The sequence below is a fragment of the Phocoena sinus genome, chromosome 10, assembly GCF_008692025.1.
Source record: "Phocoena sinus isolate mPhoSin1 chromosome 10, mPhoSin1.pri, whole genome shotgun sequence".
NCBI classification, from domain to species: domain Eukaryota; kingdom Metazoa; phylum Chordata; class Mammalia; order Artiodactyla; family Phocoenidae; genus Phocoena; species Phocoena sinus.
The window spans coordinates 21232037-21376215 of NC_045772.1; the positions used below are offsets into that span (position 1 = coordinate 21232037).

General features: G+C 38.9%; 2 protein-coding genes across 12 annotated transcripts; both read right to left on the reverse strand.

Annotated features, from left to right (window-relative positions):
- Positions 1–718: 718 nt before the first annotated feature.
- Positions 719–33858, reverse strand: GAS2L3 (growth arrest specific 2 like 3). 3 transcript variants are annotated; one of them, XM_032647159.1, is made up of 9 exons: positions 33711–33858; positions 22438–22483; positions 17329–17497; positions 15833–15948; positions 13418–13559; positions 9252–9315; positions 8209–8347; positions 5704–5811; positions 719–4176 (listed from the first exon to the last, which is right to left on the reverse strand). In XM_032647159.1, the coding sequence occupies exons 2-9, from the start codon at positions 22459–22461 to the stop codon at positions 2848–2850; spliced, it is 2091 nt and encodes a 696-aa protein (XP_032503050.1). In that variant the 5' UTR covers positions 22462–22483; positions 33711–33858; the 3' UTR covers positions 719–2847. The 3 variants fall into 3 exon arrangements, with proteins under 3 accessions (XP_032503050.1, XP_032503051.1, XP_032503052.1); XM_032647160.1 differs by having other exon boundaries at positions 22438–22480; positions 33711–33791; XM_032647161.1 differs by lacking the exons at positions 15833–15948; positions 17329–17497; positions 22438–22483 and having other exon boundaries at positions 33711–33815.
- A 5521-nt stretch (positions 33859–39379) lies between these two features.
- NR1H4 (nuclear receptor subfamily 1 group H member 4) lies at positions 39380–87905 on the reverse strand. Of its 9 annotated transcripts, none has more exons than XM_032645727.1 (9): positions 79521–79651; positions 73478–73843; positions 59256–59396; positions 57179–57312; positions 55582–55680; positions 55157–55256; positions 49993–50139; positions 42510–42623; positions 39380–40544 (listed from the first exon to the last, which is right to left on the reverse strand). In XM_032645727.1, the coding sequence occupies exons 1-9, from the start codon at positions 79627–79629 to the stop codon at positions 40306–40308; spliced, it is 1449 nt and encodes a 482-aa protein (XP_032501618.1). In that variant the 5' UTR covers positions 79630–79651; the 3' UTR covers positions 39380–40305. The 9 variants fall into 9 exon arrangements, with proteins under 9 accessions (XP_032501618.1, XP_032501617.1, XP_032501622.1 ...); XM_032645726.1 differs by having other exon boundaries at positions 39944–40544; positions 59244–59396; XM_032645731.1 differs by lacking the exon at positions 79521–79651 and adding an exon at positions 87827–87905 and having other exon boundaries at positions 40157–40544.
- Positions 87906–144179: the final 56274 nt, after the last annotated feature.

The following is a 144179-nucleotide window of genomic DNA, read 5'->3' on the forward strand; positions in this document are numbered from 1 at the left end:
TTCTCAAAAAATTTCCCTTATCCATTAAGAATTGTTAACTCAGTGTGGAAAGTTAGAGATCATCTAATTTATCAAAGCATTTTAAAGATATAAGCCTTAAACACCTAGTGTAAGCTCAAACAATGCAAAAATAATCAGCATTTCATTTTCCTCTGAAGATTTATTTGATATGTTAGTCACGTTAACAAATTGTAGAAATGAAAATTTTAAATATTTCATTCTTTTTTGAAAGTACACATTATTTCTTCTTCCAGGTACGTCAGTAATTTAAGCTTAATATTCATTTTACTAAATATTAAACAAAAAGAAACTTTTAAAATCTTGCACTACTATTAAGAAGAAATGATAATTTCTTTCTAACTTCAACAATGTACTTTTAAAATTGTGAAAACAATTAGAAACACTAGGTCTTTAAGGGCATTTCAAAATATATTTGAAGAAAGTATCTTTCAGCCACGGCTTACTTTAAAAAAAATTTTATTTTGGAAGAGTAAGCTATATATAAATAAAAATTCATCCAATGTGAATATAATTGGAGAAATTCCCTGATCATGAATACTGGATAAAATGTGTATTTCAAGAATATTCTCACTGTATCAAAGTGTGAAATTATAACAGAACTATAGGAGTTGGAAATTCCTACCATCAGTAGCCTGATGAAGACAGGGCTCTTTATGAATTAACTTACAATTTTTCAAAAAAATAAAACCAGTTCTTGGAACTGCCAGATGATACTTTTATTCCTGAAGTTACTGATACAGAATTGTTTGGTCTTACAAAGGAATAAACTCCTTCTTAAAGGTAAAATTCTTCCTCTTTGAAAGATGCATTAAATATTTCTCATCACTAAAAATGTAAAGCTTCTGGTACTTCTTGGTTTTTTTTTTTTTTAATGAATTTTGCTTGGTTTTGCTTTACTTCTTTTTTTTTATTAATTAATTTAATTTTGGCTGTGTTGGGTCTTTGTTTCTGTGCGTGGGCTTTCTCTAGTTGTGGCAAGCGAGGGCCACTCTTCATCGCGGTGCGCGGGCCTCTCACTGTCGCGGCTTCTCCTGTTGCGGAGCAAAAGCTCCAGACACACAGGCTCAGTAGTTGTGGCTCATGGGCCTAGTCACTCCGCGGCATGTGGGATCTTCCCAGACCAGGGCCCGAACCTGTGTCCCCCATTGGCAGGGAGACTCTCAACCACTGCGCCACCAGGGAAGCCCCTTCTGGTACTTCTTGAACACTGACTTCACTTTCCAAAGATGTAAATATTATCTCCCTCGATGCCCAGATCAACAGTGGAACTCAACTAAATATTTGGTGACTGTCTCTTTTAAGAAGAGAAGCATCAATTATTTCAAAAACTAGCCTGCACGCAGCTTTGATTGTAACTGTATTTCTCAGACAAAAGATAGCTTAGTTTTATACAAAAGTTTCTTGCTTTAAAATCTACAAACATCAGTAGTCAGCTTAAGATGCTTATTCTACCATTGCACATTTGTGTGAACTGTTATTTTTCTTTAGAAAGAGACATTTTAGTTTAAAATAGGGAAACACAGACCTCAATACGGAAAATAACCTGTGATAGCTGATAATACTGTAAAGTTATTAAACACACCCCTAAAACTTCTGAAAGTACATTAACAATTTTTTAAATAGTCACAATCTATTAAAAAGCATATTATTTACAAATATCATCCCAGATCGATAGTCTATATAGCCACCACATGATCTGGGTAAGTTCCTTGGAGAATCTGCCTGCAGAATAGAAAACGCTGCATACATACTGTCCATTTGCCATTGGAAAACTGAAGGCAGCATGACTTTATTGAAGAAAATTAACATAATTGGAAACCTCTAATTAAAACTTGTATTATTGTGCTAAAGAAAAATAGTAATCACATGACAGAATTTTTATGTAGCACCACTTTAATATTCTTTAATATTACCTTAATTTTAAGATTGTTAAAACATAATTCTGATGTTAAACATTATTTTAATGTAAAAATTGATATCTCCACTCACAGAAAATTACACTATTAAAAAATATTTCTAATATGCTAAAAGCTACTAAATCATTTCCCCTTTCACATTGCACAATGTCCATCTAAAACATAAGGTGTAAGTTCTTATAAATAATATGTGAAAAAAATTTTTTCCAAGTTTCAATTTATATTTCAATACCTTAATTTTATTTTTTTTACCAAAAATACTGGTAACAAAATATTACCAAGGTTAATAGAAGTCAGTTAAAAAATCAGTTCCTTCTGATTTGGAAAGCTTAAAAAAATTTTAAATAATAGCAATTCTACCAAACCCAGAGTAACAGGAAGCTAATGAGCAGCAGCCACTGGTACTTAGTATTGTTCCATCAGGCAATCCTGAACAGGAAACAAAATAAGATGTCTTTTGCAAGACAAGTGCCAAACCGTTGCTTTTAAACTAAAATGCAGTAACTTATATTAAGAGCACCTCCATTTCTATTAGCAGGTAATAACCTCCACATTTAACACACATTCAAAATACAGCAACTACAGTTATAAACCTAGTAGTGTTATTTGACTTTACATTTCCATTAATGGGCAGACATTAACAAAGATGTCATGGACTGAGAATCATATAAATGTCTATAACTAATAAGAATCTCCCGGTGATTTTACCACTGTTCACCTTAAAAGGGCACCTTCTGGTGAATTCAGGTGTGTGGATTCTGATGAGCCCCTCCTCGCCCCAACCTCTACCCCCATCTTATTGTACTTAATGTCTGAACCTATTTGGATAAACACAAATAGAAGAAATTTTTAAGGTGTGCAGCTAACACACTCACTCTCTTTCCTCTCTTCTCTTAGAATGACATTATGTTTATTTTCTAGGTTTCTTACTTCCAGTCATAACAAAATAATGATCATTGTCTTCCTTCTTCTTTGCAGGTTTTTTATCTCCACTAACTGCCTCCTTGCCAGATGAGGGTGGCTTCCTGGTTGCAGCCGGGGCTTTGCCACTTTTGGGAGGCCCTTTGGCTAAGCACTGGCTCTTGGTGGCAGTCTGTGCTGACTTTGGTTCAGGTTGTGCTTTGGCAGAAGACTGGGGAAGACTCACAATGGACAGCGGGGTACGGCCCGGGGACCTGGAGGAGCTGGGTCCTGTCCTCTGGGACGTGCTTTTACTCTGAGGCTGCTTTTTGGCAACTGAAACCATATTATCTTTCGACTTCTCTGCAGCTTTTGCAGGAGCAACTGAGGATACAGAAAGTGGCTGGTTTAAATTCAAGGCTGACTTAAGTTTCTGTGCTGGCATTGCCCCCGCTTGCGGAGCTCCAACACGTGGCTGAGACTGTGTTCTCAGACCCATGGTTATCGTTTTGGAACTGGATGCTGTCACTTTTGCAGGAGACTGGAAAGAAGGAGAAGGGTTAGGCCTTACGTGCAGATTTGCCTTAGGTGGCTTTGGACACTTTGATGGTGAATTTAAACGTGCAGCTGAATGAGAGACTGCATAATCCCTGGAAGACACATGATGGTGTTTCAAATGCTTTGGTTCAATTTTTCCAGAACACTTATTTGGCAAAAGTGTAGATTCAGGCACATCTCTTGACTTCTGGGCTGGAATAAGCTTGGCCTTAGGAGTACTGGGTGATGAGATACATTTTCTCAACGACTCAGATACACAAGGTGCAGTTGTTAATAAAGCTGGTGAGAAAGTGCTTTTACCTACTGGATTTAAAGAAGCAGATGAAGGTGATGCATTGTTTGAAGGAGCCTCCGGTTTCTTTGTTACGCCCTTTGAAGATCTGAGTTTGAGATGAGAGGACACTGCTGGAGAATTTGGAAATTTAGAACGGACTGACCCACAGGCCAGACTGCCGCCTTTCAGGGAAGATGCTGGTGGCAACACACCTGGCAGACGTACCTGCTTCTCCTTGCTCCTTGGAATACCAATTGGTGTGCCAGGTTTTGAATTTTGTTTCTGAAACATGCTAACTGCTGACAAAGGATTCATTTCAGGAGGCTGAGGTGCTCTGGCGGACGAATCAGGCACACTTTCATTAGAAACTCCTTTTTGAAATGCTAGAATTTTCTGTTCTAGTGTAGCAAACTGTAATATTCGACAGGGGTCATATTTAAGCAAAAATCCTTGAAGAGTATCCCAGCCTCCACCGACACGGACCATGACATGTTTTCCGTGAAGCATCTTTCCCCCAAAAGAAAGTAAAAAGTAAAGCTGTAAAACTGTAAGGTGCAGTTACGGTTCATTAGCAGTCACAGTCTGTGATGTCTGTGACTATGAAATTCAGTGTATTTGCCACCAGCTTCACTATAAATTGCTAGTCTCTTTCTTGTGTTACTAAAGTAACAAATTTAAGTCATATTGAATCATGCAGCTAACAATAGAGAATCCTCCAGTTTGTCAGGAAGATATTTACACATTCCTAAAACTCCAAATTACTAATACGCAAAACTGCAAGGACTGAATATTGAAGGAAGAAAGGAAAAGGGAGAGTAAAGGAGGGGAGGTAGAGAAAAAAAGACTCATACTAAAGAAAAACATAATTACAGAAGAAAGGTAAAAACTACCAAACTTGTATGTTAGAATTTAACAAATTACTTTCGTATGCATCATATCAATTTAATCTTTCAAAAACTTTGATATAATTTATTACTAGTTCTTCTTTGCAGATGAGAAAATTATGGCTCTGAGAGATTAAGGAAACTGTCTCAAACCACACAGCTTGGCCTGGCCTCAAACGCACAGGCTGCCCAACCCAAAAGGTGCTTTTTGTGTTGATAAGATATATCCTGGGTCTGCCAGCGCAGCCCGAGCTGGACGGACTCAGGCCCCTATTCATTCAGCAGGCAAATCTGCAAAGTTTATGAGACTGCTCTGCAAATTTTAACTCTAAATCCCATGCTCTGAGCACTATCACTATATCATACTGCTTAAGAAAAGAAATCTAATCAAAAGACAAAATGCATATACCTGTTTTCTATATGAGTTGAACAGGGTATGGGAACTAACGATAATATATGAAATAAAGAAAATATAGGTGGTAAAATTATAATTTTTTACATACTTTTATATTACATTCCTAAATTGGGAATAAAACAGCTCTTGTATCAATACGTGGACAGAATGATGAAACAGGTAAACTTCAATCTCCTTATCAGCAAAGGGGACAATTAATCAATTGCAGATTTGCAAATGGGACAAAGGAAGAAAATAAGCATGTATATTAGCATATTAGTATAGATTGCTGATGCTGTGTCAGTGAAAAAAAGGCTTCATACTTAAGACCCAAAGTCTATATTATTATCAACTGCAATGTTTCTACTTCTTTTTCTTCTTACTGACATCTAATCTTATTAGATGTTCTGGTTTTGCTTTTTTCTTCTTCTTATGATGGAAAATTATTCCTCTTTAGGAATCTAAAAAATGGAATAAGTTACCTGAGGTATTCAAAAATTTTTTCCCCCAATTATATTCAATGTCCAAACAGTCTTAGCTTAATTAGTTGTTTGCTGTGTTAAGCATGTTTACCTAAACACATTATATACTCTTGAAAATATTCCATATATTTCCTCCTATACAGTGAAATTCTTCCATTGATAACATCCTCTATTCCAATTTTTTAAAAAGTAAAAGGGGAACAAAAGAAGGTTGGTAAAGCAATAAATTCAATTTCAAAACAAGATCTAAACAGGATGTAAACGGTAGACTTACTCTTATAAAAAGTATTTTATCTCCTAGTCGATACCGTCCTTCAGATAAGTACTCAATAGAAAATCGATGAGAACAACTACAAGGAGGGTCTTCAGCAATGTGTTTAACCTAAGATTAAAAATAAACAACAAGATTTAGTGCTTGTGACAAAAAACTATTTTGTTTCATGTTAAATGCAAGGTTATTTGATAGTTGGGAAAATCAAACTCAAAGATAAAAAGTAAAGACAGTTCAACTATTTATTATCTCTTCTCTTTTACTTGTCAAATATTGAGATTAGACATTAGCTAATCTAATAAAACCTAACAGTGAGGAAGTCTGGAGTCTCTCTCTCTCTCTCTCTGCCCAAGTGCAATCAGGCTCGTCGTGTACTCACTGATCACCGGAGAAGGTCTGTGAATGTGTACACAGTGAAGTCAATTCAAAATACATTCATTCAGTCATAGGAAACAGTTCGTTACTAAGTTTGAATTGTTTTAAGACTTCGATTAATATATCTGTCAAATCAAAGATGGACCCGTTAGATAAAGTTTAACCAGGAATTTTCACTTGTCCCTTAACACCATGTGAAAGTAATACTGTATGTATGGGGGAATATCCAGATTTGTTCCAAAGTTACTGTTAAAATAGGCAGAGATGCATTTATAGCTATTGGGCTGGGCAAAAAGTTCATTCGGGTTTTTCCGTAACATCTTACGAAAAACCCAAGCAAACTTTTTGGCCAATCCAATATTCACCCAAGACTAGGTAAATTCTAAAAATTTCAACTCAAGAGGCATTTTTCTAAAAGCACTCACTTTGTTTCAATAGTCTGCTAAGGAGATGAGAACTGAGGAGAAAATCCTACCTCTAATCCTCAAGGGGCTTACAGAATTTTTAACTGCAGTAAGTATCTTAAAAATGGTAAAAACTGGGCCTCCCTGGTGGCGCAGTGGTTGAGAGCCTGCCGATGCAGGGGACACGAGTTCGTGCCCCGGTCCGGGAAGATCCCACATGACACAGAGCGGCTAGGCCCGTGAGCCATGGCGCTGAGCCTGCGCATCCGGAGCCTGTGCTCCGCAATGGGAGAGGCCACACAGTGAGAGGCCCGCGTACCGCAAAAAAAAAAAGAAAAAAAGTAAAAACTGGAATAAAAATTAAAATTCAGAAATTCTTTATTTAAAACATGGAAATTAATATAAATTGATTAAATGAAAATATTTGCTGAGATATGTTTGATTTGAAAAAAAAGTCACATATCAGCCACTGTGGAAACATTTTGTTTTCCTAAAATTGTATTTTTGAAAAAGTATATTTTTCTCAACTACTTGTCACACAGAGTATATCTAAACAAATACACTTAATTGCACTTAGGCATGATGTTAAAGAAAGTCTCTTCAGATATACCCAATTTACCTGAGCACTAACAGAAATTTATGAGTGTCTTAATTATCTACACAAAATGGACATGTGGATTCACCCGGGCCTGATCAGAAGGATCTGGATTTATCTCCCTACATCATTCATTTAACAAAATAACATGATCATAAATAGAACTGATTTTCATAAGCAATTCAATGAAGTTTATCTTGTTCAGTTTGGTTATATAAGCACATATGTACACACATGCATACACACACATACATACCACATGCATAAGATGGCTAAAAAATATTCTGAACTTGGGTAAAGAATTTACAATTATTTGAACCATTTACAAGTTAGATAACTAAGTAATTTGAAAGGAAGTAATTATTTTCTATCCATTAAGGTTTCTTAGGTACACAGAATTGCAGTTGTATATTTCTTAACAGCACTCAAAATAATGAATCAGGTAATTGTTCCTTAATTTTAAACATGACCATAAGATCTCAGCAGGTCACATATGTGTAGGTGGACTCTGAATATATTCATATAGCACATATATATTTAAAGAAATGTGTTCCCTTTAGTTTTCATAACAAGCTTGCAGGCATGAAAGGTCACTTATTTTCTTTGTTTAAAATATCCAAATACCACTTATATTCAGCAGTACAAATCAGCACTAACTCACAATCTAAATAAGTTGGTGAGCCTAAAAGGAGTAAGTGCTGTGAATAAAAAATGTTCTCTTCTGGTTTTAGCTATTGTGTAATTAACATTTTAACATTAAAGGAAATAGCTAAAGAAATTAAAATCATCTGTAAAGGTACTACCCTAATATCAATTATTTTCATTCTCCTTGTTCTGATACATACTTTTCACAAAGTAAACTTTTTTCTTGTTGCTATATAGTCTTCATAATGATTACCAAAAATGATTCTTCTGCTAAAATAGTAAATCCTAATTTACCTAGCCATTGCCCAATTTGAGAGTATTTACATTGTTTCCAATTTTTCAGCCTTATAAGTAATACTGCAATAAATACTTTCATTCATGCTACTTTTTTTTCCCTCTTCAATTATAATAAAAATGAAAGAGGAACACTTTTGGCGAACTATGAGATTCTGACGCATCATAGTTGAAAGAAAGTGTGCAATTACTTACAGCTTCGTGGAGCTCTTCATGCTGACAGCATGATTTTGGAATGCTGATGGAATCTTCAGGCCCAGAAGTATTAAGTAAGGTCTCTTCTAGCTCAATTTCTTTCTCAAATTTTACTAATACTGGTGGCTCAACCCCATAGCTGAAAACCAATCATGAAGAATCTCATCAAACAAGTGAAGTCTGAGCCAAGTACTTCCATGTATATCACAATAGGTTATCTTTTATTTTTAAATAAAGTCTGTATGACTCTCTTCTACCAGTTGTTTCCCTGGGACATCTGGAAATGCTTTATAATGTCCCACAGATTGCCAAAAATTCAGATTATCATCTTTACATCATAACATATATATATTTGGGTTACTGAATGCTCCCAATATTCAATCAGGGATCCTAAACGTACCTTTCAAAAAATAAGTCATCTCGTGAGTGAAGATGGGGTCGAGCTAGGTATGGAGGATACCAGGCCTCAGCCTTCTTATCAGACCCTCTTTGTGTCTAAAGGACTTGCTTCACCTTGAACTGCTTAAAGATTGCATGCTCTTACTCTACTTTTTTTTTTTTTTTTTTTTTCCGGTACGCAGGCCTCTCACTGTTGTGGCCTCTCCCGTTGCGGAGCACAGGCTCCGGACGCGCAGGCTCAGTGGCCATGGCTCACGGGCCCAGCCACTCCGCGGCATGTGGGATCCTCCCAGACCGGGGCACGAACCCATGTCCCCTGCATCGGCAGGCGGACTCTCAACCACTGCGCCACCAGGGAAGCCCTCTTACTCTACTTTTGATCTGAAAAATGTAAGTATCCACTTTTACAGTTTAATACTAAATGAAGGCAAGCTACATGAGCAAGCAGATGTTGACACATGACATGGCTCACGTGAACAGAACAAAGTTAATAAAGAAAACAAAAAGAAAGAAAAAACAGTAAATTAAGTTACCTGTATTCCAATCAAAATTATTTTCATTTATAGAAAAGTGTTCTCGATAAAATAAAGCAGCTTAAAAAATGTTTATGACATTGAAATTCTGAAATATTGTGGAATACATACCTTGACACAATTCGACCAATTTCAAGAAGACAAAGATACACCTGTCTCGGATCTTTGTGCAAAACTGAAAAATAAGACCACATATTTTAGGGGGCAAATTAAATAGGCAAATATATTTATGGCATGAAAGAAGTAAAAGAAAAGACAGTAGCATTACTTATTTGGAAACTCAGAAAAGACTTTTATTTTTTCTACATATTATCATCTTCCTGAAATTAAAAAGAAAATGATCAACCAGAAGATTAAAATTTACCATGGATGCTTACCTGTGTAGTATTTTAAGTCTAAAAAACTAAGACCTTAGTAACATTAAATTATTAATATTTCAGATCTCTTATCAGGAGATATTATTGAAGAAACGTTATCACTTCAATTTTATTCTAAACTATCTTTAGCACAGGACTATGTGTTAACAGCCTTCTTCAACTCTTCCAATAATAGAAGAGGAGAGAGCACTTCTCTACTCATTCTGTGAGGCCTATATTACCCTGATATCAAAGTCAGAAAAAGACATCACAAGAAAACTAAAGACAAATATCCTTTATGAACACAGATGTAAAAAATTCTCAATGAAATACTGGCAAACTGAATCCAGCAGCAAGTGAGATTTATCCCAGAAGTGCAAGGTTGGTTCAACGTATGAAAATCAATCAATATAATTCACCATATTGATAAAATAAAGGAAAAGAAACATACAGCTATCTCAGTAGACACAGAAAACGCTTTTGACAAAATCAAACACCCTTTCATGACAAAAAAAAGACTCAACAAAGTAGAAACAGAAGAGAACTTTATAAATATGAAATCTGGAAAACCCATAGCTAACATCATTATTAATGGTGAAAGACTGAATGTCTTCCTTGAGGCTAAGACCAGGGAAAAGAAGGATGTCCACTCGTACCAATTCTATTCAACATTGTACTTGAGGTTCTAGCCAGGGCATTTGGGCAAGAAAAATAAATAAATGCCATCTAGACTGGAAAGGAAGAAGGAAAAGTATATCTACAGGTGATATGGTCCCTTTGTTTAGAAAACCCTAAAGAATCTACAGAAAAACTAATAGAGCTAATAAGCAAGTTCAGCAAAGTTGCAGGATATGAGATCAATATACAAAAGTCATTGCATTTTATACATTAGCAATAAACAATCTGAAATGTAATTAAGGAAATGATTACATTCACAATAGCTTCAAGGAAGAATAAAGTACTAGGAATAAATTTAACCAAAGAATTGTAAGACTTGTACACTGAAAACTATAAAATATTGTTGAAAGAAATTAAATAAGATATAAATAAATTGAAAGACAACCTATGTTCATGGATTGGAAGACATATATTGTTATTGTAATACTCTCCAAACTGACCTACAGATTCAGTGCAATCCCTATCAAAATTCCAAGAGCCTTTTTTTTTTCCAGAAATGGACAAGCTGATGATAAAATTCATAAAGAACTGTAAGAAATATAGAATAGCCAAAACAACTTTTAAAAAGCACAAAGTTGGAAGACTCATACTACCCAATTTCAAAACTACAGTAATCAGGACAGCGTTTACTGGCTTAAGGATAGACATACAGACCAGTGGAATGAAACAGTGTCCAGAAATAAACTCACATGTTATGTTCAATTGAATTTTCAACAAGGGTGCCAAGACAACTCAAAGGGGGAAAAGCCTTTTCAACAAATGGTGCTAAGACAACTGGATATCTACATGCAAAAGAATGAATTTAGACTCCTTCTTCACACAGTATACAAAAAATAACTCAAAATGCATTACAGACCAAAATGTAAAAGCTAAACCTATAAAAATCCTAGAAGGAAATATAGGTGAAAACCTGTGTGACCTTGGATTAGGCAATGGTTTTTTAGATATGACAACAAAAGCACAAGCAATCAAAGAAAAGATAAACTGAACTTCATCAAAATTAAAAACTTCTATGCATCAAAGGACACTATCACGAAAGTAAAAAGGCAACCCAAAGACCAGAAGAACATATTGGCAAATCATATATCTAATAAGGGCCTAATATCCAGAATAAAGAAAGAACTCTTACAAGTCTACAAAAAAAGACAATTGACTCCCCCAAAAATGAGCAGAAGATTTGAATGGACATTTCTGTAAAGAAGATATACAAATGGCCAATAAGCCCATGTAAAGATGCTCAACACCATTAGTCTTTAGGAAAATGCAAATCAAAACCACAATGAGATACCACTTCACACCCACTAGGATGGTTATACAGTTGACCCTTGAACAACATGGTTTGAACTGTGTGGGTCCACTTACACATGGATTTTTTTCAATAAATACATACTACAGTACTATAAGATCTGTGGTTGGTTGAATCTGTGGATTCAGAACTGTGGATACCAAGGGCTGACTGTAAAGTTATATCCAGATTTTTGACTGCAGGGTTAGGGGACCGCTGCCCCTAACTCCTGGATTGTTCAAGGGTCAGCTGTAATTTTAAAAAATAATAACAAGTGTTGACAACTATGTGAAGAAATTGGAATCTTTGTGCATTGCTAGTGGGAATGTAAAATAGTGTGGCCACTGTGAAAACAGTTTGGTAGTTCCCCAAACAGATAAACACAGAATTACCATATGACCCAATAATTCCACTCCTAGGTATATCCCTGAATTTAAAACATATGTTCACTCAAAAACTTGCATACAAATGTTCATAGCAGGATTATTAATAATAACCCCAAAATAGAAACAATCAAAATGTCCATCAGCTGATAATAGATTAAAAAATGTATATCCATACAACGAAATATCATTCAGCCATAAAAAGGAATGAAGTACTGTTAGATGCTACAACATAAATGACCCATAATGCTAACTGAAAATAGCCAGACACAAAGCTACATATTGCATGATTTTATTTATATGAAAAGTCCAGAGTAGCAAATCTATAGAGAAAGAAAGTAGACTGGTGGTTGCCAGAGGATGGAGATATGGAGTAACTGGGTCCAACTGCTAATAGGTATGGGTTTTCTTTTTGGAGTGATGGAAATGTTCCGGAATTAATAATGGTGATATCTGCACAAATCGTGAGTATACTAAAAACCACTGAAGTCTACATTTTGAAATGATACATTTTATGTTACGTGAACATACCTCAATTTTTTTAAATGCTATGAATAAAAAGAAACCTAATATGCTTAATGATCAGCACACCTGGATTAAAGCAGGGTGCAAACTGGGGGGTAAAATAGCAATCCATTAGTTTTAATTCTACACTGGATAAGAATATCCAGAGGCATACTAAACAGGTAACAGTGGGGAACAGCTACCTGTCTGCAGGCAACAGGGTGTGCATGGTCAATAGAAATATTTACAACATTAATAACCTAAAACAATAATGAAACCAACTAAAAAGTTGGTTTGCTTTTTATTATCACCATGAACCGGCAATTCTAAGCAATGTCAGTGACAAAATACTTCTCTCTACCAGGACCGAATACTATTCCCATGACCCCCGCCCTTGGTATGCTACTGCTGTTATCAAAACATTATAAATTCTGTGAGTGTGTGTGTGTGTGTGTGTGCGTGCGTGTGCGCCCACGCGTGCGCACACACAAATACTTTGAGGAAATATATAGATAGTCTAAAACTTAGATAGCTTTCACTTTGGTCACTGCACAGATGTTTCTGTTGACTTAAATGAAATGAGAAAATACATCAATAATTCTTCAATAGAGCATGACTTTTTAAAAGCATTAGCCCATTTAGATAACCAAATTGGCAGCTGCTATTTACGAGGTAAATCTAAACACCATGAACATACATCATTTGGCCTTCTGTTATTTCTGTAATTATCTAGTTAAAAAGAAATTACTAGTAATTTAGACTTGATAGAGTAATTCTTGATGAAAACATTAATTAGTTAAGCCTTAATCCAGAACCTTCCCATAGCCAACTCATTTAGGAAGTAAAATATGTCCAGGCCATTCTAGATATATAGGATCTAAAACATAAATGAAAAGCTTTTATCATACATTTGATCTGGAATCTGATTCTCCAATTGTTTACATATATTTAGAGTATAAATGTTTCTAGTAAAATGAGATGTGGCGTTTGAGTCCTTACTTGGAAAGAAAAATTAGAAGTGAGGCATACAAAAATATCCTAATAAACATTAAACACAACAACACCACTTACCTAAACCTTCAGATTCAAAGAGGTAAGTCTCATCAACGCCGATGTGCCTGCACCAGTGAAGGAAGTTCGCAGTATTGTCTCTAGCAAAGAACGAACCTGATGCAGCATCTTTCTTACAGGGCACTTTTCTCATTGGAAAATTCTGGAAAAGACAAAAGAATAATTTCAAACATGCATCAAGGATATTTTCATTAAATATCCATTTTAATATTACTAAATAAATGTTCAGTGCATTGAATGTAACTAAAAAGTGCATAGCACTAGAGGAAAAAGGCATCTTCAAAAATCATTTTATTTTGCTTTTCATTAAGCATATTCTAGAAAATGATTCCTAGGAAAACAGTCAGGTCAAAATTAGCAGCAGGATCACGCATCTCTAACCTTTCTTTTTAAAATGACATGAGAGTCTTAGTTAAGATAAAAAATGACAGTCTAATAATTCCAAAGCACATCTTTATAGTTTATCTCTCCAAACACAGTTCAATACAAACACAAAATTATTGCTATGTTAAAGGTTTACACAGTCTCAATTTTGCTAACTTCCTTATTTGCAGATTCATAAATATGGTTCTGAGTTTCTTGAGGAGACTTTCAAACAAGGAAGTAGTAGCCCATTCGTAATTAAAGTTCTTTGAAAACTGACAAGCTAAGTTTTACAGAATCCTAATTCATTTTTATTTCCTGGACCAAGAGTATTCAGATAATCCTGCTGAGGCTGAGGTTTGGGTTTGTTTAGAAATTATTCATCTCTTTTTTTTTGGCTGCATTGGGTCTTAATTTCTGTGCACAGGCTTTCTCTAGTTGTGGCCAGTGGGGGCTACTCTTCGTTGTGGTGCACAGGCTTCTCGTTGCAGTGGCTTCTCTTGTTGCGGAGCACGGGCTCTAGGCGTGCAGGCTTCAGTACTTGTGGCACGTGGGCTCAGTAGTTGTGGCTTGTGGGCTCTAGAGCGCAGGCTCAGTAGTTGTGGCACACAGGCTTAGTTGCTCTGCGGCATGTGGGATCTTCCCGGACCAGGGCTCAAACCTGCGTCCCCTGCACTGGGGCAGGCACATTCTTAACAACTGCACCACCAGGGAAGCCCGGCTGAGGGGTTTTTAGTTTTGTTTCAAATTTTTACTTGAATAAGAAATTCACGCATATGATTTTTTAAAATGCAATGGGCACAGTAGAGTATAAGTCTTTCTCCTACCACTACCCCTCAGTTCCTTTCTCTCCTTGGAGAGAACCACACTATTACCAGTTCCTTATGTTTCCTTCCTGTTGCTATTATTTTCTAGGATTACAATAACCTTGTGAGTTTTTCTAGTTGTATATAGGAAAAAAAAAATCAACACAGCCAAATACAAAGATGGTTAGTATCAATTGAAATCTTCTTATCCACATTTCAGTAAGACATCTCCATTCACAAGTACATCTGTACCTACAGAATGCTACGTAAACAGGCTATTCTGCAATCTGATTTGTGTATGTGTGCATGCACACTTAATGATAGGTTGCAGGCATCTTTTGAGGTAAAAAAAAAAAAAAACAAAAATTAAAAGTCATTTCTAATGAATAGATAATATTCTACTCTATTTAAGTACCATAATTAATTTTAAACAACTTCCCTACTGATGAGCATTTAGGTTGTTCTTAATTTTTTTTGCACAGTCGTTTTTGTGAATTTGTGGTTATTTTCTTAGAATAAATTCCTGGAATTAGAATTACGTTACGTATCAAAGGATGTGCTTTATTTTCAATGTGATATATGTTACCCATTGTCCCCCAAGAAAGATGGTACTACTTTATATTTCCACCAGCACTATGTTAATATCTAGAATGCACACTCACAGACACCAGATCCCATGAGTGAAAATAACCATATTTGATGAAAAGAGAGGAAACCTTATCTACCTCAAATCCCAACTTCAGGGTCAACGGTAGAAAAGTATCTAAAAAATGTATTATTCATTGAGCCAATATTTATGAATTTACCATGAAGACAATATATAAAGAATAAAAAGATGATGATAATAGCTCTTAACTGTGTGCCAGGAACCATCACAACCTCTTTTTTCACTTAACTCTCACAGGAATCCTATAAGGAAGGTACTATTATTGTTCTCAAGAAGAACTAGCTATTTAGATATTTACTATGCACCAGGCATTATCTATATAAGCTAACCATTACCTATATATTATCTCATTTAATGTTGCTGAATCCTCGAAAATATATCCTACAAGGTAAATGTTAATATCTCCATTTTACAAGTGAGAATATTTTTTCAGATGCTCAAAAAGATTAAGTAAATTATCCAAGATTTTACATATAGTTGCGTTGGAAGTTTACAGCCTTGTAGAGATGATAAGAAATGTACATAAGCAAATCAATATGTACCAAGGTATTAAATCACTACTGTCAAACATTTTCTTACCACTGGTTCTTCAGAGTTGCATGTTTTCACCGTGTTTTGAAGAACATCAATCAGTTGGCATAACAGTACTCCATTATCAAGTTCTTCCAATAACCTTTCTGCCTTAACTTCAATACCTAAAAACATATTTCAAAGCTAAGAGCCTTCTAGAAACAGTAAATTCAAACAATATGGTTAAAGTTTAATTAAATGTAATCGGATTATAGCTGAAACACTAGGCAAATATTAGATCAGACTCTGAGCTTTCACTCTTAGAAGGTACAGTTAAAACAGCAGATAATATCAAATTAAGAGAAAGTCAACTGAAACAAAAATATCTGTGGTGTAGAAGCACAGGAAAAATAAATGACATCTACTTTATTTCACTGAAAAACACCAAAGTGTTTTATATTTCGAGATCCACTATTAAGGTTAAGTTTTGATTCACTGCACATTACAACTGCTTGCACAAGAAAGATTCTCTATAAGATGGTCTTTGTTGCAATGTAAAAATTAAAGATAACAGGGCTTCCCTGGTGGCGCAGTGGTTGAGAGTCCGCCTGCCGATGCAGGGGACACGGGTTCGTGCCCCGGTCCGGGAAGATCCCACATGCCGCGGAGCGGCTGGGCCCGTGAGCCATGGCCGCTGAGCCTGCGCGTCCGGAGCCTGTGCTCCGCAGCGGGAGGGGCCACAACAGTGAGAGGCCCGCGTACCGCAAAAAAAAAAAAAAAAAAAAATTAAAGATAACAATGTAACAAGCACTCAGAAAATACCAACTTTTCACCTCTAAAATCCCTTATTTGGAAGCATTATTACATAATAAACTTTTAAGAAATTATCCAAATGTTCAAACTGATATAAGAGTGAGTGTTTAGTGCATTTTTAATTCTCTTCAAAGATCATAGATGAGCTTTATACATATATATTCCTCCTCACGAAAACCTTACAATGCTACATGAAATTCTGTTATTTAAAAGAGAATTTTTTTCTAGGGAGAAAGTTCAGAGCACTCATGTCCCTCTAACTGAGTAAAGAAATATGATGCCATGCCTTCTCCAAGCTGACATTTCCTCCTAGGTTTCATATACCTCTGCCCCTCGAAGCCTCAGAAACAGGAATCATTTTAACTACAGCATATATTCCACCCAGAATCTCATGCCTTACACAAGTTTAAGGAGAAAAAAGAAATCAATAAAATACAGACCCCCAAATTAGACCTATACACTTAAAATTTTTTTTAACATTAACAATTAAAATGTTGATTATTCACAGCTCTTACTACTGACCTCTTCCATGAAGCCTCAAACTTGCTTACTATTCAAGCCCCGAGGGTCAGGGTGAATCAGAATATCTTCCCAACTAGAATGTAAGCTTGGTGAGAAAAAGGACATCAAATATTTCCATCACTAGAGGATCCCCAGCCTCTGGAACTATCATTCCTTGACAAAGAGTAAGATTCTCAATAAACATTTACTGAATAAGAGATTACAATTTTGAGCATCTTTGCAAGCCTTACCTAATAAACCAGATAGCCAGATTGACAGATCTTCTTGCATGGGCAACAGGGTAGCTTCGTGCCTCACAGCTATCCACTCATCATACTGACAAACATCAGCCAAACCTGGCCCATGTCTGGGGGTCAGAGGACTCCGTGGACTTAGAGGCAGGTCTTCTCCAAACCACACCTAGAGAAAACACCAACCAACTGAATGGACGCAACCCTGTTAAAAGTCAGCATGCCTAACATTTATATTTAAATAATGAATTACAGACCATATTTAATATACAGAGCTGCAGCAGCTCACAGAAAGTTAATAAACTAGAAGCAAACTATTAGCCTAGATACTTGAGACACTTTCCTTATTCAATTCTGTGATAAATGTAAGTGAATCCCTAATTAATGAATGGGTTCTACCATCAAACTGAGGGGATGAAAGTCAACAAATAATTTTTTTCTTTCACTTCTTAGCTGCATAAGTTTAACAAGTTACTTGACCAGAGTATCAGCATCTTGGCTGTAAAATGAATTAATAATACCTGCCTTATAAGCTACATCTTTGTAGAATCTAGCATTGGGCCTAACAATATTTGTTGAATAATGGATAAATGAATGAATGCATAGTTGGCATTTTATAAACTTTAAATCATAATAACAGTGTTATCTAAAAAAAAAAATTCTAAATAATGTGGTCTGTCACTTGATTTTGCATGGCCCACAAGCTAAGAATGGTTTTTACATTTTAAAATGGTAGTTATGTAAGTACCTACATAATAGCTTTGATTCTGCCTACTTACTCACTAAGCTAAAAATGTTTACTACCTGGTCAATCCTTGGTTTAGAATAAAAACTGACAGAAACATGCTATCAAACCAACACTTGCAAAATTTTGAAATACAATTAGATATACTTTTAATATAAGATTAGTTAGAGAAAAGACTGTGTCAAATCTCAACTCAGGAAGGGGTATCAGAGCCCAAGTGAAGTGATAAAGGGGTTCTCACAGGAGGGCAGCTTGAAATGGAGGGTCAGAGCTTGCGTGAGGTGACAGGGCATCCACGCATGGCAACGGCCCTGTGCAGCAGCAGACCCTGAGCAGGATAAAGAGGGTGCCCGCTGGGGACAACGGAGGAACATCCCAGTGCAGGGTGTCAGAGCCCAACTGAGCTGAGAAGGGCATCAGCTCAGGGAGAGGTGGCAGCAACAAAGGGAGACGGGTTACATACACGGGGATTTACCAAATGGGAGCCAGGTTTCTCACTGCCAAAGAAAAGAGGTGCAACTATAGACTGAGAAAACTAGAATGAACCCTATGGTGTTGGAATCAAGTAAGTTTTACCAGAAAGCAAAGAAGTGCTCAAAGAATGATAGGAACATGCAAAAGGACACAGAAGTCAGCTTGAAGGGACTTCTGCTGGCTAAATCAAGAAAAATTTGAGCATCAAAATAATGATATAAGTGGATTATAACACACTGAATAAAATGGACAACTCTGAGTCCACCTAGATATAAATAAATGAATAAACTGGAATTTTGATGAGGAATGAGATTTCCATATACTTTCAAAGTACTTCCCCAGAAATACCTACTACAAAGAGAAAAAAGTAATTTCACAGTAGAGAAACTCATCAGGCAGCAACTTAACCCAGGCAGCAACTTAACCGAGTGACACAGGTGAACATGATCAACAACAGGATAAATCAAAATCATAGGCACCTGACAGGATACAACGAGACAACACAACATCCCTCTGTGATAGTCCTGCCAAGATGCATAACCTGAATCTAATCATGAGAAAACATCAGGCAAATCTAAATTGAGGGACATTCTACAAAATAATTGGTCTGTAATACTCAAAAGTGTCAAGGTCATTAAAGAAAGCAAATACTAATAAAGACTAAGGGGCACGACAACTAAACGCAACAGGTGATTCTGAACTGGACATTATTGGGACAACTGACAAATAGTTGAATGTGGTCTGAGTATTAGTAGTTCTGTACCAATGCTAATATCCTGATTCTGATGATTTCATTGTGGCTGTATAGGAGGGAGTCCTTGCACGCGATAAATGCACTAAAGTACCAGAGGTAATGGGACTTTAGATTTGCAACCTACTCTCAAATGGTTCAAATCTCTGCTCTACACTTAACAACCACTTTGCAAGTTTGTGATTGCTTTAAAATAAAAATTTTTTAAAGTTTTTTAAAAAGAGGCATAAGTATAGGTAATACCAAGTGAATCTGTCTTGATTTTTCAATGTAGATAATTTCCCCCCCCGAAATATATTAAACTTACTGAGGTTTATTTGAGGCAAGTGTTACTATACCAAATCAAAAGCCATAACAACACCATTGTTAACCCAGACAAACATAGAGGGGAAGAAAAGAGCTGCTTCCAACCTCCTATGATGAGAAATAAACACGTTTTTTTAAAAATCTCACAGGCAAAGGAAGACAATGAATATATACCACAAGAGGCAAGCAGGAGTAGCAAAACTTAATAAAAATACCCAAATACTAAGAGAAACATTGTTATTCGAGGGGCATTATTTCAGAAACTGAGGGTAGAGATTTGGGGAATTAACTTCTAAATACATGAGGATCCCATAAAGTTTTTGGAAAAAAACAAGATGTTATTTCCCCAAATTCTCTTAGAATTACTTCAAAGGGAGTATAGCAAAGATATAATATCTAAATCTTCCCTTCATAAGAATGTCTTGCTTCTGTAATCCCAGGACTCAGTATAAGACCTACCTCATGATAGGCAGTCAAAAATATTAGTTGAATACTTGAGAAACAGATACTAGCAAATGACTCTTTGTACCATCAAAATCAAGATGCATCTTACAATAAATGGTATTTTACAGTCAGCAGAATGTTATTTGTCCTTTAACCATTTGGCTGAGCTGACAAAAGGCAGAGAAGATGCAAACGTTTGTCAAGGAAACATGTACATTATCTAGGAAGGTGGTTTTGAAAATATCATGTATGAAAATGGAGAAGCTAAAATTAACAAAAGTCATTCTAAGTTCTTGCCACATTAGGGAGAAGAGTACTTGGATTTTCCTATTATTACAAGCAGAAAACTATAAAAACCTGGGCTAGTCAGTAGCATATTAATGTTGTTAAAAGCTAGATGTTAATAACAAAACCTGCATGTATAAAGATTGTTCTCAATCATGCTGAAAGCTGTCACACTGCAGAGATTCCTAACCATAGGCAGTCTACAGAAGAACTTGAATCAGTATATAAACAACTTACATTTAGGCAAAAATTTAGGCCTACGTACAAATGGGCCTTTTCTCAGAGAGAGAGAGTTCATAGTTTCTGTTAGATTCTGGAAAGGGTCTATGACCCAAAAGAGATTAGGAACTATCTAGTTCACTGATTTTTAGACTGTAAGTTTATTTACTAATCAGAATCAGGGACATAAAAAAGGGGCAAGGAAGACCTTCATGGATTAAATGAATAAGAAACCAGCTATCTACTGGGTGTCTCCTCTCTGCAAGGCACTTATGAAAAACGAAGCCTAATTAGCAAAGAGGTGAAAATCGAGGAAGTTCTCACATTCACCAGGGAGAGAAGCAAAAACTTCCGTGAGGGATGTCAAGGGTACTCTTGGAGAAGTATCAATAGGGGGACAGATCTGTGGAATCTAGGTCAGAGACGGGTTCGTGGAACTATAAGAAAACACTATGGAAAAAAAATCACCAATTTAAAGTATTAATGGCCATTAGGAGAGAAATGAGAAAAACATGGTCAATGTGGCAATGATAAAAAGCACTTTATAAGGAATAGAGAAAATATAATCAACATGAAACTGATGACAATTCTGAGACTTGGATAAAAAGAGATGAACAGAAGTAATCATTAAAAACTGGTTTTGAGAAATAAGGAGTTCTGAGCATACTCAATGTGGATTAGAGAAGACCCCAAAGGGGAAGAGTAAGACCTTTTGGAAGACTGCCATGGACTCCCAAGTCCCCAAAGGAAAACAGTACAAAAGAACTCTTTATTAGTAGAGTAGGAGGATATAGCTGCACAGCGTAGGAGGGAGAAAGCAGCATCCCATTCAGAATTGTTCTTAACCATTTTATAAATAAGTTATCTTCTCTAGGCTATCACACACTGCTATCTTGATAAGCCTTCTTTCTTAATTAAAAAAAAAAAAAACTTTCACGACACAGTTATAATCTCCAGCTTTACATCCAGATAATTTCGTTGTACCAATGATACAACCAAAGTTCTGAAGTGCCTACTAGGTAACAACACATTCCAGGAGGCACTTGGCTCATGTTATCTCATTGATTCCTCACAACTACCCTGAAAAATACGCGGTTATCCTCACCTCAGAGGCAAGGGAGCGGGAACTCAGAGAGGTAAAATAACTTGCCAGGATCTCACAAGCAGAATGGCAGAACAAAAATCAGACACAAAATCGGACTGACTCTAAAATTCTCACTTTCAAAGGCAAATTTTATTATCAGCTGCTTACATCTTCCTAGGTAGACCTTCAAGGTGATTTTTATCTTTAAGTTAAAATTCAGTCATGTTCTATTTATGTCAAAAGAAAGAAAACTTTTAAAGGATCTAAGAATAAATACCAACTCTGGAAATCAATCAAATGTAAGATCATTCTGGTTTGTCTTATTACCTCCATCTTGCTTCCCCTCACCAAAAAACTAACAAAAAAAAAACCACTCTAAATTTTAAGTTTTAATGACACATTATTTACAGGCATTACAGGGCACATGTACAGTTATCTAAAATTAAGAATTTATATTTGTTTTCATTGAAAGGTCTTTTAACTACAAACATATACTAAACTGTAATGAGAAGAAAATCACAAACTATTCCAATTCTTTTCCCAGGGTAGTACAAATACGATGAACCCACCAATCCTAAGATATTTTTGATTCTTACAAATATGCAGTATAAATGAAAGCTTAATATTAAAGTCTTTTCAGAACTAGAAAGTGAAAATTTTAAAAAGTGTTATTAAATCTGATGCTTAAAAAAACAGTAAAACAAAATTTTTGTGATAATTTTAGTTTTTTTCTAACTACTGTAATCTTATTACATTAATCTCATTAACTTAAATATATATTTTCCCAAGAAAACCACTTACTTGAATTGCAGGCAGCATGGTCATCTATGCTGAAATGATATTGCTGCTATGAAAATAAAACAAAACATTAATATGCAGACAATGGTAGCTTTCCTACTCCCCCAAACCCTCAAATTACAAGGAATCTACTTTATTCTCCTATCTGACTGAAAACCTAGTACTTTTCTATTTGGAATAATTTGACCATAGGAGAAAGCAATCATACTCCTCGTTTCTTACTTCATAAAAGTACTCCTCATTTGAAAACGGAAAATCTGAAACACACTTTAATATATAGTTTCTGGCACTAATATCAAAGTAATTCTTGAAGCATCTGACTAGTAAAATAAAACTAACAATAAAACTTAGCTTACCTTAAAACTGCCCCAGAATTTTCCCCTGTAAACACACTGTAAATATAATGTAAATACAAATATCACAACAACTGATACTGAAAGTCAAGTATCTCTCATCTGATCTTTACAAAGAGATAAGTTCATCCGAACTTTGTATAAATTCTCAAGTTTAACCATAAGCTTCTTCCACCAGATGACAAGGTAATAAAGAAAAATATCAATTTTAACTATGAAACAATACTCAATGCCTTTCCTTAATAATTTTCCATAAGTTATTTTCTCCATGAGGTGCTAAAGACCAAAAAAAAAAGCAATTTGAACTCTAAAGGACTATTCTTGAAACATACAAGAAAAAAACCCACAACTTTAAGTTAGATTAATACAATTCTTTAATGTATTTTCAGAGGAAAGAAAGTGAAGAGTTTGAAAACACTCAGAATAACAGACTATATAAAACCTAGGATTTTAGATTGCTTATAGCAGCATAACATACTAGTCTATTTTTTATTGTAAACCACCATTAAAATATTCTAAGAAAAAATAGAAAATGGCTTATAAGGCTATCAATTTCCAAGGAAAAGCTACGTTCTCCCCTAAGCTATACCAAACATACCTCAGATGTGTAGATGCGCCAACTACACATCCCACTTTCCTCTCAGGAACATTTCTTCCAGTACCAAAGCTGAACTGGAGCTAAACCTAACTGAAAAGTCTGACGTTACACATCACATTGTCTTTGCAAGAAGGCAAAGGACAGCAGAATGTCCTTGATGTCATTTTTCCTTCTCTCTACCCTAGCAAAAGGCCAAAGTACAATTGGGCATTACTAATGAGTTTGTTATGCTTCCCACGAGCTAACTCAGTGGGGAATACGTTTTCCTTTAGCATAAATAATCCTTTGTCCCCAACAAAGATCCACAGTAAGAAGCTTCCGAGACCATTTTTAAAAAATACAGCAAAGAAGCTGCTCCCATTAAAATAAGGAGTCCCACATAATCAGACAAGAGCTTGAACAGCTGGAACTGCCAACCCCAAACAAAAGAAGGCCTGAATTATAAGGCGTGTGCAAATCAAGAACAGTGACACAGTCACAAAGAAGCTATCACAAGAATGTTTAGTAGTTGCAGTTTTTATGGAAAATTCAACAAAATTAGTTCTATGAAAGAAATGAAGAATTTGTGTACAAGCTTCAATCACTGAACTTTAGCAGAGAGTCTATTTTTTATATATATATATATATATATTCCCCCACATCATTCTTATGAAATAGAAAGAACTACTTTAAAGATAACAAAATTAACCATTTGGATTACCTTTAAAAAGAAGTTGTTTAATAAATGGTACTCAGATAAGTTATAATATGTCTTCATATGTGAAAAACCATCAGGTACACAAAGATGCTTTTATTGGAAAACTTTTATAAACTGATGAGATTGTATCAGTGAATCATCATTAACTCCTGAGCATTTACTGTGTTCCAGATCCTAAGAGGCAGTTATTCATACTTTCTAGTCATTCACTATTCTCTTTCCAAATCATTTTTGTCTCAAGCATTGAATCCCAACAGCAGCTTCTTGTCTACCGTTAGCCCAGTCCCCAATCTGCATCACAATCCCAATTCTTGCTTCTTACTCAGTTTATTACCTGCTTTCCTCTTATCTATCTTTCCCTAAAAGTCTCAGTCTCTACATTTTTTTTTCCCACATAAACCAATTATACCGAATCAGCAACTCTTCATTTCTGGATCTGCACCTTGATTAGCAATTTATTGGCTTTTTTTGGTTTCTGTTTTTGTCTGTCTTTTTGGAGAAGACTACTTTAATTCTGTGCCATCTTGAGGAAGTCTTTTCCCTTGGATTTGGGCAAAAAAAAAGAGCTCTCAAATGACCAAGTCCAAACTATCCGCTAACCCTGCTTTAACAAGACAAACAGCGTATGCAGAGATCACAAGCGAATACTATACTTAATTTTTTAAATCTGGAGAAAATGTTAGAAGCACAGAGTGCACTTATCCACCTAAAACTTAAACAGAATTTGGGCCTAGCCCACTTTGAAACGGTTTCAGCCATGAGGTCCTCAAGATTATTTATGGTAAGGCTCTTCATACCAGTTTGACTTCAGATCATGATGGGAAAAAAATGCCAGCCCGTGGAGCTGCTCCTTTGTTCCACAGCTGTAGGCTCTGAAACTGAGTATATTTTAATTCCTCACTCACATTATAAAATGTGGTGGGGCGAGCACAAGGTGGTATGTCTCAGTCCTGGTACAAATTGGGGGCCGACTTGGAAAAGAATGGCAAAAAAGCGAAGAAATAAAGTAAGTTTCCTCAGAAAAATAGTAACATTAACTGCCACTGCAACACATATACATTCGGCACCCAGCCGACAGATGACTGCCAAGACACATAAGCTGCAGGGATGCGGTAAATGCCCAAGTTGGCGCAGTGGTTACTGCTGAGGAGGGGACGGAGATGAGATTAGGATGGAATGCACAGAGGCCTTTCAACTGAACCAGTAAGATTTCAGTTCAAGATAAGCATTGAGAACACAGGTATTATTATACTGGTCTGTACGCCCTTCTGTGTGTCAAAAAAACGTTTCATCATTTTTAATGTTTCATTTAGAAAAATAGTTAAAGAAGATATCCTGATTTGTTCAGGGGAATAAAAAACAACTTTCTCAGCTTTAAAATTCTGAGTTAAATATTTCCTAAGTACCTAGAAGAAAAAATAGAAATGCTGTATCCATACCAAACATATTTCATATTTTTTAATGTATACTAAAATAAATCACCATAAAGGCACCACTGGGGTAGTAGAAAGTAGCAGACCCATCTGCGAAATGGGATACCACCACCTCTCTTGTATGCTTGTTGTAAAGATTAAATAAGGTGATACAAATAAAGTACCTGATACATAGCTAGCACTTAACAAATGAGTTGTTATGATGATACTATGATAGGACATAATTATAGCTCATTTAACATAATTCATCAAATTAAAAAGAGGTAAGAAAAAGCTAATACTGAGAAATCATTAAGTGTAATTTGGAAAGCTTCTTTTACTAACATAAAAATAAATACGGTTGTAAGTGAACATAAAAACTTTAAAATACCAACATCCATACTCAAATATGAATGTGTAACATAGAAGTCTCTTGCTAGAATAAGGCTTAAGAATTGTGTCACACATAGGCCCTTCGCTCCATTCAGGCTGTCTCCTCACCGTCCACTCTATTGGTTTCACTCATTTCTGTGGCTCTATCACTGTTCAAGCTATATGTTTGTCCAAGCAGTGTCCACTCCTTCATTTATTAAGCAATCATTTATTCACACCCTTTATTAAACTGGGCACCACAGGCAACAGACGCAGTGATGAACATAACAGACGTGATGCTCTCATGGTGCTACTACATTCACTTGTGTATGTAGTGAATACACAAGGTTAAATCATGGAAATTGTTTTGAAAGAAAAAACAGAGAGACAGCAGGGGCCTACTTTAAGACTTTGACTGAGTGATTTAGAAATGGTTTTGCTGGAGGAAAAACATGAACTTGAAGAATGGTGGCAATTAGCCAGGGAGAGAGACAGGGAAGAGTTCTATGCATAGAAAATAATTTTTGCAAAGACTCTGTACAGAAGGGGAGAGACTTTGGCGCCGAGAACTGAAAGAAGCCAGTATGGCTGAAGCGTGGAGCACGTACGGCTTAGGATAGGGTTGGAAAGTCAGGCAGTAGCCCCACCATGTGACGCCATACTGAGGAAAGTAGATTTTATTCTAATTGCAGTGGGAAGCCATGGAAGAGTTTTAACCAAGGGAGAAACATAATGTATTTCATAGTTTAACAGAGCTTCCTGAGGGGGAGAGAGAAACATGGGAGTGAAATACTGATGGGTTTAACAGAGAAAGGGGGAAGAAAACAGAAGGAGAGGTGGGTAGAGATGTGGGGAAAAGAATTAGCGGAAACACTGAGAGAAGGAGAAGCATAGAGGGGTAGAAACAGTGAGAGCAAAGGAAACTGAGCACACAGGAAGTGAGATGGAGAGCAGCCTGGAAGGGGAAGAGGAGGGGATCCACTGCAGCAGTTCAGTGACCAGTGATGGTGCCTGGGCAGGGATGCTGACAAAGTATCCACCGGAGAAAAGTGGATGGGTTTGACATCTATTTTGGAGTTAGAATCAAGACTTGATAATGGTTAGAGATGGAGGGTGAGGGCGAGGGAGGTAAGGGCAGAGTGAAGCGTCAGGAACAACTCTTGGGTTTCTGGCTTAAGCAGCTGAGTAAATGGATAGTTGCAGCGTTTACTGCGATGAAGATGATGGGAGTCTGAACAGACTGAAGCGGGGAACGAAGCAGAGACAGGGCAAAAGTGCTATGTTTTGGTCATGTCTAATTTGAGAAGGCTTCAAAGACATTCAAGTGGAAATGTCAGGTTGGCAGTTAGAAATACTAATCTAGAGCTAAGAAGAAAGTTCAGGAGGAGACAGAAATTGCCAGCAATCCTTGGGGGATAAAACCACTGGAAAGAATGAGATCATCCGAGAAAGAAATGGAGAAAGCAGTGACAAGATCTAGGAACAAGTCCTGGAAGAAACCAACATTTAGACACGAGAGAAAGAGTCAGCAAAGGAGATAGAGTCCTTACCTCGACTAATCCAGGTTTACAACTCTTCTGATTTACCTCCTCCCAGGAGCCCTTCCTGATTGGCCTGAATTAATTCTGCCTATATCTGTAGCTCTTGAATTCACATAGCACTTCTCCCAACTACCTGTCCTTACAGTGCTTTATGCTGTTTTTTCGTTGTTTCTGTACATTGCTTGACCAAGTATATTTTAAGTTCCTGGATTGCTGTCGGAAGTAGTGTTGAGAGAAGTATTCAAGCTGAAAGTTTAGGAAACACTTCTGGTGGGAGATATGTGAACATCTCTAGGAAAAACCAGGTAGGTGAAATGTGACAGCAAAGCTTGGAAATAGCCATACAGCAGGCACATGTCTGACAGGAGACTTTTTTGGGGTATTATTTATTATTTTTCACTTTTATTTATTATGTGACCCAATAAATAATTTTGCCTCTCACCAAACATGTCCAAGGTGAAATATGTGAAGTGGCTACTAGTCAAGGTACCAGCAGGTTAAGTGAGCTGCCTGATATACCAGAGGAATCACTATGAAAAAAATGACTAAAACTGGTGTATTTGGCAGAGGGTCCAAATGAACGGGACAGAACAGCTGTGCCTGTGAACAAGGACTCTGGGCGCAATGTGCTACTCAGGAATTCACAGGGCTGCCCTACTGGACAGGTACATTTTTATTACGGCTTTTAAATAAATTCCATTGTGGTAGACTACATAATGGCCCCCAAAGATGTCTATGTACTAAACCCCAAAACCTGTGAATATACTGCCTTCGTGGGCAAAATGGATCTTGGCGATTGAGTAAATTAAGGGCCTAAGGAGATGGGAGATTGTCCTGGTGAGCCCAATGTAATCACCAGAGTCCTTATAAGAGGGATGCGGAAAGGTCATAGCCAGAGAAGGGGACGTGCCAAGGGAAGCAGAGAGAGAGAAAGAGATGTCAGGATACAAGAGGCAGAGCAAGAGAGGCTGGAGCTGTTATGCCGCTGGCTTGGAGAGGAAGCAGCCAGGAAACGCAGGTGCCTGCTAGAGGCTGGAAAAGGGGAAGAAAAGAGCTACCCCCCCACCCCCAACCCTTAAAATGGATGCAGCCCTACTAACGTCTGTTTCTTTTTTTTAGCTCATTTCAGAATTTTGACCTCCCAACTGTAAAATACATTTATGTTGTTATAAACGACCAAGTTTGTGGTTATTTGTTCTAGCAGTAATAGGAAACTAATACACATCTTAAGCGAAGAAAGGAAGATATTCCCAAAGGGTCAAGACATTTGACCTAGAGAAAGCGATACGTATCCAAACATGGTTAGAAGACGTAGCAAGGCCAATGCATTGAAGCAACGAGTAAAGGGCACCAGCTGTATATAGTACACTTAAAAAAAAAAAAAAAGATGCAAAATTTACAGGTAAAAGCCATTGTGAGTGCTGTGGCCCTGCCTTTGTACATCTGAGATCATTCATTCACTCATTCATTTAAATATTTACAAAGGCTCCTAGCGTTTACTGTCTCAGGGAACAGCACCCACACTCACCAAGTTCCAGGTCATGTGGACTCCTTCCTCTCTCACAGCTCCGCCCCAGGCTCCAACCCTACCTCAGCCAGAACAATCAGTGGCCATATCTCGTTGTTTCTACCTTTACATTTTCTCTTCAATACCCAAGGCCACTCCTTTAGTTCAAGCCACCACCATGCTTTTCCAGGTTTACTGAAACAGCCTCCAACCAGTCACCCTCTCTCTACCCTTTCATGCCTCCAACTTGTTCATGTACTGCAGCCAGGGTGAGCCTTCACAAACTCCCATCTAAGGATGTTACTACTTCCCTGCTTAAAACCCTTAATGGGGGTTTCCCTGGTGGCGCAGTGGTTAAGAATCCGCCTGCCAATGCAGGGAACACAGGTTCAAGCCCTGGTCCGGGAAGATCCCACATGCCACGGAGCAACTAAGCCCGTGTGCCACAACTGCTGAGCCTGCACTCTAGAGCCTGTGAGCCACAACTACTGAAGCCCGCGTGCCTAGAGCCCGTGCTCCACAACAAGAGAAACCACCGCAATGAGAAGCCCACGCACCCCAAAGAAGAGTAGCCCCGCTCATCGCAACTAGAGAAAGTCTGCGTACAGCAACGAAGGCCCAACGCAGCCAGAAATAATAAACAAATAAAAACCCTTAATGGCTCTCCACTGCCTTCAGGATAAAGCCTAAAGTCCTTCAGGAAGCCATCAAAGCCTTACAGGATCCCCTCGGCCACCTCTGACCCTTACACTCCAGCCATGTTGAATTTTCTTTGGCCCGTGGAGCACGCTGCTCTCTCATCTCTGTGATCCATCTACATGGAACGCTCCCCTTCCTCCCCTCTTTCAGACTCACTCCTACCTACCCTTCAGATTCAACTGCTCTAAAAAGCCTCTGTGAACCTCCTCCCCTGTTTAGGTTGTATAGCAATATAGGCTTCTATTTTGCTGTACTCTATACTTAAAAAAAAATAAGATTCGTAAGGGGGTAACCTTCTCCATCTCTTCCACTTGTATGTAGAACTCAGTGCTAAATTTAGCCCTGGAATTACTCCTAAACAATAAGTGTTGTATTTATTACTAAAGGAAATATGAAACAATAATGAAATAAATCTGTGGTATATTCCTTTAAGGTAAAGGTAGCTTCCAAAGCAGATGAAGATTTTTAAGAGGAAGAAATAAGATTCTTACTACGTAATAAAACATCACATGTTATCTGCAAAATATAAAGCCTCTTCATTTGTTGGGAGTCTTTACTTTTTTATTTGAAAATTTCCTTTTGCAATGTTTGGCAGAGATCCAACCTGAATAATTTAATTTTGTATTACACAGAATTATTAGTTTGTCATAAAATTTTGTGGGATACAAAAATTTTTTTAAACTTAAAATCCATTTGCCTTTATATATGATAGACTAAAAGACTCTGGAAAACATACGTATACGGTAACAAAGAAATGTAAAAACAACATTAAAAAAAAGAATAAGAGCTGTATGTACTGATATGAAAAGATGTCTATTATATGTCATGCAACCAAAAGCAATCTGCAGTACAGTATTTAAGTATGTTACTGGGATCACAGTGTTTTCTAAACTGTGTGTGTGTGTGTGTGTGTGTGTGTGTGAAAAAGAAAAACTCTTGAACAAAGTTAAATAATTTTTTTCAACAGTCAATTTTTTTTTTTTTTTTTTTTTTTTTGCAGTACGCGGGCCTCTCACTGTTGTGGCCTCTCCCGTTGCGGAGCACAGGCTCCGGACGCGCAGGCTCAGCGGCCATGGCTTACGGGCCCAGCCGCTCCACTGCATGTGGGATCTTCCCGGACCGGGGCATGAACCTGCGTCCCTTGCATCGGCAGGCGGACTCTCAACCACTGCGCCACCAGGGAAGCCCCAAGAGCCAATTTTATTTTGGGGATCAAAAATATTAACAAGTCATCCATCAAGGGAAAACAAAAGTCATAATGTCTAAAATTCCATATAAAGTGAGTCCTTCACCATAGCTTATACTTTCTTACAAAAAAGTTTGTTTTGTGAGAGTAGGCAGAAGTCTCTATCAGCACTTCAGCAATATCTAACATATGACTGATGGTTTTAATACTGTAAATCCCCATGACACTTTCAGCAGCAAAAACAAAACTGCATTTAATGTCTCTGCTACATTTCATACATTCTAGGTCTTTGTACATTAGTAATTCACTTATGAAATACATGGCAACATTCTGTTAAAACCACCTACTCTGTAACAACATACTAACATGATAAAACTTTATGAGTTTTTAGAAGGAGAAACACTAAAGAGATACAATTATAATTATTGCCTGCATCTTATAAACATTACTTCTTAGGCATTTCTCTATGGCAGTTACATTTCAACTAAAATAGGGAAATTCAAAATGAGAAAACAGACTGACAGACTCAAGTTTCCTAGTCTCTCAAATTCTATGTACACTGTATGGTTCATTAAGGATGTAAAGGTATATCTGATATCAAAGTATAGGAAGCAACAAATAATAGGAAGAAAGTAAAACACACATACATAGATATACATACACAGCCACGTTACTGTAAGAAAGCAAAACATAACAATACACATTAATCTTAATCCCTTACTTTCCTCATCAACAGCCAGATTGAAAAAACTTATTGAAATAACTGAACTTTCATTCTTATCTCCAAACTTAAATTGAGATTGACAGGAAAGAAAAAAAAAGTGCTGCTTAGTAAAAAGTACAGTAAATGAGCAAAAACTAAATGGGAAAATATAAATTAGGAAACATTACTTCTGAACTGACCAATCATCCAAACATCACTGGACTCATTTAGTTTTTTAGTATATTAGCAGGTATACTGTTGACATTATTCCCTTATCACACACTTTGATTTACCATCACAAGTTACTTCTCACTATTTTTTAATGAAGTATTCAAAATAAACTGATACCCACAGCAGAAATGAACCTGGGCCATACAAACAACTCTGCAGAGAAGTTGCTTATAGCTGGGAATATAAATGCAATAGTGTGATTTAAAAAAAAAAAAAGAGGCTGGACACTGGAGACAGTCTAGACTGAATTCTGGGTGGACCTTAGTAGCTTAATTCCTTTCTCTGAGCTTCAGTTTAATCTATGACATGGAGAAAACACCAAGGAGACTGCAGGATTATTAACAGGTTTAACAATAATATAAGTAAAGCACCTAGAACAGTACCTGACACATTCTAGGTAATAATGCGTGATAAGCAGTAGTGAGTGTTTAGTATGTGCCAGAAATAATTTTAAGTGCTTTACATGGACTAACTTAATCAACGAATGACAGTTACCATGACCTCTGGCACTGCCTTCACCTTCTGCTCCTCTCTGCCTGCCCTTTGGGGATAGCTTGAAACTTTTAATCCAAATTAAACAGCATAGAAATAACACAAGCTATGTGTCAGGCACTGTACTATGGATTATTTCACTTGATCTTCACAATGACCTTCACATCAATAAGGTAGGAACTATTTATTATTAACCTTCGTTTGCACAGTATGAAATTTAGGCTTAGAAAGATTAAGTAACTTGCCTAAGGTCACACACATAGTAAAGTGTGATTTCAGAGCCCCCATGTTTAGAAACTCTGCTACATTAAAAGAAATATTACTTATAATTCATTAATATAAAAATAGCAGAGACACCCACTATTCAAAATCTGTGGGTTTTTAATGAGTTTTTGAAAGCGATGAGTCAGACAGGCAACATGTATCAGGATTCTACACCAGACGACTATCACCAGTTTCCACTTTTTCATTCAAATCTATTCCAATCTCCTCCCAAAGGGAATCTGAGGTGGTGAGAATTCCAATTCCTAATTCTTTAAGTCCCAAGTGAGGTAATCAGACAGCAGTTCACAAACTGCTTATCTTCTGAGAGAGTAGGTACGAGCACTCTCCACACAAACGAAGCAAAACCCAAACTCTGATCTAGACAGGGTCTGCAAAAAAAAAAAAAAAATCTCTTCACTTAATAACGACTCAACTTCACCAGACGTACCACAAAGCACTCTAAATCCGTAAGACTCAATCCCGTGGTTCGAAAAGTTAGGAACCAGGAGTGACTGCATGGTCAAGCACTCCCTCCAAAACTTTCCTCCGACTTCCAAGGCAATCTACAAACCTCCCCATAACGCAGCCTTTCAAACCGAGACGTGTGGGTGGGGAAAGCATAGAACAGAGCCTCCAGTTATTCGGCGACATGGGCCTTGCAACGACTGGAGGGAACAAATAGGGAAGAAACTGTAAACTCTGCCAGAGTGCAAAATGACTATGTGTCATTCTCCTTCCAACGTCAGTGACTTCATCACTTCTTGCTGAGGGAGGCACTAAGGAATCAAGTGACCCTATATGTGCTAGGTGCTTGGAAATGAAGGTGCCCCTGGAGAGCCTAAACTAGCTTCAGGCTCTCATCCCTCCTTGGAGTCTAAAGCAGAGCGGCAGCGGGTCGCTACCTCTCCCCTAACCTAGCACACCCACACCTGCCGTCCCCCGCCCCAGCACACCTGTGGCCCCTCGCACAGCACCCGGGTGGGCATGGGAAGGCAGGCATAACTTCACCTTGACGGCCCCGGGGACCAATCAGAGCACAAGACTCCCGCAGCGGGCCAATCGCACAGCGTCTTGGATCCCGCAGCTCGGCGCCCCACCCGAACTACCGCTTCGCCTCCGCGGAGCGCTGGGGGCTCTTCGAGCGCAAGCTGAGGCGCGGCAGCCCCGAGAAGGCAAGTAAGAGTTCGCGAGGAAAGAGAAGGCAAACAGGGAAGTACTCACCCGCCCAGGCGCAGGAGGGTCACTGCTCCCTGTGGGGCGACATTTCGCTCAATCTGTGCCTGGCCGGCACGCCCCTGCCCAACCGCCGCCGCAGCAGCAGCCGCCGACTCTGCCTCGAGCTTCGCAGCGGTTCGCCGCCGCCTGTTTTGAAGGAACCAATCAGAAGGCGGAGAGGGGGCTTGGCTGGAGGCCCCGCCCCCAAGCCGCCGGGAAGCAGGAGACCCGCGGGCCTCTGAGTCGAGGGGCGCCTCGCCTTCCTCAGCCTGGCGTCTCACAACTCTGGGGGGGCTAAGCTCCTCTTCTCACAGAAAATGGCTTTGTCACAGAGTACCTCCTCTCATCTGGCCCCTCAGCGACAGCAACAAACCCTTTTTGTCCCGATTAGCAGGAGAGGTAAATCAACTTCTCCAAGCATCCCGGAATAGTGCGCGGTAGAGTTGCTCTGAGTTTTACCCTGTTCTGTTAAGAGCCCCTCCCAATTCTAAACCCACCCGCGATCTGGCTGTACTGAGGGCGCTAGGTTTCCGGATACAAACTGTCACCCTGCAGGAATGGGAGTCCTGTGAGGGGTGTGGGGAGAGGGATGGAGAGAAATCCTGTAGCTGCAGGCCACAACTGAGAGCGGAAAGAGGATGTTGGCTTTTCCTTGAGGAAACACCGGAGCAGGGTCTGGGGGAGGGGAGGAGAAGGAGTAACCTCAACGCAATGAGAGCTGCGTACTAGCTCACAGAGTTGAAGTATGGAGACTGGTCTTGAATGTAACAAGAGGTAGGTCTGTGATCACTAATTGTGTTTTATTATGGGGGCAAAATCGGTGCCGAAAGCCTGGAAGGCCAGGCTTTTCCCCTCTTCTTAGTATTATTTTGTCACATCATGTTGCCTTTCTGGGCCTCAGTTTCCCATCTGTAAAGAGTGGAATTGCCTGGAATGATGTTCCCCAGCATTTATTCCTTCATTCACCTATCAAAAACAATGAGGAGGTACTGTTGCTTGCTGAAGAGACAAAAATGAAAACGACAGCCCCTGCCTTCAAGTGCCCAGCAGCGTGGTAATGACTCAGTGGAAACCAGTGGAAGTCTGCGAAAAGAGGGAACACCTAACAATCTTGTAGGGTGATGGTCAGAGGTTTGAAAGGACTTGAATTTTGAAGGACGAATAAGAATCTGCCAAGAGAGAGGATAATTTGGAGTAAGGAGTGCTTTCTAGGCAGAGAGAAAAACAAGCTTCCAGGGATGTGAGAGCAGTTGTTCTGGGAATAGTAGTTCTGAATGATTAAAGTTTGGGGATTCGGGGGTAGATCAGGCTGGAGGAGTAGGCACAGATGAAAACCCTCATAGGTACTAAGGAATTTAGATCCTTTCTTGCAGGCAGTTGTGATTGATTTTGTGTTTCAGGAAAAGAAAAAAAATTCATTTTTGAGGATTTTTGAAGAAAGGAGTAAGGCTGGCAGCAATTCTAAAAATTAAAAGATGATAATTACATAAACTAGCCCAGAAGGGAGGGTGAGAAAGAGGTGTCTGGAGATATTCAAGAGGCTGATTTATCTGGACTTGGTATCATGTGACAGCGATGCTGCTCTAAGGAACACAGGGAAAACAACTGTGGGGGAAGAATAATGCATTTTGGTGTGGGGTTGTGTTCACTTTGAAATGTGAGAGGAACGTGCAGGTTGAGGTGTTCAGAAGATGGTTGGAAAGTTAGGTCTGAAGCTGGTTAAATTAGTTTGTGAAAGAGATACAGATTTGAGAAGTCAATTCAACAAATACTGTTAAGCACTTTCTCTGCACCAGACTCCATCCTAAGCACTGGGGTCCTGCTCTCACAGACCTTACCTTATGGGTTAAGCAGGTGAAGATGGTCATCCAAAAGTTGACGTTTAAGTGGTCATTGAACCTGATGCCCAAGTGTGGTTGCTTCATTTTTTTTACTGATGTCTATCCCAGAACCCTTTGCTGCCCATGACTGCTATAGATTCATTTTCACAGGACCTGTTGTTCAAATCAACCTATGTTTTATAGTGTTTCTATTTAAAACTAAAGGGCAGGACTTCCCTGGTGGTGCAGTGGTTAAGAATCCACCTGCCAATGCAGGGGACATGGGTTCAAGCCCTGGTCCGAGAAGATCCCACATGCCGCGGAGCTACTAAGCCCGCGTGCCACAACTACCGAGCCCACACGCCTAGAGCCCGTGCTCTGCAAGAGAATCCACCACAATGAGAAGCCCATGCACCGCAATGAAGAGTAGCCCCCACTCGCCGCAACTAGAGAAAGCCCACACAGCAACAAAGACACAACGCAGCCAAAAATTATTAAAAAAAAAAAAAAAAACCACACAAAAACTAAAGGGCAATTTTCCATACCATTTCATTTAGCCAAATTTCAAGTGGAGTTCTGGTTTTAATTGGATTCGTTGAGCCCTAATATCAAAATATGTACACTTCTCTACAGAACCTTAAGAATAAGTAAATTGTGTCACATGGATCTTGTTTGATGAGCCAGTAGTTAACATTTATTTTTTCTTACATACATACTATGTAACTAAACATTTGAATACCACTTATTAAAAGTGGAAACTATGCTATTTGAAGTATGTACACATTCTCATTCAAATACACACACACACACCGCTTAATATTTCCCTAAGCCATTTGCTGAAAGTTTGGCAGCAGGGTATTTTTATGGTTGCTCTCTTTTTATTTTCATTGTTCGGTTTGTCTTAGTAACTCCTCTAAAAGACACAGGACATTGTGATGGAAAGTGAATCCAAAGTCAGGAAATCTGTGCAAATCACTTCTCTAAGCCCATCTTCCTCACATTTAACTTCCACATTTAACTTCCTAGTTAAATGTGGGGATTGGGTAAGGAGTTCTCTTCTAGATTCTTTTGATCCTTGGTGCTTTTCCCTTATGTGTGAAAAAGAGAAAAGTTCTCCTTGTTGCTCCCTCAACCTCACTTTTACATGAATTCCCAGTTAGTACCCTGCCCCCTAAGCACACTCACCATCTTACCTACCTTGATTTTAACACTGCAATTAGTAATTGAGGGTTTCACCTAATGAGCTGCAGTCTTTCATGTGTACATTTCTAATTGGTGGTTAGGTTAATAGCAATGTTTTAGATGTTCTCACTTGAAATTGACATGGTTGTAACATGCAAGGCAAGACTCACCAGTCGGCTTCCATAGGATAATAAAGTATTTTAGTTCTGACTTTCCCAAGATTGTGATTATGTGCCCGCTTTAAGAAAGCACCATGCGTGGAGATCTAAATTTTTCAAGTTATTACATTAGAGATATTCGTTCATCTGACTAAACATCTCTACCAAATACAGAAGAGTCTCTTATATAACCTTTGAATATTGAAATATGATTTTTTTCCCCACAGCTCTTCAAGAATTCTCTATTGCTCGAAGTTTACTGTAGTTGTTGGAGAATTTTTTTTCTTTTTATTGGTTTATTAGTTGTTTTGTTCTGCATTTTGTAGTTTCTGCTGCTGTTTTTAATGCTTTGACATTATTGACTATCAATCTAGAGATTGTGCCTTGTATGAACTGCTGGATGAAATTTTGGGACAATAGAGATCTTGATTCATTCACAAACTACTCATTCAGCAGATGATCTGAGAGCCAACTACATTAAAAACAAGACTAAGGGGACTTCCCTGGTGGTCCAGTGGCTGGGGCTCCGTGCTCCCAATGCAGGGGGCCTGGGTTCAATCCCTGGTCAGGGAACTAGATCCCACATGCATGCCGCAACTAAGAGTTCGCATGCCACAGCTAAGGATCCCTCACGCTGCAGTGAAGATCCCTCATGCTGCAACTAAGACCCGGCGCAGCCAAATAAATAAATAAATATTTAAAAAAAAAAAAAAAAAAAACAAGACTAAGTTCTATTATAAAGGAATGTTATTGATTTACATTAACAAATATCTGTAAGTAATTCAATGATATAAAATTGTATGATAACAACAGTTGTGATCAATACTAAAATATGATATCTATATAATGAGTTGAATCGTGTTCCTTCCAAATTTCACGTACACCTGGAACCTCAGAATGTGCCCTTATTTGGAAATAAGATATTTGCAGATGATTCCCTCTTCAGGTTTGTTAATTTGCTAGTATGGCTCACAGAACTCAGGAAAGCAGTTCACTTACCATTACCAGTTTATTATAAAGGCTACATCTCAGAAACAGTCAAATGGAAGAGACATAGGGCATAGAGAGGGGGGCATGGAGCTTCCATGCTCTGGCACACCACCCTCCTAGTACCTCGATGTGTTCACGAACCCAGAAGCTCTCCAAATCTCATCATTTAGGGTTTGTTTTTTTTTTTAATTGGAAGTTCCATTACATAGACATGAATGATTAAATCATCGGCCATTGCTAATTGACCTCCATCTCTGGGTTCCTCTCCCCTCTCTGGAGGTTGAGGAATGGGACTGAGAGTTCTAACCCTCTAATCACATGCTTGGTTCCTCTGGCAGACATCCCCCATCCTGAAGCATCTAGGGGCCCACCAGGAGTCACTTTTTTTTTTCCAGCCGTGCTAAGTGGCATGTGGTATCTTAGTTCCCCAACCAGGGATCAAACCCATGCCCCCTGCAGTGGAAACGCAGAGCCCTAACCACTGGACCACCAGGGAATTCCCAAGAGTCACCTTATTAGCATAAACTCAGGTGTGGTTGAAAGGGTCTTGTTATGCATAATGAAAGATGCGCCTATTGCTCAGGAAATGCCAAGTGTTTTAGAAGCTCTCTGTCAGAAACTGGGGACAAAGACCAAATATATGTTTCTCATTATATCACAATTCATTTTCCACATAAGAAGCATTATTACTTGCTATTATAAGGTCTTAACCACTTGCATAAATCCAGACCTAGAGGATTAACTCCTAGCTCTGTCTGCAGTGCCCCTTAGTTCCCACTCATTTCCCACCACCTTCCCCACAGATGCCTTATGATCTGGAAACCCCAAAATACACTCAATTCCCCAAACTGGACCTACTCCCTCAGGCATTCATAAATTTACTTCTCTGTCTTAAATGTCCTTTCCTTACCCCCCTCTTCCCTGGTGGGTCTGCAATTTCCCATTTGCTCTTCATTCATCAGCTAAATCCCTTTAGTTGGTGGGTACTGAGATCTTCATTTTGCAGTGGTGAAACTGTGGCTTACAACGGTACTGTGCACCCTCCCTCTCTGGCCCAGGTTACTTGTGGTCTTTTAACATATGCACAACTCCCTTTTCTCCCTTCTTTTGCTCCTGCCACCCCTTTCACCTTGAATCCCCTCCCCTCCTACCCTGACCTATGGAGTCCTGACTATCCTTCCAAGCCCAGGGGAAATGCCACCTCCTCCTTGAGGTTTTCCCAGGTGAGCCCCACAGCGCTTTGCTCTTTGTAAGCCCCTCCAGGCAGTTACTGTGTCTTAATCATCTTTGTATCTCCTATGGAGATTAGCAGCAATATCTAACCTAGAGGGGACTCAAGTCTTTTTTGTTGTAGCAAATGGAATCCAACTAATGTTAGCCCCAACTCACTCCGTTTTCTACTGACTAGCCATTTTTAGGACTTCAGGGTTGCCCTAATATTTTAATACGAAAACCTCTTTGCTTGCTAAGCAAGCTCCGTTTTGGCTGATTTCAGGAGAAAGGGACATATAAGCCCATCACTTATAGGTGTTTTATTGTATTCACCAAAGGAAAATGGGGAGAAGAATGCAACAGTATAACAATGAAGGAAGGAAATGAACTAATTCCTGCCTTGGGGGAAGTATACCACAGCCGTGCACCCTGCTGAAGGAGTGTTTTCCAAAAACAAAACAAACAAATGAAAAATGATTAATTATATGCACTAAAGCCAATAGTGAGCACTTTTAAGAGACTAAATGGAATGTCCCATCACTGGAGTTATCTTCGTACTCTGATTTTGTAAATGCTGCCTCAAGACCCTAACTAAGGAAAGAGATTGCTTGAGGGAATGTTTTATGTGAGAATAATTAACTTTTCTGTATGCTATTCTCTTTGAACTTCAAAGAATATGAAATGATCAGGGGGCTATGGAAAATGAATGAATATTCACCAGGGCTTCCAGGGATGAGAAAAGCACAATTTATGTCCTAAGAGTTTACCTTTTTGGAAATTACCCCCTCAAATTCGATAGGATGCTATTCATCATTTAAAGAAATAAGTTGTATATTTTTCAAATTTTGGTCCCAAAGAAAAGCCTGTTGCCATTATGTTCAGTTTATTGCCCAAATTGAACACAGCCTTTTAATAAAATATATGCAGTAAGGTAAGATGAAGAGCAAAATGAAAATTTCCCTATTTCAACAGATAGACTTGAAGTAATGATTAATTTAATTAGGCAAACAGGGCATACCAATTTGAGTGAAAGATTCCCTGAAGCCTTGTAGAATACAATGTAGAGAAAGTATTTCAACCTAGCCCCACATTTACAATTGTGGAGGTTATATAACTACCACATAAATATTGATGAGAATTCTTGCATAAAACCAGGTACAAATGAAATAAAGGAAAGTTATATATAGGATTTATATTATGAGGAAAATGAAGAGCTAGACCCTGCCCCTTCAATGCCCATCACTGCACATCCCAGATTTCACAGAGAAGCGGGGTAAACTTGTGGTCGTTCACTCTCCATGACATAAGCATCTCTGCGTGGTGATGGTTGAATGTCCGCAACTCAGTCAGGCGACCCAGAAGACAGGCAAAATGTTGAGGATTTTCAGGCTGATGAATCTTACACAACTTTTGTAGCACATCAAGCAGTGGTTCCTGAAGCTTCTCTACTGCCTCTCTGTCCTTTATGTATTGTCTGTCTGTTTAGAAGTTTAAAATAAAATGACAAAAAAAGTAATAATTTGGCATAATTACAGTAATGTTAACGTTTTTGAAGTGTAAGTTATAAATGTACACTTAAAATGTACAAATTAAGTATTCAAATTGATGAATTTTTACACACACGTATTTAGACTCATGTAATCACAACTGGATCAAGCTATAAGACCTTTACTGCCCCCCAGAGGCCTCCCTGAATTCTCCTTCCAATCAATGTGTACCAGAAAGACTCCATACTGAATCTATTCCTTTAGCTCTAACCCTTGTGCTCTGTTGCTTGTGCTTAGCCATGCTGGCTCTGTGCCTTTTGTGAAAGAATGTTGCCTAGAGCCTGAAATATACACGAGATCCCATTCTCAAGGTTCTGACCTTTAAAGGTATAACACTTTTCCATTCATATAGAGATAAAAAGTTGCAGAACAGAGAACAACATTTATCTTGTTGGAGGTTTATAGGAACATTGTGACGGCACATACGTGGACAGCTGCAAGAACAAAGGATTCTAGCATCAAGAAGTTTGCAGCAACCAGCCATACCCTCTCCCCTTTTAGTAGAAAAGAAGCCTGAATTCTAACTCGGGTAAGATGGTTCTTTGGGACACTAGTCCACCATCTTCTTAGTCTGCTGGCTTTCCAAATAAAGTTGCTATTCCTTGTCCCAACACCTCGTCTCTTGATTTATTGGCCCATCATGCAGGGAGCAGTACGAGGTTGGACTAGGTAATAAACGCACTCAAGGTAAACTCTGTGATGGGCATAAGTATCATTTCTGGTGGGTATATTCTGGAATTGCTGGGTTATAGGGTATAAATATGTGTAACTTTAGTATGTACCGCTGAAAAGTTTTTCTTTTTTAAATTATAATTTCTTATGGTAAAACAAACTTAACAACTAGCTTCTGCCTCAGTATCATGTATAAAAGTGGTTTAAGGGCTTCCCTGGTGGCGCAGTGGTTGAGAGTCCGCCTGCCAATGCAGGGGACACGGGTTCGTGCCCCAGTCCGGGAAGATCCCACATGCCGCAGAGCGGCTGGGCCTGTGAGCCATGGCCGCTGAGCCTGCGCATCCGGAGCCTGTGCTCCGCAACGGGAGAGGCCACAACAGTGACAGGTCCGCGAACCGCAAGAAAAAAAAAAAAAAAAAAAAAAGTGGTTTAAGGCTATCATTGTAATTAAGCTTTACAAATCATGAACATGGCATCACTTACTCCCAAATAATTAATCAAAAATATAGACAAATTTTATGTACAAAGGTGTTCATTTCAACGTTGTTTAAAACAACAGCAACAACAAATCTGGAAACATCCTGAATATCAAAACATGGTAAAACTGAGTAAATGACTGTACATCATACAATAGAATATGATGTATGTATTACAACAAACTTTTACCAATATAATTATTTAATGACATGGGAAAAGTACACTTAAAGACAGTATGTTCTTTATTATGTTAAAAGTATATAATTTATGTCCTTGCTCAATCTTCAACCCCTTAAGAAAGCCTTCCCTGACCACTGATTAAAACAGCATTTTGCTGCTGCTTTCTTTCCTTATACCCACATCTTTATATTTTTTGTAGTATTACCACCTCCTGAAAATTATTTGTATTCATTTCTTTATTTACTGTCTTTCTCACCCTACTAGAATGTAAGCTCCATGTAGCTGTATCCTGCCTGTTTCTTTGCTGCTATATCCCACAATGTCTAGAAACATGTTTAGTGCATATAAGGTGTTCAGAATGAAATTACTGAATGAGTATGATGTTTAGAAAAAGGCTGAGAACAACTACACTGAAATGTTAACAATGGTTCCATTTGACTGGTGGAATTATATGCCATTTTACTTTCTCTTTATGTTTTTTATCCAAGATTTTCTTTAATATTACTACTATACTTGAGGGGAAAACCAACAAACGGCATAAAAATAAAAATGTAACACTGAAATTACCTGGAGAGAGAATAACAATTGCTGTAAGCAGAGCATACTCTTCTTGAGTCATTTTCAATTCTGCAACACTTTTATAAAAGCTAAACATAGGTGTTATATATTCATCAGAGATACCTATGGGGGAAAGGTGAAAAATTGCAGAGGCATAGTAAAATTTTTGAATGACTGAAAACTGTAAAATTACAAACATTTTATATATATATATATATATATATATATACATACATGTTAATATACCCATATGCAGACATTTGATAAACGTCCCAGCCACATTTAAATAATGACTATATATTAAATGTCCCAGCCAAAGGTGAGGCATTGCAAAGAAGATCAGTTAAAATCCTGAAAATATAACCTAATCAGTGATTTGTATGTCTTTGATTTTGGCAGTGCCTTTGTTTTAGTCACTACTGTGTAACAATAAATGATAATGTTCTCGAATTGCCAAAAGAATCTCTGAACTTCACCATGCTCTCGATGGGCTTTAGTTAATCTTTTTAACATTACTATCTATAATCAAGACATAGACAGCATCTTAACCAACAAAAAATTATTGTTCTTCAGTCCAGAAATATAAATTCTACTTAATACATTGGCTAGAATTCTTATCAGAGTTCTGATCTCTCTCTGAAGTACCAAAGCTGTTTATCCATTGCCTAGTAGGCAATGGTACTTGGCCCTTCTCTTCAAACTCAGTGTGTCCAAAATCAAAGACACCATGTATAGAACTAAATTCCCCATCTTCCTCCAAATCCGCTCCTTTCCTAATGTTCCCATTTTCAGTGATTGGTATCCTCACCCATCCAATTGTTGCCACCTGACAACCAAGATCCAGCCTTCCTCTAACTCAGTCCAGTGCCTGGATTGAGTCAAGTCCTGCGTATTTGACCAGCTAACTCTCACTTGGTGCTCTCTCCCCTCTTCACTGCATCTGGTTGACCTAGTTTAAGTCTTCCTTTCTTTTCATCTGGATCACTCCAATTGCCTCCTTACTGGTCTTCCTGTCTTCATTGTGGTCTTCTTTAAACCATTCTAGAACCACCTTTATAAAATTCAAACCACACCCTGTCTCCCCAATTCTTACAAACCTTCAAAAACTCTCCATGGCTTTTGGCATAAATGTTCTTCCTTTTTACATAGGAAACTCCTGGACCCGTCCCCTGCCTCTCCCACCACCCAATACTCACCCACATGATAGCAGTAGGAGTTCACATTTACTGAGTACTCATTATGTACTAGGCACTGTTCTAAGCACTTCTTATGCTAGAACTCATTTAATCTTTCTAACACCCCATGAGATAGGTACAGAGAGGTTATGTAACTTGACCAAAGACACACAGCTGGTGAGAAGTGGAACCAGGATTCAAACCAAAGCTAGTAGGCTTCAGAGTGCTGGCTCTTAGTTGTGACTAAGGGGTACTATCTTTCTATCACACAGCCTATACTCCAGCCATGTTCAGGCACTCGGAGTTCCCTAAACAATTCTTATTGCCCAGTTTTGTACATGTTCTCTCTACTTGGAATATCTTCCTTCTCCTTTATAACTTACTCCTCTTCATAATTTAAGATTCCTTTGTGCCACTTCCTCCAATCATTCAACAGCTATTAGTTTGGTGCCTGTTCTGTGCATGGCTCCACTCCAGAAAAGCTTTGACTGGGGAATTGTGCAGACAGAAAAAAAAAAAAAAAAAAAAAAAAAAAGGTGTGTTGTGACTTATGGATGAATTAAGATGAGTTTCCCAGAATTGGTCCACACTAGAATAGACTACTCTATTCCATCCCAAACCTGACCTAAAAGCCTTAGAGCTTCAGTTGAAACACACCAGAATAAAGTTGGATTCCAGATGCTAAAGAGTATAATTATCATCTAATATTATACTTCACAGGATCAGAAAGCCTGAATCCTCACCTTTAGATGAATCTAAAGAATCTTCTCAAACAGAATCCTTGGCCTTTCTGTCTTTAGTCAAAGTAGCACACTTTCTTCTCCTTTGACGTTTAATCAACACCAGTTGGCTCTCTTAACGACAGTGTCTTTGTTGAGCAACTTGGGGATGACACCATGTGGAAGACTGCCCTCTATCCAGCTGTTACAGACTGAACTGAATACCCATGAGCAAACTAGATACAACTTAAAATGCAGAGGGTTGGAGTATGTGAGGCTGGGACTACTAGTCCCGGTTTCCAACAAACATAGTGGTTAAGAGGCAGTAAGCCTGAGTTTAAAAGCTGACCTATGACTTGATCTCGGGCACATTACTTAAACTCTTTAAGCCTCAGTTTCCTCATCTGTGAAATGTGAGTTATATCAATAGTATTATATGAGATAATATATATAGAGTTCTTAGCACCAAGCCTGGCTCATAGTAAACCCTCAATAAATGTTAGAGCAAATAATCATAAAAAGAACTATTAATGTTGTTATTCAGGAGAATTGGGTCAACACATTAGTTCCATCTTAACCTTCGATTAAGCTCATGTACTTTTGTGTTTACAAAGCTACATTTTTGTTTTTGTTTTGTTTTTGCATTCTGCAGTTTGCTAGGGATGAATACAAATTGGCTGATCAGTGATTTGCCCTAGTATTTTTCTAAGTATTAAAGCTAAGCTAAGATCTGTATTTGTTAATAAAGCTGTTCTTTTTCATCTTCAAAAGATGGCAGTCTTCAATAGTTGGGTATTACACCCGTTAATTGTGGTTACCTAAAATAATAATTCACGACTGTGTCATTATTTTAAATAGTATATAAGGGTTTGGAGATAAGATTAAAGGCAACAGATTTGAAAATATTTATGAAATCATCTTTGACTACCTAATTTTCTATTTTATTTGTTTTTCTAAATCCTCTCTCACCCTCCAAAGATGATACCTCCATTAGCTATCTAATTGCAATTGATAATTTTTGGAAAAAAAAAAAAACAGGTTAAAATGTTTATTACAACTGTTTATCTTGTGCACCTTGTAAAGAACAACAGTGAATATAGAGAAAATGTAGAAAATAAATAATAGAAGAGTTAATAACATTTTTCCTACAGGATAGATAAAATATAAACCTGCTTTTGGAATTAGAGTCAATAATCAGAATTAATCACACCAACATAAACGAAGGGTGTTTTAAGTGTTTATGAGCCAGCAATTTCTAACATAAGAAATGTAGCAATAGCATCGTCCTGAAGGGGCAGTCTTTTCCTGTTTTCGTGTTGACTCCTCCTTTCTGAAACTTCCTCAAGTCCAATTAGTTGATTTTTGGTCACAAGAGGGGGCTATTTTCTAACTTGATCACAAAGACTACCATGGAAATGTTCAGTTGTAAAAAACCATTGTTTCTGCTCCTCTGTTTCTTGTTTGCCTTAAAAAAAAAAAGAGGTCTGTGATTGATAAATTAATTGTCCAGTGATAAGAAATATTCTCTGAGAGAATAACCATGTGATTATTAGAATTAACACTATGCTCTTTTAAGTTATTTTCACTGGGGACAAAAATAAAGCCAAGGTGTGTATGTGTGTGTATTATACACAAGTGCACATATACAAGGCATCCTTGTTCGGCTAGGACACCCTACCCATGTTTCAGGGCCAAGTTCAAATTTTGCTATCATTAGTTGCTCCCTTCTCTATGTTCAATTCTATTGCACCTCTCACAATTCATATCTCTCCCTCCCATTAGAGTGTGAAATACCATATACAGTTTATGAGAGCAGGAGTCAACTGCGGTAGTCCCAATGCCTGGCAGACTGCCTAACGAATAAAGATGTTTCTTATTCCTCTCTGTATCCTTAGTAACTAGGGTCCTGCTGGAGACAGAGTAGGAGAGTAATAAATGCTTGTTAAATTAGGCAATATTATGTTTTGTTTGTGCCTAGCAATGAAGGTTACATAGCTGTGGGATGTGCTAGGGGAAAGGATGCCACTCAGACAATGGAAACATTCTCTTGGTGCTAAGAGATTGGACCTTGGCCTCTGTTTCAATTGCTAACCTCCACTCAGTGAGTCACTTGTACCATACTGTTGGCCTTGAGTAAAAGGCTGCCGTCACATTAGCAATTCAGAAAATAACTGTTTCAATGTAAAATATTTAAGATATTTAATAAATAACATACTTTCCAGTAGTCCTACTGGCTAAAATTTATCTTAGGATAACGATGATTAAGAGTTGCCAGGATTTGGACTGTCAAGTTTCAGGTTCATCTCAACCAAATTCACCAATTTTTGTGTGCCTCATCTGTGTCAGGCACTGTCATGGTGCTGGAAATAGTCCTCAGTTTACAGATTAATAGAGGAGGCAGATACATAAGTAAATACATAATGTCCTAAACTGGGCAAGTACAGAAGGCTTGGTGAATACTGCTGAGGGGCAATGGAAATACTGACGCTTTTATTACTTTAATAATCTCTTTTACTTTGAAGAGGTTTCTTCCTATAATTTGACTCCCAAATTTGTCCATGCCAAAATTACTGTGTGACAACTTTAAAGAGCAACATGAGAGTTGGTAAGAATTCTAACTCTTAAATTAAACTTTCTCACAAATATTGTCATTTGTTTCTGTACATTTCCAACCTTTCTTTCCAAGACTGTCTATGAACTGATAATCAGCTTATATGGGCTTCATCAGAGAATTTAGTTCTTATTGTTTTCATTTTGCACAAGTTGCCAAGGTTAAAGCAGCAAAATCATATATATTTAAAGAGCAGAAAAGATAAGCACAATATACTATGTACAGTATATTTTACTATCTACTACAACTTCATTACTCTAATAAGCATCTTTCCTTCCTCTGACCTCATTGTCTTTATTCGTTTTATCATTTGCTTAAAAGCAATTTCAAATTGCTAGCTGCTGCTTATGCTTTCTCACTCAACCAAAAGGCAGGAACCATGTCTTACTGGGTCTTAATATTCCCTACCAGCTGACAGTTGGGCAAATATTATATCTTAGCGAGTGTCAGGTGCAATGTGTAGAAATGGTACTGGGCTTTGAGTAGAACACCTGTGTTCACCTCCTGGCAGTCTACTGACTAGCTGTATGACCTTGGGCAGGTCACCTAGCCTATCTAAGCCTGTTTCCCCATCTATAAAATAGGAACACAGCACTCACATTTAGGGGCCATTGGAAGTACTAAGGAGAGGATGCATGTAAAAGCAAACCATTGTAAAATCACAAGGTATACTTTCATCCTGATAAACACTTACTGAATTGAATATTTCACTCATGTCTGTTGCGGGGAATCAAAAAAGGCCGAAAAATACTATAAATTTCAGAGGTTATTTGTATTTGAAGTGAACATAGCACAAGTTGTTCTGTTAAGTCTGTGAGAAGTTATTGCTAATTTCCTTAATGCTAAAATGTAAACTCATTCAGTGTTAGAAAGCCCTTTTCAGTTCTATCATATTTTATGGTATCATATGATTATTCCTATATTTATTAAAACTTCCAGCTTATAAATGAATTTTGCATAATACCACATTAGGAATAAAGAAATTGATGCACTAGAATTATGTAGAGACAACTCAGCCACAGGTTGTATCAGATATGTGTTCTGAAGCCTCAATTAATATAAATAAACCCTGTAACCCTCGCTAAGCAAATGTGTCTCAGGAGACAGTATCTTTGTATATATGATGGGATTTGATAAAAGCAAACAAAAGACTATGAATTTGAAGAACAAGAAAAGAAATTTCACATGATGTTCTTTAAAGAGTTCTATAGGCTTAAACAGGGTAACTTTGAAATGTTATGTTATTCTGGAATTAAATGTACAGTAGAAATAAGAATGTGTTATATAAAAATAAAGAGTTATTCTGAAAGGTCATCTTGCAAGATCAGGTTTTTCTGTGGTGTGGGGAAGAGACAATGTTCTGAAAATCCACTGGGAGAAGCAAATTCATAAATATTAATAAATGGAAGCATCATTATAGATAATAAAATACGAAGCAGCATGTGAGTTTGGATGGTTTTTATTGTCACAATATGTGGTTGAGGTTTGGGTAAGTTATCTTATTATGAGCTGGAGGCATGCATTTTATTCATACAGATTGTGTTCTGGAAAACTTCATTCTTGAACTCTTCTGAAACTTGCAGTATCACAAGTTCTGAAACTTATGTTCTCAAGCAGGGTTTTTTCTTTTTGATCACTACGTATTTTTAACCTGCAAGACCCTCATGCTTTCTCACCTAGTTATTGCATTGGTCTCTTTATAGAGACGTGCCTCTTGTCTCAATTCCTCCAAACCTTCCTTCAAATTACTGCTAGAAAGATCTTCCACAGTACTGCTATGGTCGTATCATAGTTGCTCAGAATATTACCAAGAATCCCCATTATATAAGAACTAAAGCTCCTTTTGTGGTATTTGCCATCTTTAATAATCTAGTACTCACTACATTTTCAGCTCCACAAATATTATTTTCCAGCAATATCAAGGTATTTGTGAGTCCTATACACAGATGCTCTCTCATTTCTCCACATCTTTGTACCTGCAATTTCTATATTATTATGTTATAATGGCTATATCTCTTGGAATGCCTTTCTCAGACTTTTGTGGCTTGACAAGTTCTTAACTTGTTCTTGACAAGTTCCATGTTTCAATTGTTAACTTTGTATGCCTTTTGTGACTCACCAAGTAGATTCACAGGAAGGCAGGCACATCTTTATGCTTCAATTTCATTTTATATACACATTCCTTATAGTCCCTATTACACTGCACATTGATTTAGGACCACTTGCTTGTACACCTTCCCCACTAGTCTGTGAGTTCCTGGAGGACAAAGACCATACATTGTCATCTCCATACCCTCTCTGTCACAGTATTCCTCCATAGTAAGTTAAATTGTGTTATTCATTATTATTTCATTTTTATCTCGAGAGGCAGTAGAGTATAGTGGTTAATATATATGGCTTCTGAAGTCAGGCTTCATGTCTGTCTCTGGAAAAGTTATTTAACCACTCTCTGTCTCAGTTTTCTCATCTATAAAATGGGAATAATACCAGAACTTATAGGATTTTTATGAGGATTTGATGAACCAATACATATAAAGTATTCAGAACAGTGTCTGAAACCTAATAAATTATGTATAAGTGTTGCTATTAGTATTATTTCTTATTTTGCTTTGCATCGAGATGGATAATAGTTTGATACATAGTCACTCATACCTGAAGATTTTGAATAAATGAACCTTTTTCTAGACTGAATAATCCCAGCTCCTTTAGGCTATTTTAAAAATCAGACTAATATTCCAATCTTTAAAAAATTTCTCCTTTGGTCCTTCATCTTAATGAGGTGAAAAGAGTAGTTTTGGTATTTTGCTATTACAACAAGAATTTTTGAACCAAGTCACTAAATTCTCATCTATTCCTTTTAGTATCGTTCTCTATGCTAGTCACAGTGGGCATATAACTGCATAAGATAGGCAAGAGGCCTGCCTTCATGGGATGTACAAATTCTTACTTGCAGGAACAAATTTTTTACCATTAGCCAAATTACTTACCGCTCTTTCGAATTCTCTCTTCCAATAGGTCAGCGTGTCCAGCTGGAAGTTTCTTACTGAAAATCTCAGCTGAACGGAGAAACATAGCTTCAACTGCAGACCCTTTCAGCAAAGCAATCTGATCTTCATGGTCCAATGTCTGAAACCCTGAGTGAAGATGATAATCAAATCAGTATCAAAAATTGTGAATGTTGTATAACAATATTTCATCATCACCACCATCCCCATTGATAAAACCTTTCCATAAAGTGATTTTGTAATTGTTTTAAGATTGAGCAGCTAAACTGAGTCAATAAGTATCTCTTGTACTCCCCCAAATAGAAGCTGACTTTTATCTTCATTGAGCAGGATTTATTTAACAAGTCCAGACTAAAGAGGATATCAAGTCCATACCAAATATGTATACTTATATACTATGGAAGAGACAGGCTGATTCAGATGAAATATTGGAGATAAAGTAGATTCTCTTCGAGCCATTATTTTAGTCATATCTTGTCACATCAGAGAGGGTCAGAGAGGGTCAACTCTGCAGAATGGAAGCATCCACAAGCCAGAAAACATTTTACATGTATTCAGAGGTTTAAATGAATATTTGGCCAACTCGTTGAGTCTTTAATCAATGTGAAGAATGGGTAGCATTCCACCCCGCCCGCCAAAAAACCAATCAGGGCCATGCTGAGGTATCTGCTCCGAGCTCAGCACTGCACATGTGGGGTTGGGAAAATCAGAGACATATGGGAAAAAACTGATGACCTGAAGAAATATAACACTGCCCAGAAAATCCAAAGTCCTTATGCAGGCTTATATGCTATAGTGCCCAGTGGCCTCTCTGACCTCACTTTCTCCTTTATCACCTCCTCCTCAGTTGTTGTGCTCCAACCACACAGACCTCTGGCTCTGTGGTGAATACACAAGTCTGATTTTGCCTCAGGGTGTATGCTCTTCCCCAGCTATCCCCATGCCCCACTCCCTCAGTGTATGCAGGCCTCTGCTTCAAGGTGACCCTACCTAAAATAGTACTCCCCAGCACTCACTAGTCCCTACCTGCTTTATTTTCATTCATAAAACTTACTACTGCCTGACATGATATTATAAGTTTATTTGCTTATTTGTTAATTATCTGCCACCTCTCCTGGAGTATAAACTTCTTGGGGACAGAGACTTTGCCTGTTTTATTCACTGTTGTATCCCAAGTGCCTGGCATATAATAGGTATCCAAGAATTATTTGTTGAATAGTGACTATTCAGCAAGTTAACAATGACTAAATGAATGAAATGGAAACAAACACAAATTTACATGCATATATGTACACACAGACACATAGACACACAAAACACAAATAGAGATAAACTAATGCCATCAGGGTCTAAATGCCCTAGAAAAACATTAAATAACAAAGGAGTTCAGAGAAGAGAGTAATGCTAAGGATTAAAAGTCACTACCTTGATGGTAGGCATTCAAAAATACTTGCTCAATGAATAAATGAATGAATTGAAGAACTGAAAACATAGCAGGAGTCCATTAATGGTGATTACTTAAATAAATTACGGTAGAGCCATAGGAGGGCAGTATAAAGTAAGGTCTCTAAAATCAGATTGCCTAGAATAAAATTCTGTCTCTGACACTTACTATCTTTGTGGTCGTGGGAAATGTACTCAATCTCTTAGTGTCTCAGTTTCCTCATCTCCAAAATAGGGATTATAAAAGCACCCACCCCTTAGGATTGGCAGAAGTATTAATGAGACAATCATATTAAATGCTTAGTACAGTTCTTGACATACAGCAAATACTTAAATAATGTTAACTATTATTATTACAATGGAATACTATGCAACTGTTAAAAGCATGAGGCTGGTATACATATATGGGAAGATGTTAAAGAAAAAACGATACCCCAAAACAAATATGTACTATATAATCTCACTTACATGTTTAAAAACAAAAACCTATGTATGTGTATGTGTGTATAGATTAAAATATATGAAAGAAATCAAACCAGACTTCTGTCAATAGTTGCCTATAATAAAGATGATACGGATGGCTGTGAAGGGGACTTTAACTTTCTGGTCCATAAATTTCTGCATTGTTTGAATTGCACGATTGAATTACTTACAATGGGTACCAATCTATTTGGAGTTTTTGTATACAAAACTTTAAAAATGGGGTGGAAATGTCCTTCTTTTCCTGCCTGCTGAGCCTGCCTTCTGAGATGGTCCAGCTCTCTGAGACATGATTTTAAGGATGTTTGGAAAGGTCTCCGGTAGGACTTTTTTTTTTTTTTTTAATTCAAACAGAAAGTCACAAAAATTATAATCATCCTCATCAGTTCACTCAGTCCCATGTAATTAATTTTTTATCTTGATCTTTTGTTAGCACTTCTATGAATTCATCAGTTTTCCATTAGAGTTCTGAAAATGCTTATTCATTCAGTTCAGCAGTATCTGGTAGGACTTTTTATCAAAGTCCATTGATCTTCTAAATTCAACCCCTATGTTGATAAGCAAATATTTAAGTCCCTTTCTATAATTTGCATTTTTCCCCAAGTGTAAAATCAGGTCGTGAGAGTAAAGAATAGGCTTTTTCAATCTATACTCCCTGTCTCCCTCTACCCAAGATTCTGAATCACTCTCTTAGAAGGTATGCCCCTTTGTTTCTCTTCCTAAAATATAACCTAGAAACTTAAATCAGTCCTAAGTCTCATTTTCACCTCAGTGTCACAAATGCCTGATCAATGAGAGCAGCAGAACCTCTTCTCTAAGTAGCAGCTCTGCATTGACCATCTCTTTTCCTGTTGATAATGAATAACCTTCCCCTGTTCTGAGAACTTGAGTCTTTTTTTAGGACTCTTCAAAAAGTCACTACCTTAGAGAACCTAAGAGCTCCTTTGAGGGCAGGAGCCATGCTGAGTCTCCAGCACCCTGGACAGTGCCTGGCACAGGTTATGCTCAATGAAGTGCTGAAAGGAGTGACTCAGCTGGGTCTTTCACAAAACACACTTTCCTATTGGTATTATATATCACTATTATTACTATATATAATAATGTTGTCATTTCTATAATTATTGTTAAAAGGCATTTTTTTCTTTCTCAAGGTTTTCTTGCCTTTTATTTCCTGCTGCATTTAAATTTTTTTCCTTCTACTTTACTCGTTAAACATGCATTAATTGTACTCTTTCTCTCCCTCAGGAAATAGGTTAGGCACTGGAAATGAAGAAATGTGTAAGATATTGCCATTGCTTTCAGATAAGTTACCTTCTTATGAATAAGATACTTTTTCGCCTTCAATTATTTCCTGATTCAATACCAACTGACCATTTGAACTGAAAAACCTTTTCCCATAAACAACAAAGAACATCACATTCTCCCTTTCCCAGTTCTCCCCTCACAGTTATCACTCTCGTGTAATCTTTTTTTAAATCATGATTGCTTTCAGCCAAATTGGCATATAACAATTAAGTTTCTCTTTCATTGTTAATAAATGAGAGAATATTAATGTTTCAATGATAACAAGAACTTTCTCCCCACATCTTATGACTTTTATATAAGCTTATGTCTATCCATGACACATTTAATAAAATAATAGCATAATGCTGACAAAAGAAAGCAAATTAAACTGTCTAATTAAAATCTTACATCAGAAGTCTCCTTCTGTAATTTAATATTACAGTGTTATGTTGCTATGCAAGATATTTATTATACTCTACTAGACCATGGATTCTAATGTACTAAAATATTTTAAAAACACTGAAACAACTTAAACCTATTGGCTTATAGAGCATTGATAATGTGGCTGAAAGAATGGGGGAGGAGTGGCACTGGGAGACAAGAACCTTGAATTCCACTTTCTGTACTGGCACCATCTAAATGACTGTGGATAAGTCCCTCTCCCTCATCCCATTCATACACTTGTTCATCAAGCCCTACCAATCTTTGAGTCTCTCTTCATTTTGTTTCCTCTTCTCTCTCCCACTGCTATTGCTGTATTTCAAGCCCTCTACCTGGACTGGTGCAGTAGCATACTAACCGATCCTCCCTGCCTGCAGTCCCTCCTCATTCAAATCCATCTTACACAAACCCAATAAAGCCATATATCTATAACATAAATCTCATTATGTTCCTCTCAAAAAGAAAAAAAAAAAAAAAGCCACCAAAAACTTCTTACCATCCAGGGCATCCTTATCAGTCTGGTACCAACTTGCCTTATGTCTAGCCAAGGAGCCCACCACAGACATTATTCTATAGCTACGCTGAATCTTCTCTTCTATTTCTAATAATCCTATTCTTGTTCATGCCTCATTACCTTTTCACAAGCAGATCTCTCGACTTGGAATGCCCCTTCTCTTTCATACCACCGGAAAAAACCATTTTTTCTTTTACACTCAAATATGATTCTTTCTGAAGTCTCCCTGTCTTTCTCAGATACAATTAGGAATCATTTTCTCTCTGTTCAACAGCACTTTGTATACATGTTTTTTTGGGTTTTTTTAAATTTTAGCCTTTAATCACTCTCCTTGATGGTAATTGCTAGGTACTTAGCATAGAGTACATTTCAAAAAAATGCTTATTAAATGAATAAATGGATGAATGACAACTTTGGAAAGTCTCAATTTTTTAATCTATCAATTTGGAGAATTATTATAATTTAAAATATCCTATCTGGCTCTAATATTTTGTGTCTATAGTAATTAGACACATTAATTTAAAGCAGATGTGGGGGACTTCCCTGGTGGCGCAGTGGTTAAGAATTCGCCTGCCAATGCAGAGGACACGGGTTCAAGCCCTGGTCCGGGAAGATCCCACATGCCGTGGAACAACTAAATCTGTGTGCCACAACTACTGAGCCCACGTACCACAAATACTGAAGCCCACGCTCCTAGAGCCCATGCTCCGCAACAAGAGAAGCCATGGCAATGAGAAGCCCGTGCACCGCACGGAAGAGTAGCCCGGGACCACCACAGCTAGATAAAGCCCGCGCACGGTAACAAAGACCCAATGCAGCCAAAAATAAAATAAATAAATAAATAAAAATTTAAAAATAAGTAAATAAATAAAAAGCTATAAAGCAGATGTGGCATTATTCCCTTTTTACAATGAACTGACCTGCCTCTCAATGTCACAAGAATATTGTACAGTGTAGTAGAAAAGTAACTACATGTAAAAATACCTGGAAGTTTTTTTGTGAATTCTACGAGAATCTGTACATGACTGGTAGCCATTTCAGTTAAAATGAGAAAATTTTCTTCTGCACTGAATTCTTCTTTTAACTAAATTTTAAGAAAAAAGCAAACAATAAGTAGATAGAAGGAGAAATCAATATAATATTGTTACACTATAGAACCATATTTAGATAATAAATTTTAAGACCCAGCTCAAATTTTTCAGATCCTTGGAGAACAATTACTATTATCAAGCTAGGTATGAGACTTCTTACTCTTTGTTTAATGCTGCAAAAAGTTTAAATGTACAACTTAAATTCTAAGCCTTCATCATTTTAAATAACATATTCATATATGAATTTGACCCCCAAGGTAGTAAAAGCTCCAGAAAATATTAACTTTAAACCCATGTATCTTCAGATACTGTACATACAATTTTATTTGTTATTTCCTGAGGCATCCTCTGCTTGCTGTATGAATCCATAATATAATGAAGAAGATTCTGTTGATCTGGGGTGAGTTCAGTTTTCTCCTACACTGGCAAAAAAATGAAAGGTGTCAGGGAAGCTGGTTATAAGGCATGTTTCCCATGTGTACCCTCATCTGGAGTAAACCACTAGCAGAAATTGTTGAAAAAAGCCCTAAATATGGCAGAAACTGTGCATGCACTCTGTTATAAGGTGTAATTGCTTTCTCTAGTTCCTTGGGCAAGCCACATCACATTTCACTAAATTTGTCCCAAGTGGGTAATTTTCCTATCTATAAAACAGGGATAACAAAATATTCCTTTCATGTATTTCTTGTGAATAAATAATAATCAGGATATGAAGCCTATCAGGCCTACTACCATAGCAGAGTTGAGTAGTTCTCACAGAGACCATGTGGCCAAGGCCTAAAATATCTGGCCCTTTACAGAACTGTTGCCAACCCCCAAAGTAGTGAGTCATCAATCTGGACAATTCAGACCACAAACACCTCTTTCCCCCTGATTAGCATCTTTTGATGAGTGTGAATAATAGTGTCGACTTGTTGCTTCCTTTACCAAAGTGTTATTGGTGAAGCACTATGACAAAGTAATACAGCTGACCCTTGAACAACACAAGGTTTGAACTGCATGGGTCCACTTATACACAGATTTCTTTTACTAAACATGTTCTACTGCACTACAGAATCTGTGGTTGGTTGAATTCACAGGGGCAGAACTGAGGTTACGGGAGGGCCAGACTGTGAAATTGTATGTGGATTTTCGACTGCCCGAGGGTGGACATCCCTAACTACGCCCCCCAAGTTGTTCAAAGGTCAACTGTACTTTTTACATAAAATTATTTTTTATGAAATGGACACAATAACATATTTGCAAAACTAAACATGGATGAAATTTTCTTTGTCAGTAGTATAATAAATATTCAGAAGGGTGTGACTTAATCAATCATGGATTATAGGTTTTTCAACTAATGGCAAATTAAAATTCTTCCATATGTTCTGTGAATTATCACAACATGTTTGGCTAAGCATCCAAGATGCTGTTCCTCTATTTTGTCCTGAGTCACCCAAAGGATTTCTTGAGTAATTTGTGACCTCAGGGAGAAGGGCCTTTCTCTATTGACCCACAGAGGTGTATTCACCCTGTTTTACCCCTCGATAAGGACTAATCCACAGACCCCTGTTGAGTCCACATCCTTTCCAGTCTCAGCCTCCCTTCTCACTGACAGGGAAAGAAATGTCATCGACACTCGTTTTAAAGCCCAAACCATTCCCACCGGTTACCTCTGGGAAGCAGGAGGAGAATGGGATCAGGCAGATGGAGAACTTTCACTGATTTTACTTCATCCATGTTTACGTAACTGCTATCCTTTGAATTTTTACATGGAAGCATGTATTACCCTCTTGACTAAAAAGCTTTTGATGCACACTTGAAATGAAATTCTGCTTGTGGCTGTGGCCCTGGTGTGAAAGCTCCCCGCCCAAGTCACAACATCCTAGAAGCTCAGTGGCCGCCAGCTATGGTGGACGCGCTGGCCCGTCATTACCCTGCATGACTTAGTTGTCGAGGTCACTTGTCGCAAATCACGTCCTTCACTGTCTTCATTAATGGTCTGATCTGCGTGCTGCTTCACGTTTTTCCTCAGTCTTTTAGATTTGCACTGAATGTCAGTTAACAAGCCTGAAAACATAAACAGAGAGTCTTCGCCATCCAAGGAAAGTCCTGTTGGGTTTGTGGTCCCAAGGCAGCTGAGGTGTGGTCCGCTCAAAAGGCCTCCTTTGCCATTTAGCACAGAGCTAATTCTAGCCCTACTGACACTTTAAGACTTGGTCTTGAAAAATGAATGTATCTCCTGAGAGCCTCAGTTTCTTCCTTGGTAAAATGAGAATAATATTTAACCCACAGAGTTATCTGTAGATTAAATATCATTAGGTCATTTTTTTTAAACGAGCTTTCTGCAAAGAATCTGTAACACCAGAGCATTGTACAAATGTAAGGTATTCAATAAAAAAGGTGACTGACACTCACCCTCTTCCTGGCCTAGGGGGCCTTGAAAGCTAGTGTTTCAAAACATAGGATTAATATTGTTTTCCATCGATGTTTACATAACTGTACTGTAAGAAGTAGATCCAATTTCACATTAAACACAAAAGTAAATGTGTCGAGTAAAATGATGTCAACATCCTTTAGGGAAAAATTTTAAAGTCCTGTTAATTTTCAGAACTGTATAAATTATTAAGAATATAGATACAGATGAAAATATCTCCAGGGGACTTTGAAATTTTCTTTTGAATAATCATACAATATCACCATAAATTTACACTTAAACAGAACTAGTAAAATAATGAAGAACAATCTCCCATGTTCCTATTTAACTTCCTTATTCTCTCAATGTTAATGAAACGAAGTTCCAAGAGTTTCTTTGTCCAGGGTATTTATTTTATAGGATCATACAAAAGCTCTTATATCTGTTACTAGATAAGTTTGTGTTTTTGTAAATAACATTATCGACTCTTGTAGGTGGAGTCATGAAAAATGTCCTCAGGACTTTGCTGGAACAGGTTCATATTTAAGTGATGAGGAACATGAACCACCCAGGATCGAAGTAAGTGTTTCCACTGCAAGATTGGATTCCAGCCACAGCCCCTACTGCAGTCTCTTGTTTCATATACGCTAAGAAGAGATTGTGATCGGGCACTATAAAATTTTCATCCATCCAGAGCTGGATTATTTACACTGACCTATTTTTACCCCCCTCCTGCACGCGTTATTTCTTTGGGTCCATCCCAGTTGCCTGCAGTTGGGGAACAATAGAACTGGAGTCACCTTCCAAAGGCTTTTATTTCATGTGGCATTCCCTCTCTGAATGTTATCATCCCCTTGGTGACGTTTGTTTGTCTATTTGTGTTTTGAGCAGGAATAGGACATATCTCAGAATCTGAGTGGTCTGTAGAATTTGCAGAATGAAAAATTAATATGTTATGTATGAGCATGCATTCCAAATTTTGATGAAGATTCTGGTTTCTCACAAAGCCAGCAGTTAATACAGTGTCTCTTTATCTGATTGAAGGACCGAATTATATTAAAACTCGGAGTAATTTCCTGTGTAAACCTATACAAATTGGTTCAAAGCTGCACTAAGAGAAAAAGGAGTCTTAATAAAATGACTAGGTTTAAAACTCTATTTAGACAATTCAGAGGCAGTTACACCTTATAGAACATTCTTAATTTTTCCCACAACTGTGAATTTTTATGCTGATTAAACAATAAATAAGAAGGATATTAAATCATATTTGGAGGAAACATTTAGAGTGTCGTTCTTTGTAGCTTATTAAAACATGTTATTTTGACTGTATGTTAATGCCATTTCACTTCACGTATAATTCATGGCAACAATGGACACCAAAACACGGCTGTTTCTTTCAGGTGCATAAGATGCTCTTTAGCTGACAGTTTCGACAATTTCAGTGGTTCATTACCCTTTTCAAGAACTTAGACGGCTTAGTAAGTCTCTTCTTTAATATGTGACGTACAATTCTAATCATGTGAGTTACCTGACATCTGCCTCCTTAAGAGATTTTTAGTGGAATTTAATTGCTTGTTGCGAATACCTGTATACATACATTCAGCCAACATTCCCATCTCTTTGCATTTCCTTAGTCGACACTCTTGGCACTTCCTTCGCATGTACATGTCCATCACACAGTTGCCCCCGTTTTTACACTTGTACACGGCATTTTTGGTAATGCTTCTCCTGAAGAAACCTGGGGAAGAAACAGAAAGAAGTAAGAGTCTCCAAACAACACACTTGGATTGAGAGATGCCACAGCATTTTTCTCATGAACCCCCGTGGGGCACCCAGACCATCCTTGACCATATCGGTGACAAATGTACTTTTGGCTGTGCTGCGTGGTCCAGATGGCTGCTGTTGTTAATGATTTATTTCTCAAAAATAAAGACACATTTGAATTATAGCCTCTCTGGAAAAATCTTGGTTTGTTTTAAAAGATAGATTACTTTCATTAGTGTATCTTTACTGGGAGACCATTATATACTAATGAGCTCTAGGTGCTGGTGGTACAGGGGTGAATAAGTTATCACTGCCCTCTTACAATTTACAGGTTGGTTGAGAACAAAGAGAGGCAAATAACCGAACTAGTGAAATTCCGTGTTCCTGGGCTGTGCTGAGGCAGAGAGGCTGACTGAATGATCAGTTCTGGATACAGAGGTCAGACTCGGAAGTGAGCCTTGAGGTTTCAATTCAGTACTTAATATACGCAGCTTGGTATAATAATAAACATGCCAACCTTGCTTTAAAATAAACATCTCCCCGGAGAGCATGCAGCCACAGCTACAGCCGCTACAGTTCAGCTGCCTGGAGGTGGGAAGGGGACTGACTGGCCTCCTTTCTGTTTCTCCTCTTCCTCCTCCACCCATAGACCTGGATGACCATGGTTCCTGACACTTCTGGAGTCGAGGTGGAGTGGTGAATAAGGATTGGGCTGGGGGAGGCAGGGGAAGAAGTGACAGGAAAGAGCTTACTTGCCTGGTGTTGTTAGAAGCTGGTTTGTATCTAGCAAGTTTTGGAAACTGACTCTTTCTCCCTTGGTTTGGGTTCTTTTGAGAACTCCTCTCATCACTGAGATACTTTCCTCTGCAGTTCCTTGTTGAGGGCAAATATGTCTCTCTTCTAGCCCACGGCTTGCATCTCATTCTTCAGCATCTTGGAATTCGGCAATTCACCTGCATCCTCTTTCTTCTGAGGTCCCTCCACTCCATGGACTCAACCCCATGCCAGTTTTCTCTGCTCCAACAGACTCAGAGAAAATTGCTCCCACCTACCTATGAGCAGTCAGCCACCCACCCTCTTGCCCTTTCAACTTCTCAGGTGAAAGTCAGAGGCCAATCTTCAGTGTCCCTCAGCTGCAGGGAATACATGTCAATCTCCTTGAGTGATTCTGTTGAAGACCCTTCCATTGGGCCTGGGGCAGCAGGGCCTCCTTAGTGTACAGATTTTATCTGGAGAAGGGGGACACCTTTTCCTAATTCTCACAAAAGTCCCATACTTTCCAGCGGTGGCCCCCAGGGGCAGACAGCCACACCCCACCCCTTTGCAATGGGAATGTGGGATTCCTAGCACACTAATCACATGTTCCAAAAGCTTTAAAGATCACTCTCTAACTTCCAACTCCTGCTCGCTTCATACCCTCAAAGTAAGCGAGGGATTTAACTAGTTCTTAACTACCCACTGCAAGATGGGCTCACTTTGGAATGTAGCATCTATTGTCTTCACGCCTTTGCCAAAATTGAGACAGCAGTGTCCTTCCTATTTTAACAGCTTGTTGGAATAATAGCTGACATTTACTAAGCACCCACTCTCTGTTGTTCTAACCACTTCACCTGCATTTAGTTATTTAATCTCCATATCAATTTTATGATGAAGATAATATTATGTGTCCCCATGTTACAGATGAAAAAAAACGGTACAGAGAGGTTAAATATTTTGGCCATGATAACATGATTAATAATTGGACTAAAAAGATTTAAATCCAGGCAGTCATGCACCAAAGCCCACGCTCTTAACCACTATGTTATAATTGCCCCCCTTGCATCACAAGAGAGTAGAATAACTTAATCTTAAATACCTACTATCTGAAAGCTGCATCAGAGAATGCAAGGGAGATACCAAGATGAAGAAAACATTCCTTGTCCCTCAGAGCTTCCAACTTAGGGGGAAGACAAAGAAGTAAAATCACAACACAATAAAAATGCAGAGTGACAGGATAGCTAATTAAGTAATAAATTATTGGAATGTAGATGAAAAAGTGATCATTTCATGGCCACACTAAATGCTTGTGAAGGACGTGCCACATTAAAGGGAGACAGCAATTCCATCATAGACTTGGAGATTTGCACATTTGTTATGACAATTTTCCAAGCAGAAGGCAATAAAAACTGTCCTAGTAAAATAAGTGTAATATGACAATTTCCCATCAGCTAAAAGTCTAGTGTCTCGAGGAAAAGGTATTATATGGGCTGGGAATGGCCCTGATTAATTCCAAGTAGGGGGAATCACAGAAGACCTCACAAGGGAAGTAGAATTTGAGCTGGACCTCAGAGAATAAGTAGGATTTTGAAACATGGACTTTGAGGGAGGAAGGACAGTCTGGGAAATGAGCAAATGCACGGAGTTATGGAAATTCCAAGGAAGGGTAGATAATCCATCTTGATGGGAGGGTAGAGTGTGGGGAGAATTAGTGGGAGCTGGATGAGGGCATGTAGTGGGACAGAATATGGTTAAATGCCATTGAATTCCAAGCAAAGAAGTTGAATCTTTATATCAAGTAGAGAGAGAGAGAAGCCTTTAAAGGGTTTTGGCAGGGGAGGGTCTAACCTAACCTGCGTGTTGGGAAGACTCCTTGGGGCAAGGTCAAGAAAGGTGGGACCTTGGGGCAAGGTCAAGAAAGGTGGGATAGGGAGATCGGAGACTGGAGGCAAGAGGCTGTTATGGCCAGAGCGTGACTGAGGCCTGACCTATATGGGGCGGGGAGTGGGGGGGCAGGAAACAGAGGAACATTCAGGACTTGATAACTAACTCAATATGAAAACAAGCTGAAGAAAAAGTTAGAGATGTCAAGGTTAAAAAAGTCATAGACTTGCTTTTGAATTTGTGAGCTGGTATAACTTTCAGTAGGAATGGTATTACCATTTTCCTAAATGTCAAATCCAACCACATAGAGTCTAAAAAAAGACTGTGCTTCAGATCAGTGTTGATATTGGGAGTGCAAACACCACATCGTGTAATTCAAAAGAGACTACAGACAAAAAAAGAAAGAAAGAAAAGGAAAGAAAAAAAGAACTTTTTCCTGATACCAAATGATTGATCTCAATGACCACTTTAGCTTACTTGAGTCAATCTTCCCACTAATTTTCAGCCCCTCCCAGGCACAATTCCCTCTAAAACCATGACAGATATTGATAGCTCAATAATGAACTGAAATAAAATTCCTTATTCCAGGATGAGTCAAAGGAGCAGTGCTAGGACAATTCTGCAGGTTGTTTTTGCTCTGGTATTAACTGAGAAAGGAATCATTATCATCTCAATAGCTGAATTAATTAGCTTTCACTCTGAGGTGGCAACACAATGTTATCATCCTATCATTTAAATAAGGCTACACATACTGTATTTATACTTATGCAAATCAATCCGTACACATACCTCTGCCTCTATCTTGTGCATATTCAACAATGCCCATATCAGAAAAGTCATATGAAAATGAATGGAAAGGAAATTCACTGAGGAACAGAGGCTCCCTGGTAAACGAAGATGAATAGACAGGGCTGGCATTGCCCTCAGGGGAGTGTGTAGCGCTAGGGGGCTTCCTGGGGTGGCAGGCGAATAAGCTATAGGATGGTAAAATGGATCCCTCAGTTACGCAGAACACTGGACATCCTGCTTTTCTGCTTCTTTATACAGATAGAACCCATACCATACCCTACTCCCAACTCATACATACATACATGCCCACACAGACACACATGCACATACTGGACTCCAGGGACTGACAGTAGGCCACACATTACTTTGAAATCAATAAAATGTTGGTTGATGTTTCAACCTCTAAGGGTCTCCTGACTTTCTAAACAGCAACAAACACATAGGACTGGGGAATTAGTTATCTTAACATCCAATATGGCCTAAAGAAAGTCAGCTTTTAGTTCTGCCTCAGCAGACCATAGAATAAAAAGGACTCCACCACCCACTTGTACAGGACTTATTTTGTAGCAGGCACTTTTAAACACTTTGCATATGGCGTTTCACTTAACACTAATAACACTCCTATGAGGTAGACCTAGTCTTATCTCTCTCTTATAGGTAAGGAGACTGAGTTACACAGAAATTAAGTAATTTGCTCAAGGTCCTACAAGTAAATGGTAAAGCTCAGATTTGAATGCTGATAGGCTCAGTTCCATACTCTATGCTCTTAACCACTATATTATGCTGTCCTTCTAGTTAGGAGATTACATTCCTAAAAATTGTCTTTTGACATTAATCTCCCCAAATCCTATTTTGCATGTGAAGTGCTCCACAGTTTCATCCAAAGCTTCTTCAGAAACCTCCTGTTCTCCCTCCCCACTCCAGATGTCTGCTCCACCTCTGTCTTGCTGGTAGAAAACTGCAAAGTAGCACAAACTAGACAGAACAGCTGCCCATACTGAACCAGGTAAGCTTTGGTCTCCATCACACAGTTTCTTGGGCTTTAGGATCTCAATTCCTCTCTTTGAGTTGTTCGCTGAAATTTTTAGAACTCAGTAATAGACTCCTGATCGCCTGGCAGGAGCTGTTTTAGGTCGTTGTTTTTGAAAAAGCAAAAAAACTCTCAAACTTTTGAGATGCAGTTGATAAAAATTATTCTTGACTATTTAGCTCTTGTTAATGTTGCTTTTAAGGGTTTTTTCCCCCTTTATCTGTTAGGGAGCCACAAAAAAATGTCTACCTGATTTTCCAACACTTACTTTTATCACTATAATTTATAATTTTTTTTTCTTAAATAAGTTTAAAAAGAACTGACTTTGAATTATTTTTGGAACTTGCCTAATGTCACTCCAAAGTAGGCAAACCAACAAACAACTTAGTAGTCAAAGGGCATTCATCAAACCTCTATACTCCCTCTAGAAAAAAAAAAAAAAATACTGTGAAATAAAAGTTCATTAAAATAACATAGTCTGGGCTTCCCTGGTGGCGCAGTGGTTGAGAGTCCGCCTGCCGATGCAGGGGACACGGGTTTGTGCCCTGGTCCGGGAAGATTCTACATGCCGCAGAGCGGCTGCGCCCGTGAGCCGTGGCCGCTGAGCCTGCACATCCAGAGCCTGTTGCTCTGCAACGGGAGAGGCCACAAGAGTGAGAGGCCCATGTACTGCAAAACAAACAAACAAACAAACAAAAGAGTCCTGCAGATTTGAGTACCAGTTCTACTGCATTCTTTCATAGTTGTGAGATCTGGGCAAATTTCTGAGTGTTGGTATTTTTATTTGGAAAAAGGAGATGATAATACTATCTCAAGGAGCCACTATAAGGATAAATGAAATAAAGAGTCTCCAGTGGAAACTGTCCAGCCCATAACTGAGAATCATTATTTTCCCCAGTTTGTCTGAGTCCATAAATGTGTATTTTTCAACAATTTTAGGAATTTTAATGTAAAGGATGATTTATCAAGTGATTCATGTGTGATTTATACTTGGTCCTATTGTTTTGGGGTTTGGGGGTGATGTTTTGTTGTCTTTTGCTTTTCTATCCCATCCCAAGAGGGTAGCCATCTTTTTATGCTCACTTGCTAAGACAAAAGCTGAAGTTGTTTACCTCTAGATAAAGATAACTCTTGGATAGGGCTTTTGTTTTCAAACCCTCATTGAAAGGGTTACACTGTATCATATCAAAGATGATGGAGGCGGAGGTCAATGCTTTTAGAGTTGGGGGAGCAGAGGCAGCTTAGCTGGAAAGAGGTTTGGGGAACTTCACCAGAGCCTGAGAATGGGATGAGTCTCACAGGTTCTCTGAGTATTGGACCAGCACCCATAAAGAGCCTCTAGAGAGGTGACAAATCTCTAATGGGATAGCTCTGAGATGAGGACAAGAAGATACTAATAACATGACCTTGGAAACCCTAAGATAAAATACCCATGTCAAAAGGTGACTGAGTTGTCCACTCTCAAGGGATCAATTCAAAGGTGAACAAGGAGCATACCAACCAGTACCAAAATATTCCCCCCTGTGTAAGACCCCTGAGATTTGTGCATGTTTCTGGGGAAAAGAGCATCCCCAAATATATCCCCAGTGGAATTTCTCATCAGCCAGGGGGATTATGAGCCTGGGAAAGATTAAATTTGATTACAGAAATAGAGAAATATGATATGTTTTACACTTAGTCCTACCTGTTTCAGTAACAAAGTGTTTCTGAAATGCTACACATAAAGTACATCTAAAATACAAAGGTGGCTATCAAAGGAAAAACGTAGAAATGAACTAAATGAAAATGAAAATACAACTCATCAAAATTTGTGGGATATAGCAAAAGCAGTACTCAGAGGAAAAATTCATAGCATTAACCGAATACATTAGAAAAGAAATACATAAAATCCAATAATCTAAACTTCCACCTTAGGAAACTAGAAAAGAGAGCAAATTAAATCCAAAGTAAGCTGAAGAGGAGAAGTAATAAAAGTTAGAGCAGGATCAGTGAAATTGAAAATGGGAATACAGGGCTTCCCTGGTGGCGCAGTGGTTGAGAGTCCGCCTGCCGATGCAGGGGACACGGGTTCGTGCCCCGGTCCGGGAAGATCCCACGTGCCGCAGAGCGGCTGGGCCCGTGAGCCATGGTCGCTGGTCCTGCGGGTCCAGAGCCTGTGCTCCGCGACAGGAGAGGACGCGGCAGTGAGAGGCCCGCGTACCACAAAAAAAAAAAAAAGAAAATAGGAATACAACAGAGAAAATCAATGAAACCAAAGCTGGTTCTCCGAAAAGGTCAATAAAATTGAAAAATATCTAGCAAGGCTAACCAAGAAAGAGAGAGAAGACACAAATTACTAGTATCAGAAATAAAAGAGAGCCATTACTACTAATTCCATGGATATGAAAAGTATAATAAAGGAATATTATTTTAAAAATTGTATGCCTTCTCTATATCTTTAATTCTGTGTTTGTAAGGAGGGGAGATGGTTCTGTGGAGATAAAGCCTATCCAAATGATCAAACAACAAAATTCAAAACACAAAAACACAAAACCACTAGTGGTTATCAGTGGTTGCCTCTGGGGAACAGGACTTGGGGCAGAAATGGTTGGGCAGGGGCTTTTCTACCGTTTGACTTTTGAATGACATGTACTCATTGCTTTGACAAAATGTTCATGTGATGAAGTTGTCTAAAGGAGTTGAAAGCAAAAATCCGTGGACACCCTCACCCCTACTGGGTATCCTTGGGAGACTGAGGGCAAGGGTAACATCCGCAGGGGTTGGGCTTTTCAGGCCCTTAACAGCAGTTTAAACTCCCAGGTAGGCAAACTCCCAGGAGCTGGAGGCTTATACTGACTAGTGGCCTCTAGTCACTACTTTCCTATTTATATATTGCTTATATATTTAGTTTAAACATTTTTTCTTATTTAAATCTAATTTCTATTGTCTTCAGTTTGTCTTATATCATTGCTCTATATTTATTTGATATATCAACTTTTATTCATTGGAAATCACCATTCTATCGTTTCCTTTTTCTGTATGTTCTTTTAGATACGATTTTATCGCTTTTGTATTTTTAATCTTTTTTGTTTGTTTGCTTTACTGGTTTCTCTTTTTTTCTATTTTAGCTCAATTATGTAAACTGTTTTCCTACTTTGCTTTAAAATGGTGAAAGTGAGAGCAGGAATTTTGTTTTGTTCACCACTGTATCATGTAGGCTTACAATAACGGCTGGCATATAGTTGGTACTTAATTATATTTACTGAAAAAAGTTGAATTAATTAATTCAAACTCCCAGCAGCTAGAGGCTTAATTAGTTAACTAATAGGAAGAGAGTTTTGAAAATAGTGTATGATCCAAATTAAGGGGGCTGGATGAAGAGAAGAATAACGATGATAAAATAATAGGAATTCATCAACAAAACAACAATACCGAATGTTTTATGAGCACTCAAGGTGTGCCAGGTACAGGGCTGGAGGTTTTAAAAACGATGTCTCTATTCACAAACGAATCAACGGACAAAGGATTAATCTCCAAAATATACAAACAGCTCATGCAACTCAATATTAAAGAAACAAACAACCCAATCCAAAAATGGGCAGAAGACCTAAATAGACATTTCTCCAAAGAAGACATACAGATGGCCAAGAAGCACATGAAAAGCTGCTCAACATCACTAATTATTAGGAAATGCAAATCAAAACTACAATGAGGTATCACCTAACACCAGTCAGAATGGGCATCAACAGAAAATCTACAAACAACAAATGCTGGAGAAGGTGTGGAGTAAAGGGAACCCTCTTGCACTGTTGGTGGGAATGTAAATTGATACAGCCACTATGGAGAACAGTATGGAGGTTCCTTAAAAAACTAAAAATAGAATTACCATATGATCCAGCAATCCCACTACTGGGCATATACCCAGAGAAAACCATAATTCAAAAAGACACATGCACCCCAATGTTCATTGCAGCACTATTTATAATAGCCAGGTCATGGAAGCAACCTAAATGCCCATTGACAGACGAATGGATAAAGAAGAGGTGGTACATATATACAATGGAATATTACTCAGCCATAAAAAGGAACGAAATTGAGTCATTTGTTGAGACGTGGATGGATCTAGAGACTGTCATACACAGTGAAGTAAGTCAGAAAGAGAAAAACAAATATCGTATATTAACGCATGTATGTGGAACCTAGAGAAATGGTACAGATGAACCAGTTTGCAGGGCAGAAGTTGAGACACAGATGTAGAGAACAAATGTATGGACACCAAGAGAGGAAAACCACAGTGGGGTGGGGATGGTGGTATGCTGAATTGGGCGATTGGGATTGACATGTATACAATGATGTGTATAAAATTGATGACTAGTAAGAACCTGCAGTATAAAAAAACAAACAAACAAAAAACAACTAATACTAAACTTTCTTTGGGTTATTTATATGGAAATATGTTAATATAAATGTTTCAGACATTACATGAAATTTCTAAAAATCTTATATGTTCTTGTATAATATTATAAGTCATAATTCTAGTTATTACTTTAAAATGTATATCTCAGAAATAACTAAATTTCCTTGTCAATTGCATTATTATGAACTTTCATCAAATCTTTAACCGTGGTCATTTTTAAGTCTTTTGTCATTTAGAGACAGTTCTGGGTGTACTCTGATGCTTTCACAAAAATGTTCCTATAAAAGTGTTTCAACTTCAAGGAATTCATGGAAAAGACTCTGACAAGTACAGGTTTCTGGTAACTGACTATACTGCTGAACTGAATGAATAAGCATTTTCAGAACTCTAATGGAAAACTGATGAATTCGTAAAAGTGCTAACAAAAGATCAAGATGAAAAAAAAAATTAATTACATGGGACTGAGTGAACTATTGAGGATGATTATAATTTTTGTGACTTTCTGTTTGAATAAAAAAAAAATCCCACAAGGACTCAGAGGCAAAAATATACAAATCAATTTTCACTGCAAAGTAAAGAAGCTGTTACAGTGGTGGATTACTGGACTGAATGTCAATATTATGACATAGTACAAATGTGTTTCATGTTTGGTAATTGCAATCATCATTGCTTTTGTTGTGGTCATCCCTTTACAATGCTTGGTGTCAGTTTATTTATCTCTTGTAAAAATAAAATACAGTGTATGTGTGTGAGTTGTGAAAAAAAAAGGAAACTTAAAAAAAATAAAAAGAACGACAACAACAAAAAAAACCCCACCAATGTCTCATTTTTTCTTCATGACAACCCAATCATAATAGTAATAATAGCAGACATTTATTGAGGGTTTCCTATTGGCAAAGACTATGATAATCACTTTACACACATTATCTTATTTAAATCTACCTCAAAGGGTTTTCTTGAAGATGAAATGAGTTAGTATATGTAAAGTCTCCTGATAAAGCCTGCACAAAATAATCCCTTGATGTATGCTATTTCTCTGTCTATCATCATCACATTGCCATCATCTCACCTTCCTCCTCCTCATCTTTATTATTATCCTCATTTTACAGGTACGAAGTCTGAATCTTTTCTAAAACTTCAGAACTAAGTCTAATGCTGGTTCACTATCTTATATAAAAATATGTTCCAAAGGATGAAAAGTCCCCCATTTGCTCATAAAATGCCTTTTAAATGTTCTACCATTCTTTCCTGGCATGGAGACGGTTGTGAGTGGCATTGACATTGACCTATTTGGGAATGCAGCCACTTGAAATATCCAGTCAGATGCAGATCAGTTTTTCAGTTGAGGTTTGAATCAAAATTCATCCAGACCTTAGCATATTTCCATATGCTCTACAATGATAACCGAGGGGGAGGGACAGCTCTCGATTGAATCTAGTGCCGAGCAAATAGCTCTCATTGTCACTTGGCATTATGCTTGTGTTCTGCAGTTGTTATTTTTTTTAAAAAAATCAAAATTTATCTCATTGATGCCATAAATACCTATAACAAATAAAACCTTAAGAAAAATTAAAGTATTTATAACAGAAACAGAGACCAGTGAAATCAGGAAGTTTAACCGTGGTCTTTATTTTTAAGTTTTAAAAAATTGGGACTTCTCTGGTGGCACAGTGGTTAAGAATACGCCTCCCAAAGCAGGGGACGTGGGTTCAATCCCTGGTCAGGGCGCTAGATACCACGTGCACGCCTCAAGTAAGAGTTCGCATGCCACAACTAAGGAACGCGCCAGCCGCAACTAAGGAGCCTGCCTGCCGCAACTAAGACACAGAGCAACCAAAAAAAAGAAAAAATTTCTCGTGGGTATGTATGAGTGTGTCTGTGTGTGTTTAAAGTATTACATTCATGAAAGGTCTGCAGTGAAGTCCTAAGGCAAGAGAGCTACCAGGATCTTTACATAAAAAAATCTAATTTAATCCTCACAAGAACCCTGTAAAAAATAGATCTTATTCCTAATTCACAGATTGGAGGCTCAGAGAAGTTACGTATTCTGTCAACTGAGGTTGGCTAGTTGGATTCGTGCGTCCTCTACTGTGAAGGCAGGACAGTTGAACACAATCTCTCCCAGACTCCCTTGCCGCTAAATGTGGATACAATTTAAGCTCTGCCAAACAGACGCCCTTGTAAGATATTTGAGAAGTGGAAGTGAAGAAAGAGCTGCGCTTCTGTTGTCTCTGCTGGCAAGCAGGGTCATGGTTTTGCTGTGGCAGCACCTTGTACTTCCTCCCCATTTACTAAGCCAGAATGATTTCCATTTATTTTCTCTAGAGAACATCTAAAAAGCACAAAGGAGCCAATTATTGGCTTTTCAGTCACCAAAGCCTAAGCCCCAAGATCCCAGACACTAACAACATTTCCCCAGATTGGGAGAGGCAGACAACCAAAGAGTTAAGACGTGTTAAGTACACGAGAAGGTCCTGAACTCTGTCCCTCCCACCCCCTAATCCTCAGACTGAGTCCTGGGATTGGGTTTGCAGAAAGCTTGTGGGAACTCCACATCACTGAGAAATCCTAGAAGAGAGGGATTCTTGTGCTCTTTCCTGGGGAGAGTCAGGGGATGCCCTTGGGGTTCCCTGCACCCCACAAGGCACAGGAACGGATGACGTGGCCGTGTGGTTTCCCTGGGCAGCCAGGCGTTCCAGGTGACAGTGCGGTAGCATCAGGAGCCCACCCATCTGAGCAGCAGGGAAGCCGGTGGGGCCAGATGGGAAGCAGGGGTGTGCTCAGGACGCCAGGATAGCACCTCAGAGACCTTTCCCACTGGTGAGCGAAGACCAGAGAGAACAGCCCTCAACAGACGCTGGACTATGTTAACGGCACCAAGAACCAGAGCCCCACCCCCAGGGCCCAGAAAACTCAGTAGATTCATCCTGAATTGATGAAATAAAGTTTCCACCAGGGCTTGAAATTGGATTAAATCCAATTATACAAAAAAGGTTATTTTTCTTGCATATATACCCTGAGTGCTGTGCTCTCTCACTGCATAGTTTCCAGTTAATTCTGAGAGTTATTGGTCTAGAACAGGGGTCAGCAAATTACAGCTAGGCCCTAGGCCCAATTTGGCCCACTGCCTGTTTTTTATTGTCCTGCCTATTTTTGTAGGCTAAGTAAAGCCACTCTTACGTGGCTGAGTTTGCAGAGTTGCATAATCGCAACAAGGCCGCTATGGTGCAAAGCCTACAATATTTACTATCCGTCTCTTTACAGAAAACAATTCCCAAACCCTGATGTAGAACATGGGCCCTGCCTGGCTGTATCTCATCTGCTCTTGCACTCTTGTCCTTCTGCTGTCATCATGGGGGCAAAGTCTCAAATCAAAATCAAAGAAAAAGCCCTGCCTTTCTCTGCTTTTAAAAATATACCTACGTTCAGATCCAGCTTTTCCTCCCTGAGCTCCCCAGAGGACCGGTTCTCCTTAGACCAGTTTTCTGTCCCCTGGTCTCCTGACCCTGCACTTGCCTAGTAGCTTCCTAGCTTTGACTTCTATTTTCTATCCTTTATGGGCTTCTCATCCTCTGCCTGTCTTTGAGTCGCTGTTTCTTAGGGTTGTCTACGGCACTCTGGTCTCCCTCTACTCACTCGGCCACGCCCCGGAATTCTCAGGAGGACCAGGTTTCACTCCAGCGTTCACCTGTAAGGAGGTGAGCTGGCCCAGGTTACTAACTTCAAGGTTTTATCCCCTTGGCTTGGATAACACCAATACCTTGACACCTAAATGGAGCACTTGATTCTCTTCCTTTGGCTACCAAGTTAGTCAATATTAGCCTTGAACAATAGCTCAGAGAGCAGAATCGTCACTTGGTGGTTAATAATAGAGTCTCTGGGGTTAGATTTAGAAGCAGGAGATTTGAAGCTACACCCCGTCTTAGCTAGGAAGCGATGAGCATGGATTTTCATTATGGCATTCCAAATTTACTATGCTTTTATTTATTTACACATTTACTATGTACCAGACACTGTGTTAGATGCTATGAGGTGTAACAGAGCTGAAGAAGACACAATCTATGTCTTCAAAGAATTTATATGTAACTTTTACCCATATAGACTTGGCTCTCCACAAACGGATAAGAGTATTTTAAAGGCCATAAACGAGATCTTTGAAATTTTCTTTATAGATCTGTTTTAATTTTTAAATTTGGGGCATAAATACTACTTTGTTTTTAAAAAATCTAATGAAATCACACCAAGTTTTAAAGAGCTGACTAATATAATTTTAGACAATCTGATCACTTGAACTTTCAAAGGTTTGAAATGTCCTAGAGCCATTCTTACGTGGCTGGGTCCTCTGTTTATTTTTATGGCAATCATTGGCATCTGGGAACACCAAACTGGCTCGCCATTCAACAGATTCTGCTCTAGGGACAGTTCTTTATCAGCTTTCAAAGTCCTGGAAGCTAACAGAGTGCCTAATACATGGTAGGCATCCCATAAATATTTGTTGAAAGAACAAATGCAAAAATAAATAGATGAACCTACTAGTCCATTATGTTCTTTCTTCTCAAATTTTACAAACTTATCATCTGTGTCCTTACCGGGAGAATGATCACATAGGGCTTTATATTGAGTCATCTTCATGTTTCATGTGTTATACCTTATCCATCCTAAATGGATTACAATTTCATTGATTTCCCCTACAGAATTGCTCACAGATCTGTTTTCCTGCTAAGTGAAATATTTGTTGAATATAGGCTATCATTACTTCCTTTTTGTTTTCTTTTGTTTGTTTTTCTTCCTCTGTCTCTTTCTCAATTAACTAGAGTACACGAAAATGTATGTTAAAATATTTATTGAATAAAATCTTATTGTCCTTGACCTTAATTTTAAAAGAGATGAGTTCAGCAATTTCTCTTTCTTTTAAAAAACAACACAAACAAACAAAACCCACAATCATAAATGCCTTCTAACTATGTGTGAGGTTGTGAATAGGAAAAAGTTTACTTATATCCAAGCTAAATACTCTAATAAGCTTTCCCTAGAAATCTATGACATCCCAATGAAGGAGAAGATGTAGAAAGAAGTAAGAGCAGAGGAGGAGAAAATGGGAAGTTATCTGGGAAAAGGGAAGAATCCAGTTTGAGGGATTTCAACAACCAGTAGAGAAAAACTTTAATAAGGAGAAAACTGCCAACCAAAAGAGGCTTACCTTTGCACCCCTCACAGGTCAGTGCATTATAGTGGTAACCGGATGCTCTGTCTCCACAAACAACACATAGCTCATCTCCTTTTATTCTCCCTGCTGATGTACCCAGTCGGGCCTTCTTTGTCACAGGAATCTCCACTACCTCAGTCTCTCCCTGGTAGAGAGTCTCAGCAGGCATTCGCCTGAGTTCATATACTCCAGGAGAGTACCACTCTTCAGGCTGCTGGGGATAGAAACCCAGGTTGGAGTAATAGGAAGATGAGGAAATCTGTGGTTGAACTTGGGGAAACTGAATGTTGTTGTATTGTGAGTATGGTTCCACTTCTAGATTCTGTCCCAGAGGACCTGCTGCTTGTTCTGTTAGTACACCTGAACAAAAGTGATAAAAAAACTGGAATTAATATCATCATTCTATAAATAAGAGAGGCAGTTTAGCATATGGTTAGGAGTACAGGCTCTAAGGGAAGATTGAAATATTTGAATATTTACATTAAAATTTTAATATAAAATTGATTTTACAGTAAAAGAACTATTAACAGATTAAATGACAATGTTAAAAGCTCAGAAAGATATCTGCCACATAGAGGACAGACAAAACACTCATATCATTCATATGTAAAGAGCTTTTGCAAACCAATAAGAAAACATTCAACATGGAGAAAAGGAAAACAAACAAGAATGTTTAAAAGAAAAAGAAAAAAAGGAAAGTTAAAAAAACTATTCAACATGGAAAACATTCAACAATCCACAGAAAACAAAGATAAAGGACAGGCATATATACAAATGCTATCTTTTGTCATTTCTGTCTTACAAAATCCTATAAAGTGGGTAACGGTATTATCCCCACTTAAAATTGAGTAGTCAGAGGCACAGAGTAATTAGGCAACTTTATTCCTACACACCTAAGTAGCTGAGATTTGGACTTTGAGTCTGACTTCCAAGCCCATGTGCTGAATTGCTCCTCTCTGCGATAATTTCAGATCTGTGATGCTTTAAAGCTTTTCTCTTCCTCCCTCTGTACTTGAGTTTGTTAGTCCCTTCAATGCCTCCGCTTTCAGGTAACCTATAGCTAGGCCTGCGAGACTCTGCATGATCTTACCCTTTCTTTCTTTTCCAGCCATTTCCCATGTTCCGACTTCCATATTCCTTAAATATGGCTTGCTGCTTCCAGACTCAGGACCTTTCCCACATGCTGTTTCCTGAGCCCGGAACTTTCTTCAACAGCCATCTCCTCCAAGAACGTTATCTCACTATTCTCCACTTACCTCTAAATTTCCCTTTAAGTATAGCTTCTCTTGGGAAGTCTTCCCTAAACCTAGGTCCCTGGGTGTCTGAACCCAGTTGTATAGTACTTATCTACCCTTCATGGCCCTCCCTTTACTTATCTGTAAAGAGAAGACTCCATGCTGCATGACGTTATAGTTCTTCTTTATGTCTAAAGCCTCTATAAGTGTATGACCAACAGTTTATGGGCATTAGAATTCAGGGCCTTTCCACAACGCAAAGTGGAGAATATGTATGTTAAATGTTTGTTTAAAATAAAATGCTTTCTGCATTGATACAGGAAATCACTGACGGAACACAAAGGATACAATATCTGTGCAAAATCAATTTTGTTTCTTTCATGCCCAACTTAACCATACAAAACCAGCACTGAGTCAGTATATCTGACAGTCAAAAAATTTTGGCAATGGGGCTTTGTCTTATGACTGCAGAATGGAAAAATATAAAAATATGGAATTATTACAGAAAAAAGAGAAGCTAAAATATGAGCAAAATCTTGATCTATTTAATATCTAAGTATGGTTAAAATTTCTGGAGTGAATACAACTGAAAAGAGCTAAAAGCATTAAAATCATCCGTTTCATCTAGATTTTATTCTCCGACCCATCTTACCCTCACTCAACTTCCCATCCCCACCCCCAGCCCCAGTTTCTCTCCATCTACAGGTCTAGTAAAGTTAAGCAACTTGCCTGAAGTCACACAATCAATTAATGAGAGAATCTGGATTCTGTAGAATCTAAGGAAATGTGTAGTTGTTTTCTCCTCACAAGACAATTCCAAGATCTCCGAGCATTATTTCAAAAAATCTTTTAATAGTCAAGAGACACAATGGAGTCCCAACTCAAGTCAAATCATGTTATCAATATCTGGAATCATCTCAATTAAAATGGAACGCTTTCACAAAGACATCAATTCTACTATATGAAAACAACACAAAACAGGGTAAGACTATGAGATCAGTACACAATATTATTAAATAATGCCTCTATTCCCAAAGCACATCCACTTCTAGTATTTCACGGTGTTCCCACCAAATTTCCACAGAGTAGAGACAATAAATATACAGGCAACTTACAATAAAAAACCCCAGCATGGACAACATCCTCCAAAATGGTGGGACAAGAATAGCTTCCATTAAATGACTGTGAGACATTGAACAACTGCCTAACATTTTTCTGTTTCTTCTGTAAAATGGGGCTACTAACATCCAGGCTCGCTATCTCATAAGGTAATTCTGAGTATAAGATACAGTTTCTGAGAAAAAGTTTTGATAAGTGGAGTGCCATAAAAAGACATGTTTGTTTCCTAAAGAACCTAGCAAAATCTTGATTGTAATGATAGTTAATTAGTAAATATTAATACACATCAGTCTGTTTTGATGCTATAAGTTATAGGATACTTCTTTCACTCATAAATATATTGAACACCTACAATTTGCCTGACACTGTCCTAGGTTCCGAGGACACAACAGTGACAGACAGACAGAAAACAGATAGAAGAGGCCCCAGACTTTCTCTTGTTTGTGTATTTGGGGTGGGGAGGGGTGGGAGTATGTCAAGGGCTGGGATAAAGCCAAGTAAGCAAATACAGAATTTTCTGACAGAGCATAAGATGTGGAGAGGGCAAAGGTAGGTCAACTTTAGAGTGTACTTTCGGAAAAGGTAAATTCATTTCTATTTTAATGCAATTTATGAGTGATTTTTTAAAGAATCAGTTTATCAAGAAATAGGAGAATTTGGATTTCTTTATAACAGAAATTCTCCATGGGAGTTTAGGGAAGAGTTCTTAAATGCGAACACTTGAATGGACTCCAGGAGAGGCTGGGACCCCCTGTAAAGGGAAGCAACATTTTTCTGGGTAGAGGGTCATTTGGCAGCATTTAATAATTTCTCTAAAGGAGTACCATCGAAGGGAAACTTCTGAGATGCAAGCATTCTATACCTTTCAACATGGTAGCCACTAACCATATGGAATATTGAACATTTGAAACATAGCTAGTAATAATGAGGAAATGAATTTTTCATTTTATGTAACTTTAAATAATTAAAATTTAAAATTAAATAGCTACATGTGGCTATTTAATATGACTGCCATATCCGACAGCGCAGCTCTAAGGAGTTTGTGACCAGAACACTGTGTACCCAAATGGGAGAATCAGGTTCACGTACAAAGGATGGCACTTCTTCATAAACCCACAGTTAGTTTCTGATGAGCCCGATAAAGGGTTCAGATTATATCCAGTTTTTCATCCCTGGCACAACGCTGATTCTAGTAAATGTCTCATGAATGTTTGTTGAAATGTTTCATGAATGGAAAAATTGCCTTCTCGGCCTTCCTTTATTTCCCAATCCATGGTTTCTTAACAGATGATATGACTTGGTTTATGAAGTTGTGTGCCGTTCCTGGTGCCAGGCCTTTGTGATGTTGGTGCCTCTCCCCACCTGGTTTGTCAACCCATCACCTCCTCTGTCAGGCCTGTCCCAGTTTTCCTAGGTAGAATTAATCTCTCCTACCCTCTGTACACACTCTACTGCAGCACTCAGAAGCATGTACCATCATTTTTGTTGGTTTACAGGCTTATCTTTCATGCTATATCATTTGAGGTGGTAGGACATACTCATTACAAGCACTTCTGTGTAGACAAACCTGGATTCAGTTCGCCTGCAACTTGCTAGATGTGTGAACTTGGGAAAGACATTGAACTTCTTTAAGCTTCTGTTCCTTCCTCTATAAAGCCAGGATCATATAATACACTACTATGTATAAAATAGATAACTAATGAGAACCTACTGTACAGCACAGGGAACTCTACTCAGTGCTCTGTGGTGACCTAAATGGGAAGGAAATCCAAAAAAGAGGGGCTATATGCACACCTATAGCTGATTCACTGCTGTACAGCAGAAACTAACACAACATTGTAAAGCAGCTATACTTCAATAAAACTTTTTTAAAGAAAAGCTGGGATAATATAGTAATTGAAACAAAATATAGTATCTAGGTGAAAGGTTGCAATAAAGCTAAACTAAGACAAAGAATGTAAACTGCATAGTGCCTAAGCATAAACATTCAATACTTTTTTTTTTTTTGCGGTACACGGGCCTCTCACTGCTGTGGCCTCTCCGGTTGCGGAGCACAGGCTCCGGACGCGCAGGCTCAGCGGCCATGGCTCACGGGCCCAGCCGCTCCGCGGCATGTTGGATCTTCTCGGACCGGGGCACGAACCCGTGTCCCCTGCATCGGCAGGCGGACTCTCAACCACTGCGCCACCAGGGAAGCCCCTCAATACATTTTTGTTGTGGTGGTTAGTCTGTGAACTCCTGGGGAATACATTAGATTACTATATATTACATTCCCTTTTCTCCTTCATTCCTGGCACCTTACAAAAAGCCTGACACAGTGTAAATCTTTAATAAATGCTTATTAAATTGAAACGATGGAAAATGTACTTCCGCAGCCTTCCAACTAATTTCCATCTCTAAATACAGTGTCAGGGGCTTCCCTGGTGGTGCAGTGGTTAAGAATCCACCTGCCAATGCAAGGGACATGGGTTCGAGCCCCTGTCCAGGAAGATCCCACATGCCGTGGAGCGAATAAGCCCGTGCACCACAACTACAGAGCTGGTGCTCTAGAGCCCGTGGGTCACAACTACTGAGCCTGCATGCCACAACTTCTGAAGCCCGCTCGCCTAGAGCCCGTGCTCTGCAACAAGAGAAGCCACCGCAATGAGAAGCCCACGCACCATAAGGAAGAGTAGCCCCGGCTGGCCACAACTAGAGAAAGCCCGCATGCAGCAACAAAGACCCAATGCAGCCAAGATCAATAAATAAATTAATTTTAAAAAAAATACAGTGTCAATCATTTTTAAACAATACATTTAAACAAAATAACGTGCTGCCAAGTCTACAACCAGAAATATGTTCAAAATTGTAATTATTATGAAAATGATTTGACTTTCACTTTTAGCTGGAAATTCAAAAGGTAAGATTCTATTCTGAAAAAAATATTAAAACAGACAACATTATATTATACTGTTTATGTTTTAATTATAATCTATATTTTACTTCAGAGAAAACAAAACGGGCTTAAGGGTAAACTCTACTTATCTGATTTTCCATTGACTATTGGGAGAAATTTACTGTGAAACTAGTTCAGTAAATTAATGTTTTTTATCTCTTTTTATTTTTCTCATCACAATGCATAGTTTGAAATAAATCTTATATCATTACCCCATACACACTTATACATATGTATAAATAATTGAAACAAAATTTCCGTGAAATAACACTTATCCTTACCTCTTGACGGGCACTCTGACATTTCTATTGTATTCCTATTCTATTCTATTCTAAATTTTTAATGCTGGTCACAAGTCACAAAATAGATATCATGACCCACTGGGATCTGAGACTTGCCATTTTAAAAACACTTCATGAAATCATGTACTTTAAAAGGTTTTTTCAAGTGTCCAAGGCATTAATGCTAGAACTGCCTAGTGTTTAACTTGGAAGAATGGTGCTAATTTTACACACTATCCAGTGAAGAATTATAGGGAAAACACACTTAGATTTAGTCTCAATGAAATACACACCTGCCTGGAACCCTATAGAAATCACACCACCCCAGCTTCTCACCCCAGTCTTCTGGTTCTGACTGAGCCACCTTTGACAGAGATCTGTTACTGGAATCTCAAGCAAAAGTGCCCCATGTTTCCTCAGTCCAGTGGCAGAAGCCCCACCGCCAGCATCTGAGAACCTCCGCCTACCTTTAGCAGGCTTCATGCTCATCATTTCCATGGCAAATCCCAACGACGTGCAGCTGTGACAAGGACTAATTTGACCTGGATTTTCTAACTCCGGAAACTGCATTACCATTCTTAGCTTACTCACAGCAACTGAAAATGAGACTAGGTAAGGAGTGACAGAGGCCAGAGGTTGTGGGGTTTACTGATTAACTTCATTACCGAGCAGAATATTTGTAAATGTTTATGAGAAAAGTCCTCGATGCCAAATTGCCTAGTAAGCTGGAAACCAGGCTCTTAGATAAACATTTTTGGGGAGCACGTTCCAATTTAGGAATTTTTAGAGGGCAGATTTTTGTTCAGTGGCTCTAAAAGTGGATTTGGGGGTAAATGCCATGTTCTACGTCTTGACATTCGTTCCTCTCAAAAGGATACAGATTGATATAATTTTGTAATGTCAGGAAGCATTAAAGCATAATACTTAACAGCGTGAGGTAAACTAATCTGGGTTTATATCCAGTGTTATGGGTGGAAGTGTGTCCCCTCCTAATCCCATAGGACCGGTGTCCTTATACAAATGGGAAATTTGTATTTCAGAGACAGAAACTCATAGAGAAAAGACAATGTGAAGATACACAAGGAAAAAGTCATCTACAAGCCAGGAAGAGAGGCCAGGAACAGATCCGTCCCTCTCAGCCTTCAGAAAGAACCCACCCAGCTAACACCTTGATTTTGGACTTCTAGCCTCCAGAATGGTAAAACAATACATTTCTGTCATTTAAGCCACCCAGTCTGTGGTATTTTATTACAGCAGCCTTAGCAAACTAATACATGTAGGCTCCCTTGGCACTCACTAGCTCTGCAGACCATGGACGAACTCCTGAACCATTTTCTTTTCTTTTTTTAACATCTTTAATGGAGTATAATTGCTTTACACTGTTGTGTTAGTCGCTGCTATATAACAAAGTGAATCAGCTATACATATACATATATCCACATAACCCCTCCCTCTTGCGTCTCCCTCCCACCCTCCCTATCCCACCCCTCTGGGTGGTCACAAAGCACACGCTGATCTCCCTGTGCTATGCGGCTGCTTCCCACTAGCTATCTATTTTACATTTGGTAGTGTATACATGTCCATGCCACTCTCTCACTTCGTCTCAGCTTACCCTTCCCCCTCCCCGTGTCCTCAAGTCCATTCTCTATGTCTGCGTCTTTATTGCTGTCCTGCCCCTAGCCGAACCATTTTATGCCTCAATTTCCTCATCTGTAAAATGGGACTGATAATCATGCGACCTCATAGAGTTATTATGAGGATTAAATAAAATAATATTTATTAAATGCTTAGCAGAGTGTGTGGCTACCCACCATCATCATACTGATATTATAATTATTTAGCCTTGGACTCTTGTTGTAGGGTGGCTTGCTTCCTGAGCAGGAATAATTTCTGCAGCATAACTTGTGGATACCAAGCTTGTGACTGTTGGGTATTTTTTGGAAGGGAGGGCTTCAGAATAGGACTCAGTAGGTCCAGGGTTGAGCTTAGGGATAATGCAACCAAATACACTGTGTCACCTTAGGACAGTCTCTCAGCTTCTGCGGACCTCATTTGTCTACATCAACAGATGGTAAAACAGAGATAATAATTCCTGCTCTACTTCCTTCATGGACCCGTTGTGAAGAAAAAATCACATAATAAGTGTGAAAGCAGTTTTAAAAGGCAAATGTGATCTATATAAATGTGATAATCACTGCTAAGCCATTTCTACAGCCTTTACGGGTTTACAAGGTGGTTCTACATGCATTATCTCATCTGATCCTTACTTGCACCCTTTGAGGAAGTTATAATTTATGATGCCCACTATCTCTTACCCTATTTTACAGACATGGAAGGTCAACTCAGTGAAGTTAAATGATTTGTCTAAAGTCACCCAGCTATTAAGGGATGAAGCAAAAAGGCTTTAACCAAGGTCTTCTCACTCAAAACCTTGTGGTGGAAAAACTAAAGCACACTTGCCCTAATTGTCAAGAAAAAGGAAAGAGTGATGGTTCCTAGGTGTATTTCAGCTTTGATTGCTCAACCAAGAATCACCATTTGCAAAGCTGTTCTCAATCCTCAGTTTACTTCTGACCTCATTCTCCCCTCCTCACAACCCAAGAGCTATACTTGCCTTGAGGTACTCTAAGCTGGAAGAGCTACCCAAAGGCTAAGAACCAGGACAAACTGTCTCTGAATTTTTTTTTTTTTTTTGCTGTACGCGTACCTCTCACTGTTGTGGCCTCTCCCGTTGCGGAGCACAGGCTCCAGACGCGCAGGCTCAGCGGCCATGGCTCACGGGCCCAGCCGCTCTGCGGCATGCGGGATCCTCCCGGACGGGGGCACGAACCCGTATCCCCTGCATCGGCAGGCGGACTCTCAACCACTGCGCCACCAGGGAAGCCCCTGTCTCTGAATTTTATATTTCAAGAATTCTCTACTGAGTTTTTCACTGGTCAGACAGATGAGACTGTCTGTTGCCCTCAGAAACTTCAATACTAAAAAAGAAATGAGCAGGATAACTTACCTGATCCAGGAGACCCTTGTTGCTGAGTGAAATTCACACAGGATGTTCTCATAATAAGACTGATTGAATCCCTTTGCTTCTTTTGCAGTGAGGACCAACTGCTTCGTGCTATTTTTTTTTCCCAAGGTACATTTTTCTCCTACAAGTCTGTGCTGTTTGAAACAGTAGCCACTAACCATGTATGGCTACTTAAATTTAAGTTAATTTAAATTATGTAAAATTAGAATCAGTTCCTCAGTTACACTAGTCCCATTTTAAGAGATCAGTAGCCACGTGTGATTAGTGGTTACTGCATTAGACAAAGTAAATCTGGAACATTTTTATCACCACAGAAAGTTCTATTGGACAGCACCGTTGTAGACGGTACTTGGGGCAAAGTGAATAAAATGTCAGTCACGGCAAGGAGGGGCGTTAGATATGATGCTATAAAAATTAGGGAAGTCCCAGAGCAAATGCTGGCAATGCTTTTCTGAGAACTGTCCCTGAGAATAGACTTGGCTAACAGACTTTGAGTGAAATAATCTCACTGGAAAGACCTTCTCCACTGAGAAGGTGAACAGGAGTGTTCTCTTAACCTGAATCCGTAATCATCCAATTCCGATTCCTTATCCTGACCATAATTTGGTTGTCTACTTACTATCTATGGAAATTCAGCAGATTCTTTAACATCTTTAAATCTCCATTTTCTCAGCAGTAAAAGGGGAATAGTAATGGTATCTACCTTATAGGAGTGTTATGAGAATTAATATTAATGGCAAATAGTTACAGAGTACTTACAATGTGCCAGGCATTCTTCTGAGAATTCTATTAAATAAGACAAGTAACTTGCACAAAGTTAAAGAATTTGCCTACGACCACATACCAGTAAATGGCAGAGATGGGATCGAATGAGAGTCCACTAACAAATGTAAAATGTGCTTAGCATGACGCCTGACATATAGAAAGCACTCAAGAAATGGTAGCTGTTATGATCCCAATTTTTTTTATCACTGTAAATGTATAAATTTGCAGTCTGTTTTCATAGTCAACCTTTCTCAGTTTGGTTATTCTGAGAGCCCCTGAGACCTGTTTCTTAGCCTGCAAGGTTGAGAGCCATGCTCTGGATGGCAACGGATTTGCCCACTAGCTGGCCAACATGCACCTCATTGCATGCATTTTCCAAACTATGCATGCCCCATCTAAAAGAAGCAGTAATTTATGTTGTCATAAGGAAAGGCCCTTCTGATATTTCTTTTCCTTCTCCCATTTCTTAACCTCACTAACAAGAGCACCACATCTGAGAATCCTGGGAGAGCAAAAACCAAAGCCACAGGGAATTAGTAAAAAATCTTAGAGGCTGCTTCAATCTGTGGAAGAGATATGGATAAGAAATGGTAGTGACAAAATATTTAAATTATGCTAAAGCAATGCTCCATTTTGTCTGAGACAGCGGTATCTTTCCATCTTCTGGAAACTTTTGGCTTTGATTGGCCCATCGAGTCAGAACTATATTCACTTGTGTTAAACTCAGTGCGATGGAAAAAGACTTGAAATCAAATGTCAGAAATATTACACAACCCTGCATCTCAAGACCTTTCATTGTATTTTAAAACATCCAGCTGATTCTGTAACATCTGAAAGATTCTTTTAATTTAAGCAAAAGACATAGGCAAGAACCAGATTCCAATAAAAATAAAGCTACCCAGAGAAAATAAGCATCAACAGCTGAGAAAAGCATAACGTTATGAGAAGTAGCTAAAGGAAATGAAGCGCGAGTGAATAGGATTATATAGAATCTGCCCTCCTGCCCCTTGCTAGGCCTCATTCAGAATGGGGCTTTGGAAAGACTACTAGAAACAAAAATAAAAGTTATACAAAAACGTGGATTCCATAGCTGTTGTTAGCAATGCTGTAATGCCACGGTGAGATAGAACATGTGTTTTTTTCTTAGAGCACCCAGAAATTTAGTTCCATATTATTGGTTTTTGTTGGCTCCTTGAAAATTCTTAGCACTCAACAATGGTAAGATTAACAGAATTTCCTCCCTTTAATCCGTAGAGTGGTGTTTATCATTCTAACAACTTAAATAATAACAACTACATTTCAAACCCTGGAGTAGCGATACTGCTTTATGATGCCTTGAGATTTACAGAACACTTTCCACACAGCCATTCAATCCTCCAACAAACTGTGAAGTGAATGTCATTATTATTCCCATTTTACAGGGGAGAGAACTGAAGTTTAGAGAGTCTCAGAGGCAACTGAGACTTTATTTCTTTCAATTTCATTGCTTATTTCCACTCACATTCATTGAACGTTTGCCAGTATCACCAAGCTAAAGGAACTGGACCCATTGTACTGAAAACGTTTGGTACGGGAACATAAGATCGTACCTTTTCTTGCTTATCCTGTGCTATTATTAGAATGCTTTTCTACTTACTGAGTCTTTAAAATTCTGTGATTTTTTTTTTTTTTTTTTAGTTCTTAAACCACAATTTGCTAAAAGGATACACAGATTTTAATTAACATGCCACATTCTACCTATTCACTATGTTAAACCACGGGAAGCTGTGGACTTTGTCATTATTACCTTTTATTACGCACTAATTGCATAAGACCCTGCCTTCTTCATTCATCAGAGAAGCCTTTATTAACCCACTAAATTAATCTTTGACCAAGTTTCCTGGCTCTCAGGATCTCCCAAAGGAAAGCAGACTTGTCTCTCTTAGGTCACCATGTCCTTCCATCCTGCATTCTGCATGTGGATTGAGTTACCAATGAACTAGATTCCCATCTGGATTTGTTAGGGATGTGTGTCAGCAGAATAAGTTAAAGGACCTCACAAGGTGACTCCAGCCCCATCTCCGTAATTCTATTCTAAGTTTCTTTCCTTCTTTTCTACAAGGGCCAGCCTAAGAAAACAGAGCTATAGAGCAAATCTCCACCTTTTCCCCTCACCTACCACCCCACCCATCTTAGCTTTCCTTTAAACATTCCAATTGATTTTGGGGGGAAATCACATTAATACCGTGTGGCAGCCCCTCTGGTGATGACGCACATCCTTGGACCCACCTCTCATTTCAGCTGCAGCTGTAGCAGATAATCACGTGCAAGCTCAGACTCACTTCACATTGGCACTCTGCTGCACATCTCTTTGCTTTCTTCCCAGAGCTTCTCCAAGGCCACAGGAGACCAGCTGGCTTGATTCCATTGGGAGCAGCAGAAGCACAGCCCAGAAGTGCAGGGAAGTTAATGCCCCCAAGGGCGACCCTCAACCAACGGGAGCCAGAGGTCGGTTAATAACTGCCCCCATGCCCGGTGCCTCAGTGGACAATTCTTTCGGCTTCTCCCAGTGGAATCGCCCACAGCAGCGATCTTCATAATTCATCTCGTCTTGGTTTTCCCTCCTTCCCTGTCTCATCACCCCAGTCCTTTGCTTCTGCTCCCTGGGATGACCTCTCACATAAACTGTCTGCACACAAGTCATTGCCTCAGACTCTGCTTTTCAGGGTAACCATTTATATGGGTGGAGATGCTTCCCCTTCTTGAGCAAAGCCTTTAGAGAGTGAGGGGTCCACAGCCCTCTCTAGAAGCAGCTGAAAGGCCTCACTCAAGAGGTCATTAGTGTCTCCACTGCCCATTAGTGAGTGCCCATCAGTATTTGTTGAGTAATCTTTATGTCACCTTCTCAATGTCTTAAATTAAATCCCAGTGTCTTGGGATTTAATTATGGCACTTAGAGTAACCTGCAGGAAGGGGGACCATGCCCAGGACCACCTTGAAAGTCATGTCATGTCAGGTGAGTACCACTGGGTCCAAATCGCCACTTCCTGACACAAAAACTGTAGCAATTTGTGGACTCAAGTGCTAATTCTAGGTTGTCCTAGAATTCCCAGCCTAATAATCTCCTTTTACCAGCGCTGATTAATGGAAATATGGGGTCCAGAGCCAGTTCTCTAGACTCTTTCGACTTGCCTAAATAAAAATGAGAAGACAAGGCCCTTCCAAGTCATTCTAGACGTTGGGCCTTTGCATTTGCTATTTCTTCCACCTAGAATGTTCTTTTTGGCTCTGTCTTTCTCAGCTCAGTTGTCAACTCCCCAGAGGCCTCCCCTGACCACACCGGTTACAGCAGTCTCATTCTTCCAGACACTATGACATCACCCTGCTTTGTTGTTTCCATAACACTTACCACTACCTGATATTATTTCATTTACTCATTCCTTTGCCTGTTTCTTTTCCTGTCTTCTTCCCTGCTTTATTCTAACATCCAGCATATGGTCAGTGTTCAATGTCTGGTTGGAAGAAATTGTAGCCATCCACATGCAGTTGTAAAATTTCAGAGCAGGAAATGGAGTTTATATGTGAAAAAAATCATCTCAAGAGTAATTTTCTTTACTCTGTGATATGCACCTACAGTCCTAATCATCCTGTGAGTTCTGATGGGTAGGTCACAAATTATAAAGATGTCCATACATTGATTTTTTTTAAGGACCCATAGAAGGGTAGGCCAGGAGCAAATGGTCAAGTGTCCAGACAGGAGGTAGGTGTCCCACTGCCCTTGACTGTATCCACGGGATGAAGAGAAGCCAACTGGAAGGAATAAGATGTAGCAAGTATGTCTGAGAACTAGCATTGCATAAATAATAACTACTGCCTTTGATCTCTCTGAGAGTTACTGATAAACATCTTTTTTCCCCCTAAACCTCTTTTCTCCTTCCCTCTATTATTTATTATTTGATTCTTATTTATCAAGTACATACTAGGATTGATAAAATACAGTCACTGCCCTTATATACTCTTATACTGAATGGCGGCTGGTAGACATGTAAATATATAATAAAATAATGACCCCTCCTTGGAAATGACCTGATAAATCATTGCACACTAAAGCTAATGACTGGTAGGTAATCGTATAAGCTATTGATTAATGTCTCCCAGGGCTTTCTGCAACCAAATAGGGGATCGTGTCTTAACACATTGAATTTTGTGAATTTCAAGTGTTTGCATTTTCACTATCATCATCAATCATGGTTGATATATTAATATAGAGTGAAAAACCTGGAGCATCCAAGCCTCCCAGCAGAGTTATAATGCAGAAGGGAATTATTTTAAGCGTGGCAGAAAGCTGCCCTGCCCCACCCAAAATATTGCCCCTGCCGGCATTTTGCTGATGTTCTCAATTCAGACTCTTTATAATGAGATGTTATTTTATAAATGCATAAAGTGGAGCAATAGATAATTTTATGGTATCATCTAGTTACAGATCTACTGAAAACAACTTAGTACAATTTGTCCTCAGTCCATCTTAAATGACTAATCCTGACACTGTGCCACATTTCCCCCAGCACCAGAAGAATGCTGGAAAGGAAACCTATCGCAGAGCTATAACCTAAGTAACTTCAGACTTTAATAGGTATAATATTAAACCATAAGAATCATGATTTCATAATTTAGTACAGGCTATAATAATACTAGAATTAGCCCTAGAACAAGAATGCATTTCTACTCCCAGCTCTGTTAATTACCTAGCCTCATGGCCTTGGCCAAGTCACAAAGCTCTCTGAGTCTTGCAGTCTTCATCTATAAAACAGAAGATCATTAGATTCAATGAATCCAAGGTCCGATTTACCTCTAACCTTGCGTAGCAGCTAACATCTATTGAGTACTTAGAAGGAACAAAAAAATGTTCTGGACTCTCTGTTGGACTTAGTCAGGTTTTTTTTCTTATGTATGTCCAAATTGCAGTTTGTTTTTACTAATATTCAAATGAACTTGACAACTTACCAAATAAATTGTCAGAAAGAGAAAATTCATCTGTGGCAGGTAAGTGGGAGTGTTCAATGAGATTCATTTTTGATCCCATCCAAACTTTTCTGTTTGAGAATGTATCTTCGTTATGGTGGTCTTCAAAAAAATCCCCTGAAAGGTAAATAAATACATAGAGTGTTTGGGAAGGGTAGGGAGGTGATTATGAAAGAGAGGGAGAGAGAGAGAGCAAGCTAATTTTAAAAAGCACGTGTGGCTCCCTTTGTAGACATTTTATCATAGCTTTTCTGTACATATCTTTCCTCAACATTTACCATTTTTACACCTCATTTGGACTTCCAAATATCTAAGTGGGAAAACACCATATGTTTTCATTTGTTTCAGCACTTGGGAGATTTGGGCAAGATATGATGATATTTTAGTTATGTCTTTATTTCTTTTACATGTAGAAAAAACAGAAACATATAAAAGCCTTGATTAAAATGGGATGAATTGATGATTTATTATCTTAAATTTTATTCTAAAGTTGAACAGGTCTTTGCAAAGACACAAAAGTGGTTCAAGACAACTTCCTTCCTTCCTTCTTTCTTAAGTCGAGTAGGCATCATATTAGCAGATAAAAAATTCAAAAAGTGTTCACCCAAGATCATCTTTAATTTAGCCTTTTAGAGAAAATTTCAGGGGCTTGCATTTTCACTCTCATGGTCTACTTGGTCATATATTTAACTAGGGTAAAAGAAGTTATGGTTAAAAAAAAAAAAAAGTGGTAAATCTCACCAAAATGTCTGAAGTTTCATCCTGAGGAGATGTCCAGAATGCATCCAAAAATCCAAGATATGCAGTGTTCACTTCTAGGCACTTCTCTAGGTCTTGTTTTCTTCTTTCCTTCCTTCCTTCTTTCCTTCCTTCCTTCCAATGTCTCCTACCTCCCTGAAAAAGTAATGAGAAAATTTGAATAATGAAAATGTATGCTATCAGAACTTTTCTCCAAGGCTGTTTTCTGAGGATGGTTTTCTAAACCTTTCATCCTATCTCCACCAAGAAATCATTTCGTTTACAAATACCTACTTATACTTGCTACTCAGAAAGAGAATACAGGGTTTTTGTTGGACAAATATTTATTTCATTAGAACTTCCCTACTATTCATGTCTCTATTTCTTTCTCCCTCACTCAGCAAAATGTTCCAGCTCAAGCAGAAGTGACAGCTCAAGCAGACATCTGGCTGATGGTAAGGTAGTACACCAGGCTACATTTGCTGCGTTCATTCATTTATTCATGTTTTCAACAAATATTTATTGAGGACTTACTCTGAACTAACCTCTGTGTTGGATCTTTGGAAATAAAATGGTTAAAGGAAAAAAAAAATCATCCAAAATCTATGACATCAAGCTTAATGAGGAATAAACACATTAAAAAACAGTCACAGGAATACATAGATGATTACGTATTAACTTAAAAGCTGTTGATGAAGGCAAAGATGAGGATGCTCTGATGGGGAGAGGCTGGGTGTGAAAAGGAGTTGAGGTAGAGAAGTAGCTGGAGGAAAATATGGTTTTGAGGGCAATTTTTAAAGGTAGGCAATACTAGGTCACATCTGAATACACCAGAGAAGTTGAAGAAATGAGAGAGAGAGAGCAGCTCCTGTGAAACGATACAAGCTGTGTCCACTGTGGGAATGCAGACACATCTGGGTCCATCTGGTAACCAATGGCCTGGCCCTACCAAAGTCTACTGTCCAGTAAGCCAAGGGGCTTTTTAGGAGAAAACCCATCCTAAAATCAGAAGGAACCAGGAACCATGATCTTCACCTCAAAGTAAAGCCTCAGTCCTTAGAGGAATGTGTAATTTTCAATGTGGCACAATGTCTGACCAACCCAAATTAGATTCAAGAGGCCTGCTTGCCACCCTGAGATGAGAAGGGAAAGGGCTATAAATAAATATGAGTCTGGAAGTACTGAAGTGTAAGATAGATCTTCCAAAAGAATGCAACAAGTAGGAGAGAGTTCATTTCAACTCCACCCTTACCCTCAAACAACTCTGCCATGTATCACAGTGGAGCTTTGACTCCAAGAGGACTCCAGGCCTTTCTGGGGCAACTGTGAAACAGCAGAACCACGCCAGGTATCACCATAACCTGTGGAGATGTGCCCAGCAGAGGAACCGTGACCACTGGTTGGGCACTGCTCTCCCCCATGGACACCAAAAGTAGTGGAGGAAGTGGCCAGAGTAGACTTGATTATGAAAAAACATAAAGAGACCTCAGGGCATTCCTGAAATACCTGCAGGGGGAGGAGGCCTCTGATAGGGAACTGGAGGTCCTGAGGAATAAGCCAGTAAAAGTTCAGTTGTCACTATTGATGGGACCTCATTCATACTCACAAGCTAGCTGAGAACTAGGGAAATGCAACTTTCACGATGTGCATATGAATTGTATAGGTATCTATTCAATGTGTATATTTTAATATATATATGAATTAGGTATAACAATTGTGTATATGTGTCTGCATATCATATAATAAGTAGGTTGAAAAGCTCCCCCCAAATTTAGGCAATTATTGTTTTAAATAGTTACCCTTATCTTTGGAGTAGAAATTTCAACAGTTTCCCATAATAATAATTTCCAGGAATCCACAAATGAGCAAAGTCAGGAATTTTTCCTAATATTCAATCCAAAGTTACCCTCTGTCATTTAAGACATATTTGCTCTGGTCTTTAAAAAACAATAGGAGATTTCAGCTCTGTGACTCTTACTTTGGGTTTCCCTCTGTGCTTTTTCTCACATTTGTCTTTTTTAACTTTCCATCCTGGTCACCAAGCTCCCCCATACTTCCACAGCACATTACAACTCTCTAGTATTTTCCATGTATGCTCATTTTCATTCTGGATTCTTATATTTTCCTCTATATATTCATATTTCCTCTATATATTCATATAAACTTGGCATCTTTAATTCAAATACCTAGCACACAATAGGCCCCTAAGAAATGTTGGCTCAGTCAAATGATCTGTATTAATTGTTTCTACTGCTTAGTTCTGCCAAACTCTCTGACACTCGGCATGCTCTTCCTGGAGAAATGGCACAAGACTAGGATTTCATTCTCCTATTGGCAAAAGGGACAAAATGTACCAGTTTCTCGCCTGAATGAAAGTCCAATTCTCCTAATTCTGCATCATTTGGGTTATTACCCCTGGCTGGAGATCCCCTACGTGGGTGCCCCTGATTAGCCAATAACAAAAAGCCCTCCAGAATCCAGACAGTTGACCGAGTCTGCTCAAATCAGGTCTGTTGGTTTATGATTCCTGAAGGGGTTTAATAAAAAGGAAACTCTTTCATTTTTGAAATGGTAACACAAGCACATGGTAAGCAATTCAAACAGTACACTGAAAAATAAGTCTTCCTTTTAGCTCTGTCATGCATTTCCCTTACCAACCACCATAGCTGGTTTCTTGTGTATCCTTCTGATACTATGCCTTCTCTTAGCATAAAGGGCCCCATACCTCAAACTGGAGTCTGGCACACTATTGCCCGCAGGCCAAAGCTGGCCCCGCCACCTGGTTTTGTAAAGCCTGTGAGCTAAGAATGGTTTTACATTTTCAAATAGTTGGGAAAAAATCAGAAGAAAAATATTTCATGACATGTGAAAATTACATGAAATTCACATTTAAGTGTTTATAAATAAAGTTTTATTGGCCCACAGCCACATCCATTTGTTTCTGGACTATCTATGGCTTCTTTCTCAGTGGCAGAGTTGAGTAGTTGCAACACACACTGTATGACCCATAAAGCCAAGATTTACCATCTAGCCTTTGCAGAAAAAGTTTAATTCCTGCCTTAAACAAATAACAGAAGAAATTTAAAAAAAAATCAAAGTAACATCATAGGTAAACTATGAATAACTGTAATGAGTACCTTGGAGATATAAATCAACTTAATTGTATACATCCCATGATAGTAGGGTCTTCTTTACCTCTTAACAACTCCTTCCTGGGTTTGGCAGCTTTAGCCTTAATTGCCTTAAGTGATTTAAATGAGCACCTACTATGTCCCAAGCATTTGGCAAGCGTTTCCACTTATGTTATTTCTTTCATGAGGGTTACTTATGTGTCCTTTCTCTAATACTCTTCACCCTCTTTTTAGGGGAAGAAATGCAATAGGAGAATAACGCCCTGCAAGTTCTAAGGAAGATCTTAGCTCTGGAGTCTTTTTTTCCCCTTTGAATCCTCCCTTTCATATAAGGAGTCATTTTATAGGTTCAGAATAAGCAATGGGTATTCTGTACTCTAGTGGCCTTTGAATTTTTTTTGTTTCCCCCCTAAACGAAGTTTTAAAAAACACTATGCTCCCTCAACACATTTTTGGGTTGACATCTAAAGTTTTTCACTGAAAAATAAAATAGTTGCAAAAATTGTAATTTCTGACATATTGCAAAAATTGGCATTTTTACATGTCATTACATTACTCAGATCTATTCAATTAAATCTAAATACCACAGCAACTTAATATCCTTCTTCATCCTTCTAAGAAATACAAGAAAATGTTCTTTAAAATTTGGAAAATTTTTTAACCATTCCTGTCCTTTTTTGAGTTCCCATTTCATTCCACTTCACTGCAGAATTTTACCCTAATGTAGCACATTTTAATGGTTGAATGTCTATTATTGATCATTCTATCATACTTTTCTATGACTATATTTTGTATATAAATTTGGATTTTAAAAATTTCTAATGACTTTAAGATTTTAAGTGTTTAGATAAAAATTTTTCTGGATTAAGTTTATTATTAGCTGTTATTATTAATGCTTATTAGACTTTCTCTGCAAATAGGGTGGTTCACTCTCTCCCATGTCACAGCACGAGTGGAGAAAGCAGTTTGGTATGGAGGAAAAAGCATGCAGACAGAAGACAGGATTGTTGGGCAACAGCCCTAGCCAGCACTGACAGAGCACACGCACTAGGGGAAGAACACCTTCTTAGAAATACGGGTAAAGGTTCTGATTAAATAATGAACTTTGAGCAACTGCAGACAGAGAGCCTAAGAATTCTCTGGAGTTAGTAATAAAAGCCCAGCTAGCAGGAAGCCATCATTTCTATTCAGGTGAATTCATGTATGTGTTAACACACAAAGTTTTAAGTTTGGAATCAGAGCAGATAAAGAAAAATACCTTCTCTAACATCATGCACTGTTTTCCTGAAAATTTGTTAAAATTTATTTTCCAAATGAAAGTGTTTTTTAAATAAAAGGGTCATTGCAGAAAATTCAGACAATACAGAAAAGCATTTACAAAATGTCAGGTGGCATTCTGTAATTTCGTTCCAATTTACACTCCCACCAGCAGTGGATAAGAGTGCCGGTCTCATCACAACTTCATTGGCATTACCTACTCCCACTTTCAACAATCTTTTCTAATTTGCCAGTGACAAATCCTATCTCACTGTATTAAATTGCATTTCCTTGAATATGAGTGAAATTGAAAAAAAAATTTATATTGTCTAGATGTGATCGTTTCTTTCCATTTTTTATGTTCTTTGCCATTTTTCTATGGAAGTGTTCTTTTTTTTTAATTGACTTAGAGGAGTTCTTTGTATATTGAATGTATTAGCATTCTGGTATATTTACTACAAACATTTTCATTTGTCTTTCAATTATCTTTACTTGAAAAGATTTGCATTGTATGTAGTTAAATATATTAGATTTTTTTAAAGCTTACTTTTATTGCTTTTTATTTTTAGTTTTTTTTTTTTTTTTTTTCGGTACGCGGGCCTCTCACTGCTGTGGCCTCTCCCGTTGCGGAGCACAGGCTCCGGACGCGCAGGCTCAGCGACCACGGCTCACGGGCTCACAGGCTCACGGGCTCACGGGCTCAGCCGCTCCGCGGCATGTGGGATCTTCCCGGACCGGGGCATGAACCCGTGTCCCCTGCATCGGCAGGCGGACTCTCAACCGCTGCGCCACCAGGGAAGCCCCTTATTTTTAGTTTTTAGTACAGGGTGAATTTTGTCAGAATTGCTTGTTGAATACTTTTCCCCTTTCCCATTGATTTATAATTTTTCTTTTATTGAGACTGAATTTAGTTTTCCATTGATCATACAGTTACATCTGTTTCAACATCATGTTTTCCTGTTATTGTTCATTCTTTTTCAACATTTTCTAAGGTATTCTCACCTTCTCATTCTCTGTGATAAACTATTACATCTTGTATCACATTAAAAAAAAAAGTTTCTTTGGGAGTTTGATATGGTACCAAACCCCTATATATTTAGGTAGGAAGATTTATATCTTTATAACATTCAGTTTTGCCTTTCAGGGGCAAGGTGTATCTCCATTTATTCAAATATATTTTTATAACTCTCAATTTTGTAGATTATTTTTCCATTTATTTCCCAACTTCTCCATGGACGCATCCCCTGTCATTTATCTTCCCCCTCCTCATGTGGTCATTAATGATTTAACTGCATCTGTTGTCTTCTCCACTATATTGTAAACTCCTAGAAGGCAGGAATCATAGCTTACATTACTTTTGTACCCCCCATCGCAGCTAGCAGTGTTATGCATACACAGAAATAATAGCTGTGATCTAGTACAGATGTCAAGGGGGATGAAGCATGGGACTTCCCTGGTGGTCCAGTGGTTAAGACTCCGCATTTCCAATGCAGGAGGTGCAGGTTCAACCCCTGATCGGGGAACTAAGATCCCACATGTCACATGGCGCGGCCCAAAAAAATTCGGGGTGGGGAGGCAATGAGAAGATTAGAAAGGAGAGGGAAAGAATGGGAATTTGGGATTACCAGAGGCAAACTATTTATATAGAATGGATTAACAACAAGGTCCTACTATACAGCACAGGGAACTATATTCAATATCCTGTGACAAACCATAATGGAAAAGAATATGAAAAAGAATATGTGTGTGTGTGTGTGTGTGTGTGTGTGTAACTGAGTCACTTTGCTGTACAGAAGAAATTAACACAACATTGTAAATCAACTATACTTCAATAAAATTTTTTTTAAACAAGGAACATTAGAATGGAGAACCAGTGTTGACCTTTCATAGCTTCACGTATGACCTGCAACTATTCACTTAACACCCTGCCCCCATACTACACCCTGAGCCTCAGCTGCATGTTTAAAAGTCTAAATAATAGGACTGCTGTAAAGATTAAAAGGTAACACTTCATAAGTGTTCATATATATAGGGTGACATGTACAAAATTTTTACTGCATTGTTTCCAATAGTAAAAAGCTGGAAACATCATAAATGTCAATCAACAAGAAGTTGGGTACAATAAAGAAATAATACATGCATTATGCTGTAAGTATATTCGTAAGTGCTATACAGCACTTAAAATGAATGAACTAAGTATTCATATGGATAAACTGAGAAACTTCATATTGAGCAAAAGAATCAGGTTGCAGAATAATACAGACAGTTTGATAAAATGTATATAAATTTAAAGATATGCAAAACAATGCTACATATTACTACTGATACCCTAATGCAAGGGTCAGCAAACTATGATCCACAGGCCAAATCCAGCCCACCCAGAACCAAATTTGCCCTTTTGCTTACATATTGTCTATGGCTGTTTTCACACAACAATGGCAGAGTTAGGTAGTTGCAACACAGTCCACGTGGTCTGCAAAGCCTAAAATGTTCACTCTGTGGCCTTTATAGAAAAAGCTTGTGGGACTTCCCTGGTGGTCCAGTGGTAAAGAATCCGCCTTCCAATGCAGGGGACGGGGGTTCGGTCCCTGGCCAGGGAACTAAGATCCCACATACCGCGGGGCAACTAAGCCTGCACACCGCAGCTACAGAGCCCATGCACCCTGAAGCCTGTGCGCCAGAACTAAAGAAAACCTGGGCGCCACAACTAGAGAGAAGCCCGCACACCACAACGAAAGATCCTGCATGCCTCAACCTAGATCCTGCGTGCAGCAACTAAATCCTGACACAGCCAAAAATAAATTAAACAAATAAATAAATAATAATTTAAAAAAAAAAAAAAAAAGCTTGTGATCCCTGTCTAACCTATAGAGACATGCATGGAAGTGTTGAACCCACATTCAGAACAGTGGTCCAGAATGACTGGGCAGGTACACAGGGAATTTCCATAGCATCTGTAATGCTCTCCTTAAACTAGGGGGTAATTACAACGAAGCTGATGATATTAGTTTTGCATGTTGGAAATATTTCATAATAAAAAAGATTGAATGAAATTCTATATGTGAAAATATTCCTCATCTATAAAGATATGCAAACTCCTACAGGGATTCTCTGTTTCTTCCATACTCTTACACACACACACACACACACACACACACACACACACACACACACACTCTTGAGGCTTTGAAGAGGAAGTACTTCCTTCCCATAAAATGTCTGGGGACTCAAACTGTGGTCAGTGAGGTGCTGTTGGAAATTTTGAGTGGCACAATGAAATCTATGTTCAAGAAGATTACTCTTACGAGAAGGCAGGATGAGGAGGGCAAGCAGTGAAAGAGGAGGAAGATTCAGGAAATTCTCATTCAGGAAGTGAGATGATTAGGTGCATAGCAGGGTGGTTTCTGTAGAGATGGAAAGGAAGAGACCTGAGTACCGTATACAAAGAGGAGGAGGAAGGAGAGAAAGCAGGCTGATGATATGAAGTTTAAGCCTTGAGTATGCGTGGAAGCAGGGACAAAATGTTTATTTTACTTTTGTTTATTTGTACTATGGTGTAATGTAAGCCATAACTTAAGACCCAGGATTAATTTCCGAAGTGGTAAGCACTGTTTGTTTTTAATGTGATAAGACACAGAGTGACTGGTAGCCTGGACTCCTACTCTCTGGTTATCAATTTGTACTTGTTTAGATACTGTGTGTCACAGGGAGTTCATGGTGTATGGAGTTCCTCTGATTTAGCACAAACCATTTCCAAGAGACCTTGGAAAGACCTTGCTCCAATTAAATAGCCTTGACTCTGATTTTGAAGAATCTCAGCTCTCAGAAGATGAAGATAAAAACCAGTTACTTGCGCTGGTACCCTATGACCTCTCCACGCCCAAAGTCACCATCCTTGGTGACATTTTTCTCAGATGAACCCAGTTGTTGGTGGCAAAGCATACATTTTGTTGGATATCTATGTAGTCCATTCATAAAGGGCAGGAGAAAAGTAAACTTTTTCTAGCCATCATAATTTCATGCCCAGGGGAAGCCCTGGATTCAGCCCAAGGCTGGAAGAATGTTCCTAGGGGAAAAGAGAAAGGAGCTCTAGAAAAAAAGGTTTTATCTTTCCAGGGATTTGGTCTTCCCAGAAGCAATCAAACTGAAGTATCGGGATGGCCCAAAAGTTCATTCGGGTTTTCTGTATGATGTTATGAGATTTTTGGCCAACCCAATAGTTTTTTACAGGGCAAAAATACAGATTTAAGAAAATAGATCCTTTCTGAAGTGCAGAGAGATTTAAAGGACAACGTGTGGCCAGTAGTGACCACGTGTCAGACATGATGTCCTCCAAACAATATGGTCATTGCGATCACATTATTCTGAGGGTGGTGCCCTATAGGAACTAGATGGCCTTTACTGCTATCATAGTAAACTTATCATAGATTAAAATAATATCTACCATTTTATGAGTGCTTACTATGTGGCAGCTTTCATGCTATGTTTTCTCATTTAATCTATAATAAACTAAGCAGGTATTAATATACACACATTATAAATGAGAAAACTGAGGCTCAAAGAGATTAAGCATCTTTTCCAAGGTCATGCCACTAGTAAGAAGCAGAGTAGGGATGTAAACCCACCATCTAACTCCAAATTCATGCTTTCTCACACAATGCTCCCACTGAGACTGTCACTAACTGCTCACCAACGCCTAGTGAGGGTGAATTGGCATTTCTGCAAGGTCACGTCTGCCTAAAGCATTTCCACATTAGCTGATCGCATGCACAATTAAGTAAGACTCTCCAGGGTTTGCCTGTTACGTTATTTTGCTTCTTTTCAAACGTCTTTTGCTGTTTCTGAAGTCTCCATTTAAAGGCATACTTCCTTCAGGTGATGTACAATAAAAATGCTTTTAACCCAACAGACCTCTACAGCTTTTTGCGCTTCTGTGCTCTGGAGGTTACACAATGGGGCACAAAGAGCGGCTGACCTTTATTTTTAACTAGATGTAAAAGAAGCACTTGCAGTAGAGGCCCCCAGGGCCATGAACCTGAAAGTAAGGGTTGCTTACATTTTGTACCCTAGGCAACTCATTTGTCTCACTCAAGTCCCCTTGCTTCTCAGCCTTCTTGGCTAGCACTAGCGGTCAAGACTCCAGCAAGACTTTCATAGCACTGGGCACCTCTTCGAGTGTGTGTTCCGTTGTAATTCTCCCTTTGTTTTTTTGGTGATTTGGCTGTCTGTCTCCCCGTTGGACCATCAGCTCCAGGAGAGCTCACTCTGGATCTCCAGCTCCTAGCCCACTGCCAAGTACATATTAGATACAGAGTTAATACTTATTGATTGAATGAATAAATGGCTAAGTGAATAACTAAATACATAAATGAATGAATGAATGAATAATTAGATACCCATTTTTAGAATCAGTCTTGCTTAGCCATAGGATCAATAGTAAATAGAGATGTAGAAGGACAGCGCACCTAAGAGCTGAAGAAGGCCTTATTATTTTTTTTAATCACACAAAAAACCTGACAGCTAAGGCTGCTTCCCCACAATGTAGCCCTAATTAGTGAACTGAATTTATTCTTGTTGGAAATCTCTTAAGCAGTGAGCCCCGCACATTTTATAAGTGAATTGACCACCCAGGAAATAGTTTTAATAATCCTCCCAAATCTCCTTTTGTTAATTTCTCTTCCTTGAGAACTACCAGGAGTAGTTTTTTTATCTTCTTAACATTCATAGTCAGGAAAGTTTTTCCCCATTATCTGCTGTAGTCAAAATGGTCAAGAATTTGGAAAAAGTTATACTTTCCCCATGACTGACCTATCATCTTTTTTCAAATAATTCATTAGATCTTCTGAAATTTTATGACTATTATTTACATAAATTATTTGCAAAAGCGGCCACCACAACTTCTTCCATTCCATGTGCCCTTTTGCAATGAGAGTTTGCCACTACCCATCGATAGGTGAAGGCTATTTCCCAAGCCCTTGAACAGGTCTGGTGACTTCCTTGACCAATAGAATGGTGGAAGTGATGTTGTGAGACTTCTGAGCTAGGCCTTAAGAGGCCTTGCAGCTTCTGTTCTCTCAGTCTAGGAATGCTGCCCTGAGACTGTCACGCTACAATGACGGTCTCAGGGCAGCATTTTTTTTTTTTTTTTGAAACTTCAAACTCATTCATGAGATATTTATTAAAATAACATATTTAGGGGGAAAAATCAATACAACTAGACGCCCCAGATACAAAACCTAATGGAGAGAGAAGTCAGCTACCCAAACTGTCCCAGTTGACAGCCACACCAAGACTCCAGACATGAGTGAGTCCACCTTGGACCTTCTGTTCCATTTGATCGTCCATCAGAAAGAGTCCCATGAGTGAGCCCAGGCAAAACCAGCAGAGCAGCTGATCTGCTGAAATATGAGAATTAATGAATCATTACTCTTTTAAGTCACTAAGCTTTGTGGTAGCTGTTACAAAGAACTAAATAATTGCTACAGAAATTGGCACTTAGAAGGGGGATGCTGTTTAAAAAAAACAAAAAGGAGGCTAAAACATATGGCTTTGGTTTGGGGATTGGGAGGTGGGCAGAGCCTGGAAGGGCAGTGAGAACACGGATAGTGAAAATTGGAAGAGTGGTGAGGAAATCACTATAGGAAGTTGGAAAAGGAATGGGTCATATTTTGCAGTCACAAAACAATTGGCAAAACTGTCCAACATGTGGTAACTTGGAAGATACAAAATTTCCTAATGAACCTGTGGGGTTTTGTTTGTTTGTTTCTCTCTGGTTTGGTTTGGTTTCAGGAGTGGCAGAGCCTCTTTCCGACTGAACTCCAGGTAACTCTGTGGCTCCGTTTGAGATTAAGGAGATTTCCAAGTAGTATGGTGAATGTGTCAGGAGGTATTTTTAGCTGTTCATGATAAGGTAATGAAGAGAGAGATAGATTATGGAAGGAGCTGTTCATTTTGAAAGCAGAATTTGGAGTAAATATGAAAGGTTCAGGATGTGCTGGGTCAAAAAATAAGACTGTTTTGCATTTTTGGTCTCGCCATCTGGCATAAGAGTCTCAAAGTAAGAAATGACTCCATGGTAAATATCAAATCATGGGTGCGGCTGTAAGATCCTTTGCTAAGAGCTCACAAAAAGTAAGGAGGTACCTAGGAGACCCTCTCATCCAGGTAAAAGAACTTCCAGGAATGTCGGGGCATTATCTCACAGCATTGTTTCGCAGTAGTTTAACATGTCCAGAGTAGAAAGTCTGTCTCAAACAAACAAACAAACAAAAATTATGGATATAAGTTTCCAGGCATGGAGTGAGTCCCAGAAGGACTCATAAGAAATCCACAAAGTGTTTGAGCAAATTGCTTTAGTGAGAGCAATGCCATCTCAAACTAAAAGCTGACTTTGCAATCCCTCTCATAAGTAAGTGAAGTCTATTTTCCCAACCTTGAACGAGCTGTTTGATGACTTGCTTTGACCAATAGAATTTTTCTACTTCTGAGGGTAAACCTCAAGGGAACCTTGTGACATCTGCTTTCACCCTCTTGGAATGATGTCTTGAGACCACCATGCCAGGATGAAGCCAGGAATGAAGTACTCTAGGAGAAAGAGACTGGGCCGTTCCCATTAGCCCCACTGACAGCCAGCATCAAGGCCCCAGTCATGAGAGTGAGACCTGCTTGACCCTCCATTTGGCATCAGTTATGTGAATGAGCCCAGGAAAAACCAGTAAAGAGCCACCTAGCCGACCCGCAGAATGATAAGAACTAATAAATCATTATATTTTAAGCCATTAACTTTTGGGGTGGCTTGTTACATAGTACTAGATAACTGATACCATCTCCCAAAATGAACAGTATGGCATGTGGTCTTTTGTCCTATTGGGTCTCAAAAAGAGAGCACTTGCTTAAGAATATTACATTTACTCTAGGGCCTGTCAACTATGGCAAGGAGTTCTGGTGTGTTCTCAATGGGAATCACTGGTGGTTGTTAAGCATGGATGTGACTAAGAGAATAAGGGAAGTCTTTCTGAGGGTGGAGGGCTGGTTCTTGAATTTAATCTCAAAGGAGTAGGCATTAGACTAAGCAAAAGGCATGCAGTGGGGATGGTCATGGGAGGAAAATAACATGCTGTGTTCTGAGCGACCATATATTGTCCTCTGTGCTGTAGTGAGTGGATTTAGCTCAAATCAGTGGAGGAAGGATGGCCTATTCAAGAAACAGTGTCAAGAAAAAGGACTATTCCTTTGGGGGAAAAACATTAAAGGGTCCTATCTTGTATCATTCTTGAAAAATAAGTCTCAAGTGGATCAGAGATTTTTAAAATGATAAAAATTATTGGGAGAAAATATAGGAAAACACCTTTATGATCTCTATGAATTTAGAGACTGAGAAAGACTCATTAAACAAGAAACAAATAGGAAAAGAATCAATTTGACTACACTAAAATCAAGAAGACAGAAATCAAGACACCATAAACAAAACTAAATATATGAAACAAACTGGGAGAAAATGTTTACAACATAAATAACAGCCAAAAATTAGTACAAACAATATATAAATAAGTCCTATAAATAAAAGCAGAAAAGATAAACAATCCAAGGGAGAAACTGGCAAAGGATATAAAGAGGAAATTCACCAAAAGGGAAATACAAGCAGCCGATCACAACAACCAGGGAGGGCTCACCAAGTCTTTAAGATGCTGATAACTGAAGTCTCCAATCAGCTCTCCTAGACTGACCTTTGAGTTAGTGCTGAAAACTCTCCACTCCCTCTGCTCCCGGCATAGTTATTAGACAATACCCTAAGAGCTTTTGGGAATCTTCACAATTGTGCTGGCTCTTAACAAATCGCCCCTGTCAAGCTGAGACATTTGTGGACTGGTTCACCTGCTCTCCCATCATTCTAGATTTCAAGTTCTCCTAGCCTCCAACAATATTGGGGTAGCAAGGAGAAGACTTTGGAGTCAGAAAGACCTGCCCTCATATTCAGGTCCTGCTACTTCCTAACTGTGTGACCGGAGACAGGTTACTTGTTCTCTTTGAGCCTCAGTTTCCTCATCTGTAAAATGAGTATAAGAACTTCCATTCAGGGTTATTGTGAGAAGGAAACAGGCTATTTAGGCAAAGCCTGTGACGTGTTGGTACACACTCTTGCACATACACAGTTCTTTTCTTTTCCTTCCAAGCACAACTATTGAGTATTCCATGAACATGTGGCCAGATTTTGGAGGTGTGGAAATAAGAGGAAGGACAGGGATTACATTACTTTCCTTCTCCAGCTTGGGGGAGAGGGCAGAGGTGTGTGGTGGAAAACAATGCTGCAAATCCTGACGAAGGGTCTCAGGACAAGAGAGTCTGGCCAGTACTTTATCAGCTAACTCGGAGTTGCATCAGCCATATTGCAACATTCTCAGCAAAACAGATAAGTTCACGGTGCAAATGGCACAGGTCCACCATTTGGAGGGTGGGGGAGATAAAGACGTCTATCATTTTACAAAATCACAGCTAAAAACCCAGCGTTGGCTTTCTCTATCTCTCTTGTCGATACCACTGAGTGGTTCTAAGGCAGCATCAGTGGCATTATCCGATTTCTTTAAAGCTCAGGTGAGTTTCTCAGACAAAAAGTCCAGCATGAGTCATTTGCATCCCCTTCCCCATCCCCTCCCTTCTAAATAAAACTCAGTTAAGAGAAATGACCCAGGCTTCCCTAATAATTGTCTACTTCCTTGGCAGTAAGCAGACAAAGAGATGCCTTATCTGAATCTGACATTCAGACCTTGGACAATTTTAATAGTAAAGTTCCTCCTAACATTTTCCATCTTATTTTAATATTTCCATCTGCTACTAATATAAGAAATGGAAAACAATAGAAACATTTACAGTAGAAGTCAAAAGAGAAAGCTTTTTAAACCTACTCTCCTCCTAGGAAAGAATTTCATTTCAATAAAGCATAGCTTAAATGTCATCCTAGTCTTAGATCTGAAGTCATCTGCCATTAGTAATATTTCCCAACTCACATCAGGACTTGATAAATCACAGCACACTACACAGGTGAAATTGCCTATGGAATCAGAACAGAGACATTTCCGAAATTTGTGGTCTCCAGTGATTCTCCTGGGCAACCACAGTGTTAAAAAGATATTCCTAAGTAATTTTTCAATAAGGAAACCAGCTTACTTTTCAATTAATTTTGACCCATGAACTTCTGCTTCTTTGTTTTGAAGAGTTTCTTTTACTTTTAAAAAAATTATCAGGATTTACATCGAACTCTACCAACTTAGAATTCATTCATCGACCAAACTTCCTGATGCTAAAGAGAAGCTTCCAATGACAACTTCTCCTCTGCTGCCTTGAGATGGATACCGTAGCCCAGAGGAATTAGATACTCACTCGGATTGTCTTAGGTTGGCGTTGAACTTTCAAAGCCCTGGGAGGATTCTGAGTCCAGTCTTCCTCTCCAAAACCCAGTGACTTTGCTACAAATGCTCAGAATCTGATTTTGCATTGGGGCGAGTCCAGGAGACAGTGGGGTGAGGAGGAGGGAGTTCCAGCAGGAGCTGTGGCCGATCACAGGCAGCCTTCCCACCCAGCAGCCGCATCTCTGCCTTGGCTCTGTTCCTCATGGACAGAGATTAGTCATTAACAATCCTTCCCCTGCTAAATGATATAAACATAGAAAGGAACCTTGGGACAGCCTCGAGATTCCCAGGACGAACTCCCAGAGCCCCTGCGTAGGGACTGTGACAAAGCGGGGGAGCCCTGAAGCTCGCCTTTTAAAACACTTCTCCGTAGGCTGCTTTTTAGGGTCCTTAGCACCCAGATCTCTACACACATCATCTAAAACTGAATCGTCATCTTCCCTCCCTCTCTCCAATTGCTTTTAATAGCTCCACCACCTCCCAGGGACTGAAGTTAGCAACTCTGAGCCTTTTTGACCCTTCCCTCTCCCGGGCTTTCTATAACAAGTAATAACAGATTCGTGTAGATTCTATCTTTGGACTGTCTCTTATTTCCAACCCACTGTGTTCCTCTGCTAATTTGGGCCTACTGCAGCTTCCCTTCTAAAGAACACTGTTGGTTGGCCCCATAACGCGTCTCTCCTTTTCTTTTTCTGTTTTCCAAACTGCACAGCAGTGTAAAGCGTAGGGCTCTGGTCAGATACCTACCCATTTGTTGCAACCTTGGGAAAGACACTCAGCCTCTCTGAGACTTGGTTTCTTTGTCTGTAAGATGGGAATAGTGCAACTATCTTACATGCTGTGGTGAAAATTACATGCATAGTTTAAAATACACAACATGTTTAGAAAAGTGCCTGGCATACAGCGAGCACCCAATAAATTTTAGGCACTATTGTTTATCAATTGAACAAATACTGGTTATCTGCACACTGGGTACCCAGCACCTTGGTGGACAGTCTCCTAATCAAAAATCTCCAGTGGATTCCCGTGGTCTAAAAAATATACTCTAGGGCTTCCCTGGTGGCGCAGTGGTTGAGAATCTGCCTGCCAATGCAGGGGACACAGGTTCGAGCCCTGGTCTGGGAAGATCCCACATGCCGCAGAGTAACTAGGCCCGTGAGCCACAACTACTGAGCCTGCGCGTCTGGAGCCTGTGCTCCGCAACAACAGAGGCCGCGATAGTGAGAGGCCCGCGCAACGCGACGAAGAGTGGCTCCCGCTTGCCACAACTGGAGAAAGCCCTCGCACAGAAATGAAGACCCAACACAGCCATAAATAAATTTATATATATATATATATATATATATATATATATATATATATATACTCTAAATGCTATGGCCTGACGTATAGAACCCCCTCCACCCTGATAGCCCTAGTCTATCTATCTAGCATTTTCTCACATCCTGTCTCTTCAGAGACCCCAACCTCTTGCCCACCTATGCCAAGCTCTCCTCCCTCCATGCCTTTGCATATGCTCTTCCCTTTACCTGAATAGCCTTCCTTTCATATCCACAGACCCATCTCAAATGCTGAGTCCCCCCTGAAGCCAACCCCGTTTCTCATCTGCCCCTATGGTGCCCACCAAACGCCCCTCATCCCTTATTTATAATTCTCTCATTGTCCCTTAATTCCTCTGGCTTTGTACACTATAGTTACCTACTTAGCTCTTTGACAAGACCAAATTCTGGAGGACAAGCACAGTAGCAGACTTGCCTCTGTATCAACCCCTGGTCTTAGCACAGTGCTCCTCGTGGACAAAGTATTGTATAACTGTTTTTTAATTGGATCAACGAGTGAGCTGAGAAAATGATAACTTCCCAAAGTCGTGAGCCTGCGCACACACATGGGGTGTGTGTGTGTGCGCGCCAACGTTCCCTATTGTAAAGTTAGTGGAAGGCCTACGGTCAAATTTGTTAGGAAAGCTGTTTTTTACTTCTCTTATTAAATAGCATGTATAGGTCCTGCAGGCTCAGACTCCCTACCCACCGTGGGCTCCCTCTAGACTGAGCACACCACCCACACCCTTTCTCACAAGGAGGAGGGGGAGCCCAGCCCTTGTAAACTCCCCCTTGCCCCTTCGAAGAGTCTTTGCCATGACATTCACTGGGCTCTGCAGCTCTGGGCTGCCCGAGAGGCCTCTGCAAGACTCCCAGACAAATTCTTCTTGGATGGTGAGAGCCTGTGTTATGATCTCATTCTCTTCATCAGCAGTGGAAGGTATGGGTTGAGGACACGGACTCTGGAGCCTACCACCTGGGTTCAAATCCCAGCTCTGTCACTGATGAGCTCTGTGACCTTAGACCTTTTACTTAACATTTCCATCTCTCAATTTTCTCATCTGTGAAATGGTAATATAAATACTACCCATTTCGTGGTGTCACTGTAAGGATTAAATGAATGAATATATGCAAAGTGCTGGTACATATAGAGTATCTGATACACAGAAGTGCTATATAAGCATTAGCTGTTACTGTTTTCTCTGAGCATTTCACACAATCATATTTGCATGATTGGACTAGATCTGAAAGATCTAGAGTGAAAGGTATTGAGGAGGAGAAAAGGGAGCATTTCAGGCTAAGGAAAGGCTCTGAGGCAGGAGGTAGCTTAGAGGATCCCATGAAGCAAAGAGAAGGCCATGTTTCTCAACTAAGAGTATGGAGGAGCCTTGAAGAAATAGGGGTAGGATAGGCAGGGGCAGTGATGTGCTGGGAAGTGTTTAACAACGAGCTCTCAAAATGTACAATTTTGTGAATTATAAATTCCAGGTGGCCAACTGATTCTCACAGAATGCTTTCATTGAGTTTTGCGGAACTCTTGTATTGGTAGCCAATTTTTGGCTGCAGTTCAAGCATGATTTGACAAATGGAACTGCATTCCATTCCACTAATTCCTTCCCAATACACTTATTTTCCTGAAATCACACATGTGATGTACTGTTAAACTCTTAGTCTTACACAAATTGCATTCATTAAACCAGACCCTCTTTCGGCTCCAAAACTACATAGGTTGGAAATTCACTCATTTATCAGAAACATAAACAGCTTCTTTGCTGAATTAAATAACAGTTTTCAAATACTGTTTGAATACAAGAACATTTCTTCAAATACTGTTACATTCATACATACTGTTACTGTTCATACATTTGAATGAACATTACATTCAAATACTGTTTGAATACAAGAACATTTCTTCAGTTTTTTGTGTGTGCTCTTCACAATGTAAATAATCTGTATTATTAACATCTCCACAACTTAGACCAGAGGTCAGCAAACTTTTTCTCTAAAGGGCCAAAAGTAAATATTATAGGCTTTGTGGCCTCATCTGGTCTCTGTCATATTTTTCAACCTATTAAACATTTAAAACCTCTTCTTAGCCTACAGACTATACAAAAACATCCACAGGCCAAATTTTGTCCACCAGCCTTGGGTTGCCAACCCTTTAGACCAGTGGCTCTCGATGGGGAAAAGAGGGGGCAATCTTGCCCACCAGGAGATATTTGGCAATATCTGGAGACAGTTGTGATTGTCACAACTTGGAGGGAATGCTAGTGGCAACTCGTAGGTAGAGACCAGAGATGCTGCTAAACATCCTACAACGTACAGCACATCCCTCTAGAACAGGGAATTATTGTGCCCCAAATGTCGATAGTGCTGAGGTTGAGAAACACTGTGTTAGACAATCACCAAAGCAGTAAATGGAGTACGGACTTGTGGATTTTGCTCATATCCGTGGTGTAAATATTCTCATTGTGGCCAATTTCAAACTATTAGTGTGATGTCACTGAACAGACTTGGGAAGTGATGTACAGAGGCACACTGTTATTTAGGATTTCCACTGTTCAGATACAATAGATGTGAATAGCTATGAGAGCACAGACAGCTGTGAAATATAGTAAAATAATTAGAATGTGATGAGTTTTAAGTATTTATTACCTTTGATTTAAAATGTATTTAATTATAAGTTTATGTAATTTAACTTTTAATGGCGACTATGTTTAACAACCAGTTCAGAAAAACCTGAAAATTTAAATTAACCATTGGTTCTCTGAGCCAGGGCAAGCTGACTCAGCACACCATTGGGGGAATGAGGGCTTCCTACGTGTTGTCCTTACAAGTTAGGAGCTACGAAGTATTATCTCCATTTTTCAAATGAGGAAAGTAAGACTCAGACGTTCAACGACTCATCAAAGCAAGAAAGCTGGGCTTTAAATTTAAGTTTGTTTTCTCCAAAGTTGCTATATTTTCTTCTATATTTTGTTCCACTATCAATCTAGGCAAAGTGAGATCAAAATATTTATTCTATGAAATGCTTCTCAATACTGGCTTATTTTAATTAATTGCTGAATAGAATACAGATGAAGGAAGTCATTAACATATTGTTAGTGACCAACTCTGGAATGGTATTGAGTATATAGTAGAAAAGTCATTCTGCCAAAAAAAAAGATCTCCATTCATAGATGTTATTTCTTGGTTAATATGTTGGCTTCCTTATCTTCTCCAGGATCCCTCCTTTTTTTGAAAATTTCTCCCCCCAACCTTAACGAATGAGTTCACCCCAGATCGGGGGCTGTAAAAGATCCTGAAGCGAAAGGGAAGCAGAATGGGTGAACTTTGGATATTGGTGTAGTGAGGGTGCAACCCCACCTAGGAAGTCTGAGTAATCACCAGAGACAGAGAGCAGAGCCAGGGCACTCAACTTCAGAGGGTGGTGACCACAGGGGGATACTGAAATGCACAGAGGAAGGAAAGGAGGGAGAGCTTGGATAATCAAGCTGTCCTCTTTTCCTACTGGCTCAGACCTGGCTGTGAGCATAAATCTCTGCCCTAACTTTGAATCTATCAGCGTGTCTGCAGTGGTCCTTACACTATAGCTTTGAGTAACGGCTTTCCCCTAGTAAGGCACCACAACCTTCAAGAAGTTGTGCTTTCAGAAACAGGAAACGTTTTCAAGACGTAGGGCAACGAGGTAGGGGCAGTGCTGAAAGCATGGGTGTTAGTGTCAGGGGCTTGGGTTTGAGTCCTGATTGGTCCTGCCATATGACCTTGACTGGTCTTGACGTATGACCTTGAGCAAGCCAGTCTCTGGGTATTAATTTTCTCCCCCACCCCTAATAATAACAAGAAAAGAATGCCTATCTCATAGGGTTATTGTGAAGATGAACATGAAATGTCACATGAAAATGTGTGGTACAAAAATCAGAGGGAAGCATCTGGCAGGCCCCATTAGATGTGAAATTTTCCAGAAACTAGAAGCCCTATAGGGACTCCACCCACTTCTGTATTCAGCTATTCTAAGTGACTCACTGGGGGATTCCCCTGGCGGTCCAGTGGTTAGGACTCCGTGCTTCCACTGCAGGGGGAATGGGTTTGATCGCTGGTTGGGGAACTAAGATCCCACATGCCACATGGCACGCCCGAAAAAAAAAAAAAGCTTCTAAGTGACTCATTGAAATCACTGGAGAGAGAACCCTCCTGTAAATGTGGAAGAATGCAGCTGAACCTTCATCTGAACCTGGATGGCCAGTCCTAATGCTTAAACTTTTTAAAAAGAAAATACTTACAACCTGTTTTATGGAATATGTAACCCATAAGAGAAAACATTACTATATTTTACTTAGGAAGATTCAAATGAGTTTCTCCACTCATCCTAGATCAAATGCACTTTGCTTTCTGTATCTTCCCTGCCCCTCTATTTTTTTGAGGAGTCCTTTGTTGTTGTTGTGTTGTTAATTACACAAGTGGTTATGGTCATGTAGAAGAATTAGAGAATATAGATAATCTTAAAGAAAATAAAATTCACCTATATTCCTACAACCCACATATTCATAGAATACACTATCAAAACCGCGATATATTTTCTTCCAGATTTTTAATGAAAAATAGATACACCCAAGTCTTCTCTTTTCATAAGAAAATGGGATCATGTGGTATATACGGCTCTGAATCTGCTTTTCTCATTTAATATATCATAAATATTTTGATATTACTAAATATTTCACTACATATACAAAATAATTTAATGGAGGTATACTATTGAATTCATAGGGATATGCCCTCATTTGACCAATTCCCTACTGTTGAACCTTCGAATTGTTTCTAATTTCCCTCTATTATAAATGATATTGCATTGGTCATCCCTTGTAGCTAAATCTTTGGCTACATCGGTGATTATGACCTTGGCCTTGTTTTCTAGAGGTAGAATTACCTGGTCAGAGTGAACACGTTTCTAAGATGCTATAGTAAACTGCCTTTAGAAAGGTGGTGCCAATTTATATCCCCCGCGTATGGTCCAAATGTGTCTATTTCTTGCCCCTCTGCCAGCACGTGGGGGCCTTGGCGATTCTTTTTTCCAGAAGAGCTTCCTTGTGAGATGTCTCCAGTCCTCACCTACACCTCCCAGTACAGAATCAACATGGACATTCAAGCAGGGTTTTTGAACTGTGTGATATAACCCACTGTGGTTCCCAAAATCAATTTAGGGGGTCATGACCAGCATTTGTTTGTTTTCAATGAAATAGTATTTTTAAATAGCATAGCAAATATTTCCTTTGCAAGTAGAAAGGTAAGTACCGCTTAATGGAGCTGTTTCGCTTATATATGTGTGTGTTGATGTAACCTAGATTTCAGTATAACACAGTTGTAAGGTCAAAGTTTAAAAAGTTTGAAAAGCATGGGATCAGTCAAAAGATCATTGAATCAGTGCCCATGGACTTGGATTCTGGACATAATTAGGTGGATAAGGAAGGGCAAAGAGAAAGGGCACACATCCCATTTACTTTCTCCGGTAGAAAAATGTTGATAGAAATGTGATAAAACTCTCAAAGGTACACATAAAACCTAAGTCATGGTTATATAATAGGAGATATGATCAATTTCAGGGTGTGACAGGTAGTCTGGAGCTCTCTTCTCCATATATTTTAGTCACATTATGTCTATGGTTATAGCTCTGACTTTGCCTCTGCCCAGCTGTGTTTGGAACTTATCAACCCAATCTCTCTAAGCCTCAGTTTCCCTACCTGGAAGATGAGGATGTTCAACCAGATGATAGCCAAGGTTCCTTCCATGCGTGGTGCCAAGGGTCTGATGGAGGGATCAGCTGTGTTATGCTGATCCATTGTAGTTTCCTGCATCCCATTCACAGGACTGCTTCATGAGCAAGTGACCTGTACAGTCACACAGGGTCCCTCACTTAGAAGACCCTATGTTTGATTTAACACTCTGCTGGCATTCTTTTGAAATTCTTCATTTTTCAACAAAGGTCCCCATATTTTCATTTTCCACTGAGTCCCACACAATATATAGTTGGTCCAGTGTATTAATTCAGACAATATGAAGCCTTCCTGATAAGAAAGCAGAATTCTTGGAGGAGGAAGATGGCAGAAGAGTAAGACGTGGAGATCACCTTCCTCCCCACAGATAACCAGAAATACATCTACACGTGGAACACCTCCTACAGAACACCCATTGAACACTGGCAGAAGACCTCAGACCTCCCAAAAGGCAAGAAACTCCCCACGTACCTGGGTAGGGCAAAAGAAAAAAGAATAAACAGAGACAAAAGAATAGGGATGGGACTTGCACCAGTGGGAGGGAGCTGTGAAGGAGGAAAGGTTTCCACACACTAGGAAGCCCCTTCGCGCACGGAGACTGCGGGTGGCGGAGGGGGAAAGCTTCAGAGGCACGGAGGAGAGCGAAGCAACAGGGGTGCGGAGGGCAAAGTGGTGAGATTCCCGCACAGAGGATCGGTGCCGACCGGCACTCATCAGCCCGAGAAGCTTGTCTGCTCACCTGCCGGGGCGGGCGGGGCTGGGAGCTGAGGCTCGGGCTTCGGTTGGATCCCAGGGAGAGGACTGGGGTTGGCGGCGTGAACACAGCCTGAAGTGGCTAGAGCGCCATGGCTAGCCGGGAGGGAGTCCGGGGAAAAGTCTGGATCTGCCGAAGAGGCAAGAGACTTTTTCTTCGCTCTTTGTTTCCTGGTGCTCGAGAAGAGGGGATTAAGAGCGCTGCTTAAAGGAACTCCAGAGACGGGCGCGAGCCGCAGCTAACAGCGCGGGCCCCAGAGACAGGCATGAGACGATAAGGCTGCTGGTGCCGCCACCAAGAAGCCTGTGTGCGAGCACAGGTCACTATCCACACCCCGCTTCCGGAGAGCCTGTGCAGCCCGCCACTGCCAGGGTCCCGGGATCCAGGGACAACTTCCCTGGGAGAACACACAGCGCGCCTCAGGATGGTGCAATGTCATGCCAGCCTCTGCAGCCGCAGGCTCGCCGCCCCTCCCTCCTCCCGGCTTGAGTGAGCCAGAGCCCCCGAATCAGCAGCTCCTTTAACCCCGTCCTGTCTGAGTGAAGAACAGACGCTCTCCAGCGACCTACACGCAGAGGCGGGGCCAAATCCAAAGCTGAACCCCGGGAGCTGTGCGAACAAAGAAGAGAAAGGGAAATCTCTCCCAGCAGCCTCAGGAGCAGCGGATTAAATCTCCACAATCAATTTGATGTACCCTGCATCTGTGGAATACCTGAACAGACAACGAATCATCCCAAATTGAGGAGGTGGACTTTGAGAGCAAGATATATTATTTTTTCCCCTTTTCCTCTTTTTGTGAGTGTGTATGTGTATGCTTCTGTGTGAGATTTTGTCTGTATAGCTTTGCTTTCACCATTTGTCCTAGGGTTCTGTCCATCCGTTTTATTTTTTTTTACTTAAAAAAATTTTTTTTTCTTAACAATTATTTTTTATTTTAATAACTTTATTTTATCTTCTTTCTTTCTTTCTTTCCTTCTTTCTTTTTCTTTCTTTCTTTCTACTTCTTCTCCCTTCTATTCTGAGCTGTGAGGATGAAAGGCTCTTGGTTTAGCAGCCAGGAGTCACTGCTGTGCATCTGAGGTGGGGGAGCCAACTTCAGGACACTGGTCCACAAGAGAACACCCAGCTCCACATAATATCAAATGGCGAAAATCTCCCAGAGATCTCCATCTCGACACCAACACCTAACTTCACTCAACGACCAGCAAGCTACAGTGCTGGACACCCTATGCCAAATAACTAGCAAGACAGGAACACAACCCCATCTATTAGCAGAGAGGCTGCCTAAAATCATAATAAGTCTACAGACACCCCAAAACGCACCACCAGACGTGGACCTGCCCACCAGAAAGACAAGATCCAGCCTCATCCACCAGAACACAGGCACTAGTCCCCTCCACCAGGAAGCCTACACAATCCACTGAACCAACTTTAGCCACTGGGGACACACACCAAAAACAATGGGAACTACGAACCTGCAGCCTGCAAAAAGGAGACCCCAAACACAGTAAGATAAGCAAAATGAGAAGACAGAAAAACACACAGCAGATGAAGGAGCAAGATAAAAACCCACCAGATCTAACAAATGAAGAGGAAATAGGCAGTCTACCTGAAAAATAATTCAGAATAATGACAGTAAATATGATCCAAAATTGTGGAAATAGAATAGAGAAAATGCAAGAAACATTTAACAAGGACCTAGAAGAACTAAAGATGAAACAAGCAACGATGAACAACACAATAAATTAAATTAAAATACTCTACAAGGGATCAATAGCAGAATAACTGAGGCAGGAGAACGGATGGGTGACCGGGAAGATAAAATAGTGGAAATAACTACTGCAGAGCAGAATAAAGAGAAAAGAATGAAAAGAACTGAGGACAGTCTCAGAGACCTCTGGAACAACATTAAACGCACCAACATTCGAATTATAGGGGTTCCAGAAGAAGAAGAGAAAAAGAAAGGGACTGAGAAAATATTTGAAGAGATTATTGTTGAAAACTTCTTTAATATGGGAAAGAAAATAGTTAATCAAGTCCAAGAATCACAGTGAGTCCCATACAGGATAAATCAAGGAGAAACACGCCAAGACACATATTAATCAAACTATCAAAAATTAAATACAAAGAAAACATATTAAAAGCAGCAAGGGAAAAACAACAAATAACACACAAGGGAATCCCCATAAGGTTAACAGACCCATATATATGCTGTCTACAAGAGACCCACTTCAGACCTAGGGACACATACAGACTGAAAGTGAGGGGATGGAAAAAGATATTCCATGCAAATGGAAATCAAAAGAAAGCTGGAGTAGCAATTCTCATATCAGACAAAACAGACTTTAAAATAAAGACTATTACAAGACACAAAGAAGGACACTACATGATGATCAAGGGATCGATCCAAGAAGAAGATATAACAATTGTAAATATTTTTGCACCCAACATAGGATCACCTCGATACATAAGGCAAATTCTAACAGCCATAAAAGGGGAAATCGACAGTAATACATTCATAGTAGGAATATGATATATTCCATCCAAAAACAACAGAATACACATTTTTCTCAAGTGCCCATGGAACATTCTCCAGGTTGGATCATGTCTTGGGTCACAAATCAAGCCTTGGTAAATTTAAGAAAATTGAAATTGTATCAAGTATCTTTTCCGACCACAACGCTATGAGACTAGATATCAATTACAGGAAAAGATCTGTTAAAAATACAAACACATGGAGGCTAAACAATACACTACTAAATAATGAAGTGCACTGAAGAAATCAAAGAGGAAATTAAAAAATACCTAGAAACAAATGACAATGAAAACACGACGACCCAAAACCTATGTGATGCAGCAAAAGCAGTTCTAAGAGGGAAGTTTATAGCAATACAATCCTACCTCAAGAAACAAGAAACACCTCAAACAACCTAACCTTACACCTAAAGCAATTAGAGAAACAACCAAAAAAACCCAAGTTAGTAGAAGGAAAGAAATCATAAAGATCAGATCAGAAATAAATGAAAAAGAAATGAAGAAAACAATAACAAAGATCAATAAAACTAAAAGCTGGTTCTTTGAGAAGGTAAACAAAGTTGATAAACCAGTTTTTTTCTCATCAAGAAAAAAAAGAGGAAGACTCTAATCAACAGAATTAGAAATGAAAAAGGGCAAGTAACAACTGACACTGCAGAAATACAAAGGATCATGAGAGATTACTACAAGCAACTCTATGCCAATAAAATGGACAACCTGGAAGAAACGGACAAATTCTTAGAAATGCACAACTGCCAAGACTGAATCAGGAAGAAATAGAAAATATAAAGAGACCAATCACAAGCACTGAAATTGAAACTGTGATTAAAAATCTTCCAACAAACAAAAGCCCAAGACCAGATGGCTTCACAGGCAAATTCTATCAAACATTTAGAGAACAGCTAACACCTATCCTTCTCAAACTCTTCCAAAATATAGCAGAGGAAAGAACACTCCCAAACTCATTCTACAAGGCCACCATCATCCCGATACCAAAACCAGACAAAGATGTCACAAAGAAAGAAAACTAGAGGCCAATATCTCTGATGAACATAGATGCAAAAATCCTCATCAAAATACTAGCAAACAGAATCCAACAGCACATTAAAAGGATCATACACCATGATCAAGTGGGGTTTATTCCAGTAATGTGAGGATTCTTCAATATAGACAAATCAATCAATGTAATACACCATATTAACAAATTGAAGGAGAAAAACCATATGATCATCTCAATAGATGCAGAGAAAGCTTTCAACAAAATTCAACACCGATTTATGATAAAAACCCTCCAGAAAGTAGGCATAGAGGGAACTTTTCTCAACATAATAAAGGCCATATATGACAAACCCACAGCCAACATCATCCTCAATGGTGAAAAACTGAAACCATTTCCACTAAGATCAGGAAGAAGACACGGTTGCCCACTCTCACCACTCTTATTCAACATAGTTTTGGCAGTTTTAGCCACGGCAATCAGAGAAGAAAAGGAAATAAAAGGAATCCAAATCGGAAAAGAAGAAGTAAAGCTGTCACTGTTTGCAGATGACATGATACTATACATAGAGAATCCTAAAGATGCTACCAGAAAACTACTAGAGCTAATCAATGAATTTAGTAAAGTAGCAGGATACAAAATTAATACACAGAAATCGCTGGCATTCCTATACACTAATGATGAAAAATCTGAAAGTGAAATTAAGAAAACAGTCCCATTTACCATTGCAACAAAAAGAGTAAAATATCTAGGAATAAACCTACCTAAGGAGACAAAAGACCTGTATGTAGAAAACTATAAGACAGTGATGAAAGAAATTAAAGGTGATACAAATAGATGGTGAGATATACCATGTTCTTGGATTGGAAGAATCAACGTTGTGAAAATGACTATACTACCCAAAGCAATCTACAGATTCAATGCAATCCCTATCAAAGTACCACTGGCATTTTTCATAGAACTAGAACAAAAAATTTTACAATTTGTATGGAAATGCAGAAGACCCCGAATAGCCAAAACAATCTTGAGAATGAAAAACGGAGCTGGAGGAATCAGGCTCCCTGACTTCAGACTATACTACAAAGCTACAGTAGTCAAGACAGTATGGTACTGGCACAAAAACAGAAATATAGATCAATGGAACAGGATAGAAAGCCCAGAGATAAACCCACGCACATATGGTCACCTTATCTTTGATAAAGGAGGCAGGAATGTGCAGTGGAGAAAGGACAGCCTCTTCAATAAGTGGTGCTGGGAAAACTGGACAGTTACATTTAAAAGTATGAGATTAGAACACTCCCTAACACCATACACAAAAATAAGCTCAAAATGGATTAAAGACCTAAATGTAAGGCCAGAAACTATAGAACTCTTAGAGGAAAACATAGGCAGAACACTCCATGACATAAATCACAGCAAGATCCTTTTTGACCCACCTCCTAGAGAAATGGAAATAAAAACAAAAATAAACAAATGGGACGTAACGAAACTTAAAACCTTTTGCACAGCAAAGGAAACCATAAACAAGACCAAAAGACAACCCTCAGAATGGGAGAAAATATTTGCAAATGAAGCAACTGACAGAGGATTAATCTCCAAAATTTACAAGCAGCTCATGCAGCTCAATAAGAAAAAAACAAACAACCCAATCCAAAAATGGGAAGAAGACCTAAATAGACATTTCTCCAAAGAAGGTATACAGATTGTCAACAGGCACATGAAAGAATGCTCAACATCAATTATCATTAGAGAAATGCAAATCCAAACTACAATGAGATATCATCTCACACCAGTCAGAAGGGCCATCATCAAAAAATCTAGAAACGGGCTTCCCTGGTGGCGCAGTGATTGAGAGTCCGCCTGCCGATGCAGGGGACATGGGTTCGTGCCCCGGTCCGGGAAGATCCCACATGCCGCGGAGCGGCTGGGCCCGTGAGCCATGGCCGCTAAGCCTGCGCGTCCGGAGCCTGTGCTCCGCAACGGGAGAGGCCACAACAGTGAGAGGCCGGCGTACCGCAAAAAAAAAAAAAAAAAAAAAAAAATCTAGAAACAATAAATGCTGGAGAGGGTGTGGAGAAAAGGAACACTCTTGCACTGCTGGTGGGAATGTGAATTGGTACAGCCACTATGGAGAACAGTATGGAGGTTCCTTAAAAAACTACAAATAGTACTACCATATGACCCAGGAATCCCACTACTGGGCATATACCCTGAGAAAACCATAATTCAAAAAGAGTCACGTACCACAATGTTCATTGCAGCTCTATTTACAATAGCCAGGAGATGGAAGCAACCTAAGTGTCCATCATCAGATGAATGGTTAAAGAAGATGTGGCACATATATGCAGTGGAATATTACTCAGCCATAAAAAGAAATGAAATTGAGTTATTTGTAGTGAGGTGGATGGACCTGGAGTCTGTCATACAGAGTGAATTGGGTCAGAGAGAGAAAGACAAATGCCGTATGCTAATACATATATATGGAATCTAAGAAAAAAAAATGTCATGAAGAACCTAGGGGTAAGAGAGAAATAGAGACACAGACCTACTAGAGAATGGACTTGAGGATATGGAGAGGGGGAAGGGTAAGCTGTGACAAGGTGAGAGAGTGGCATGGATATATATACACTACCAAATGTAAAATAGATAGCTAGTGGGAAGTAGCCGCATAGCACAGGGAGATCAGTTCGGTGCTTTGTTACCACCTAGAGGGGTGGGATATGGAGGGTGGGAGGGAGGGAGATGCAAGAGGGAAGAGATATGGGAACATATGTATATGTATAACTGATTCACTTTGTTATAAAGCAGAAACTAACACACCATTGTAAAGCAATTATACTCCAATAAAGATATTTTAAAAAAGAAAGTGAAATTCTTTTCTTTGGCACTGCTGAGAGCTGAAGCAGTGACTCTCCACCTCAGTGGATGAAGGACAAGCTGCCTAGTGGGTTCATGACACACAGCATCTCAAAATTCTGCTCTGCACTAGAACAACTCATAAGAGAAGCTGTTTAGAATTTTTGTTCTGCCCAAGGCTCGTGTTCCATTGTTCCAGCCCCAGCTGGAGTAGATTGCCCAAACTGCATTCAACTCATTAAAAAAAAAAAAAGGTCTTAAAATAGGATGACCCATTTAATGCCATGTGCTGCTATGCGGGTTAATTAGATGTGAAATATTCGCAGCAGTTTCACAATAAAGAAAATAAAAGATGTAATAGAAAGATGAAGGTCAGTGCTGGGCCTGAGTGCTATATTATGTCCAACCTGCATTTAAAACCCAACGATTGCTAAAAAGATTATTAATAGATAGAACAAAGAACCACATTTGGGGACATGGCCCATTTTATATTTGGAAATGCCTCTACCTGTTTAGGAAATTTAGATGATAGTTCAATGGTAAGCTATCTGTCTTCAATGGAGACAAAGCTACTTACCATCAGGAAAGTGGGGATGTATCTAAACTACTCCTTTTGTGTTTCAGGGTCTGGATGTAGGTCATGACCATGAAGTAGAATCAGATATGATGAAATCATAATGCTGGTTTTCTTAGAAATGAGTCTGAAACAGAGGAGTCAACCAAGTATTTAAAACATTAGTCTTTACACATAGGACAGCATTTAAGCATTTGTTACTCAGAGGCTTTGTACATCCTTTGCAATTCCTAATCAGACATGGTCAACATAAATGTTCTCTCTCCTCTGTGCTCTCAAAGCATCTGAGACTCACCCCTCTCAAAGCACTTTTTATTCTTTATTGCAATGGTTTATTTCCTTATCTGTTTCCTTCACTAGTCTGTAAGCTCTTTGAAGACAAGTTCTGTGATTGTTTTTAATCTCTGTATCCCTAGTCCTAGCACAGCACCAAGCCTGCTGTAGGTGACCAATGAATCTCTACAGTCAAGTAAAAGAATGAATGTCATATGATATATGAAGAGCTCCTACAACAATAAGAAAAGGATCAACAACACAAAAGAAAAATGGGTAAAGCACACAAAATGATGAAACACAAAAAAGAAATACAAATGACCAATAAACATATAAAAAGACATTCAAACTCAATCATAATAAAAGAAATGCAAATTAAAAGCACACTGAAAAGATATGTGCACAGACGTATGAAATGATGTGTGAACACAGCTAAATTCACCTGTATGCTCCAGAACTGCTGTACCAATTGTTAAAATATTGAAATTGTTACCTGCTCATTGATAAATAGTGCTGACCTGAGTCCACCTGGCATCCTACTGGTGCCCTGTCATCTAGCCCCTACCCCCAAATCCCCAGACCTTGCTGTAACCCGGCAACTCAAGAGGTAATGCTTGATATTGCAGGGGCCCCAGGATCATGCTCAGCACTATGGCCAGCCTCATTCTGATTGGTGGGTTCCTGTGCTGTTAGTGTTGTTAAATATTTGGATATCACTCCTATGTTCAAGGTTATGCACTGTAGCATAGAATGCAGTAGCAAAACTTGGGAAACAACCCGAGCAAAAACTAACATTTATTAAGAGCTTAATATGTGCCATACATTACTCTAAGTACTTTACATTGATTAACATATTTAATCCTCACAACAACCCTAGGAAGGAGGTACTATTGTAATTTCCATTTTACAGATGCAAAAACAGAGGCAAAGAGAAGTTAAGTAATTTGCCCAAGGTCATATAGCTAATAAGTGATGAGAGGAATTCTTTCAAGGTAATCTGATTCTAAGCCCTCTCCTCTTAAAACAAAATGTCCTTTAGTAGGGATTGGTGAAATCAATTAGGGTATAGCCATGAAATGGAATATTATACAGCCATGAAGATGAGGAAGCTCTTTATGAGCTCACAATGGAATAGTATCCAAGCTATATTACTAATTGAAAAGAAAGTACAGAAAAATGTGTGTAGTTGTTAAATATATATATATATATATATATATATATATATATATATAAAATCACAAATTGGATACACAGGCTATGTCTGGAATTATACATACGAGACTGATAACATTGGTTGCCAGTCTCTAGGGGGACAAGGTATTAGGAAAAATGTTTGCTGTGTGTGCTTTTTGTACCTTCTGGACTGAATACTATGCGTACATACTGCCTATTTAAAATATTAAACTGCAAATTAATTTTTTAAATGAATGATATGTACACAAAGATTCTAAGGCAGAAAGTCAAAAGAGCTTAGAGAGAAATAGAAAAGGTATGCAGCTGGCTGGAGGTGGGAGAGAATCTATCCTCCTGGTCATCAGGGAGTGCTGAGCCTCTGAGCAGAGCCTTTGAAGATGGGGAAGTTGTGAGGATATTTAGAGAGTGGGGGAAGGGCATCCCAAGGGAAGAGGCAGAGATATGGAGACTGTGACTGAGACTTTGACAACACGAAATGAGAGGAAGTTTCACTGGAGGTCTGTGTGCCCTCTGCAGTTGGGAGCAGGCGCACAGGAAGCTAAGATTTGGGTGTGGAGGGACCTGGGAGGGGCTGTAAGGGGCCCCTGAGGCTGACTGCAGATTAGAAGTCAGCCCAGTGGTGCTCATTTTAAGGAAATTCAGAGGAACATAAACTCAAAGTGCCTGAACCTCGCCCTGTCACACATCTAGTGAGGGTAAGGAGTTGAGCTGTGGAGCTGCCCGCAAAGGATGGGCAAGAAACAAAGATGTAATTGAAGGGTTGGGGAAAAATAGGGCCAAGGGAAAACAGTTCAAGGAGCTGAGATTGTCAGTTCTGAAGGAGGACAATTACTGTCCCCTCCTTGACGACGCCTCGTTGTCAGTGGGATGGTGACCAGCTGTTCTCTGCAGCCACAAAGGAGACAAGAGAAAAAGGGCTTCAACTGCAGCATGAGCGATTTAAATTAGATTCAGAGAAAAACTTTCCATCAGGAAAAAATTAAGTTGTTAAAAAGATTCTGAGGGAAGATAGGGTATTGCTAGCCCTCCCTCTAAGTCAGACTTGATGCTGCAGAAATCAGCTTGGGTTCGAATCAATCATGTGTTCTGCATCCCAGTGTCTTCACCTTAAGCTGTGGGTGATAATGCCAACCTCACAAAGTTGTTATAAAGATTAAAAGAGATCCTGTGTATAAAAAAAGTTAGAACAGGGCCTAACATATAGTAAATTCTGAATACATTGCAGCTCTTGTCCTTTACGGTAAAATGGTGTTTATTAAACATGAAGGTCTTAAGTGATTTAGATGGTTACTTGGCACGGTCCCTGAAGGTCTCTTTGATTCAAGCAAACTTCCCAGATGCTTCATCAATAGTTTTATGTACACCATTTTATAATGAAATGCTAACTTTTCTGGAATAAATATTAAGACTATTCATCCTATCTGCTTTGATTGTAAAGAGTTCTACTGTCAGCCATGTTCCCAAAAATCACATTTCTAGCAGCCTCCCCTCTGGAGGGGGACTATACAGAACAGAGTTTTTCAGATCTTTTGGACTGTGACCCACAGTAGTAAATAAATTTCATATCACAACACAGTACTCTCACACACACACTCATCGATGTGTAACTGAAATGAAGTTTGTGGGAAAATTCTTAGGCTTTCTATGTGTCATCTATTTTGATATCTTCTATCTCATTTTGCTCTAATTTTTAAAAGTACTGCTTTTGATCCACCAGATTGATTTCATGACCCACCAGTGGATTGTGACTCATAGTTTGCAAAGCTGTGTAAAGTCTTAGATCTGTGACTCCTGACTACATTGGGCACCACTGGGCAACTTTCTTAACTACTCTGGGGTCTACTTGCTCATTAATAAAAAGGGGATTAGAGTATCTATCTCCTAGTGTCTCAAGAAGTTTTAGTTAGGACACCAGGTACATTGTGCCTAGGATTTATTTAATAGCTCATCCTCAGTAAAAGTTGATTATGTCATTAAAATGGCTGCCACAAAGCCCCTGCACTAAAGCTGGGCACAGGTCCCAGGCCAGAGCTTTATTCACTATTATTAGGTAGGTATCCTCACCAGTTGTGGTCACTTGGTTTTCCCACTAAGAGCATCTGCTCACCAGCAAACCGGAAAAGAACGTAAGTGCAAAGTAAAAGGCAGCAGCAATGCGAGAGACCAAAGCACTCCTTAAAATACGAGAAAAGTGCATTAGTATTACAGCCCAGGTAAGAAATTGTGTTCAAGAGCTGCAAAGAGAGGTAAATTATGTCTTGCATTCTCCATTTAAAAGGCAGGGTAGAACAGAATATATCTATAGGAAAAAAAGAAAACCTGGTCCAAGTGGCAAAAATACAAAAATTAACTAAATATTTTGTCTCTTAAAGGAATACATCTTAGCTGTTGAAAAGTTAAAGTGACAGAGCTCTTTGTATAATTAAGGCAAACAAGAGAAATATCACTGTTGTTTGAAATAAACTGGCAGAAAATATAGTTGGGCATTTCACCCATAAACATGTATCCCACAGGCCCCCTTTGACCTGGCAGTTATAATTCCTTCCCTTGGTCCCGAACGAACTAAATACAAAAGGTTTTCAAATTTGACTTCTATCATGTTTATCACTTCTAACCATGACCAGGGCAACAGGATATTAATGGAATGATGATTTGCGTGTGTCGTCCCCCTGCTCTCCAGTTTCCCTCCAAAAAGGCCACCACTCTAAGCAGCAGGTAGATGTTGTGTGTTTCCTTTCTTTGCCGCACACACATCATCCAACTGAGAAGAAAGCAGAAGCTGCTGGAGAATAGCCCTCTTCAAGGGGATTTTAAAGGTAATCTGAGAATGGAGAAAGAAGAGAAGTGCCTTCTAGATAAGATTAAGACTTTTAGAGACCCGCACTGAGACAATATGATGCCAATACCACCATCTTCTGAAAATAATTCAAAATAAAAATAATACTGATCCATAACATCAGAAACAAAGAAATCCAATTAAATTTGGATTTTTCCTTTTGATGAATGATTTTTAATAATATTAATTCTTTTCAAGGTTTCTGTGTGTGTGTGTGTGTGTGTGTGTGTAGGGGTGTGCACATGTGCACCCCTGCACTGCTAGTTCCCTGATTGGCTGCTATTCCACCTATGGGTTCTTCTAGTGCTTAATGCTTACGATGGAAGCTATTCCCAAGACGGGAAAGTGGGAGAAGATTAGTGAGAACTCATGTCCCACTTGGTCTTGGGTAGTGGGGAGGACTTCTGAGGTATAGCTTCAAGGGGTTTCTAGAAAGTTTGGGCTCTGGGCCCAGCAGTGCAAACCTTGCCAAAGATTCAGGTACCCTGAATATGGCACAGAAGCAACTGAGCTGTAGGCTCCCTGCAGGCTGGAACAAAGGGCAGCGCAACGGTGAACGCTGCGGGTGATGTTCCACGGTTGGTGAAGCTTTGACTATGTGTGAGATCTTGACACAACACTGGGGTAGAGTCTCAGTAAATGACCAAAATTCAACTTCTTGGCAATTGGGCAGAATGGAAAACAGAACTATTTTTCATACACTTGAGTTTCTGGCCTGAGATTTAAACCTGCTCATTTCTGGATATGAAACCTCCGTAGTATGTCTACAGCTGTGGCTGAAATCTTCCTTCCTGGACCATGCAGCCTATAGCTTTTGAGAGCGTTGCTTTTAACATGTCTGGCAAATTTCTCCCCTGGTCCAGCCCAACTAATCAGACTCTACCCCTTGGATATAAGCCCTCAGGTTGGTGTCTTAAAAGCAGGACTGGGGCAATATGCAAAAGATGAGCAGACTCGCTATACTGATCTCTGGAGCTTACGTTTCACAAATAAACTCCTACTCCTACTACAATGATTCATCATCATCTATTATATTGGGAGGATGTAAGACAAGGTGACACTTTGAGGAGACACATCTCACTGCAGAATGATGAATTACTTTAGACGTAAGATGTTGTCAGCCCAGCCCCCTCTTTCCTGTCTCCAGGCAAAGGCAGTGTGTCTGTATCAGATTTAGGGATCAGGTATCACAGATGAAGCTGAAAATAGTGAATGCTTTGTTATTCAACAAAGCCCATTTTCAAAGCCTTATCCCTTTCTGCTCCTATGCTTATCAAAGAGATCAGATTATCATCAGAACAAGGTCCAATATTATTTTAAAGAGAAAGCTAGATCATTACTCACTTGGTTTTTTTTTTTAAACATCTTTATTGGAGTACAATTGTTTTACAGTGTTGTGTTAGTTTCTGCTGTATAACAAAGTGATCAGCTATATGCATACATATATCCCCATATCTCCTCCTTGTGTCTCCCTCCCACCCTCCTTAACCCACCCTGCTATGTGGTCACAAAGCACTGAGCTGATCTCCCTGTGCCATGCAGCTGCTTCCCACTAGCTATATATTTTACATTTGGTAGTGTATGTATGTCAATGTTACTCTCTCATTTCGTCCCAGCTTACCCTTCCCCCTCTCCATGTCCTCAAGTCCATTCTCTACATCTGTGTCTTTATTCAGTCCTACCCCTAGGTTCGTCAGAACCTTTTTTTTTTTTTTAGATTCCATATATATGTATTAGCATACAGTATTTCTTTTTCTCTTTCTAACTAATTTCACTCTGTATGACAGACTCTATGTCCATCCACCTCACTACAAATAACTCAATTTTGTTTCTTTTTATGGCTGAGTAATATTCCATTGTATATATGTGCCACATCTTCTTTATCCATTCATCTGTCGATGGACACTTAGATTGCTTGTATGTCCTGGCTATTGTAAATAGAGCTGCAACAAACACTGTGGTACATGGCTCTTTTTGAATTATGGTTTTCTCAGGGTATATGCCCAGTAGTGGGATTGCTGGGTCATATGGCACTTCTAGTTTTACTTTTTTAAGGGACCTCCATATTGTTCTCCATAGTGTCTGTATTAATTTACATTCCCATCAACAGTGCAAGAGGGTTCTCTTTTCTCCACACCCCCTCCAGCATTTATAGTTTGTAGATTTTTTTGATGATGGCCATTCTGACTGGTGTGAGGTGATACCTCATTGTAGTTTTGATTTGCATTTCTCTAATGATTAGTGACATTGAGCATCCTTTCACGTGTTGGTTGGCAATCTGTATGTCTTCTTTGGAGAAATGTCCATTTAGGTCTTCTGCCCGTTTATGGATTGGGTTGTTTGTTTTGTTGATATTGAGCTGTATGAGCTGCTTGTATGTTTTGGAGATTAATCCTTTGTCAGTTGCCTCATTTGCAAATATTTTCTTCTATTCTGAGGGTTGTCTTTTCATCTTGTTTATGGTTTCCTTTGCTGTGCAAAACCTTTTAAGTTTCATTACGTCTGATTTTTTTGTTTTTCTTTCCATTTCTCTAGGAGGTGGGTCAAAAAGGATCTTGCTGTGATTTATGTCATGGAGTGTTCTGCCTATGTTTTCCTATAAGAGTTTTATACTGTTTGACCTTACATATAGGTCTTTAATCCATTTTGAGTTTATTTTTGTGTATGGTGTTAGGGAGTGTTCTAATTTCATTCTTTTACATGTAGCTGTCCAGTTTTCCCAGCACCACTTATTGAAGAAGCTGTCTTTTCTCCATTGTATATTCTTGCCTTCCTTGTCATAGATTGGTTGAGCATATGTGTGTGGGTTTATCTCTAGGCTTTCTATCCTGTTCCATTGATCTATATTTCTATTTTTGGGCCTGAACCATACTGTTTTGATTACTGTAGCTTTGTAGCAAAGTCTGAAGTCCAGGAGCCTGATTCCTCCAGCTCTGTTTTTCTTTCTCAAGATTGCTTTGGCTATTCAGGGTCTTTTGTGTTTCCATACAAATTGTGAAATTTTTTGTTCTCGTGCTGAGAAAAATGCTATTGGTAATTTGATAGGGATTGCATTGAATCTGTAGATTGCTTTGGGTAGTATAGTCATTTTCACAATGTTGATTCTTCCAATCCAAGAACATGGTATAGCTCTCCATCTGTTTGTATCACCTTTAATGTCTTTCATCACTGTCTTATAGTTTTATACATACAGGTCTTTTGTCTCCTTAGGTAGGTTTATTCCTAAGTATTTTATTCTTTTTGTTGCAATGGTAAATGGGAGTGTTTCCTTACTTTTTCTTTCAGATTTTTCAACATTACTATATAGAATGGCAGAGATTTCTGTGCATTAATTTTGTATCCTGTTACTTTACCAAATTCATTGATTATCTCTAGTAGTTTTGTGGTAGCATCTTTAGGATTCTCTATGTAAGGTATCATGTCATCTGCAAACAGTGACTGTTTTACTTCTTCTTTTCTGATTTGGATTCCATTTATTTCTTTTTCGTCTCTGATTTCTGTGGCTAAAACTTCCAAAACTATGTTGAATAATAGTGGTGAGAGTCGGCAACCTTGCCTTGTTCCTGACCTTAGAGGAAACGGTGACAGTTTTTCACCATTGAGAACGATGTTGGCTGTGGGTTTGTCATATATGGCCTTTATTATGTTGAGGTAGGCTCCTCTATGCCTAGTTTCTGGAGGGTTTTTATCATAAATGGGTGCTGAATTTTGTCAAAAGCTTTTTCTGCATCTATTGAGATGATCATATGGTTTTTCTCCTTCAATTTGTTAATATGTTGTATCACATTGATTGATTTGCATATATTGAAGAATCTTTGCATTCCTGGGATAAACCCCACTTGATCATGGTGTATGATCCTTTTAATGTGCTGTTGGATTCTGTTTGCTAGTATTTTGTTGAGGATTTTTGCATCTACGTTCATCAGAGATATTGGCCTGTAGTTTTCCTTTTTTGTGACATCTCTGTCTGGTTTTGGTATCAGGGTGATGGTGGCCTCGTAGAATGAGTTTGGGAGTGTTCCTCCCTCTGCTATGTGTTGGAAGAGTTTGAGAAGGATAGGTGTTAGCTCTTCTCTAAATGTTTGATAGAATTTGCCTGTGAAGCCATCTGGTCTTGGGCTTTTGTTTGTTGGAAGATTTTTAATCACAGTTTCAATTTCAGTGATTGTGATTGGACTGTTTATATTTTCTATTTCTTCCTGGTTCAGTCTTGGAAGGTTGTGTTTTTCTAAGAATTTCTCCATTTCTTCCAGGTGGTCCATTTTATTGGCATATAGTTGCTTGTAGTAACCTCTCATGATCCTTTGTATTTCTGCAATGTCAGTTGTTACTTCTCCTTTTTCATTCTAATTCTGTTGATTTGAATTTTCTCCCTTTTTCCTTGAAGAGTCTGGCTAATGGTTTATCAATTTTGTTTATCTTCTCAAAGAACCAGCTTTGGGTTTATTGATTTGTTTCCTTCATTTCTTTTTCATTTATTTCTGATCTGAACTTTATGATTTCTTTCCTTCTGCTAACTTTGGTGGGGGGGGGGGTTGTTCTTCTTTCTCTAATTGTTTTAGGTGTAAGGTTAGGTTGTTTATTTGAGATGTTTCTTGTTTCTTGAGGTTGGATTATATTGCTATAAACGTCCCTCTTAGAACTGCTTTTGCTGCATCACATAGGTTTTGGGTCGTCGTGTTTTCATTGTCATTTGTTTCTAGGTATTTTTTTATTTCCTCTTTGATTTCTTCAGTGCACTTCATTATTTAGTAGTGTATTGTTTAGTCTCCATGTGTTTGTATTTTTTACAGATCTTTTCCTGTAATTGATATCTACTCTCATAGCATTCTGGTCGGAAAAGATACTTGATACAATTTCAATTTTCTTAAATTTACCAAGGCTTGATTTGTGACCCAAGACATGATCCAACCTGGAGAATGTTCCATGAGCACTTGAGAAGAAAGTGTATCCTGTTGTTTTCAGATGGAATGTCCTATAAATATCAATTAAGTCCATCTTGTTTAATGTATCATTTAAAGCTTGTGTTTCCTTATTTATTTTCATTTTGGATGATCTGTCCATTGAAGAAAGTGGGGTGTTAAGTCCCCTACTAAGATTGTGTTACTGTTGATTTCCCGTTTTATGGCTGTTAGCATTTGCCTTATGTATTGAGGTGCTCCTATGTTGGGTACATAAATATTTACAATTGTTATATCTTCTTCTTGGATTGATCCCTTGATCATTATGTAGTGTCCTTCTTTGTGTCTTGTAATAGTCTTTATTTTAAAGTCTGTTTTGTCTGATATGAGAATTGCTACTCCAGCTTTCTTTTGATTTCCATTTGTATGGAATATCTTTTTCCATCCCCTCACACTCAGTCTGTACGTGTTTATTCTGTTATTGATTCCTTCTAGAGGATTTTTAATTTCAGTTATTGTGTTGTTCATCACTGTTTGTTTGCGCTTTAGTTCTTCTAGATCCTTGTTAAATGTTTCTTGTATTTTCTCCATTCTGTTTCCAAGATTTTGGATCATCTTTACTATCATTACTCTGATTTCTTTTTCAGGTAGGTTGCCTATTTCATCTTCATTTATTTCGCCTTGTAGGTTTTTACCTCGTTCCTTCATCTATAACATTTTTTTTGTTGTTTCTTTTTTTTGATGGGTGGTGCTGTATTTCTGTCTTATTGGTTGTTTGGCCTGAGACATCCAGCACTGGAATTTGCAGGCAGTTAGATAGAGCTGGGTCTTGGTGCTGAGACGAGAACCTCTGGGAGGCTTCACTCCAATTTATATTCCCTGGGGTCTGAGGTTCTCTGTTAGTCCAGTGGTTTTGATTCAGAACTCCCACCACAGGAGCTCGGGCCCAACCTCTGGCCTGGGAACCAAGATCCTGCAAGCTTTGTGGCTCAGTAAGAAGAAGAAAAAGGAAGAAAGAAAGAAAAAAAGGAGCAGTACAATATCAAAGAATAAAAACTAAATAAAATTAGAAATATAAAAAGTATGTTAGGAAAAATAAAACTGTAATTGAAACAATTACAATAAGGTAAAATGAAACAACTGATGAAGGATTAATCTCCCAAATTTACAAGCAGCTCATGCAGCTCAATATCAAAAAAACAAACAACCCAATCCATAAATGGTCAGAAGACCTAAATAGACATTTCTCCAAAGAAGATATACAGATTGCCAACAAACACATGAAAGAATGCTCAACATTATTAATCATTAGAGAAATGCAAATCAAAACTACAATGAGATATCATCTCACACCAGTCAGAACGGCCATCATCAAAAAATCTAGAAACAATAAATGCTGCATAGGGTGTGGAGAAAAGGGAACACTCTTGCACTGTTGTTGGGAATGTAAACTGATACAGCCACTATGGAGAACAGTATGGACGTTCCTTAAAAAACTAAAAATAGTACTACCATATGACCCAGCAATCCCACTACTGGGCATATACCCTGAGAAAACCATAATTCAAAAATAATCATGTACCACAATGTTCATTGCAGCTCTATTTACAATAGCCAGGAGATGGAAGCAACCTAAGTGTCCATCAAGAGATGAACGTATAAAGAAGATGTGGCGCATATATATAATGGAATATTACTCAGCCATAAAAAGAAATGAAATTGAGTTATTTGTAGTGAGGTGGATGGACCTAGGGTCTGTCATACAGAGTGAAATAAGTCAGAAAGAGAAAAACAAATACCGTATGCTAACCCATATATATGGAGTCTAAAAAACAAACCAAAAAATGGTCATGAAGAACATAGGGGCAAGACGGGAATAAAGACACAGACCTACTAGAGAATGGACTTGAGGATACAAGGAGGGGGAAGGGTAAGCTGGCACAAAGTGAGAGAGTGGCATGGACATATATACACTACCAAATGTAAAATAGATAGCTAGCGGGAAGCAGCCGCATAGCACAGGGAGATCAGCGTGTGCTTTGTGACCTAGAGGGGTGGGATAGGGAGGGTGGGAGGGAGGGAGACGCAAGAGGGAGGGGTTATGTGGATATACATATATGTATAACTGATTTACTTTGTTATAATGCAGAAACTAACATTGTAAAGCAATTATACGCCAATAAAGATGTTAAAAAAAAAACTTTAGAAAAAAGAAGTACAAGGGGGGGTAGGGGTGGGAGGGCAACAAGCCAAAAGGAAAATCACTTGCAAAGTATAAAGAATAAAATAAAATTAGAAAACTAAAAGAATAGGAAAAATAAAAATATAAAGAATCAACAACAATGAATCAACAAGGTAGAACAGAACCCCAATCTAAAAGAGGCGAAAAGAAAAGAAAAAAAGAAAAGGAAAAAAAGTCTTGGCTATGGGAGCAGAGTTTAGGTGGGGTGGAACTTAGGCAGGGGTGGGGTTTTGGGTGGGGTGGGACCTAGGCGGGTTGGGGGTTGATGTTTGAGTGTGGGGTGGGGCCTAGGCACAGAGATGTTCAAGCATGGGGCAAGGCCTCTGCTTAGGACCTGCACGGTAGGGAAGAGGCAGCACATTGAAAGGAGGGCCTCTGGAATGTGGAGTTCTGCAGTTTAGAGGTAGGGCCCTGGGTGATGGTGTGTGGGTGGGGTTTAGGCCCAGAGCAGTTGGAGTGGGTCTCTGAGTGTCGAGGTGGGGGCCTGGGTGGGGGTGTAGTGATGGGGCTTGGGTTCTGTGCAGCAGGAGGGAGGCTCCAAGGGCAGACGATTAGGCCCGGGCACCCACCAGGCTTCCCGGTGCCTAAGCGTACAGGGAAAGCACTGGCTCTGTTCCCTTCCTTCCTTCGTGCTCCTCCCTGACTGTCTCCCCCATGGTCTCCCCCGATGATTCTGGACTCCTAACCATGGGTGGGTCCCTCTGGGTGTAGGAACTCCTCCCCTCCCCAAGCCACCCCTCAGGGGTGCCAGTCCCATAGGTCAGGCCATTACTTTTGCTCCCCCTTCCCTCCCTCCCCCTCCCTCAGGACCTGTGTGGTTGGAGGGGGCCTAGGTGGGCAGAGGATCAGGCCCAGGGTCTCAACAGGTTCCTGGGGGCTCAAGTGGCCAGGGGAAACCTGGCCATGCTCCCTTTTGATCCTCTGCCTTCCCAATGGTTCCCCAATTTCCCCCTTCATGTATGTGATCCCTTCCCCTCCCCCAGCTGCCCCTCAGGGGCGCCAGTCCCGTCCCACCTCCACTTCTCCTCCCCCTTCACTCCCCCCACGTCCCATGTCCTACCCGGTCGCTTGGAGTTCCTCCCGTCCCCTTAGGTGTCTGTGGTCCCTCACCGGTGCCTGGTGGGTGCCCTAGTTGTGAGGAGACATGAATTCTCTGTCCTACTAGTACGCCATCTTGACTCCCTACTCATTAGGTTTTAACTACTGGGTTTAATTTCATCAATGCCACCTCCTTCCATTCTCTTCCTCTGAAAAAAACTTTTGGAAATTTCTCCCATTCTTTGTGATTTTATTATTCCCTGTCTATGAGTACTGAATACCTGTTTTGTTAACATTTTTTCTCAATTGATTAAAAATTGAAGTTCTAAACACCAGTCTCTATGAATCACTTTGGTAGTATTGTCTCTGTGAATCCATTACCAATGATTAAATACAACTAATTGTGGGCTTATCCATTAATGGATAGTTTGTTAAAATATTGCTCTTTAGCATAATATCAAACCATCTATCTGCAAATGTGGGCTTCTCTGGGCTTAACTGCTGAGTGAACTATACTGAAGAAGCAAAGCTACTATCTATGTGATAAAATGAGTGAAATGTGTCTATAGCAACAACATATAAAGTATAAAGTTATAATCATATCTGGAGTTTGTCTTCTTCCCCTGAAATATAAAAGAAAGTAAGCTGGAGAAGGAGATTATGAAAACCAAACAGATTTTCAGCAGTTGCAGAAAATAGAGCCTGTGAATATCAATCAGACCAGTGAGGGTGTGGGGAGGGTCCAGACCCTTCGGCCTCTTCAAAAATAGAAGACTTCATACTCAGGTGCAATATAATATTAGAAGAATAAATTACAATGTAATATGACATTGTATCCTTGGATACAGTGTACTCCTAATATTTTCAAATATTTCTAATATTTGGCACATGGTATGATGAGGAAGAGCGTAGTTTTAAGCAACAACCCTCCCACTTTACCCTAATTCATTCATCCATTCAATCTTTCACTTAATGCATATATATTGAGCCCCTGCTCTGGACCAGTTACTGGGTGAACAACAGTGCGCAAGATTGATGCATTTTCTACCTTTATGAAGCATATTATGTAGTAAACTCCAAATCTACCTCACATAAATGAAACAAAATGGGGGAAAATGTTCAAAAGTAAAAAGCACCTGAAGAGAATTGAAGTAAATCTTAATTTAGACCTCCATGACTGCAAAGAGAGGAATCAAAGAAAATTAGATAATCATCATCATTCTTGTTATATTGTGACCTGCCATTTTGCATATAATTAATATGTTTACAAAAACTTTCCAAAGTAGATCCTGTTCTCCTTTTTACAGCTGAGGAAGCTGAAGCTGGTTAAGGGGCTTGCCTAAGGCCAAAGGCTAGAAAGTTCAAGCAGTGGGGTTTGAACCAAGACTAATCAGCCTTCCAGCACCGCACTCTTGCTCTGTACTGGAATATCTCTGGGAAGAGGGCTTTTCCTTCCAACTAAGAATCAGAATCATCACATTAGCTAACAGAAGGAGACCTATGTAGAGTATATTAGCTTAGCTTGTCATAGAAATGCTTCATAAGGATTAATCATCTATTTTTTTAATGACCATTAGAAAAATAACTTTAATATATAGATCATTTCTGTTTCTTCTGAAATACTGCAGTAAACAATACATCATTTATGTCACCCTGTTATTAATGTCCACACAATAACTTGCTTCACTAAGGTTATATGCTTTCTTATATTAGACACATAACTCATGTTTCTCCTTGTGCTCTAGCTTCTAGGAATTTCTAAGCTTAAAATCTCTGATTTTACTTTAATTCATTTATTTGCTTATTCAACAAACATTTATGGAAAATGATTACTTTAGTGTGATTATTTTAGTGTGATATTGTCCCTGCCTCAAAGGGCTTTTGATTTCTTTTTTATGTTTATTATAACTGCTTTTCTATTATATGTTTATTGTTATATTTTTTATTATATGTTTTTCAAAAGTAGGAGAGTATAACACATAAATGGGAGACAACGAAAATGTTTTATTGTAAAAACTGATAGCATCTGGGAAAAACTACATCTTAGGGACTAAGAGAACAGGGCTTGGAATCTCACAGATTCTGGGTTTAAATCTCAGCTTTATCCACTCACAGTGTAAATGAAGACAATTTAAACTTTGAGCCTCAGTTTATCCATTTGTAAAATGGGACCTAAGAATTCCCACACAATATGTTCATAAATATTAAATAAGATATATCACATTAACAAAATGAAGAATAAAAATCATATGATCATCTCAATACATGGAGAAAAAGCATTTGACAAAACTCGATATTCATTTATAATCTAAGAAAACTCTCAACAGAGTGAGCATAGAGGGAACATATCCATAGTAAATGCCATATATGACAAACATAAAGCTAACGTAATACTCATCAATGGAAAGCTGAAAGCTTGATCAGAAACAAGACAAGGATGCCCACTCTTGCCACTTTTATTTAACATAGTATTGGAAGTCCTAACCAGAGCAATTAGGCAAGAAAAAAAAATAAATAAAAGGCATCAAAATAGGAAAGGAAAAAAAAAGAAAAAAAAAATAGGAAAGGAAGAGGTAAAACTGTCATTATTTGAAGATGACATGTTATTATATATAGAAAACCCCAAAAATCCATCAGGAAATTGTTAGAACTAATAAACGAATTCAGTAAAGTTGCAGGATACAAAATCAATATACAAAAATCTGTTATGTTTCTATACACTAATAATGAACTATCAGAAAGAGAAGCTAAGAAAACAATCTCATTTATAATTGCATCATAAAGAATAAAATACCTAGGAATAGATTTAACCAAGGAGGTAAAAGACCTATATGTTGAAAACTACAAGATGTTAATGAAAGAAATTGAAGAAGACACAAATAAATGGAAAGATAGTCTATGCTAATGGATTAGAAGATTAATATTGTTAAAATGTACACTTACCCAAAGCAATATACAAATTCAATGAAATCCGTATCAAAATTCCAATGGAATTTTTCACAGAAATAGAACAAACAGTCCTAAAATTTGTATGAAACCATAAAACATCCTGAATAGCCAAAGCAATCTTGAGAAAGAACAACAAAACTGGAGGCATTACACTCCCTGACTTCAAACCATATTACAAAGCTATAATAATTAAAACAGCGTGATGTCAGCATTAAAACAGACACATACATCATGAAACAGAAAAAAGAGCCCAGAAATAAACCCATGCAATATATGGTCAAATAATATATTGACAAAGGAGCCAAGAATACACAATGGGGAAAGGACAGTCTTTTCAATAAATGGTGTTGGGAAAACTGGACAGCCACATGCAGAAGAACAAAACTGGACTACTTTCTTAAAGCACACACAAAAATTAACTCAAAATGGATTAAAGACTTAAGTGTAAAACCTGAAACTATAAAAGTCCTAGAAGAAAACATAGGTGGTAAGCTCCTTGACATAGGTCTTGGCAATGATTATTTTGAATCTGACATGAAATGCAAAAGCAAAAATAAATAAGTGCAACTATATCAACTATAATTTGATTAAAAAATAAATATGAGATCTGAATAGACAGTTTTCCAAAGAAGACATACAGATGACCAACAGGTACATAAAAAAGATGCTCTACATCATTAATCATCAGGAAAAGGCAAATGAAAACCACTATGAGATATTACCTTACATGAGTTAGAATAGCTATTATCAAAAAGACTGGAAATAACAAGTGTTGGCAAGGATGTGGAGAAAAGGGAACACTCACACACTGTTGGTGGGAATGTAAATGGGTCCAACCACTGTGGAAAATAGTATGGAGGTTCCTCAAAAAAACTAAAAATAGAACTATTATATGATCCAGCACTTCCACTCATAGGTATATGTCTGAAGAAAATGAAAATACTAATTCAAAAAGATATATGTACCCCAATGTTCATAGCAGCATTTTTTTTTACAACAGCCAAAATATGGAGGCAACCTAAGTGTTTATCAATGGATGAATGGATTAAGAATATGTGGCATACACATACAATGGAATATTACTCTGCCATAAAAAAGAATGAAATTTTGCCATTTGTGACAACATGGATGGAGGGTGTTAGGCTAAGGGTAGTAAGTCAGAAAGAGAAAGACAGTATATGTTATCAGTTATATGTGGAATCTAAAAATAAAACAAACTAGTGACTGTAACAAAAATGAAACAGAGATAGAGAACATACTAGTGGTTACCAATGGGGAGAGGGAAGTGGGGAGGGACAAGATAGGAGTAGATCATTAGGAGGTACAAACTACTGTCTGTAAAATAAATAAAATACAATGATATATTGTATAGCACAGGGGATATAGCAAATATTTTATAGTAACCTTCAGAGGAGTATAAATCTATAAAATTTTTGAATCACTATGTTGTGAAACCAATATAATATTGTAAATATTGTAAATCAAACATAACTCAATAAAAAATTAAATATATATATATATATACACACACACACACACACATACATACATACACACACACCTTGCTGGGGGGCACAAGTTCATAGACACATAGAACATATTGGTATTTGCCAGAGGCAGAGGGCGGGGAGTAGGAGAAATGGGTGAATTGTGGTGGTTTTTTTTTTTTTTGGTTTTAGTTGAAATAAATTGAAATTAAAAATAAATAAAAGAAGGATTTCCTCAAGAAAGGTTGACTCAAGGACAGCAGTATAACTGTGTTTCATGAGCTAAGAGAGCAAAATGAGGGAATTTACAAAAAAATACACTATGTGGCAGAGTAAATAGCTCCAACAGCATTAATAAAGCTACAAATATTTTTTCTCATCCCCTTCTAAGTCCAGAAGCTATTTTCTATTTCTTTTACCTTTTTTCCCGTTTTTTGATTGACAAGAAAGAACAGCAAGGTAAACAGTTTCTTTAATAAATTGTTTGACTACAGTTCACAAAGCCCAGATTAGATTTAAAAATACCTATATAGCCAATTTCTCTCCCACAGTTATCTGTTGTTTCCATTCTGTGTAGATAGATGGTCAGCAAGCAGGTTTGGTTCAAATGCATTCTTAATTACATAACGGAAATGATGCCAGTTAGTGCTGTTTCTCAGTGGGGCTACGAATCAATACATTTAAGTTACCACAAATCCTTCTGATGGGATGGTTACTCAGAGACTGATTCAGGCAAAATCTTGAAACCCACACTTGCATCCTCTTTCCCTCTATCCTCCTTAGAAAAAAAATAAGATAATGTATATAAAGCATCCAGCACTGCCTGGCACATAGTAAGTGTTTAATAATCACTACTTGTGATTAAAGCAGGTAAATGATACAACAAACAATTCCATCCTTAATAATTCCACTCTGAGGTGGGTTGACCTTGGTTTCCATGGGAAATAAATGGGCATTTTTAAAACCTCAAAATTTTAAATAATTTTAAGCTGTTTCCCTTGGTCCTCTCCAAGATTCTCGGCAATGTTCCATCACCCCTGGTTGTTGAGCCCTCTTGTCTAATTATAAACTAAATTCTGGCTTGTTAGCAGGAAAGATTTTCTCAGGCTCTGTTCTGTAAACAATATCAGAGAAATCACAGATGCTTTGAAAACTGGGAAGGCTCTCCCAATCTGCAGGGTTTTTTCATCTTAAAGATCCCACAAATGACTGGCTTTAAAAGTTGTATATTTGCTATTGACAAGCACAGCACCTTAAGCTTTCCTCTTTGATAGCATACATCCCACCATCATGTAATTATTTAGTTCCTTGTCTGCCTCACTCATAGGAAACTCTTTGAGGACTGGCCGTGTAGCTCATTCCCCACTGGACTTTTTACCCAGTGGCAGGCATATAGCAGATGCTCCATAAATATTTGATGAATCAATTCATGAAAGGCTACATGAGGGCAAGGACCATATTTAATACATTGTGTTATCTTCCACAACACCTGTCATGGTGAATGAATGAATGAATATCATTTAGCTGAGTCTTAGAATACAAATAACTTTTTAAATAATAACAATTTAAATACAAGTTTTAACTTTATACCACAAAATATTGACTTTTTAAAATACCAGAGTCAATTTTTAGAGAACTTTCAAAGTCATGGCCAGCACTTAAGAGTTTGGACTTCTTTGTGACTATGTTCACCAAAATTCGCAAACAAATCTTAATGAGTTCAAAATGTAAAATAGATAGCTAGTGGGAAGCAGCCGCATAGCACAGGGAGATCAGCTCGGTTTTTTGTGACCACCTAGAGGGGTGGGATAGGGAGGGTGGGAGGGAGACACAAGAGGGAGGAGATATGGGGATATATGTATATGTATAGCTGATTCACTTTGTTATAAAGCAGAAACTAACACACCATTGTAAAGCAATTATACTCCAATAAAGATGTTAAAAAATAATAATAATGGGGATATGTTGAAAGTAAAAAAAAAAAATCGTAATGAGTTCATACAGAGTTCTGATGTGGAGTCTTGTTGCACGTTGTCTCTCAGTGATAGGAGAAGTTTGGGCAGGAGGTGAATGGACTCCCCCAAGATCAGACTGAGATTAGCAAAGCCTGCAGCTGGAGCCTCTGCTGTGCTCTTCCTAGAACTCGGGCATATCTGGAGACATGAAAGAGAACTGCCAGGGCTTCATTCACTATGAAAACCTAGAAGGCTCTTGGGAAATAACTCTTCCAAAATTGGTTTCAAGGAAAACAAGCCAATGGAAAGCTGAGGGGTGATTCTGAATACTTCTATTCGTGAACTGTTTACTTTCTCAAGTGGTCTCCCTGTCATGCACGATACTTGCTCATACAGAAACTCCGCTCCTTCCTGGATTTCCACACATACCCATATATAAAACCCAACTTCACAGAGCCTTTCTTTAAGTGGCAGACTTGATAAAAGTCTGGGAAGTCCAGACTTCTGTCAAGTAACTTGGTACCCCTCCCTCTCTTTGTAGGAAAAAAAATCCAATTTACCTATGCAGAGAAACAGCCAAGCTCCTTTTATTCTATCTTCTCTTTCTAGTCTCTGCCCTGCATATATTTTCACACCCAAACAACTCAAAGATATTTCCCTAAACAAGGCATTTCTCACCCTAAGAAGAATTTTGTACCAGCTGTTAAGGAATGATTTTTGCCACTTGATCTAAGATTCCTAATTATTTCCTACTATCCATTTCACCCTTTATGTGCTACGAATGAGAGCTCCTGACTTTTAGCTGTGTACACGACACCCAGAAAAAGACTGTCTTTCTCAGCCTCCCTTGCTGCCAGGTGTAGCCATGGAATAAGAGCAGAACTGATGGAGTAACTTATTAGTCGTGTCCTTACAAGGAAGGAGCATGCCCTCCACTTTCTTTGTACCTTCTTCCTATTGGAGAAATGTGGGCCTGATGGTGAAAGTTGGAGCAGCCATCTTGGACCATAAGAGGAGGCTGTGTGTTGTGAATGACAGAGCAACAAGATAGAAGGGGTATGGTCTTCCCTGGTGGTACAGTGGTTAGAAATCCGCCTGCCAGTACAGGGGACATGGGTTCGAGCCTTGGTCTGGGAAGATTCCACATGCCGTGGAGCAACTGGGCACGTGCGCCACAACTACCGAGCCTGTGCTCTAGAGCTCGTGAGCCACAACTACTGAAGCCTGCGCGCCTAGAGCCCGTGCTCCAAAACAAGAGAAGCCACTGCAGTGAGAGGCCCGCACACCGCAAAGAAGAGTAGCCTCCGTTCGCCGCAACTAGAGAAAGCCCACATGCAGCAATGAGGACCCAACACAGCCAAAAATAAATAAATAAAAGAAGTATTGTACTGTGGTATAATGGAATGTCCCTTTGACTCTGTATTTGTGATTTATTAAAAAATAAAATTAAAAAAAAAGAAGGGGTCCAAGTCCCTGACACTGTCATGCTACTGTTTCAGTCCTGAACTACTTACACCCAGACTATTTACGAGAGAAACAGACTTTTCCCTTGTTTAAGCTACTTTTATTTTGGTTCTTTGTGTCAGCCACTAAAACTGTATCCTGCCTAATACTCCTCTTTACACAGATATTGGCAAACAGCATCAGCAGCATCAATAAACACTGTGACAGGCATTCTAATCAGATTATCCACTAGAGTAAGCCCTGCTCATTTCCTTTCTATTGCTTTTTTGTTTTCCTTTTTCATGTAGAATCATTCTTCAGACTCTTATCAAGTTGATGGATCTCTATTCTTTTGGATTATAAATAAAAATTTTAGCATTTTATATGGGGTAAGATTTTTTCCAACCATTTCCAATGAATGCTTCTGAAAATAAATTTAGTTTACAGTTAAATTAAATTTTTCTGTTTAAATTTAATAAGCTTACACTTTTAATTTCTTTTAGACTTTTATCTTTTATAAATGTTTTTAGCATGAAGTCTTCAACCATACAGAAAAACAGAATATCTTTTTTAAAACCCCTAGAAATCACTAATCAATCAAAGTCAAGAGATCTTTAGATTTTGTCACATTTTGTTCATTTTTTTTATTTGAAAGAAATAAAACCTTACATGTAGCTGAAGGCCCTGTCAACCCCCAATCCCATTCTCCTTCCTTCTTCTCTGAAGTTTGCCACTATAAATGAGCTTTGTGTGTTCTCATGCCTACGCATATTTTTACATTTTTATAATATATCCAATCACAAGTGGTACACAGTACTCTTCCGGGTGCGTTCAGACTTGAAATAAATTTTACGCACATCATTCTGCAACTTGCTCTTTTATTCAACACTAGGCTCTAATTCATTTGTTTTGATTCTATCTTATAATTAATCTTCAATGTCTTCATTCTCCCATAGACAGACATGAAGGTTGTTTTAAATTTTTCACTATTTCAATCAGTGCTACAATGAGCATTCTTATATCTGACTCCAGGCACACAGGTTCAAATGTTTTCTAGGATAGGTACCTAGAAATAAAATTGTAGTGTTGCAGTGTTTCAACTTTAATAGACTGCTGAATTCCTCTACAAACTTGCTCTATCAATTTGTACTTATTCCCCTGTATCTTCACTAGTATATGCTATAGTCAGATTTTTTTACTTTTTGCCAATATTATGAGTGTGCGATGGTGACTCATTTTTTTGCATTTCTCTGATTACTGGTTAGGTTTATTTGCCTTTCAGTTTTGCAGTCCTGTAACTTGTCTCTTTATATTCTTTGCCCATTTTAGCATTGGTTGTCTCGATTTTTTGCTGATGTGTAACTATTCTTTATATATCTGGGATCTTAAACCTTTCTGGTTATATGCATTGGAAATATCTGCTCCCAGTTCATGGGCTACCTTTTAATTTTGATACACAGAATTTAAACATCTTAATGTCAATTCTTTTTCTCTATGAATTGTACTTTTGTCTTCTGTTTAAGAAATCCTTTCCTGTCTGAAATCATAAAAATATTCTTTAATATCTTATTCCAATAATTTTGAAGTTTTGCTTTTCAAATACGGGTCTTTAATCCATGGAAAAATAAATATAAACTTAAATTTGGTAATCTGAGAATACCAAATTATGGATTTCTGACATTTAAGGGGTAAGTGAAAAAAACATGATCATAGCTTGAAAAGGTGGACATGACATCCAAAAGCATCCAGAAACACATCAAGAGTAGCTGAAAGAATTCCGTCATATGTACTTATTTCCCTTTTTGTCACTTTTTAAATAGTTTTAGGATCCTTTCATCCATTTCTCATGCAGCAGGTGATGTCTAGTTCATGCACCATGCCAGACCTGCTCGTCCTTATGTACTCTTCAGCCCTGGCCACTTGCCCTTCTTCCCAGCCTGTTCTCAGAGATGGCTCACATCCTGGCTCTTGCCACCATCACCTCATATCCTAACATCTCCAATTTTCTCAGCCTCCTTAGGGACGAAGACCGGGCTGAGGCATGGACTCCTCTGAGCCAGCTTCACGGAGCGGCAGCAAGTCTGGTGTAAGGCCAAACCTGGCTGACCTCCATGGAGACTCTGGTTTTCCCAGGCAGTGGTTGCCTAAAAGGACTGGGTAATAAAGAGGCAAGTGAGGGAGACTCAATGCCTTGTAGGCGGGTTTTCACCAATGAGCCAGAAGATGGAAACAAGACTGCAGATAAATATCATGTCCTTATTCTTCTTCCAGAGTGGACAGTTCTGAAAAGTAGTGAAGCCACGTGACCACTCAGGAGATGTCCCACATTAGCTAGCAGTGTTTTCTTTAGAAGGTGTGCCTAAGCTTGCCAATATACCAACTTATATTGTTTTCCCTCCTTCTCTACCTTATTCCTTATTCCTTCTGCCTTATTCCTTCTTTTCCCTCCCTCCTGTGTCCTCACGATTGCATCCTCTTCTCCAATAAGCATTGGTATGTAAATTTTTGCTTCATACTCTCTTTTCTAGGGATCCTACACTAACAGAGTTTACTTAAAAATTAAAAAAAAAAAAAACCATGTGTTATCCATCAGTAACTAAAACTCAAAATTTTTACTAAAACTGGTAAACAGGTCTATTAAAATGCTAAAAACACAATTTGTAAATTTTGTAACTATTGTATAACGAGTTGGTTTGTTGGCAGATCAATCGTTTGGTGATTTTGCTTGCTTCCATGGAAAGGAAGATAAAGAGAAATACAAGATCTGAGCCATATTCAGAAGATACATTGGATAGGAATCTGTGATTGACTGAAATGTGAAGGTTAAGGGATAAGAGATGTTAAGGATTTCACCTAGGTTTCTGTTCTGGACAACTGGATGAACGGCAATGCCATTCATTTCATTAAAGCAGGAGGAGGTCTGTGCACGCAATAGGACAGGATATCAGGGTTTAGGCAGAGGACTGTCAGGGAAAGTGACAAGTTTATGGAATCTGAGAAGTCTGAGATGTTTTGCAGGCATTTGCATAAATGGGGCTAAACTTCACGTAGAAGGTCTGGGTTGAAGACATTAATTTTGGGGTGCTATGCTTGACATTATTTATTAACCATCCACCAACCATACCCTCCCATCTTCCTTGCTAACAGAACTCCAATTTTTTTCAGGCAGTGGTGCACCCATTTCACAAAAGAATGAATAAAAATTTAAGTCAACCCTGGTAACTCCATTTCTCTTTGTCACTGGTATATGTGACTCATCTCTAAGGCAAGTGAAATCCACTGAGGAACTTCTAGGAAAAATTTTCCTCCCTGATAAAGCAGAGAGCAGCATGAGAAGAAAGCTCTCTTCTGCCTTCAAAACCCCTTTCCTTCCCACTTTAAATGTGTTATATGAGAACCTGAGGTTTGGAGCTTCAGCTGCCATCTAGAAACTGGTGACATGGCTCTGCGAATGCCAGAGCTGAAAGGTGTAAAGAACCTTGGTACCTGATGACATCTCTGAACCCCTGAACCAACCGTGGAACACACTATCTCCAGATTTCTCCAGTACTTCTATGAGGTACTTAATATCATCATTAGGTCATTACTGGGTCCTCTGATATTTGCCACCAAAATCTCCCTAAATAATAGAGGTATCACCTGCACATCCTGGTAACTGGAGCTATAGGGTGGATGAGACCAGCAGAAAACGCCTTGGGTAGAGGTCTAAAAAATACCAATGTTAAAAGGACAGACAGAGAAGAAGGGAAGCTGCCAAGGGGTGTGAGAAAGATTAGCCCAGGAAATGTTAATAGTCCCATATAACAAAGGTAACAACACTAGTCATAATCTAGCAGCACCACAAGGAAATAGATGAAAAGAAATGTAACCGAAAACTGTCAGTTTAGCTCCTTTATTGCAACTCTGTTCAAATATTTGGCCAAAGATAAGGTAGAAAATGGGAGCTCTAGGTTTTAATCTAAATAAAGTTTTTTTTCAAATTCTGGGAACTTCATTCTTTTTTTCACCACATTATTCCAATCAAGAATTTGTTTGGAGTCATTCATTGATAGATAAAGTGAGCATCTTCAGATTCCATGCTTAAGAGTTTCCTATGCGTTTGGGTCATGAAATTCACTTGGCCCTGCAGAAATTATTGCTTGTCAGCATGAAGCTAGGCTAATGAATAATTTTGACAACACCACACAACAAATCAGAGAACGGGCCAAATTCAAATTTCCCTATTAGCTTCTGTTTTTGCCAAGTTTTTAATTGTGAATGGAGATGATAAGGTTATCCCTCTCCCTTCTCTTAGAATAAATATTTGTAGACTCTCTGACTTTCCACTATCCATATAATCCATTTATTCTTTCATTGTGCTATGGGTGATTTAAGGGGCTAATACTCTGCAGGACCATAGCATAAAAGATGAGGTCAGAGAATACTTCATATGAGATAATAGCGCAATTTTAGAAATGTTAAAGGTAAACTAAGTTAGCACTAGGAAAAGAAAAGGTCATGGGAAAGAGCTCTGAAGTCAAACAGAATTGGTAGGAAATTTTGGCTCCACAGTTTAGAAACTGTGAGAAGCAAGTTGCTTATACTTTCCGAATCTCAGTTTTCTCTCTGCCAGATGGGGACAATAATATCAACTCCAATTAGTCCTCTTGTTCTGAGGACTAATTCATGTCTGCAAAGCTAACACAGTGCCTGGCTTATAAGTACATTTTTGATAAATAATTAAAAGTTCTAAATCAGTACATTAATAGATTGCTTTTAATACTGGAAAAGGTTATTGAGGCTAAATATCTGTTAACTATGTTGCAAAAACATTCTCCTAAGCAGTCATACATTTCTTAACTTAAATATAGTGTCTTTCTTTGGGTAAAATAATTTCCATTTTTCTGCAGTCAAGTCTACCCATTCTTTCTCCTTATGGCTCCTGTGTTTATGTTTTGCTTAGGAAAGCTGTTCTAATTTTCAAGATTTAAATATGTTGTCATGTATTTTTTCCTAATAATTTTTTAGACATATCCCATTAATCTGAGACTTGGTGTTAAATTATGATCTAAACTTCTTATTTTTTTCCAAATCAATATTCAATAATCTCTCTTTTCCAACACTATTTTTTTTTTTTTTTTGCGGTACACGGGCCTCTCACTGTTGTGGCCTCTCCCGTTGTGGAGCACAGGCTCCGGACGTGCAGGCTCAGCGGCCATGGCTCACGGGCCCAGCCTCTCTGCAGCATGTGGGATCTTCCTGGACCGGGGCACGAACCCGTGTCCCCTGCATCGGCGGACTCTCAACCACTGCGCCACCAGGGAAGCCCTCCGACACTATTGAAATGATAATTTTACCATAGACTAAATTCCATAAATGTATGCCTCTCTTTCCAAGTGTTGTCTTCTGTTTCATTGACCAAATAATCTATTTCCACATAAGTGTCACATTATTTTAATTAAATTGCTTTATAGTATGTTTAGATATGTAGTGAAGTGAGAACCTCGTTATTCTTCTTTCTTAGAAACTTTTTTATTCTGGCCCAATTTTTTCAATCAGATGAACTTTAAAATCAGTTTATTAGTTTTCCTTTTAAAAACATCCAGCTGTAATTGTTATTGGGATTGAAGTAAATTGATATTTTTATGAAATTCAGCCTCCCCATCCAGATCTATTTCTTCAGACCTTCTTTTGTGTCCT

Coding starts and splice junctions, on each gene's coding strand:
- GAS2L3 (XM_032647159.1), bottom strand. CDS start 22,461: ATGACCATGCTGCCTGCAATTCAA. Junction 15,949..17,328: donor CTGGCTATCTGGTTTATTAG/GTAAGGCTTGCA, acceptor ATATGTTTTTAG/GTATTGAAGTTAAGGCAGAA. Junction 9,316..13,417: donor CTTTGAATCTGAAGGTTTAG/GTAAGTGGTGTT, acceptor CTTATTTTTCAG/TTTTGCACAAAGATCCGAGA.
- NR1H4 (XM_032645726.1), bottom strand. CDS start 79,629: ATGGTAATGCAGTTTCCGGAGTTAGAAAATCCAGGTCAAATTAGTCCT. Junction 59,397..73,477: donor GACCTGTGAGGGGTGCAAAG/GTAAGCCTCTTT, acceptor TTTCTTCCCCAG/GTTTCTTCAGGAGAAGCATT. Junction 50,140..55,156: donor ATTCACAAAAAAACTTCCAG/GTATTTTTACAT, acceptor ATCTTCACTCAG/GGTTTCAGACATTGGACCAT.